Source organism: Marmota flaviventris, chromosome 4 (genome assembly GCF_047511675.1).
Source record: "Marmota flaviventris isolate mMarFla1 chromosome 4, mMarFla1.hap1, whole genome shotgun sequence".
NCBI classification, from domain to species: domain Eukaryota; kingdom Metazoa; phylum Chordata; class Mammalia; order Rodentia; family Sciuridae; genus Marmota; species Marmota flaviventris.
The window spans coordinates 69,153,043-69,297,221 of record NC_092501.1 but is presented as its reverse complement, the minus strand read 5'-3'; the positions used below and the strand labels follow the sequence as shown (position 1 = coordinate 69,297,221).

Genomic DNA, 144,179 nt, shown 5'->3' with positions numbered 1-144,179 from the left:
CAAATGCCATGATTTTGCTCTCTTTTATTGCTGAGTAATATTCCATTATGTATATATACCACGTTTTCTTTATCCATTCATCTACTGAAGGGCATCTAGGTTGGATCCAAAGTTTAGCTATTGTGAATTGTGCTACCATAAATATTGATGTGGCTATGTCCTTGTAGTATGCTATTTTTAAGTCCTTTAGGCATAGACTGAGGAGTGGGATAGCTAGGTCAAATGGTGGTACCCATTCCCAGTTTTCCAAGGATTCTCCATACTGCTTTCCCTATTGGCTGCACCAATTTGCAGTCCTACCAGCAATGTATGAGTGTGCCTTTTCCCCCACATCCTTGCCAACACTTATTGTTGTTGTATTCTTATTAGCTGACTGGGGTGAAATTCTGACCGGGGTGAAATGAAATCTTAGAGTACTTTTGATTTACATTTCTCTAATTGCTAGAGATGTTGAACATTTTTTCATATATTTGTTGATTGATTGTATATCATCTTCTGAGAAGTGTCTGTTCAGTTCCTTGGCCCATTTATTGATTGGGTTATTTGTTTTTGTTTATTTGTTTTTTTTTTTTTTTTTTTGGTGTTAAGATTTTTGAGTTGGTGTGACTATGTTGTGTACAACCAGAGATATGAAAATTGTGCTCTACATGTGTAATATGAGTTGAAATATATTCTGCTGTCATATATAACAAATTAGAATAAATTTTTTAAAAGAAATAAAACAGATAAGTAATTTTTAAAAAACACAATCAGATGTGCAATTAAACATAATGACAATGGCTGCAACATGGAGAATGACTGCGGAGGGCACAGGGAGTAGTGAGGAGTTTGGGATGGTCCTGTCAGGGAGAAAGGCAGCCCAGGTTATTGTGTGGCTATCTGAAAACACAAAACTACCCAAAGACAAATATTTCTCAGGTCTATACAAGGGACTCCATCCTCTTTTATGGACAATCTGTAGATTTGTGCTGATATCCATGGTCTCAAAGCAAGACCTTCAAGAAAGCTGTTTTTTCTGTAGAGCCATTATTGCACCTTCGATCAACACTCTCAAAGAATTAGATCCAGAAAATTTCCAAATGCATAAATGTTGACATAATCATATTAGTCACCCTTTATCAGGAAACATTAAATTATTTAAAAACCACATAATAATTTAGCATTTGTTCGAATGGGTCAATATAACGAGCTATCTTTTTGTAACAGTAGAGGGTATTGTTTTTGATACAGGGTTATAGCTAAGAATGTGTGTAAATGCTTTTTATTTGGGGGGGATTAAGACTCAAATCTCCATCCTCGCACAGCATTAAAAAAAAATAAAATAAAGATATTGTGTCCAACTACAACTAAAAAATAAATATTAAAAAAAAGACTCAAATCTCAGTTGGAGAATAGAAGCCAAGCACTTGAAAATATGTATTAATGACTCAGAGAGAAGGAAACTTGGTAGGCAGACATTCAAATCATGTTAAACATACAATATGAAATAAATATTTAGGGTGAATACTATATAAAAAATGAGAATCTGGTTAAAGAAATGTTTGAGGGAGAAAGAAAAAAATGAGCATAAGACTTATTGTTCAGAGCTATACTAATGTAGCCAAGTACTTAAAATGTGGCTAATTCAAATTGAGATGTGTAAAAATGTAACACACACACACACACACACACACACGCACGCACCAGATTTCAAAGACTGAGGGTGAAAAAAGAATGGAAGGTATCTCATTAATAATAATATTGATTACACATCAAAATGATGGTTTTTATATATTGATTTAAACAAATTTAATAATTTCATAAAATTATAAAAAGTCATAAAAATTATATAAAATTTTATTTTATATAAATTATAAATTTTTAATAATTTAAAATGTATCAAATTATATTGGTTTAAATAAATCATTAGAATTTATTTCACCTATTTCTTTAGATTTTTTTAAAAATGTGATTAATTAAAAACTTAAATTACATATGTAGTTCACATTGGAAATTCTCTTCTAAAACTTCTGATTATTCATAGAAAACTTGAATAATTCTGCAATGTATGCAGAAGTGAGGGAATACAGATTGTATGAAAGATGTTAGATTTTGCCGTAGCAAATTACCAGTTTCAGGGTAATTTGGAGGCTGCATTGGGGGGAAAAAAACCTGCTATCAAGTTTCAATTTTTTATTGAATTAGTATGCTATACAATCTATGAATAATAAAGTACCTACTTTAGTTCAAACATACAGCAAAATTGAGTTTTTCCCGTAAATTTTATGTCTCCTCTAAAATTTGCTAGATATTGTTAAGAACATTTTCCTTTGAAACACTTAGCAGAGCAATCCAGGAGAATTCATAGTCAAGCATCTCAAAGTAAAACTGACAGAGGAAGTACTCAATTCTTCAGTCACTAGGCTACATTCTCTGGACTTCTAGATCAATCTATCCATTCATTGCTTTAATGGTGATGTTGATGGGAAGGGGGAAATGAAATCAAAATCCTCTGGCACTAAAAACCACTTACTTATTTTCAGGGATGCTGGTGAGATTTGAAAGTGATTTATCAGTAATTGAACAAAAAGAGAATATGCACTCAGGATAGATATAGGTGTATATTTCAAAAGAGTCAGTGTTACCTCTTTGTACATTCCAGTCACAATTTCATTTACCCATAAAATTGGATGACACCATATCTAAAACTAGATCCAACTTGAATTCCTGGCTAAGTGTCCTGTGTGTTTTTTAAAAAAGAATCTCCATTTGAATGTACCTCCTACGGAAATAATTCAAATGCAAAATGAGCTGTAGAAAATACCACACTTAAGTGGTGCACATTAGGCAAGCAGGGAGGCAGGTAAACCTGCTTGGAGGAGTAGATGGTATAATTTCCCCCCTTCAATGGTATGGCCCTTCCTCTTTGTTCTCACAAAGCTGTGACCTTTCCATAAATACAATCCCGATCCTGCCATTTCAGACATGGATGTCATCAAGGGCAGCCACCAGCATTTTGGGTAAAAACTTTTCTTTAAATGTAAGTTATTTTCCTTTGGCCATTTTGTATTGGGATGGGTATATGTTCAACTAATTTATTATGGTCTCTTCAGAAACCTTTAATACTTTATTTATTTATGATCAATCTATCTTTTTGCCATTTCTCCTGTCTCTTTATCATCACTATGCTGTTTTTTAAGATGGGTGTAGTTTAGTGGTCCTTAAATGAAGATTTATTGTCACCAACACTAAAGAAAACATGTTCCAATCTAACAGGGAATCTCAAAAGCAACACTTTCTTATAGATATCATGAATATTGTTTTATGGGTAAGGAAATAAAATTTTAACATGTAAATTAAAAGTATTTTCCCACAGTCAGAATGTGCTAATAAATCATTTTATACCCTCCCCCCATCTCTCTCTCATGGTTCTGTTGAACCCTATTTTAATTTTAGGGTGCAGAATGAGTTAATCATCTCAGGGGGGCAAGAGGTAAATTCCAGGCTCCCATTCCTGCAGAGTCTTACTCTAGGGCAAAATTTGTCTCAAAGGTATAAACTTTCAAATTACTTATATTTTTCAAATTCTTATTATTTTCTATTTTGTTGTTTATTGCCTAAGTCTTTAGACTTGGAATTATATTTAAGGGGAAATTATGCACCATTTTGCAAAAAGTTGATGTGTTAAGATAAAAAACAGTCTTTGGAGAGAAAGAAGCAATCAAACAAACAAAAAGACAAACCATTGCTATAGCACACATGTTTTTAATTAGATGAGAACCATTTTCATAGTTCAAGAGATGCAAGTTTGACCATGTATTTTCAGCCATCTTGATAATTCCGTGGACGGTGGTCAACAAATACGGTGCCCAAGCTGTGACAGAATTCTTAAATCAAGATATCAGAAATACTAGTTTGTCCAAAAGATTGTCCCTCAACATACATTTTGCCCATGTACCTTTCTAGCTCTAATATCATCTAATTTTGTGAGGGGAGGGAAATGGAGATAATAATAGATGAATAGAATAGAGGCTACCATTTTCTATTTCACAGGGCTAAGGAAGAATTTTCAATTTTTATTTAAATAAATGTCAATATGAATATTAAACTATATAATAATTACATATGTTACTATTATAGATTTATATATAATAATATGGATACGCATTATTGAGCTTAACACATACATATATTACTAAGTATAATATATATAATATTTAATAATATGCCGAATACTTATTAAAATAGCAAGATGATATAAGAAGAGTAATGAAACTGCCAAAAAGTTTAGTGTCATTTATTTGATACAGCTTTGTTTCTATAAAAGCAAAAGAATTGGAAGAATTCCTCAGATTTTAAGCTAACCCTCAAAGTTGAGGAAAGAATATGAGAAATCAATGATATAGTAATTTTTTGAGGTTTGAGTTACTCTATAATCCGTAAAGACCTGAGAAGTTGAACTATACTCATGCTATTTCTACATTAAATTATGGCAACAAATCAACAAAATCATCATCATCATCATCATCATCATCATCATCATCATCTTAGAACTCTCTAGAATCCATTAAAGTTTTGTAAGTAAAGATCATTTTAAAATCAAAAGCCATGAGCAATTCCAAGCACGTCCATACACCTCTGTCATCACACAATCAATCAGAGCAAAACATAGTTGAATTTTTTTTATCAAAGACTGAATGAGTATCAAGTGGTGTGTTAACTTTTCCCTGTTTCAACATGCTGAGATCTTCCTTTTGCTCCACATTTATTTAAGTAGCACAGAATTTCATATTTAACTGAAACAGATCTTAGGATTTGGACGAACACTGACCCTACCTTTGTTTCTGAAAGAATTTGACAATGAGTCCAAATGAATAGAAGTGAAACTCGTGTATCATGCTGAGTGGCAACTTAATTTTCCCTATCCTTCATGCTGTGATAAAAGAGACTGAGTTCATGTTTAGTCTCTATAGGTATAAAAAGTGAAGTAGAAAATTGAGCACATGTGCCTCCATTATGTGATATTTCATGTAGAGTTTAAAGATAAATTGTCTTCATTATTCTCTCAGGCTTCCATTCCTACCTCGTTTAAAGCAGTAGTTAAATGGTTTCTGGGTCAGCTAGCACAGCAGTTACTGCCAAAGTTGACAATAGGCCAAATACATTTAACATGTGAGTCACTTTCCTCTGCCACATTGCTAGCTCCAAACTCCTCTGGTCTCAAGCATCACCAAACAAATTGCTTCATCTTCTTTGTCGAGTGACAATCATGCATATCCTTGCGAACTTCATGGTTGACACTATATTTTCACATACTTTGCTTCATTGGATTCTTACTGTTAGACTATGGGGTTTGAGGGGTGATACTATTATTTCTGATTTTGTCCATTAGAATCCTGATCTACTTCCCCGTTCCATGCACTGGTTTGAAAATGTTACTGAACACTCCCCACAAGGACAGTGGAAATATGAATGATTCAGCCAAAGTGGTTACTTGGCATTATGTAGACCACAATTTCCCAATATGCAAACTGTATCATGATACTGTGTGTGCCAAGGAGACGCCTTGGGTGAGGCACAGTCCAAGTTTTCCTCATTTCCACAAGCTTCCTGTTTCTCATCTCTCTAGTTTCTAACAGTTACTGCAACCATATCTTACTCTTCAGCCTGATGTCAAAAGCAAAAATTCAGAAGTTCCTCATCAATCAGGAGTCCTTGGAAGCAGGTGAAGCTCACCTAAGTAGGTAAGATGGAGATTTTATCACAACTGGGAGGCCAGATGGCAATGGCTCTTAGATGCAAGAGCTCTGAGGAGAGGCTGCCTGCCTACCCAGCCTAGACCTGTCACCGGCTTGTTCTGTATTCTTGACTAGGAATTAAATCTCTCCAAGCTTTTGTTTTGTTTTGTTTTAATTGATAAAATGGAGAGTATTGGTACCAGCTTCATGGAGATTTTCTAGCTTTAACTTATGAAGCACCGAGGACAATGCCTAGCATAAGGTAAGCACTTACCATTAGCTACTAATAGTTTCAAAGCAGTGTTTAGATTATATAACATTTACAGATATAAAATCATCTGCATCTAGGTAGCAAATGTATGAAAAGCTATTTTGCTTCAAAAGTAAACTGTAATTTTTATAAGTCAGACATGGTTTTGTTACAGTAAAAGCTCTCTGGTATTAGTCATTGGCTTATTCTTAGAAAAAAAAAATAATGAAAACATTTATTAAGGACTTACACTGCACTGGGTGTGTTATATATATTATGTCACTTAGCCCTCCCTATAACACTATGAAATAGGTGATATTATTATTTTTATGATACTGACAAACAAAAAGACAAAGCTATAAAATAACTTGCCCAAGGTCAAAAATCTTGTTTGTGGTGAGGCTGAATTTCAAGTTCAGGCCAATTGACTGCAACACACTCAGATGATGAGCAAGCTACTCTCTTACTGGTGTCAGCCTGCTTTTGAAACTGCTTTTGAACCATGGCAAGAAAGTGAGGTACACATGGACATGTGCAAGATTATTCCTCTGGATGTCCACATATGATATAGTCACAGCATGAGAAGCTCATCATAGCTTGTTTGTTGGCAAAAGCTTCATCAATTCAAGGTTCTTGGTTGCTTTGTGGGATTCTGGTCTACCCTAGAGACACCTCTACTTTCACTGTGCTGTGATGTGGAAACTTGTCCTATAAATCATTAGGAATTCAGGCACTTCACAGATGAACAATGACTTAAAATAAATTTTAAAAAAATGATTAAAATAAGAGCAAATAAAAAGCCTCTGTGCTATATTGAATTCATTCCCTTTTAAGAACTGGACTATGTCAAGACAGTTTCTATGTGCAAAAGTAGATTAATAGTGCTCTGAGTTAGTTCATTTTATCTGTTGTCTTCCAAACACTATCAATGTTCCCAGGATCTTACTCCAGTTTCCATTAGGGCACTGTTTTTATTTCACAAGTCAAGATTGATGGATGAAATAAATCTGTGAATGTTAAATGTTTTCTGCCAGGCATTCCTGTGATGTGGCTGTTTTTAACAATAGTTTGTTTGATTTGTGGAACATTAAATGCTGGTGGATTCTTGAATTTGGAAAATGAAGTGAATCCTGAAGTGTGGATGAACACTGTAAGTCAAGATGAATTCCAAAGAACATCAAATAAAGCAGGATTAGTGGGTGGTGGGGAAAATCTCTGATAAGAAAAACAGGTGGATGGTTTTTAACCACTCTAGAAGGGTCAAGCTAGGTAGATCTGCTCCTTCAGTTGAATAATTAATATTTTCTACCAGTAACACAACGCAGAATTTTATTGTATTAAATACACCAACTCTTGTTCTGAATGTATACTTTAAGAATATTAAGCCATTTGGGTGATGTATGAGACTGCCTTCTATTAGTCTATAGTTTTACCATTTTTAAACCTAGAGAGGTCTCTAGTGACAAGTGACTGGAAAATATAGCTTTGTGAGAAAGAATGTGTCAATGATGAATATCACCCCCCTCAAAATTGGCCTACACTAGATATTATCTAACATTCTACTTGTTTCTTTTGTTTTGCTTTGTTTTTATTATTTTTAGTTTTTTAGGTACTGAGTATTTAACCCAGGTGTGCTCTACCCGTGAGCCACATCCCCAGCCCCTTTTATTTTATTATTTTACTTTATTTCATTTTTTTGTCAGGGTCTCACTAAGTTGTTCAAATTGGCCTTGAATTTATAATCCTCCTACCTTAACCTCCCAAGTAGCTGGAATTACAGGAGGATGCCACCACACCTGACTATTTTTATTAAGACTTTAAGTGGGTAGATTAATTTTATGGTTACTTGTGGCTGAAGATTTTACACACTCCACCCCAATAAGATGCACTAGGTGCTTTGTTCTAGTTCCTTTTGATGTCATTCAGAGAAGAAGTTTAGTGGATGGCTGTCTTTTCCCTGGGCAGAGTGAAATCATCACCTACAATGGCTACCCCAGCGAAGAGTATGAAGTCACCACTGCAGATGGGTACATACTCAGCATCAACAGGATTCCCTGTGGAAGACGGCATGCTAGGAGCACAGGTACAAGATACGCGTCTGCTGAGAAGGGACTGCATGTGACTGAAATGTAAAGCTGGATATTCATAAAGAGAGTACTTTATCAAAATTTGTTTGAATTATTGGGGTGGTCTCTAAAAAAAGACTCATTCTTTTGCCTCTAATTCTTCAAAAACAGATAAAAGCCTAAAAATACCAAAGGCATGACCGATCCTACTCAGAGCCACTGGGGTTGTTTCTTAGGGTGGAAATGCCAAGGTGGAGCCTACATTTTGTTAGGTCATTCCTGGTTCCTCATATGTCCCAGGATATTGGATTTCCTCATTGTTGGAAGAGGTTTTTCTGGGTGGAAAGAAATTGACTCCAGTGGGGTACCCAGACAAGCTTCCTTTGCTCCCACTAAGATCCATGATCCTTTCTCTGCAGAGTAAAACATCAAGTTAAATGACAGTGGCACTTCTGGGAACTTTTTCCAGGAAGGATAACCAATATTCACATGCCCCTTGGCCTAAGGGACGGTTTATGAAAGGGAACAGCCTGGTGTTGTAAAATGAGGCCTGAATTGTAGAATGAGGAGCCAAGCATGCAGAAGCCTGGGATAGTGCTTCTTAAAAATGAACTATAACTGCACAGGCTTTCAGAAGGGAAAAATGAGAGTAAGCAAAATATGTGCAAAGACTCAAAGGCAAGTCACTTATTGGCAGATGCTTACCATTACTGTTGGTTCTGCATGGTTTCCCCCATCACCACTTTTAAGTGACAGCTAAAATAACTTTGTTTGACACTCTAAGAAAAAATAATTTATAATAAATATGTAAAACTAATTGATAATTAATAAATAATACTGAATAAATAAATTCAAGAATTTCAGAATGAAAAAGGGGAGTGGGATATAGATAGTTCTCCCAGATAAAGTAAGGGATTTCCAGTTAGATTTGAAAGCAGAATAAGCAACAAATAGGTTTTTTTGAATTTCCAATTTAGGCTGTGCTTGTACTAAAGAAATTATTTGTTGTTATCATGATTTCAAATTTAATAGTGCATCCTGCATCTCTTTGTTTACTTTGGGGTTTGTCTTTTACTAAATCTGGGCAATAACAGGATTGAGGGCAAGGAAACTATGAAATAAAAAAGGAGGAAAAATCTTATAGAAAAAAGTTTGCTTAAGGACAGAGAATTTTGGAAACATTTGTAGCTAAAAACCATTTATTTTCTGTGTTATTCTAAATAATTTAAATCAGTTAAAACCTCCAGCAACCCAGTAGTCACCATCTTACAGATGATGAAACGGAGGCACCACAGATTATGTAACAAGCCCATAGTCACACAAATAACCAAGACACAGAACCAGAATTCCAGGCAGCCACTGAATTAAGGTTACTGTTCTGCATTGTTCGCCCTGGTTCTTCCTGCAAACTTTCCCTTATGAATTTGGGAGTTGAAAGGACGATATGCTAATTTTACTTATTAATTATTAATTATTTCAATATAAAAACTACTGTTGTAATTTGCCAATGTTCTCCAGTGAGCAGAGGCTGGAGTTTGAGACAGACTTGGTGAGGAACTTACAAGTGCTCATTTATGCTTACCTCCTCTTCCTCCCTGGAAGAGACGTAGGGATCCATTAAGCATGATAAATTGTGCATCTTTATAAGCCACGTGCAGAACCTATGTTTACAGATGCTTCTCAACTTAGCATGGGATTATGTACTGATAAAATCAACTAAAAATTTAAAGTAGCATAAGAAAAAGTGAATTAAATACACCTGACCTACTGAACACCATAGCTTCACGACACAGTGCACTGTGTAGTATGGATCATTTATCCACATGATCACATGCCTGTCTGGGAGCTGATGGTCATTGCCATCATTGACCAGCATCTTCAGAGTATTATATAATATATTGCTGGCCTAGAAAAAGATCAAAATTCAAAATTTGAAGTATGATTTATATTGAATACATATCAGTTTTGCACATGGGAAGGTTGAAAACAGTAAGTCAAGCCGTCATAAATTGGTGACCATTTGTAAATGAACACATAAAAACAGAGCAGTTACAATTCTCTGTTAGAATGAGACAGAATCAGGTTTGTCTCTTCTCTGTACTTTTGTTTGTTGAAAGACCTGCTGGGAAAATCACTTATCTTCCCTAAGCCTTGTTTTCCACATCTTTAAAATAGCAACTACTTTCAAAAGTTATTATAAGAGTTTAATAAGCTAATTCCTGTAAATCATTCTACCTAGCTCCAGGTACAAAGTTTGTGCTCAAGAAATTGAAGTTATATGATTATAATTCTCTGCACTAATGATAGGGAGAAAAGCATATTCTGTTTATGTCTTCTATTCTTGGCATGTATTTGTGTGTGGTGTGTGTTGCTATCATGTTTGGACATACTTTATTTATCACAGATTCTTCTTGATTTCTGTCTTTGTACCACCGTCACAGGTCCCCGGCCAGTTGTGTACTTTCAGCATGCCCTGTTTTCAGACACTGCCTACTGGCTTGAGAATTATGCCAATGGAAGCCTTGGATTCCTTCTAGCAGATGCAGGTTACGACGTATGGATGGGAAATAGTCGGGGGAACACTTGGTCAAGAAGACACAAAACACTCTCAGAAAATGAAGAGAAATTCTGGGCCTTTAGGTAAACTATATCTAAGAAAAACAAGTTGGAGGCAATTTCTTGAAATATATAATAGTATGGATGGTATTAATAATAGTCTATAATACTTGAAGTCATGAAGCTCCTCATCATTTCTACTGACATCTTAAATTGTAAGAATCTTTCATTTTGACTGATTCTCCCACAGGCAAATTGTGCCAGTTAAACAAGATCATCTGACATTCCAATTCAATCTGACTATACTTTATAAATATGCTCAAGGGACAACTCAGAATACTCCTATGACCCATGCATGCATTCATTCAACCAATATTTATGAAGTGCCTGCTGTATGCACTATCTTATGCCCTGAGCATTCAAATCTATTCAGATCAAATCCCTGGCTTCATGAAGCTTTTATTTATTCTAATGGCATTTTTATAAATCTTTTCCTAGACAGCCAATCAATTTTGCAAAGATGATGTGTATTAATACTGTATTTATTTTAAAAACACTGTTCTGAGATTGAACAGAATACAATTTTCAGGAAAATTTCAATATAAAATTTTCAAAACAGTATTAATGGGCAATGAGAATATTTTAATATGTTGTCTGTTTCTTTTAATGGAAGTGTTTCTCTGCTACCAGATGATAAGCTGGTGCCTACAATAGCTTGCCCTTCCTCAAACTTAAGCTCCCTATTGGTTTGCTGCTAGAATAGATCATGCGTTCCTATATTCTTGAATATTAATGAAATATTAAGCACCCAGTGACAGGCTGAGAGAAGGAGGATAGAGTAAATTGTTAGGGCTAGAGCTCTGTGGAAGGTGCTAGTCAGGAAGCATTTCATGTCACCAAGTCCTTGACTGGGAGCTTGGCGGTAAATGCACTTGAAGGCATTACAAAATTCCACTTATACTTGGTAGTATCAATTTAGAGATCTCCTCATATATGCTTTTAATAAGCAGGTCTCTAGCTCTTGGTATACCTGACAATATAACAGGCCTTTTCATTAATGCTGGTTGGACTGGTACTATAGAACTTTTGTATACATTGAATATATAGAAAGAAGTACTAATAATAGCAACATCTGATCAAGTGCCTACCAATAGTCAGGTCATTTCTTTCACACTATGCAACGCGTAGAGCAGCCCTGGAAACCAGGACCTATCCTGTTCATTTCTCAAATGAGGAAGTTTAGGCTCAGGGCATTTCAGGAACTTATCAAAAGTGACTCAGCTAGTGAATGATAGGACCATAACTGACAACAGTCCTGTTTCCAAAAGTGAGTATTACATAGCCCTAGGAGTCTTGAATCCCATGGGATTGTCAGAAGCAGAGACATGCAAACTATATGGGGAAAGGGAAGAGAAAGAAAAGCAAGAGAATAGAATGAAGAATAAGACTGAACTTTAGATAGCATCCCCAAGTCTTACAAGCACTTCTGTTATTAGGAAGTGACCTGTAAATCAAGACAAAAGCTACAATGGTCTATACTTAATTGGGTAAGTAATGAGATATCCACTGACTAAGTAGACAGCACAGAATTCTGGGTGGGAAAGTGTCTGAGTTTTAAACTTACAGTTTCAAGTATTTATAAGGCCTTGTTTTATTTTGCAGTTTTGATGAAATGGCCAAATACGACCTCCCAGGAATAATAGATTTCATTGTGAATAAAACTGGTCAGGAAAAGTTGTATTTCATTGGACATTCACTCGGCACTACCATAGGTATGCTAACAAAGGCCAGTGTTATTAGAATCTTATGGGAATATGCCTTTAAACTGGAATAGAGTAACTGCTATTCATAGTGCCCTTACTACTCTGTCCTGTGCTGGGAACAACCCTCACGCTCTGAGTGGCTATGAACCTCCAGTCCAGAGACAGGCAGCATATCCAGCAAACTTTTCCTCAATTTTGGGTCGTAGCCACACATCTGTAATGATGTTGTAATTTTCCACAAATAATCACGTGCCCCCAATCCAGTGAGGAAATTCTAAAGAATAAGTTTCTAGATTTCCTCTGAGCTGAAAAACTGAAGCATAGTATCATGAAATATCTCTGAGAAATGATAAATATAAACCAATGGGGTCTTCCTTACAACCCAGATTGGATTGAAATAAAATAAAAGGGAGAGGATCATATTTAATTTAAACAAGTTTAAAAGATAAGGTCTCATTTGTTTGTGGATTGGACACAAAAGCTTATTGTGATAAATTAACTGAGCTAATATGCTCAGCATATTATCTAATATTCATCTAATAACAAATGTAAACAGTATAGATATTTATAATTTAAAAAATCACCTTCTTTTAAAAAATGTATACCTTAATGATTGTCAAGATTTTTTGGAAAGAAATCAGTAATCTAGTTCCAAGTAAAAGTTTAAAAGAGGTAAGCATGGTGGCACATGCCTCTAATCCCAGTGGCTTGGGAGACTGAGGCAGGAGGATCATGAGTTCAAAGCCAGCCTCAACAAAAGTGAGGCTCATTAAGACCTTGTCTCTAAATAAAATACAAAATAGAGCTGGGGATGTGGCTCAGTGGTTGCGTACCCCCGAATTCATCCCTGGTACCCATCAAAAAAAAATTTAAGGAAACTACTAATAAAAATTTGAATTTGTTATTGATCTTCCATTAAAGTTTCTAATTTTAAGATAATAACTTTTTGTGGAAAATGCACAATTTGGGTAAAACTATGCAAGAAACAATAATTCTTGTTACCATATTTCCACAACCACCACCATCAACATCAATAATAAACAGATACAGAGCATTACTTTATAATGATAGTTTACAAGCTTGAAACAGGCAGGGAGATCAGAGCACACAGACCAAAAGAATATAAAAGGACTACTATGAGAGTCCAAGAAATGCTACTGAGAGGAGAATAATTTTACCATAATTTCGAGTGCATATTGAGCACTGATTATGTTTAAGACCTTATGTCCAGTGCTTTTTCTCCCTCTAATCTTGTGAACAACTCTACTGTTATTATCTCCATTTCATACAAGAGGAAACAGATGTTCAGAGAAATTGAGTTTCCTAAGGTCTCTGAGCACATAGAGACAGAACTTAGATTCAAACCAAGTCAGTCGGCCTTCACCAACAGAGGGTCTGGGCACTGTGGAAAGAAGGACAGTACAGAGGAGAATGACTTGGGTTGAATCTGGGAAAGTGAGACTTAGATATACTCTTATATTTAATCTGCAGAGAATACAGAGAATATGGTCATGCGCGTTCTGCACTAGACCGAGGGCATGAAATGTTTCAGTGAGCACTGTTTGTATTTTGGACAGAGCAACTTTGTCACATGGAAAGGATCCACTGTTTGTAGGACATTTAGCAATCCAAGTCCCAGGCCCACTAAATGTCAGTATGGCTTCCAAATTAGTGTAACCACCAGAAAACTCACCTGTATACGTTTTCAAAAACCCTCTGGCAGAAGTATTACCCCTTGTTCAGAGTTGTTGACTCAATTGTTTAGTCAAATTGTCCAGTTTTTCCCCCACTGGCCAAAATAGTTTTAACATTTTAGTAAGCATCTCTGTGTGCCATACACCCACCCCGCTTCCATCAGAGGCCCAGGAAATCACCTCATGAAATCAAAATATATAGGTACCCTGCATAGTCTTTTTAGCCTAGTGATGATCTCCACCATCATCCTCACAGGGATACTGTTGAAAGAGTAGAACCAATGGAAGGACTAGGTCCTTACTGGGATCATAGTGGACCCAACAAAAGCCCCTTCCATGTTGGAAGCTGGAAAGAGTCTGAGTTATTGGTGAGCGTCCAGCAAGGCACTGGTGCAAAGAAATCTTACTCTATAGTGAGAAAGAAATCCTATGGAATAACTGGATAATATTGTGGATGAACCAATCAATGCATGTTTTGTGGACTGATTATTTTCTTTCAGAAGCTCTGTGACTCATTGCTCATCTCAGAGTTGGGGGTAAAATGATTCTCCCCATAATTCACCCCATGCTTGGGAGGTGAGACTGAGTACAGTTCACCCAGCTATTAGTAGATGCTTCAGCAGCCTCCCCCTCCCCCTTCACCTACCAGGTACTCCATATCCATAACCAAATTAAATTGTCCATCAATGGAATAAAAGAAAGGGGGACTTGGGAGTAGAAAGAACTGAAGGCAGATTATCTTTGCAGAAAAAAATCCCACTTCATCCACAAAATCGTTGCAATAGAAGGACAAAGGAAATGAATAAATAGATCCCCACTTTTGCTGGTAGAAATATTGCCTATGTATTTTTAATTTTTACAAGATTATCTTGTCTCTATTCTCCCAGGATTTGCAGCCTTTTCCACCATGCCTGAACTGGCACAAAGAATCAAAATGAATTTTGCCCTGAGTCCTGTGATCTCATTCAGATACCCCACAAGCATTTTTACCAGTTTTTTTCTACTTCCAAATTCCATAATCAAGGTAGGCTTCTCCTTTTGTCAAAATTTACCTGAGGATCTCATTTGGGATCATAGATCTTTATTAGCTTTAAATATATTATGAAGTAAAGTAGGAACTCTAAGTAAATAAAATCTAAGACTCCATGAACATGTGCTTGTGAATGTGTGTATTGTGTGTGCCATGGTATCTACAGGTCCCACACAGTATCTACTGTACCCAGTCACAGAACTGAGTACATGCCAAAATCTCAATCTGAGCTGAGTGCTATATTCATAGAGAGTCTTCTCACAAGTTTTCTTGTTCTATTTATTTGGGCAGGTCAATGAATTCACAATGTCCAATTAGAAGACACTCTTCAAGTTATGTATGATCATGGATGTCCTCGTTTAGATGTTAGATAAGCCTAACATGATTTTTTTTTCCATATGGGAGCTTCCTCTAATTTATTAAAGTTACATTCCAAAGCCTCAGTGTCTTACAGCTCATGTATTTATTCAAGTATTTATTGTTATTATTTAAGGGATGAAAGGGTTCTGTAATTGACAATTATAGATTTGAAATTTTATTCACTAAATCATTGTTCTGTATTTTGCTTGTTTTTGTTTTTCCATGAAGGTCATGTACACAAAGAGCATATATTTTTAAAAGGTTGCCCTTTCAATTTGGGGCAATGGTAAAAATGGATTTGGGCTAAAATCAAGTCAAGGGAGACTATTTAGAATATCATAGTAATTCGCTCATAAAAAGATGAGACCCAGATTTGGAGTAGAGTAGTAGGAATGGGAAAAAATATTAATGAGCTAACATAAGGAGGAACTTCTATTAGGCCTAATGATTCATTTGATAACAGTTTTATTCTATTGTTTACTGTGAGCACAAGTGAGGTGACATCCCCTTTGCAGGGTTGGTAGTTTGTTTTCAAAATGTGTTGACATCAGTTAATCGTGACTGTTACCTCCATTTGGGCAGGGTTGAGTAAACTAATCTGTCAAATTCAGAGGCAGATATATCTATCTATAAATAAACCAGTCTTATACATGTGTTGCTATCTTATAGATCAGAAGTCAACCAAATAATGTCCCTGGGTTATCTTAGTTCACATTCTGTACTGTCAAAATTCCTGCCATTTTAAGTCCTATTCTCTGGATCCCCGCTGCCTTTGACTACCTCCAGAAGCTTATTTTTCCAAGACTTTGAAGTTTTTAGCTATGCTGTCTGTGTGACGTCATCACAACTTCGATGTCCAGTGGCACCTTCTCTTTGGTACTACATTCTGTACTTTACATGGTGACAGCTGACTAATCTAGGACAGTACAAGAAAGCCAATGTGTACGTGAGTAATATGAAAAACCTGCTTTTCCTTTCTAGTCAGTATAATGTTTCACCTTAAGAAAAAAAAGTGTCCCATTTCTCTTATCAATAAATGAGGAATAATGGCAATTGCTGATTAGACAGAAAACAGGAAGCTTCATCATGAAGAACTAAATTTGAGGTGAAGATTCCTTACTGCTGACTCCCTGTAAATAACGTTTAATGATCTTCCTCATTTGAAAGTGAATTCCTAAGTCATTTTTCCTGAGCAACTTGGTTTCCTGGACTAAAACAGCAAATAGATCCTCCACTATGATGCATTTCTACAATGAAGGTATTTTCAAGAAGTCTGAACATGGATCTTGAAAAGATAATTGATTTTTATTTTTACAGGCTATGTTTGGTACTAAAGGTTTCTTTTTAGAAGATAAGACCAAGAAGACACCTTCTACCAAAATCTGCAACAATAAAATACTCTGGGTGATATGTAGTGAATTTATGTCCTTATGGGCTGGATACAACAAGAAAAATATGAATGTGGTATGTATAATAATTTTGGAGCCATTTAATGCTTGAAGAAATCCCAGCTTTCCTGTGACTCATTCTTATCCATGTATTACACTATAGTTTGTATGGTCCTTTAAAGGCACCTTTAAAGGCAGATATTTGCTGTGCATAGCTGATTAGATATTCCATGGACCTTACATGTAAGGACTCTGGAAGGGAAAGGCAGCTGCATCCTTCCATCCCTGGTCAAAGTTAGGAGCGTGGATGTTCCATGAGAAGTAATAGATTTTCACCTGTCCACAATCAGCCACAATGTACTACAGTTAACATGTATTTATTGCATTTGAATATGTTTAGTTATAAAATGAAATCCTAGAAAATGATGAAAGCATTGTTCTCATTTCATATGTGCCTTCCTGTATGAGTGACTGTGGTTTCAAATAAAACTCACCACTTAACTTGGAAAAATCTCAGACAATATGGGAAATAGAATCCCCTTTCTATGAAGAAGTAGTAGTCCATTTTAAATCAAATCTTTGTTATTGAGAATTCAAAAAGGAGGAAGAGGTGAGCAATTTCCATTCACAGATTCGTGTGGTTGAATAGTTTTCTCTGTTGTATTCTAATTATCAGCCAATTAGTGTGTTATAGTGAACTCAGTCCCAAGATATCTATTTTCCACAAGCCAGTCCATCCCTATGCTTATAGAAGCTAAATTATGTTAAGTTGAAACTCATGAGGAACCGTTGTTCAAAGCCTATTTTTTTCCAAAAGTACAGATTTTTAAATTTCCCTTGAATGAGTACATTATATTCTAAGACATATAATTACAATTACTCTTTGATCTCTATAATTTTCATCCTTAGAATGTTTACAGAGATTGAAGTACTCTTTGGAAAGAATTGACTTTTAGTTTTATTTTTACTCCCATAAGAGCCTAGCCAGTTTGTAATATTTTTAATATATTCATTTACGAGAAGTGAAAACAGAAACTCAGAGATACTCAATAACTTGACCAAGGTCATAGAGCTGATAATGAACAACATGGGTCTGAAATCCAGGTTTTATACCTCTTGATCTGTGACAGTGCACATATGTGCACATGCACATACCAACGTGCTCTTGCACATAACACCTTCCCTGGTTTCTGAGCTCCTTAATGTCCATCACACCTGATTCTACTTCAAAATAAGTGAATTACCCTGCATATTCAGAGCTGGCGCAGGTTTGCTGTCCAGCAGCCCATCCTACTAGTCAACCTATGGTTCACTCACATTCAAGTTCCTGACATCAATATGGGTTTATTTAGATGATTCTCCCTCATCATTTTCAAAACACCAGTATTGATCATTAATTCCTGCTTTTGAAATGCATGGTTCATTTCATTGGGTGATTGTTGCTGTAACATGGGTTTGATTTCTCTTAGAGTCGAATGGATGTGTATCTATCCCATGCTCCCACTGGATCATCAATACAGAACATATTGCATTTAAAACAGGTAGAGTCCTTGTTGTGGGAAACCACACCGATCCTTACTCTCATTATAGATAAATGGACAGAGTTCACTCTCAGACTCACCCAAGAACTTAGCAACTTGCTTTCAATTTGTCCTTGTTGCCTCCTTCCTGTTTTGATTTCCCTAGATTCACAAAGAAGGTGGGGAGGTTTATAGTGCAGACCAACTAGATGACATAAATGAATCCCATCTAAAATCAAAACAAATAAAGTAGTCCCTGAGTTTAAGTTAAGAGTTAAATTGAGAGGGCCTCAGAAGAGCTGCAACCTTTCCAGAGAGAGAAAAATCTGGGATTTGACTTTCTTCTACAGAGACTTGGTTTTCCATTAGTTTTTCCTGTAAACCAAAGAAGACCATTGTTTCCCTTTCAATAGAAAGTACACAATTTATGATAATAGTAAGATATACATTCTTCTGGTGATCCAGGGGCCTTGTTTTCTTCCCAGTGTTTTTCTCAGATTTGCTGTTGGAACTCATGATTCTTATCCTAAATATTCTTTTTCTAAAACACATCTATTTCAGCTTTACCGATCTGAAGAATTCAGAGCCTATGATTGGGGAAGTGAAGCTGAAAATATGCTTCATTATAATCAGGTAAGCTACTGAGAATGACCCCAGGAGGGGATTTTGAGAAGTTTTAATATGAAATTATTTGAGAGTAAGAAGAATCCTACCTGCTAATTGGTGACATTTATGCTGATGAGAGTTTTATGAAATAAATATCTAATTTTAATCTGCATTCATTTCAGAATTTTTAGGAAATAAAAGGGATACATATAAAGAAAGTAAAATCATTTGTATCCTACCACCCAGAAATAACTGGATGTATTAATGATCTGACATATTTATTCTGTTTTTTTCAGGATCATGTTGGTTTGTACAACTTTTAATCTTGCTTCTACATTTTAAATTATAGCAAGATAACCAATGTTACTGATAGCTTTTTTTTTCAAAATATATTTTGTAGAGGGAAATACATTTATTCATACATAGCAGAAAGTATGAATTTCATTTTGCGTTAGTTCCTCTTTTTTATTCAATTTCTGAATATTGGTCTCATATTTTACTATCTTTTTGTATAAGAACATTTTAAAGTATTGGGTTTTCCAAATATGCAATAAAATTATCTTGAAATAATAAGTTTCTGATATATATAATATATATATATATATTATATATATATATATGTGTGTGGGGGGGGGGGTAATTTTAATGGGGGCATAATAATGGAAATTGTTTCAGAAAAACTTTGACAGAATACATACACATTTTTTAATACCAACAGGGGAAAAAAACTAAGATTCCACATGAAAATTAATATTTAACATTTAAGAATTGGATTATAAGGCATCTTTTTCTATATAACTTTACATATCAAAATTTGTAGACTCATTTAGCACTTCATTTGAAATCTCTCCCTTTACAACCTTTCTATTCTCAGTCAGGGATTGGGCTTCTAAATATGAACTAAGTACATTAAATTAAATTTTTCAGTGTCTTCCCGGACTATCTTAAAGACTTTTTGCTAGTGCAAACACATATCAATTAAGTTGTTTCTCAGGATCAAAACAATTAGACCAGTCACTTTCTGAGCAATGAAATAAATTGTTAGAGGAATAAGATTCTACTAACCTCTTAAGACAATTACAAGAGGTAAACTATATCATTGAAGTCAACTTTATTACATTCCCTAGAGAAACTAGTCTGTACTAGCTTCAGCTTGCTCTCCCTCAAGTCCCCAGCTTGATCTCTGTTCCCACATTATGTGTTATTGAGTGTTAGAGGATCAACCTAGTGCCACGAGTATACGGCTTTCCCTCCATCTCATTCCCAAATGTTTTCCTCACCTGGAAGAGAACCTGGCATGTCCAGAGCCCTTAATACCTATGTGTTGTGTAAATGAACTTTACCTGCACCCAAATATCTCTGTCCTCCTAATTTTTTCCCTCTTTTCTCTATTAGGAAGATAATCTGCTTCTGTTCCCATTTCCCTATATCTTCTTACCTCCTCTTCCTAAAGTTTTGGTGTGTAAAATTATATGGAAAAATATACCTTGGGATCCAATTCTTACCTCCCGTTCCTCCTGGTTGCTCTTTTTATCTTACATGAACTCCTGTCCTTTATGAAAACGAGCAAACAAACCTTCTCTTAACCTGTCAATTCTATCTAGTTGTCATCATTCCTTCACTGTTTCTATTAACATTTTTCAATATTCAAGAGAGCGTCTTTCCCTCTTTGGCTCACTCCTTAACCTTGGAAAATGTAGTTTCATTCTTTATCTTTCTATTATAAGTACTCTATTAAGTCACTCTCAGCTTTTAATTGCCATCCATCTCATTCACCAGTGTTTTGTTTTGTTTTCATTTTGAGGCACTAAGTTACCTAGACTAGCCTCAAATTTGTGATCTTCCTTTGTCAGCCTCCCAAATCACTGGCATTACGGTTATATACTACGGTGACTGGTGGACTCCTCTTTTTTGAAGCCCCCAGTTAGAAACAATTTCCTCTTCCTTTTCACTTCCATTGCCTTTCAGGGGTGTTTTATGGCATGCAGCATACACTACTTTACATACAGATGTTTGTTTAGCTGCCGTGTCTTTCTTGCTCCTCTGCGCTCCTTGAAGGTAGGGACAGTAGAGTATCTTCTTACCTCCCTCATTGCCTCACAGAGCTATGATCATGGCAGACACTCCTTTAGCAGCCTTCCCATTTATTGGAGTTCAGCTGCTGCTATGAGGCGCCTCCTCTCATGAATGCCTTTTCTTTCTCTTTCACAGAGTCGTCCTCCACTGTATGACTTGACTGCCATGAAAGTGCCCACTGCTATTTGGGCTGGTGGACATGACATGCTTATAACGCCAAAGGACATTGACAGGATACTCCCCCAAATTAGGAATCTTCGTTACTACAAACTATTGCCAGAGTGGAACCACTTTGATTTCATCTGGGGCCTTGATGCCCCGCAACGGGTGTACAATAAGATCATAGCTTTGATGAAAGAATACCTCTAAATCTAATGCATCTACTTTTCAGTTCAAAATTTCTTCCAAGCCCCCAAGAAGCCTTAGGAGAAATACTAATGAACAGTGAGATCGCCCCCACCACCCTTGCTGCTATTGCCAAGGTGTTCCCTTATCTGGGCATCCCAACTAGGGATTACTTGAACTGCGCCACTCTTTTCTTTAAGAGGTGTTTGCACCTGAAATCTCAGGATCCTACCCTCTTAGACAGGACTAAGGTCTCTTTTTAATCCAAGATGATCTAGTAAGCACGTCTCTATTAAATGTACAATTGAGAGACTAGGTGAAAAGGAGTTTCTTTGCCCTACACTTCATGCAAACAATAACTCACCACCTCCCTATACCCTTTTTCAATGGATTAAATGGAAGCAGAGAAGCATTGGCTGGAGAGAAAGTCTTCATCAGGAAAGCCATTTAGGAATATATCTGTGGCTGTGACCTTATGGTTTTCCTGAAGCCACAATTGGGCCAATAGTCATTATAGTCCTCATCTATACACAAGTCCTGAAATAAATTGGCCCATATCAATAAGCCTGATGGAAATGGCAGAATGAAAAACTAATAAAATTTAAGTTTTCCAGGAGCTTGTTATACTGTAACAAGCTAGAAGGAAAAAGACTGAGATAAGCTGAATGATTAATTACTAAACTTATTCACTATAGGCCATTGCCTCTGAAACAAAATCAAACTAATACATTAGTCTTATAATAGTGTGTTAGAGATCCCTGGCAGAAGACAACTCTTAGAAATGATTTGCTCTAAGGAGAAACTAGGCTGATCAGCTACTATGTCTTCAGGATCAAAATGGAATTTATACTAATTTATTTGTAAATAGCATTCATACTGGGGCTGGGTTGTGGCTCAGAGGTAGAGCATTCGCCTACCATGTGTGAGGCACTGGGTTCGATCCTTAGCACCACATAAAAATAAAATAAAGATAATGTGTCTATCTATAACTAAAAAATAAATTTTAAAAAATTGAATTTATATTGCACAATTTATAACATTGAAAGCAGCTCCCAGAAAGCCTGATTTAGAATGAGCAAAGGAAACTCACAGACAGCTCCATAACAGTCTCTATAAAAGGCTGGACACTGGTTCCAGAATTTCATAGAAAGCTCAGTGTGTAGCATGAAGTTTTACTGTTAGTTCCTGTAATCCTGAATGATGTGAACTCAAGAGTCTTTACCAGTAGTGAAGATGTAACTCAGAACTATTCATGTTCCTTAGGAAATCATTAAAAAAAGTGATACACATTCATACTCTTGGTAATTTATTTTTACTTAAAACAAGAAAATGTAAATTAGCACACTAATTAATATTTACTTGCAGGACCAAGGGCTTTCTATTATTGGGTACAACATAATTTATTCTTCAATGAATAATCTATTATTCATCATTCTTAGTTTTTAGTTTTAGAGTTTTTAAAATGTGGTGAAAATTAATACCACTTGAGAATCAATTTTAAGTGAAAATCTATATTTTTTAAATCTTTATGTTGATAACTATCTTGGTCATAATTTTTACAACTTTTAAAATCTAGATTTTTAAAGAATATATAGTAATTATAATACAAGCAATATGTTTGTCATTGCATCAAAATTGATAAAATAATTTAACTGCTATAATAAATAAAATAGGCATACATAGAGAACTCTTAGTACATATATGAGTTGATAGGAAGCAATAGGAAGGTGTGACTATTCCAGATTAGCCTGCTAATAGCTATGAACATTTAAGTGGCATTGAACATTAGCTAATATTGTTTACCGAAATACAGCACATTGCTTAACAAAGGAATCCATTAAGTGGAAATTAGTTGAGAGACCTCTTGTTACAACAATGCTGAGAAACAACCAACCATGAACCACTCCCAAATTTGAGTCCAGTGTGGGCAATTGAGCAAGATCCTATCTCAAAAAATAAAAAGAGCTGGGGATATAGTTCAGGGGAAAAACACCTCTGGGTTCAAACTCTAGAAACAAAAACAAAGCAATGATTAAGAGAGTAAAAATTCCTTATCCCTTTTGATTAACTTAGTCTTTTTTTTTATATTTTACAATTACCTTTATTTGTATGTCCTTATATTCCTGATCATATTTTCTTATTAGATTTTGATTTTTAAAATCTAATTGTAGAAAACATACTGCTCTCAAGTCTGTATTTTGAACAACTCAATACATTTGAGTGACTTTATGTTTTTTTTAACCAGACTTTTAAACTAATTAAAATGTACTTCAGATATTTGCAAGTTATATTTCATGTGAAAATGCAATTCATCCAGGCAGCATAATGGCAGTCATACTTTTAGTGTTGTGCATTCATATTGTCATGTTTTATGTTTTAAGGGGACAAGTATATCTTGAGATTTATATGTTAATCATAGTTTTTTTTTAATTTTTTTATTGTTAGTTGTTCAAAACATTACAAATTTCTTGACATATCATATTCCTCACTTTGATTCAAGTGGGTTATGAACTCCCACCTTCACCCCATACACAGATTGCAGAATCACATCAGTTGCACATCCATTGATTTACATATTGCCATACTAGTGTCTGTTGTGCTCCGCTGCCTTTCCCATCCTCCACCATCCCCCTTACCCACCTCTCCCCTCCCCTCCCCTCCTCTCTCTCTACCCCCTCCACTGTATAACCCTGAGGGTCTCCTTCCATTTCCATGCAATTTCCCTTTTCTCTCCCTTTCCCTGCCACCTCTCATCCCTGTTAAATGTTAATCTTCTTCTCCTGCTCTTCGTCCCTACTCTGCTCTTAGTTACTCTCCTTATATCAAAGAAGACATTGGCATTTGTTTTTTAGGGATTGGCTAGCTTCACTTAGCATAATCTACTATAATGCCATCCATTTCCCTGCAAATTCTATGATTTTGTCATTTTTTAATGCAGAGTAATACTCCATTGTGTATGAATGCCACATATTTTATCCATTCGTCTATTGAAGGGCATCTAGGTTGGTTCCACAGTCTTGCTATTGTGAATTGTGCTGCTATGAACATCGACGTAGCAGTGTCCCTGTAGCATGCTCTTTTTAGGTCTTTAGGGAATAGACCAAGAAGGGGAATAGCTGGGTCAAATGGTGGCTCCATTCCCAGCTTTCCAAGAAATCTCCATACTGCTTTCCAAATTGGCTGCACCAATTTGCAGTCCCACCAGCAATGTACAAGTGTACCCTTTTCCCCACATCCTCGCCAGCACTTGTTGTTGTTTGACTTCCTAATGGCTGCCAATCTTACTGGAGTGAGATGGTATCTTAGGGTGGTTTTGATTTGCATTTCTCTGACAGCTAGAGATGGTGAGCATTTTTTCATGTACTTGTTGATTGACTGTATGTCCTCCTCTGAGAAGTGTCTGTTCAGGTCCTTGGCCCATTTGTTGATTGGGTTGTTTGTTCTCTTATTGTTTAATTTTTTGAGTTCTTTGTATACTCTGGATATTAGGGCTCTATCTGAAGTGTGAGGAGTAAAGATTTGTTCCCAGGGTGTAGGCTCCCTATTTACCTCTCTTATTGTTTCTTTTGCTGAGAAAAAACTTTTTAGTTTGAGTAAGTCCCATTTGTTGATTCTAGTTATTAACTTTTGTGCTATGGGTGTCCTATTGAGGAATTTGGAGCCCGACCCCACAGTATGTAGATCGTAGCCAACTTTTTCTTCTATCAGACGGCGCGTCTCTGATTTGATATCAAGCTCCTTGATCCATTTTGAATTAATTTTTGTGCATGGCGAGAGAAAGGGATTCAGTTTCATTTTGTTGCATATGGATTTCCAGTTTTCCCAGCACCATTTGTTGAAGATGCTATCCTTCCTCCATTGCATGCTTTTAGCCCCTTTATCAAATATAAGGTAGTTGTAGTTTTGTGGATTGGTTTCTGTGTCCTCTATTCTGTACCATTGGTCCACCCGCCTGTTTTGGTACCAGTACCATGCTGTTTTTGTTACTATTGCTCTGTAGTATAGTTTGAAGTCTGGTATCGCTATACCGCCTGATTCACACTTCCTGCTTAGAGTTGCTTTTGCTATTCTGGGTCTTTTATTTTTCCATATGAATTTCATGATTGCTTTTTCTATTTCTACAAGAAATGCCGTTGGGATTTTGATTGGCATTGCATTAAACTTATAGAGAACTTTTGGTAATATCGCCATTTTGATGATGTTATTTCTGCCTATCCATGAACAGGGTATATTTTTCCATCTTCTAAGATCTTCTTCTATTTCTCTCTTTAGGGTTCTGTAGTTTTCATTGTATAAGTCTTTCACCTCTTTTGTTAGGTTGATTCCCAAGTATTTAATTTTTTTGAAGATACTGTGAATGGAGTGGTTGTCCTCATTTCCATTTCAGAGGATTTGTCGCTGATATACAGGAATGCCTTTGATTTATGCGTGTTGATTTTATATCCTGCCACTTTGCTGAATTCATTTATTAGCTCTAATAGTTTCTTCGTAGACCCTTTTGGGTCTGCTAGGTATAGAATCATATCATCTGCAAATAGTGATAATTTAAGTTCTTCTTTTCCTATTTTTATGCCTTTAATTTCTTTCGTCTGTCTAATTGCTCTGGCCAGTGTTTCGAGAACTATGTTGAACAGAAGTGGAGAGAGAGGGCATCCCTGTCTTGTTCCAGATTTTAGAGGGAATGCCTTCAGTTTTTCTCCATTCAGAATGATGCTAGCCTGAGGCTTAGCATAGATTGCTTTTACAATATTGAGGTATGTTCCTGTTATCCCTAGTTTTCCTAGAGTTTTGAACATAAAGGGATGCTGTACTTTGTCGAATGCTTTTTCCGCATCTATCGAGATGATCATATGGTTCTTCTTTTTAAGTCTATTGATGTGGTGAATAACATTTATTGATTTCCGTATATTGAACCAGCCTTGCATCCCAGGGATGAATCCTACTTGGTCATGGTGCACAATTTTTTTGATATGTTTTTGTATCCGAGTGGCCAGAATTTTATTGAGGATTTTTGCATCTAGGTTCATTAGAGATATTGGTCTGTAGTTTTCTTTCTTTGAAGTGTCTTTGTCTGGTTTAGGTATCAGGGTGATGTTGGCCTCATAGAATGAATTTGGAAGTTCTCCCTCTTTTTCTATTTCCTGAAGTAGCTTGAAAAGTATTGGTATTAGTTCTTCTTTAAAGGTTTTGTAAAACTCTGCTGTATACACATCCGGTCCTGGGCTTTTCTTAGTTGGTAGTCTTTTGATGGTTTCTTCTATTTCCTCAATTGATATTGGTCTGTTTAGGTTGTCTATGTCCTCCTGACTCAATCTGGGCAGATCATATGACTTAAGAAATTTATCTATGCCTTCACTATCTTCTAATTTGTTGGAGTATAAGGATTCAAAATAGTTTTTGATTATCTTCTGTATTTCTAAAGTGTCTGTTGTGATATTGCCTTTTTCATCCCATATGCTAGTAATTTGAGTTCTCTCTCTTCTTCTCTTCGCTAGCATGGCTAAGGGTCTGTCGATTTTGTTTATTTTTTCAAAGAACCAACTTTTAGTTTTGTCAAATTTTTCAATTGTTTCTTTTGTTTCGATTTCATTAATTTCAGCTCTGATTTTAATTATTTCTTGCCTTCTACTTCTTTTGCTGTTGTTTTGCTCTTCTTTTTCTAGGATTTTGAGATGAAGTATGAGATCATTTATTTGTTGGTTTTTTCTTTTTTTAAGGAATGAACTCCAAGCAATGAATTTTCCTCTTAGAACTGCTTTCAATGTGTCCCATAGATTCCGATATGTTGTGTCTGTGTTTTCATTAATCTCTAAGAATTTTTTAATTTCCTCCTTGATGTCTTCTATAACCCATTGATCATTCAGTAACCTATTGTTCATTCTCCAAGTGATGCATGATTTTTCCTATCTTCTTTTATCGTTGATTTTCAGTTTCATTCCATTATGATCAGATAAGATGCATGGTATTTTCTCTACTCCTTTATATTGTCTAAGAGTTGCCCTGTGACATAATATATGATCTATTTTTGAGAAGGATCCATGTGCTGCTGAGAAAAAAGTGTAACTGCTTGATGTTGGGTGGTATATTCTATATATATCAATTAAGTCTAGGTTATTAATTGTGTTATTGAGTTCTATAGTTTCCTTATTCAACTTTTGTTTGGAAGATCTGTCCAGTGGCGAGAGAGGTGTGTTGAAGTCTCCCATGATTATGGTATGGTGGTCTATTAGACTCTTGAACTTGAGAAGAGTTTGTTTGACGAACATAGCTGCACCATTGTTTGGGGCATAAATATTTATGATTGTTATGTCTTGTTGGTGTATGGTTCCCTTAAGCAGTATGTAGTGTCCCTCTTTATCCCTTTTGATTAACTTTGGCTTGAAATCTATTTTATTTGATATGAGTATGGACACTCCTCCTTGTTTCCGAAGTCCATATGAGTGATATGATTTTTCCCAACCTTTCACCTTCAGCCTATGTATGTCTTTTCCTATCAAATGCGTCTCCTGTAGGCAGCATATTGTTGGGTCTTGTTTTGTGATCCATTCTACTAGCCTGTGTCTCTTAATTGGTGAGTTTAAGCCATTAACATTTAGGGTTATTATTGAGATATGGGTTGTTCTTCCAGCCATATTTGTTTATTTCTGTTACTAAACATGGTTTGTTTTCCTCTTTGATTATTTCCCCCCCCCTTTACTGTCCTACCTCCCACTGTTGGTTTACATTGTTATTTTCCATTTCCTCTTCCTGTAATGTTTTGGCGAGGATGTTTTGAAGAGATGGTTTTCTAGCTGCGAATTCTTTAAACTTTTGTTTATCGTGGAAGGTTTTAATTTCATCTTCCATCCTGAAGCTTAATTTCGCTGGATACACAATTCTTGGTTGGAACCCATTTTCTTTCAGTGTTTGAAATATGTTATTCCAGGATCTTCTAGCTTTCAGAGTCTGTGTTGAAAGATCAGCTGTTATCCTGATTGGCTTACCCCTAAATGTAATCTGCTTCCTTTCTCTTGTAGCTTTTAAAATTCTCTCCTTATTCTGTATGTTGGGCATCTTCATTACAATGTGTCTAGGTGTGGATCTCTTATTATTTTGCACATTCGGCGTCCTGTAGGCTTCTAGGATTTGGGATTCTGTCTCATTCTTCAAGTCTGGGAAGTTTTCTCATATTATTTCATTGAATAAACTGCTCATTCCTTTGGTTTGGAGCTCTGTACCTTCCTGTATCCCAATGACTCTTAAGTTTGGTCTCTTAATGTTATCCCATATTTCTTGGATGTTCTGCTCATGGTTTCTTAACAGTCTTGCTGAGCTGTCTATGTTCTTTTCCAGTTGAAATACTTTGTCTTCATTGTCTGATGTTCTATCTTCTAAGTGTTCTACTCTGCTGGTAGTATTCTCCACTGAGTTTTTAAGTTGTTTTATTGCTTCCTGCATTTCTAGGATTTCTGTTTGTTTGTTTTTTATAACCTCTATCTCCCTGTATAGTTGATCCTTTGCTTCCTGGATTTGTTTGCGTAATTCATTGTCGAAGTGATCTTTCATTGTCTGATTTTGCTGTCTAATGTCTTCCTTGATACTCCAGATCATCTGAAGCATGTATATCATGAATTCTTTATCTGACATTCCATCTGCTGCAGCTGTTACCTCTTCTAAAGTTGCGTTGACCTGCATTGCTTGTGGTCCTTTCTTTCCTTGTCTTTTCATACTGCTTGCGTTTCTTTCCTGCAGGCGCGGGCGGCGGCTCTGCTCTCTCCTTATTCCAATTGGGGTGTCGTGACTACCACGCCGGCAGGTCACTGGGCCTGTTCTGGACGCTGACGGTGGCTCTGTTCTGCCCCTACTCCAATTGGGGTGATGAGTGTACCATGCTGGCAGGCCACTGGGCCTGATCCGCTGGTCAGTTGCAGGTTTGCCTACCCTGCAGGCGCGGGCAGTGGCTCTACTCTGCCCCTGCTCCAAATGGGGTGACGTGTCTGTCGTACCAGCAGGCCACTGGGCCTGTCCCACTGGTCGGTCGCAGATCTGTCCACCTTTCGGACACGGGTGGTGGCTCTGCTCTGCCCCTACTCCAATTGGGGTGTCGTGACTACCCCGCCGGCAGGTCGCTGGGCCTGTTCCTGGCACGCGCGGCGACTCTGCTCTGCCCCTACTCCAATTAGGGTGATGTGTGTACCACGCCGGCAGGCTCCTGGGCCTGATCTGCAGGTTGGTCACAGGTCTGCTCACCCTGCGGGCACAGGTGGCGGTTCCGCTCCGCCCCCACTCCAATTGGGGTCACGTGACCACCACACCGGCAGGGCCTGATCCGGGCGTGGGCGAAGGATCTGCTCTGCCCCTACTCCAGTTGGGGTGACGTGTGTACCACGCTGGCAGGCTGCTGGGCCTGACCCGCCAGTCTGTCACAGGTCTGCTTGCCTTGCAAGCGTGGGCGGCGGCTCTGCCCTGCCCCTCCTACCACGCCCGTGTACCACTGGGTCGCGGGTCTGCCCACCTTGCGGGCTCGGGTGGCGGCTCCGCTCCACCCCCTCTCCAATTGGGGTCACGCGGTCACCACGCTGGCGAGCCGCTGGGCCTGCTCCGGGCGCTGGCGGCGGCCCAGCTCCTCCCCTCTGGCTCGACGATAAATCGAGAGAGACTCGGGTGTCTGTGCCTCACCCCCCCACAAGGAGACCAATTGTTTCTGTCGCCGCTGCTATTGATGAAGTTCTCTCCTCCGCCACTTTCTGATGACATCAGATCTCTGCCATGTTGGTGTCCTATGCGAATGGCAGCATTTCGTTCCCCTGTTCTATGGCTGAATGAGCTGCGGTCAGTCGAAAACAGGGATGGTGACGTCAGCTTTCCAACATGGTGGCCGCTGGCCTCCTCTGTGGTCTGACCGGTATGGAGAACCGAGATGGACCGCTTCCTTCCCCCATCTCAAACCCAGAATTCAGCCCTGAGTACGGTGCTTGCACGGCTGGCAGAAACTGCAGCGCTATATCCCTGCGTCGCTATCTCCTCGTTTCCCAGCGCGCGCCGCAGACTCTAGCTAGCCGCGGGGCGATTTGCTGAATAAGCAGTGTTACCCTCCGTGCGACAAACCTCTCGCGTTTGAGTCCCCGTAGCCGATCCTTGTGCGATGGAAATCCTTCCTCCAGGTTCCGGAGCACCCCAGTATTGCTGGAAATTCCTAACAAGATAGCCTTTAGCCGTCCTGACTTGTCATACTCCCACACAGTGAAGCAGCACACAGGGGCAATGCACTCCCCTCGCTGCCATCTTATCTGTTAATCATAGTTTTGACTCCTTTTGATTAACTTAGTCTTGAAGTCGATTTTATTCAATATGAGGATGGCCACCCCTGCTTGCTTATGAGGACCGTGTGCGTGGTATATTTTTTCCCAACCTTTCACCTTCAGCCTGTGTATGTCTTTTCCAATCAGATGTGTCTCCTGGAGGCAGCATATTGTTGGATTTGTTTTTTAATCCATGTTACCAGCCTATGTCACTTTATTGGAGAATTTAAGCCATTAACGTTTAGAGTTACTATTGATATATGGTTTGTACTTCTAGCCATGTTTGATTATTTATCTTTTTTTTAATTTAGTTTGTTTCTCCATGATTAGCTTTCCCCCTGCCCTCTGTCTTTACAGAGGCACTTCCCACTGATGGTTTTGGTTATTGTTTTTCATTTCTTCCTCGTGTAGTGTTTTGCTCAAGATGCTTTGCAATGCTGGTTTTCTGGCTGCAAATTCTTTTAGCTTTTGTTTATCATGAAAGATTTTTATTTCATTGTTGTACCTGAAGCTTAATTTTGCTGGATACAGAATTCTTGGTTGGCATCCATTGTCTTTCAGTGTTTGAAATACGTTGTTCCAGGATCTTCTCGCTTTCAGCGTCTGTGATGAAAAATCCGTTGTTAACCTTATTGGTTTACCCCTGAATGTAATCTGCCTCCTTTCTCTTGTAGCTTTTAATATTTTCTCTTTGATATGTATATTGGATATCTTCATAACAATGTGTCTTGGCGTTGGTCTACTGTGATTTTGTATGCTCGGTGTCCTGTATGCATTGACAATTTGAATATCCGTTTCCTTTTTTATTTCTGGAAAGTTTTCTATAATTATTTCATTCAGCTGGTTGCTCATTCCCTTGGTTTGAACCTCTATACCTTCCTCTACCCAATGACTCTTAAGTTTGGTTTTTTTATGTTATCCCATATCTCTTGGATGTTTTTCTCGTGATTTTTTATCAGCCTTTCTGAGTTGGCTAGACTCTTTTCAAGAAAATATATTTTGTCTTCATTATCTGATGTTCTGGCTTCTACTTGCTCCACTCAAAGACCCAGAATAGCAAAAGCAACTCTAAGCAGGAAGTGTGAATCAGGCAGTATAGCGATACCAGATTTCAAACTATATTACAGAGCAATAGTAACAAAAACAGCATGGTACTGGTACCAAAACAGGTGGGTGGACCAATGGTACAGAATAGAGGACACAGAGACTAATCCACAAAGTTATAACTATCTTATATTTGATAAAGGGGCTAAAAGCATGCAATGGAGGAAGGATAGCATCTTCAACAAATGGTGCTGGGAAAACTGGAAATCCATATGCAACAAAATGAAACTGAATCCCCTCCTCTCGCCATGCACAAAAGTTAACTCAAAATGGATCAAGGAGCTTGATATCAAATCAGAGACAAGGCGTCTGATAGAAGAAAAAGTTGGCTCCGATCTACATATTGTGGGGTCGGGCTCCAAATTCCTCAATAGGACACCCATAGCACAAGAGTTAATAACAAGAATCAACAAATGGGACTTACTTAAACTAAAAAGTTTTTTCTCAGCAAAAGAAACAATAAGAGAGGTAAATAGGGAGCCTACATCCTGGGAACAAATTTTTACTCCTCACACTTCAGATAGAGCCCTAATATCCAGAGTATACAAAGAACTCAAAAAATTAAACAATAAGATAACAAATAACCCAATCAACAAATGGGCCAAGGACCTGAACAGACACTTCTCAGAGGAGGACATACAATCAATCAACAAGTACATGAAAAAATGCTCACCATCTCTAGCAGTCAGAGAAATGCAAATCAAAACCACCCTAAGATACCATCTCATTCCAGTAAGAGTGGCAGCCATTATGAAGTCAAACAACAACAAGTGCTGGCAAGGATGTGGGGAAAAGGGTACTCTTGTACATTGCTGGTGGGACTGCAAATTGGTGCGGCCAATTTGGAAAGCAGTATGGAGATTCCTGGGAAAGCTGGGAATGGAACCACCATTTGACCCAGCTATTGCCCTTCTCGGACTATTCCCTGAAGACCTTAAAAGAGCATACTACAGGGATACTGCCACATCGATATTCATAGCAGCACAATTCACAATAGGTAGACTGTGGAACCAACCCAGATGCCCTTCAATAGATGAATGGAAAAAAAATGTGGCATTTATACACAATGGAGTATTATGCAGCACTAAAAAATGACAAAATCATGGAATTTGCAGAGAAATGGATGGCACTAGAGCAGATTATGCTAAGTGAAGCTAGCCAATCCCTAAAAAACAAATGCCAATGTCTTCTTTGATATAATGAGAGCAACTAAGAACAGAGCAGGGAGGAAGAGCAGGAGGAAAAGATTAACATTAAACAGAGACATGAGGTGGGAGGGAAAGGGAGAGAAAAGGGAAATTGCATGGAAATGGAAGGAGACCCTCATTGTTATACAAAATTACATATAAGAGGTTGTGAGGGGAATGGGGAAAAAAACAAGGAGAGAAATGAATTACAGTAGATGGGGTAGAGAGAGAAGATGGGAGGGGAGGGGAGGGGGGATAGTAGAGGATAGGAAAGGTAGCAGAATACAACAGTTACTAATATGGCATTATGTAAAAATGTGGATGTGTAACCGATGTGATTCTGCAATCTGTATTTGGGGTAAAAATGGGAGTTCATAACCCACTTGAATCTAATGTATGAAATATGATATATCAAGAGCTTTGTAATGTTTTGAATAACCAATTAAAAAAAAAAAGAAAAAAAATTTTTAAAAAAAGAAAAGAAAAATGAGATCTTATACTACAAAAAAAAAGAGAGTAAAAATTCAACCCATAGAATGGAATTAACATATATATTCAGAAAACACATATTTAGAATATATAAATACTTTATTTAAATTGATTTTTTAAATGAAAACATAATAGAAAATGGAAACATTTGCACAATCATATCAAAGGGAGCACATACTCATGGACAAAGTACTAAACTTTATTATTATTATTAGTGTTAAACTAAATTATAATTTCTTAATAATTAGGAAAATGCAAAATTTACACTACAAAGTAATATTATCAGAATTGCTAAAATTACAACAACCAAGAAGCATAAATGGGTACAAACACTTTCGATTCTATCTTTGGTAGCAGTATCTACTTCAACTGAACAGATCCATGTTGCAAGACCTTGTAATTCCATTTCTAGGGTCATATGCAGCAGAAATACAGATGAATGGCTCACAAACATATTTGTACCAAAGTATGAATAGCATCTTAATCATAATTGTCCCCAACTCAAAACAACCCAGATGTGTAGCAATATGAAAATCAATGAATAAAAAAGATGGTATCATCATACAATGGCCTATAAAAATCAACAAGGAAGAATTATTCAAAACCTAAGATAAACCTTGCAAGCACAGTAAAGAAAGAGAGACACAAAAGAATACATATTTTATTATACATTTTAATATAATTACATGTTAGTGCTACAAGCCTCAAAGTGGTTACCTTCTGGGGAGAATCAGGACTTGGAGGGAATATATGAAGGCTTATGGAGGCCAGAAAATGTCCTAATATTATATGTGGGTGCTTACATCCAAGTGCTTTTATTTTGTGAAAATTTATCCAGCTATACATTTATAATATATGAATGTGTTCTATTGTGCTTGATATAGTAAATAAAAGTATATTTCTTTATAAAACACTCACTTTCTGTTCTGAATTAATAGATGAAAAAGTACAGAAGAAAAGGAGACTGTTATCAATACCACTTGTTCACATGCTATCTCTGCACATGGTAGCAAACCTATCAACTCTCATAGGTCTGAGTAATAATAACATATTCTTTGCTAAGGACTCTACATGAAATATCTGATTTAAAACTTATAACCATATGAAATAGGTATCATAGTTTTCTTTATTTTATAGATGAGAAATTTGAGGCAAAGAATTTGTCTGAGACCACACAAGTGAAGGATCATTGTTTTAGCAACGGGAGTCTGACACCCTAAAAGCTACACTATGGCATGTAATAGTTTACATGTATACATGTTGTATGGTATAGAAATGACAATGGGACACCATGCTGAAGGTAATACTTATATTACCTTGGACCAAAATCCCTTGGAAAATTAAAGCAAGAGAGATTGGGGAAGTGATTTTCTTTACAAACTCTAAACATCATGTTTTGAGATTCCTGGGATATTGCTAGTGACATCAATTATACCATATTTAATTATTTTTTCTGAAATATCAAGATTGCTTCCAAGTTGGCACAGTCTAGTAATCTTTCATCAATGAGCAATGGCCTAGACTAGCTACAGAGGGATGATATTAAGTTATGGATAAGTTGGTGATATTTCTTCTTAGTTTTCTTCTCCTTATATCATACAAAGCAAGGAACTTATGCTCATAACCCTCTCACTGTCTCACTACATGCCTATAGTTTGTCAAGCCTAAATATCCCATTGCTATAGGGCAAGGTAACTAACAATATCCATTTCAATCAATATAAATTCATGCAAAATTTAAACTCTGGACTCTGGATTTTGTGAATTTCTTGCAGGCAAGACAATCACTTTCAGGAAGATGAGCAATGACCTTTCTGGGGCTCATTAACCAAAGAGGCAGGTGTTTCCCCAATAGTATGTTGGTCAGCCTGATCCCATATCCCTTCTGTTCTCCTTGGAAGGTGCTTATCCAAACACAAAATTACAGTTTGGATCTGGAAATACCCCCAAAGCCTCATATGTTGAAATTTTGCTCCCAGCTGATGGTGCTATTGGGAGGTAGTAGAAATTTGCAAAGTTAGCCCCTTTCCCTTCTCATGGCCTTCACTCTGTTCCACTACACACACTCCTGTCATGATGTTCTGCCTCCACAAAGGCCCAAAGCAATGGGGCCAAGTGACCATGGATTGATAATATGAGTCAAAATAATATTTCCTCCTTTAAATTGATTTTCTCAGGTATTTTGTCACAGTGACAAAAAGCTGACCAACACACAAGGTCTGGGCAACATACCACCATTTTGGAAGATTTTTTTCCTGAACCCCCCACCCCAGAATTACTGCTCCATTACTGCTCACTTTTTATTATTATATTTTTGAAGAATTTTGTATACATCTATTTTCCCAATAAATTTTAAGTAGTTTGAGAACAGAAGCTGTGTCATTCTTACCTTTAATTTTTTTTTTTTTAATCAAGGGTAGGAATTCTGAACATGCATGGTATGGGACATGCACCTTCCACAGAATCTGTAACTGAATTGCCCATCACTGAATCGTACATCCTGACCCATGAAATAAGTACCTTGATTATTTTGTATTGTGATGAGCCAGCTGTAAAAGGCCATCAACATTGTTGGGGGCAATCTTAGTACACACATTTCCAGACTGCAACTGGGCTGTGTCCAGCTTCTGCAAGACTGTGGAAGGTTCTTCCTGAGTGCAGCACTACATGGAGCCCAGAACCAAAGTCACCAGGTATTTTGACACCCCAGGATCCAATCTTACTCTTATTCTGTTTGTTTTTCTAAATTTGCATCCTAAACACACCCTCCTGCTGTGCCTCTCCCTGACTCAGGCAATGGCAAGGCCCTACTGAGGTGGATGGCACAAGGCATCCATCCTCTGGAGGAGTGCAGTATGTTTCTGGGAATGGCCTGGTTTGGTTTTGTAATCCTTTAATTAGTTGTGACTTCTCATATGACCATTAAGTATGAAGGAAAAAACATGACTTTCCCAATTAATGCAATTACTTCTAAAGAATAAATCTGTTTGCTCTAAATGCAGTGATTCAGCTGTGGAAGGTAAATTGTTAATGTTTAATGAAAAACCCCCTGTAGGAAAAACAGTCAAGGAAGTTTTTGAGAATTTAAATTAAAATCTAGAGAAGAAGAATTAATGTTAAGAAGACAGATTAGTACTTAGTACTGGGCAACTTGTTCTTGTTCCTGTGCACAATGGTTTGGTGCTCTAGCTCTTGTTTGATTAAAATTAGTAGCCTCTCTTTTCAAGTTAACCATTTGCCATAACCACGGCGCTGGTTCTAGTCAGTAAATCAAAAAAGAATAGTCAAGATATAGGCCAATAGTCTGGGACATTTCTAACTATTATTAAAAGCTAATTAAGCAGAAACAGCTCAAAGCAAAACGCGAACTGAAAGTACAAATGTTTGCTTATGCATAAACCAAGATACATTCTTCTTATCTAATTGTAGCTACGTAATATTTTGTTTCTTTGAATAATGATTCCTGTTTTGTAACCACAAAGTACTGTGAGCCTGCCAAAATGAAAAGTATATATGATTAACTTCACAAGTAAAGATTGGGATTCAGCACCTTCACTTTGGTGTCTGTGTTGTTTCTCCACCCCCCTTTCTCCGACTCCTCACGATCCTGAGACCCCCTGCCGGAGCTGGACTCTGACACCCTCCTTTTCTCTTTCTGATATCATCAAAATATTTCATTCTGTTTTTGCAGCATTTATACATCTTTTATACAAGTTCATATTCATTCCAGCAGATACCTTTGAAGAACTCTCATTTGTGATTAAAAATATTTGACATCTTCTTAACTCTCTAGTGATTCTGATCAGATTAAAATTGACCATTCATTTAGGACTTGGGACAAGTCAGGAAAAAAATTTCTTTTTATATCACCTAACAAAAAGGTAGCCTTAGTTAAACTCAACACTTTCATCCAACCAGGCCTTACGTTGAAAATGGTGTAACCATGTTATTATAAATCACCATTTATTCATTAAATTATATATGCATAAACGTGTGTGGAATGGTGGCATGCACGGGTCTGAGCAATATCCAACTTATAACTTATGTTGAAGCTTTAGTCCTGTCAGAAGGACCTACCTCTGCCCACATTTCACATTTGTGAAAAGAAAGCACAAGGAGTTTAAAGCAGGAATGGTAGCTCCAATCGCCCAGCTTCCAGAGTCTTCAGTGTTAACAAGGAATTCTCAACAAACAAATTCTTTTGCCATTTTCAGGGTTTAATTACCACTTCTGTGACCACGGGCTTGAGAAGCACACAGTAGTCTCAACTAAAATAGCACATGGCCCCTGATAGGACTGCCTTCTTACCAACTCTTCAGGAAATCCTTGGAAATATTTTGCCATGGACAAAAAATTTGTTAATGGAACCATGTTATTATAAGACTAAACTTTTTAAAAACTGAGCTATACAACTTGGAGTTATTTAAAATGCTTCCATCCAAGATCATTATCAAAACAGTTACAAAGAGAGCAGGCCCAGCGGCCTGCTGAGGGGCAGACCCGCCCCACACCCCCCGCGCCTGCCAGGTAGGGGAACTGTGACCACCGACAGAAAAGGCCCAGTGGCCCGCGGAGGGACAGAGCTTCCAATCACTCCTGCAAGGTAGGCGGGACTGCGACCCACCGGCAGAAGAGGAGCAGCGGCCTGCTGAGAGGCTGAGCCGCCCCGTCCCCCTGCGCCGGCAAAGTAGAGGGAACTGTGACCACGCACAGAGCAGGCCCAGCGGCCTGCTGAGGGGCAGAGCCGCCCCCCACCCCCCGCGCCTGCCAGGTAGGGGAACTGTGACCACCGACAGAAAAGGCCCAGTGGCCCGCGGCGGGACAGAGCTTCCAATCACTCCTGCAAGGTAGGCGGGCCTGCGACCCACCGGCAGAAGAGGAGCAGCGGCCTGCTGAGAGGCAGAGCCGCCCCCTCCCCCCCACGCCTGCAAGGTAGACGGAACTGTGACCACCATCAGAACAGGCCAGACCTGCAACCGAGAGACAGAACAGGCCCAGTGGCCTGAGGAAGGGTAGAGCCGCCCCCCCCCGCCGAGCCTGCAAGGTAGGCGGACCTGCGACCCACTGGCAGTACAGCCCCAGAGGCCTGCAGAGGGGCAGTGCCGCTGCCTGCGCCTGCAAAGTAGGCAGAACTGCGACTACCGACAGAACAAGCCTAGCGGCCCGCAGAGGGACAGAGCCACCGCCCGCACCTGCAAGGTCGGCGGACCTGCTACCGACCGGCAGAGCAGGACCAGCGGCCTGCCAGCATGGTAGGCACATTGCCCCAATTGGAGGAGGGGCAGAGCCGCCGCCCGCGCCTGCAAGGGAGACTTTGCAACTATACAAGACCAATATAAATATATAGGGGGAAAATTCAATAGCACAACAGTTTCACCAAGTAGAAAGGAACGCGAACAGTATGAAGAGACAAGGAAAGAAAGGACCACAAGCATTGCAGGTCAACTCAACGTTAGAAGAGGTAATAGCTGCAGCAGATGGAATGTCAGATAAAGAATTCAGGATATACATGCTTCAGATGATCTGGAGTCTCAAGGAAGACATCAGACAGCAAAATCAGACAATGAAAGATCACTTCAACAATGAATTACATAAACAAATCCAAGAAGCAAAAGATCAACTATACAGGGAAATAGAGGTTAAAAAAAACAAACAAACAGAAATCCTAGAAATGCAGGAAGCAATAAGCCAACTTAAAAACTCAATTGAGAATACTACCAGCAGAGTAGAACACTTAGAAGACAGAACATCAGACAATGAAGATAAAGTATTTCAACTTGAAAAGAACATAGACAGCTCAGCAAGACTGTTAAGAAACCATGAGCAGAACATCCAAGAAATATGGGATAACATCAAGAGACCAAATTTAAGAGTCATTGGGATACAGGAAGGGACAGAGTCTCAAACCAAAGGAATGAGCAATCTATTCAATGAAATAATACGAGAAAACTTCCCAGACTTGAAGAATGAGACAGAATCCCAAATCCTAGAAGCCTACAGGACGCCGAATGTGCAAAATCATAAGAGACCCACACCTAGACACATTATAATGAAGATGCCCAACATACAGAATAAGGAGAGAATTTTAAAAGCTACAAGATAAAGGAAGCAGATTACATTTAGGGGTAAGCCAATCAGGATAACAGCTGATCTTTCAACACAGACTCTGAAAGCTAGAAGATCCTGGAATAACATATTTCAAACACTGAAAGAAAATGGGTTCCAACCAAAAATTGTGTATCCAGCGAAATTAAGCTTCAGGATGGAAGATGAAATTAAAACCTTCCACGATAAACAAAAGTTAAAAGAATTTGCAGCTAGAAAAACATCTCTTCAAAACATCCTTGGCAAAACATTACAGGAAGAGGAAATGGAAAATAACAATGAAAACCAACAGTGGGAGGTAGGACACTAAAGGGGGGAAAATAATCAAAGAGGAAAACAAACCATGTTTAGTAACATAAATAAACAAATATGGCTGGAAGAACAACCCATATCTCAATAATAACCCTAAATGTTAATGACTTAAACTCACCAATCAAGAGACACAGGCTAGTAGAATGGATCACAAAACACGACCCAACAATATGCTGCCTACAGGAGACGCATTTGATAGGAAAAGACATACATAGGCTGAAGGTGAAAGGTTGGGAAAAATCATATCACTCATATGGACTTTGGAAACAAGCAGGAGTATCCATACTCATATCAAATAAAATAGATTTCAAGCCAAAGTTAATCAAAAGGGATAAAGAGGGACACTACATACTGCTCAAGGGAACCATACACCAACAAGACATAACAATCATAAATATATGTGCCCCAAACAATGGTGCAGCTATGTTCGTCAAACAAACTCTTCTCAAGTTCAAGAGTCTAATAGACCACCATACAATAATCATGGGAGACTTCAACACACCTCTATCACCACTGGACAGATCTTCCAAACAAAAGTTGAATAAGGAAACTATAGAACTCAATAACACAATTAATAACCTAGACTTAATTGACATATATAGAATATACCACCCAACATCAAGCAGTTACACTTTTTTCTCAGCAGCACATGGATCCTTCTCAAAAATAGATCATATATTATGTCACAGGGCAACTCTTAGACAATATAAAGGAGTAGAGATAATATCATGCATCCTATCTGATCATAATGGAATGAAACTGAAAATCAACTATAAAAGAAGGAAGGAAAAAGAATACATCACTTGGAGAATGAACAATAGGTTACTTAATGATCAATGGGTTATAGAAGACATCAAGGAGGAAATTAAAAAATTCTTAGAGATTAATGAAAACACAGACACAACATATCGGAATCTATGGGACACATTGAAAGCAGTTCTAAGAGGAAAATTCATTGCTTGGAGTTCATTCCTTAAAAAAAGAAAAAACCAACAAATAAATGATCTCATACTTCATCTCAAAATCCTAGAAAAAGAAGAGCAAAACAACAGCAAAAGAAGTAGAAGGCAAGAAATAATTAAAATCAGAGCTGAAATTAATGAAATCGAAACAAAAGAAACAATTGAAAAAATTGACAAAACTAAAAGCTGGTTCTTTGAAAAAATAAACAAAATCGACAGACCCTTAGCCATGCTAGCGAAGAGAAGAAGAGAGAGAACTCAAATTACTAACATACGGGATGAAAGAGGCAATATCACAACAGACACTTCAGAAATACAGAAGATAATCAAAAATTATTTTGCATCCTTATACTCCAATAAATTAGAAGATAGTGAAGGCATAGATAAATTTCTGAAGTCATATGATCTGCCCAGATTGAGTCAGGAGGATATAGACAACCTAAACAGACCAATATCAATTGAGGAAATAGAAGAAACCATCAAAAGACTACCAACTAAGAAAAGCCCAGGACCGGATGGGTATACAGCAGAGTTTTACAAAACCTTTAAAGAGGAACTAATACCAATACTTTTCAAGCTACTTTGGGAAATAGAAAAAGAGGGAGAACTTCCAAATTCATTCTACGAGGCCAACATCACCCTGATACCTAAACCAGACAAAGACACTTCAAAGAAAGAAAACTACAGACCAATATCTCTAATGAACCTAGATGCAAAAATCCTCAATAAAATTCTGGCCACTCGGATACAAAAACATATCAAAAAAATTGTGCACCATGATCAAGTAGGATTCATCCCTGGGATGCAAGGCTGGTTCAATATACGGAAATCAATAAATGTTATTCACCACATCAGTAGACTTAAAAATAAGAACCATATGATCATCTCGATAGATGCGGAAAAAGCATTCGACAAAGTACAGCATCCCTTTATGTTCAAAACTCTAGGAAAACTAGGGATAACAGGAACATACCTCAATATTGTAAAAGCAATCTATGCTAAGCCTCAGGCTAGCATCATTCTGAATGGAGAAAAACTGAAGGCATTCCCTCTAAAATCTGGAACAAGACAGGGATGCCCTCTCTCTCCACTTCTGTTCAACATAGTTCTCAAAACACTGGCCAGAGCAATTAGACAGACGAAAGAAATTAAAGGCATCAAAATAGGAAAAGAAGAACTTAAATTATCACTATTTGCAGATGACATGATTCTATACCTAGCAGACCCAAAAGGGTCTACAAAGAAACTATTAGAGCTAATAAATGAATTCAGCAAAGTGGCAGGATATAAAATCAACACGCATAAATCAAAGGCATTCCTGTATATCAGCAACAAATCCTCTGAAATGGAAATGAGGACAACCACTCCATTCACAATATCTTCAAAAAAAAATAAAATACTTGGGAATCAACCTAACAAAAGAGGTGAAAGACTTATACAATGAAAACTACAGAACCCTAAAGAGAGAAATAGAAGAAGATCTTAGAAGATGGAAAAATATACCCTGTTCATGGATAGGCAGAACTAACATCATCAAAATGGCGATATTACCAAAAGTTCTCTATAGGTTTAATGCAATGCCAATCAAAATCCCAACGGCATTTCTTGTAGAAATAGAAAAAGCAATCATGAAATTCATATGGAAAAATAAAAGACCCAGAATAGCAAAAACAATGCTAAGCAGGAAGTGTGAATCAGGCGGTATAGCGATACCAGACTTCAAACTATACTACAGAGCAATAGTAACAAAAACAGCATGGTACTGGTACCAAAACAGGCGGGTGGACCAATGGTACAGAATAGAGGACACAGAAACCAATCCACAAAACTACAACTACCTTATATTTGATAAAGGGGCTAAAAGCATGCAATGGAGGAAGGATAGCATCTTCAACAAATGGTGCTGGGAAAACTGGAAATCCATATGCAACAAAATGAAACTGAATCCCTTTCTCTCGCCATGCACAAAAGTTAATTCAAAATGGATCAAGGAGCTTGATATCAAATCAGAGACGCGCCGTCTGATAGAAGAAAAAGTTGGCTACGATCTACAGTCGGTGGGGTCGGGCTCCAAATTCCTCAATAGGACACCCATAGCACAAAAGTTAATAACTAGAATCAACAAGTGGGACTTACTCAAACTAAAAAGTTTTTTCTCAGCAAAAGAAACAATAAGAGAGGTAAATAGGGAGCCTACATCCTGGGAACAAATCTTTACTCCTCACACTTCAGATAGAGCCCTAATATCCAGAGTATACAAAGAACTCAAAAAATTAGACAGTAAGAGAACAAACAACCCAATCAACAAATGGGCCAAGGACCTGAACAGACACTTCTCAGAGGAGGACATACAATCAATCAACAAGTACATGAAAAAATGCTCACCATCTCTAGCAGTCAGAGAAATGCAAATCAAAACCACCCTAAGATACCATCTCACTCCAGTTAGATTGGCAGCCATTATGAAGTCAAACAACAAGTGCTGGAGAGGATGTGGGGAAAAGGGTACACTTGTACATTGCTGGTGGGACTGCAAATTGGTGCAGCCAATTTGGAAAGCAGTATGGAGATTTCTTGGAAAGCTGGGAATGGAGCCACCATTTGACCCAGCTATTCCCCTTCTTGGTCTATTCCCTAAAGACCTAAAAAGAGCATGCTATAGGGACACTGCTACATCGATGTTCATAGCAGCACAATTCACAATAGCTAGACTGTGGAACCAACCTAGATGCCCTTCAATGGATGAATGGATAAAAAAAATGTGGCATTTATACACAATGGAGTATTACTCTGCATTAAAAAATGACAAAATCATAGAATTTACAGGGAAATGGATGGCATTAGAGCAGATTATGCTAAGTGAAGCTAGCCAATCCCTAAAAAACAAATGCCAAATGTCTTCTTTGATATAAGGAGAGTAACTAAGAACAGAGTAGGGTCGAAGAGCATGAGAAGAAGATTAACATTAAACAGGGATGAGAGGTGGGAGGGAAAGGGAGAGAGAAGGGAAATTGCATGGAAATGGAAGGAGACCCTCAGAGTTATACAAAAGTACATACAAGAGGAAGTGAGGGGAAGGGGAAAAATAATACAAGGGGGACAAACGAATGTCAGTAGAGGGGGCAGAGAGAGAAGAGGGGAGGGGAGGGGAGGGGAGGCGGGATAGTAGAGGATAGGAAAGGCAGCAGAACACAACAGACACTAGTATGGCAATATGTAAATCAATGGATGTGTAACTGATGTGATTCTGCAATCTGTATATGGGGTAAAAATGGGAGCTCATAACCCACTTGAATCAAATTGTGAAATATGATATATCAAGAACTATGTAATGTTTTGAACAGCCAACAATAAAAAATTTAAAAAAAAAACAGTTACAAAAACTAAAATTCTTGCAGCTGTATTTTACATATGGAGAGCAATTTTCTGTATGAATTGGAGAAAATCTATGTTACATGAACATGATGATACTTATTCCTGTATCTCCTGACACTTATAAATAGTACATATGGTTAAAAAAGCATTTTTACTTTAAAACTTTTTTTTTTCTTGGCTCAAAGCGAAAAAGGGAAACTATTCAAATGACACTTGGCATATCTTTTTTTTTAAAGGCATCAACAGCTGCCAAGGCAAACATGGCCCCTTCTGACTTTGGTAAAGGTCCAATGTAATCAAGCTGCCATTGTGTCAAGGGATGCGTCCCCACATTATTTAGCCAACTGTGGCCCCAACGTATCAAGGTTATAGATAATCCTGAGCATAAAGCATACGTGTCTGGCAGGCCTCTACCAGGGGATTGCATGTTAAATGCAGATCTTGCCAGCCACCCACACTAACGAGATGAACTGGCTTCGAAATAGCTGGCTGCAACACTAAGCTAAGAAAACAGCGAAAAAGCACAGGACACAGAAGTAATTTTTATAACAAGAGTAGGGCAACTCTGCGACCTTGAGGGTCAGCTGGAAAAGAGCCCTGGAAGAGTAAGCGTGCACCAGAAATCTCTTTATTTCTATAGGGGGACCAACAAAGGAGTTTTGATAGAATGTTCTTCACCAAATAAGGCAGGGGATAAGGTTTCAAAGGTGAAGTCTTGCTTCATGATGTCTTGTGGTCAGCATATTTATTGACATCTTGGAAAGTCACACCCATCTCAGGTGCTGTGTTGGATCATAGGCAGAGAGAGAGGAGAGGCACACTTGCATTGTGCGGTACAATCAGCATGCAATGCCAGACCTGTCCCCTCCTATGGCTACGGTGTGCATAGCTCACACACAGCCCAGGGATGGCTTGCGACAGGCAGACCCCATCGTTTGACTACATTTCATGTAATTTTTACACCTGCATGCTATAGGCAGCAATGCAACCAAGCTGCCAGGTCAGTGGGAAGCACCCACTCTAACCACCACACCCTTGCAACATATCTGCTTCATTATTCCCTGGATTAGTCAGGAGGGCATGTCCAATAACATGCCCTATAGTCACCTGTTGCTGGTAGTTTACCCTCCCAGAGCTCTTGCCACAGAATATGCCCTGAGTATACTGCAAAACAGTCAAACATATCGTTATGGGGGATACTTTATTTGCTATCATTATTTAGCTCAGTTTACTGGCTATTTTGTCTTGTACTGGTTTCAAAGTAAACAGTGTCTCTTTCTGGCTCCACAGCCACTGCCATCCACACAGACAGCTATCCACAGCTGGAGTTATGAATGTACCAAACACTGGAGAGTATAGATGCCTCACCTCCAACGTATAAGCCTGTTTCTGGTTCACCCACATAGGTAACAGGCCTAGCACATCCTAAAGTTTCTTGTCCTGCCAGCCCCTAGTATACCTGGACTTTTTCTTGATCCCTACCAGTTCCTAACACAGGAATCTCTCTTGGCCCCTGTTGGCTCCTATGGAGCCTACATATATGGACTCCCTCTTGGTTCCTAATAGCTCCTAGTACACTTGAGCTTTTTTGATCCCTAATACCTGGGCTCTTTGACCCCTGCCAATTCCCAGCACATCTAAGTCACAAAGTTGTGCAGGATCCATAATATGTAGCACAAGGCAGCTTCTATTGGCTCCTGGGAACCCTAAATCTCACAGGCATAACAACAAAGCAGCCAGGGGCTCTCTTGGCCTCTGTCCAAATTATTTTCCTAAGTCCACCAACTCTGCTTAACTGGTGGAACATGATGAACTTGGTTACCTGGGCTGGCTCTGCTGATGGCTGACCTTCGGAGCCAACAGTGGCTGCTGTTTAATTTTCTGCATTACTGTTCTCCAGGCTTGCAGGTGTTAATATTCCTCCTCCTTCTTCTCCTCCTCCTCAGACTCCATCAGCACTATAGGGGAGGCCTAGGGGTATTTTCAAGGTATGAGAGCTTCTTCCAGTGACCATATTCTGGTTTCCAAGGTCTCTTCCTTACCTTGCAACTCCCTCATCTTGGCAGTTTCTGGAATATTGGTATCAGGTTTTACTCTCTGAGCTGTAAAAACTATCTCATGACCCAATGGATATTCATGCAGCTCCTCAGGTCCTTCCCCTGTCTTATCGGTACTGCCACTGCCATCTTTGTCCTTGGCTTCAGGCTGGTGCTGGGCTCTGTGGCTGATTTTATAGTCCATTTTGCGGGGTCTGTATTCACCATAGTGCAATCAGAAGCCTTCACTTTGCTCACAGGGAACCCATTCACTGCATCCCAACTCTTCACAGAAATCCATGTTTGCAGGACCTTGGAAACCAAGTACTACATGCTGCTCAGTGACCACAGGTCCATCCTGTTCACCAGAGTCAAGACATCTCTCACCTGCATAGTATCCTGCCAGCTATGCCAATTGTTGGGTAGAGGTGAGGCTCAGGCCTGGGAAGCAAGGTTCAGGACTATAGTAGTTGAAAGAAGAAGCAAGGCACAGTTGGGATGTTGGTCATTCTTAATTTGGAAGTTGCATTGGTCCTTAGCCAGACCCCCAGCTCCAGCTTCATCCCCTAGCCATTTCTATTTAGCCCCTGAATCTTTTCCATAGGCCTTTTTAATATGCAGACCAGACAAAGAAGGCACATTGCCAACAGGTTACATAAGTGGGCACACACTCAGAAGCAAATGTTTATGACCTTGACTATATACTAAAAACATTACATAGGTAATCCCAGAAGCTCCCGAGGCTGAAACAGGAGAATTGTGAGTTCAAAAATTCAAAGACAGTCTCAGCAAAAGCGAGGCACTAAGCAACTCAGTGAAACCCCATCTCTAAATAAAATACAAAATAGGGCTGGGGATGAGTGTCCCTGAGTTCAATCCCCAGTACCCAACCCCTCCCCCGCAAAAAAAAAAAATCATAACATAGCCCACCAGAAGCTGCAGTGAGAGAGCCTAAACATAGTTATTTGGAGCCTGCCTCAACAGCAAGGAAATAAAAAGCATTCAAAATTCTTTTGACTCCCAATAACTAAATCCTAAGATAGAGAAGTGGATGAAATGCCAAAGAATTTAAAAAGCCGATAGCTAAAAGGATCAAGAAACTAAAAATATAAGAAATGAAATATGAGGGAAAATATAGGAAATGAAATATCATTTCAATAAAGATATAGGTATTCTTTAAAAGAACCAAACAGATAAAATAAAATAATTCATAAATCAAATAAAAAATTCAATGGAAAATATCACTAATAGTTTAGACCATGAAGAAGACAGATTTTTCAGGCCTCAAATACACAGGTATATGACCTTGAAAACTTAGCAATAGAGTAAATATGATAAGAAAACATGACCAGAATATTCAGAAAATACGGGACAACATGAAGAGACCAAATATAAGAATCATTGGCATTGAGGAAGGGAGTGAGATACAAACTAAGGGCATGCACAAGCTTTTCCATGAAATTATATAAGAAAATTTTCCAAACCTTGAGAATTAGATGAATATCCCAGGTACAGGAGTCATTCAGAACACCAAATAAATAAGCTCAAAAAAGATTCTCACCAAGACACATTGTAATTAAATATATACACAGAACAAGCATAGAATTTGTAAAGATGCAAGAGAAAAATGGTAAGTCACATTTAGAGGCAAACCAATATGAATCAATTCTGATTAGTAGCCCAGATCCCAAAAGCCAGAAGAGCTTGGAATAATACATACCAAACGCTGAAAAATAATGATTGTCAACTGAAATTGCTTTATCCAGCAAAGTTGTCCTTCATAATTGAAGATGAGAACAATAAAACTTCCATGATAAGCAGAAACTAAAAGAATTCATGACTACTAAACTGGCACTTGAGCAAATACTTAAAAAAATATATTTCACGCAGAGGAAATTCAAACCAAGCTTCAAAGAAAGCAAATGAATGAAACTTATAAGAAGAGTACCTTATTAAAGGAAAGCCAAATCTGAATAAAACATTAGAAATCAATCAAAATGACAGAAAAAAATAATAACCTCTCTGTTATAACACTGAATTTAAATGGTCTCAAATTTCCAATTAAAAGACATAGACTGGTAGAATGGATTAAAATCAGGACCCAACCATATGTTGTTTACAAGAGATTCACCTTACAAATACATACATAAGCTGCAGGTAAAAGGTTGGGAAAAGGTATACTATCAAATGGAGACTGAAAGTAAGCAGGAATAGCCAATCTCATATCTAAGCAAGCCTACTTCAACCCTAATCACAAGAGACAAGGAAGATCATGCTGGTAAGGGGGTCTATCCAACCAGAAGACATAATGAATGTAAATATTTTATGTCCAAAATATCAGTGCACCTACTTACATAACCAAACACTACTACACATTAAGTCCCAGATAAACTTCAACACAATAATACTGACTGATTTCAAAACACCTCTCTTACAATATATAGGTCATCTAGACATAAATTAAGTAAGGGATCTTAGTGGACCTAAAAGATATCTATAGAACATTTCATCTATCATCTATTGAATTAACTTTATTTTTACCAGTATATGGAACCTTCTCCAAAATAAACCATATTTTCAGGCATAGAACAAGTCCTAGCAAATACCAAAAAATCAAAATAATTCCTTGCATCTTATCAGTTCCTAATGGAATAAAATTAGAAATCAGTAACAAAATAAAGAACAAAAACCATGTTAACACCTGGAGATTGAATAATATACTTTTGAATGAAGAAGAAATTAGGAAAGAAATTTTTTAAAAGTTCAGAAATAAACAAGAAGAGAGATTTAATACATAAAAATCTGCACCAGAGATTTTTAGGAAGGTAGTTCTAAACAGAAAGTTTATAGCATTGAGTTCCTACATTAAAAAAAAAAAAAAGAAAAGTAGAAGGATCTCAAACAAACAATCTAATGTTACAAATGTTACATCTGAAGGCCCTAGAAAAGCAAGAACAAACTTATTCCAAAACTCGTATAAGATAAGAAATAATCAACATTAATTAAGTATGTTAATTAGTAAATCAGTAACATAATTAATGAAATTAAGAATTAAAAAAATGCAAAGGATCAGTGCAGCAAAGAGTTCTTTGAAAAAATAATATTGATAAACCCTTTGCCAAACTAACCAAAAGAAAGATATAAGACCCAAATAAAAAAAATTACAGATGAAAAGGGAGCTATAACCACAGCTATAACCACAATTGCTGAAATTTAGAAGACTGTAAGAAACTATTTTGAAAACTTATACTCCAATACAATTCAATTTATGACAACCTAAAAATGCTTGGGAATAAGTATAACCAAGGAGATGAAATATCTCTACAGTTAAAATTACAGAACACTGAAGAAAGAAATTGAAAAAGACCTTACGAGATGGAAATACCTACCATGCTCTTGAGTAGGCAGAATCAATGTGCCAAAATGATCATATTAGCAAAAGCGATACACAAATTCATCGTGATCCCCATAAAAATCCCAATGACATTCTTCACAGAAGTAGAAAAAATCCTAAAAATCATGGGGAAGGATAAAAGGCCTAGAATAGCCAAAGCAATACTGGACAATAAGAATGATGCTGGGGGAATCATAATACTTGATCTCAAATCATACTTCTAAGTTATAGTTACAATAACCAGCATGGTTTGGGCATAAGAATAGACATGGATACCAATTAAATAGGATAGAAAACACAGACACAAATCCACATAGATACAGTCACCTGATCCTTTGCAAAGTTGCCAAAAAACATACATTGGAGAAAAAATAGCATCTTTAACAAATGATGCTAGGAAAACTGATGTCCATATATAGAAAAAGTAGATCACTCTCTCACTCTGTACAAAAATCAAGTCAAAGTAAATTAAAGACCTAGGAATTAGGCAAGAATCACTGCAACTGCTAGAAAAAAAAACATGGGATCAGCACTCCAATATATTGATGTAAGCACCAACTTTCTTAATAAGACTCCTAAATTTTAAGAAATAAAATTAAGAATCAATACGTGAGATGACTTCAAACTAAAAAACTTCTGCACAGCAAAGGAAAAAATTAAGAGCATGAAGAGAAAGCCAACAAAATGGGAGAAAATCTTGGCTAGCTACTCTTCTGAAAGGAGATTAATAACCAGAATATACAAAGAACTTAAAAAACTTAACACCAAAATCCATATAACCCAAGCAATAAGTGGGCAAATGAACTAAACAGACATTTCTCAAAAGAAGAAATGCAAATTGCCAATAAATACATGAAAAAATGTTCGGATTCTTGGCAATCAGGGAAATGAGCATCAAAATTACATTAGGTTTCATCTCTGTCTAGTTAGAATGGCAGTCATCAAAAATAAAAATCAAATCCAAACTGCACTAAGATTTCATCTCACTCCAGTTAAAATGGCAATGATCAAGATTACAAACAATAATAAATGCTGATGAGAATGTCGGGGGAAAGAACACTTATATGTTGCTGGTGGAACTGCAGATTATTACAACCGCTCTGGAAAGCAGTATGGAGGTTCCTTAGAAACTAAGAATGGAACCACAATGTGGCCCAGCTATCCCACTCCTCAGTATTTTTCCAAAAGAATGGAAATCAGTATACTATAGCAATATAGCCACCTCAATGTAAATAGCAGCATTCACAATCGTGAATTGTGGAATCAACCCAGCTGCCCCTTAATAGATGAATGGATTAAGAAACTGTGGTATATATACACAAAGGAGTTCTACTCAGCCACAAAGATGAATGAAATTATGACATTTGCTGGTAAATAAATAGAAATAGAGCGAATCATGCTTAGTGAAATAAGGCAGATTCAGAAAATCAAAGGTTGAATGTTTTCTCTCATATGTTGAAACTAGAGTAAAATAAAGGGAAGGATAGAATATTATAAAGATATATGGAAGATCAGTAGTGTAAAACAAGGAGACTGGGAGGCAGAGTGGAGGGGTGGGAAAGGGGAGACAATGAGGAATAAATCTCAAAAAAAATCATGTTATGTGCATATATAAATATACCACAGAGAATTTCACATTTAGGTATAAGTAAAAAGAATCAATCAAAACTAAATAAACAAATGAAAATAGAATGAAAGGAGGTCCAGTAAAGTAAGAAGAACCAAGGAGGGGCGGGAGGAGGAGAGGGAAAAGGTGGGATCATGAACTGAAATCAAATTCCATGCATGTATGATTTTGTCAGGCTGAACTCAACTACTATATATAACTATAATGCTCTAGTAAAGGGGAAAAAAAAGGAAGACAGTCAATGGTCAAATGTTTTCTATTATATGTGGAATTGAGAGTATAATAAGGAATTTTTAAAAGATGGGGGCGGATCTCATGAAAACAGATGGGGGAACAAAGGGGTAGAGGAAGGATCGAGGGGGGTGGGATGGGAACATGTCACAATGCGCTCCATTTTTATGTATAACTACAATGCACCAATTTAAAAACTAAATCAATAAAAAAGAAGTGCGTTGGGATAGGGTGGAAATGGATTACTGGCATTCAAACCTTGATAGATTGAAAAATACATCCCCTAACCAGTGTCAAAGTGCAACAAGACGTTAGCCCTATTGAAACTTCCATGATTATCATCACATCTCCTGCAGTACTGACCTAAATGAAAATGATAGAAATGGTAATAATAACAATAATATTAAGTGATTGTTAAAAATCCTATATAAAGTATAACTAAAAGTACCAATAAATTTTTTTTTCTATTTTTATTGCTATAGATACCCCCCAAAAAAGCAACTACTACTAAAGCAGCACACTTTGTGTAGAATGCAGCTTCAAGAAAATCTCATAGTGCCCGCCCCTTCATCCCATTTCTAACTAGAATGCCTTGATGTTCCACTGATCAAGAACTCTGAAGTCAAGCCTTCTTTCTTTCAGCACTTTCTACCTTTGTTTATCTTTCTAATTAGTAAGTGAGTTGTTTTCTTAACCCAACCTGTCAACTAGTTGGAAACAGCTATTTATTTGGAATACTCTACAGTCTTGATCAACTTCATCATAAATCCTTTAAAAAAATACCTTTCATGTTCTGTCATTTGCCTCTCCCACAAAGAAAAGATCCCTAGAAACTCTGTTAAACCTAATGAACACCTGGTCCTGGACTCTGGAGAGCATGAGATCAACAGTGTGGGTTGCAGAAGCTCTGAATTCCAAAGCCAGATACCAATAAATCAGTAATGGGATGGAGCCAAAGAAGACTTGCCACAGGTGTATGTGGAAACAAGATTGTTTATATGTTATAATGAAATACTTATCCATATGAATGATGGAAAGTGAAAATGCAAGTGTTATAAGAATAGTTTGGTACTAAATATCTTTGGTTTTTTGAGTATTAATATAATGCATATCTGCATTTCCACCATTATTTATGTTTATCAGATTTTCATATATTTTCCCACTTTTGTGATATATATCTTAGTGTTTGATAGATGTTTCAAGTAATTTTCTTCAGGAGGAAGAATGTGTTGAATATTATCTGTGTCTCTGTGTGCCTGACAATGTTCTTTGTTTGTCTTTACACAAAGGGTCAAAAAATAAATAAAATAAATAAATAAATAAAAACATCTTCTCATCACTAAGGTCTGGAGATGTTTCCTTTTTATCTTCTGGAATTTAGCATCACAAAGAGGTCTGAAGTCACCTTAGTTTTTATGTATTTGCCAGTAACCTATTGTGGTTTTTAAAAAATTATTACTTCTTTGTTCATATGCTTGTTTTATGTTATTTTGGCTTTGTTATGTTTCATCCCTATAATTTAAAAAAATTAGTAAGAATATGTTCACAAATGCACCTCCCTTGATTTTAATTTTTCAGAGAGTCCTTTTTATCTACATTTACAGGACTTTTAAAAATCAAGTTTTCTTCTATTTTGCCTTTCAATATTGGTGTATCTATTTCTTTGTTTTTGTCCCTGTTTTTAATTTAGTCAAAGAAACTCTATTACTATATGTGTTTTTCTCGATGTCTGGCATCTTCTCTGGCATTAGTTTTATGTCTTTGGTTTGTTCTCTGACTTATGGGCTTGGTAATCAAATTATTTCTCAGGATAACTCACATGCTTTATGCAATTCTGTGCTTTACAGGCTTCAGTGATTTCAGCTGTTGCTTTTAGTTTTGTATAGATTATCTTGTCCATTTTTCTTTATCCTTCATGCTATTGTATATTTATCACAAAAAAAATCAGACCTACAAAATTATACAGAAAAAAAATATAATACCTACACTTACCACACAGGTTTGAAAAAAAAATTACATATGGAGTTTCTTTTTGGTACCAAATCCAGTATATTTTTCCAGGATATTGTTTATTTCCTCTAAATTTATATGTCTATTTACCTGTGAACATACATATTTAATTTTACATATGCATGTATATCATATATTTGAGTGTATGCCTGTGTGCATTGTGCTTGTGTGTGTGTATAAAACATTATGTATAAAAGGCACTTTACTGATTAAGTTAGGGATCTTGATGTGGTAAGTTTATTCTGTATTATCTGGTGGCCTAAAAGTAATCACAAAGGACATTTCAAGATGGAGACAAGAAGGTCAAAGTAAGAAAAGAAAAATTGTAATGAAACTCAGGGTTAGAGTGAGCAGCTAGGAACCAGGAAATGCACGGAGCCTCCAGAAGCTGGAAAAGGCAGGGAAATGGATAATGTCCTGAAATCTCCAGAAGGAATACCACCCACTGACACCTTGATCTTAGAATTATACCACATGATTCAAGGTTGTATAATCCCACACCAATTGCTGTAGTTGGAATCTTGAATGTCCTCCAAAGACCCATGTGTTAAAGGCTTGGTTGCAGTGCTGGGAAGTGACAGAGCCTTTAAGAGGTGGGGCCTGGTAGAGGAAGTTAGGTCACTAGGGCTCTGCCCTCCCTTAGAAGGAACATTGGAACCCAGCCTCTTTCTCTCTGTTTGTTTGCTTCCCAGCTGCCATGAGGTGAGTCCTTCCTGGCCACGTGCTTCTATCATAGTGCAATGCCTCGTGAGCAGCCTCAAAGCAATGGGACCAATGGACCGTACACTGGAAATTCCAAAACTGTGAGCCAAAATATGCCTTGATTTTTTTAAAGATGATTATTTCAGGTACTTGTTATAGTAATGGAAAGTTGGCCAACACACACACTCAGGTATCACCTAAGAACTTCCAGAGCCTCAATGGTAAACACGCTACAAATGGGTAAACACCACCTAGTTAACTCCACTAGGCAGAGAGGGAAAATGGTATCCATAGATTGAAGCAACTGCAGAGAATTTTGACTTGAGGCAGTAAAGCTGGTTGCTATGGTGATGGATAATTAAAGGGAAGCTCTGCATGCTCAGTGTCCTGTTTCCTCCATTACTTCTGCCTCCCTTTATACTGCTGCATCCAACCTGACAGGACGCCATTCCTGCATGAGCCCTCAGCAGATGGACTCTGTGTTGAGGTAGGTCATACCTATGGTTCTTTCTGCTTCTAAACTGTACTCTTTCAGATTAAAATAGGTTTGGGAATACTTTCTTTAAGTTTAGAAAAAAATGATTTATTTTGCTTGTGTCTAATTGCAAAAAATAAAATCTTTTTATTAAAAACATTTAGAAAATAGGAGCTAACAACAACCAAAATAACCAAGATCCTTAACACCCAGAGACGCTTACTTGCTTAATAATTTGATGTTTCTCTCTAATCCCATTTCTATTCCTGTTTGTTTATAACTTAAAAATATTCAATAAATAAGGTTTATTAACTTTCCCTGTTAAAATCTATAATGCACTCTTTTATATTACCTATAATATATCTCAACAATATTTTCGTAATGACCGAATAGGATTGTCATAAAGATAAACTAAAATTTATGTAAACATTTTACTCACATGACAATTTTGCTACTTCTAATTTTTTAACTATTTTCCTCATGTTTTTGTTTATCATGAATGGCTTCTAAAAGTAAATTTCTGAACTAAGAATATTTAAGTTTTTTAATATATTTTTGCCAAATTTCCCTTCAGAAGCATAAAATTTATGTAAAAAATTAATATTTTTAAAGGGAGATAATAACAAGTTGAGTGAATAAAAAAGAGGGAAATAAATGGTGACCTTTTCTAAGAGAAAGAGAGAAGACTCTTTTTATTTAATATTTCATGTGAAAAGCAAGCAAATGTGCTTGCTTCCTGTTAAATTGACCATGTATTGGAGAAAGAGGTGGGAAAAATGAGAAGTTCAGGAATGGAGCCACCTTTTAAGGGGATAGAAATAAGTGAGGAAATTTTTTTTCTAAAGACATTTAAATGGATTTAAAAAATCTTCTAGTGTTAGAGGTTTTCAGGTTTCAGAGATGGGTAGTGAATCGGCAATCCTCATTAGTGCAAAACATAGAGTCTTATCAAAGTGTTGGCGTATCTCAGAAAAGTCTGCGGAAACACAATCAGCCAACAATAGATTGGTGAAATAATCAATTTGGACAATCAATCTGTGAAGCCCACTTTGGCAGTCTACACAGATGGTCAGGTGGAGAATCCTCAATTACTCACTTGCTAAGTATTGTCACGGCAAAAACCAGGGTGGCCCCAACAGCTGAGCACCAGGCCAGCAGCTTCAGTTAAACCTCGCCCGGCATGTAACTGATAGACCGCAGGTTCCATTGTTGGAATCACCTGTTCCAAGCAAGCTGTTTATAAATTTTACATGAAAAATAAGAAATATTTTTTAAGTAATTGGCTTTATTTTCAATCTTTTTCACCTCAAGCCCACGAACTGATATTTATCCTAATAATAACAGGAATGGCAACAACATTGGACAGTAACAACATATTAAATGGCTTCTATGACAGGCTCTATGCTACACTGTGCTGGCACACATACGTGTGTACCTCACACACATATTTTACTTTGGCTTTACAACAGTGTCGCATGGAAGACTTTATTATTATCAGTTTGCATATAAACACAGAAAATTATCTAAACTGGTAAGTGGCAGAGTAGGAATTTGAACCCAGGTGGGTTGGATTCTATTGTTCTCTATTGTCTCTCTTTTTTTGTGGGGGAAGGGTATCAGGGATTGAACTCAAGGACACTCAACCACTGAGCCACATCCCCAGCCCTATTTTGTATTTTATTTAGAGACAGCGTCTCACTGAGTTGCTTAGCACCTCGCTTTTGCTGGGGCTGGCTTTGAACTTGTGATCCTCCTGCCTCAGCCTCCTGAGCCACTGGGATAACAGTCCTAGTGCCTCGCTTTATTGTCTCTTACAGGTGGGTTTCCCTGCTCAGTGACACTATGGCTTCAGGCTTTAGTTAGTATTTTAAATCCCATAACCAAAAGTATGCATAACCCCATACTTATTCCTCAAAGAACCCTGGGAAAAAAATATGAAGAAACCTAAGGACCACCAGAGTCTTGTCTGATCCCCAATAGTTCCATCCTTCATTACATGTTTGGAAGAGCAGTGGAGAGCAGGAGGGGAAACAACTTGTCTTCTGTGTCTTTAAGGGCATTGTCTTAGAATTGTTCACAAAATTTCTGGATATGTTTGTGGTTGTTTTTATTTAATTTGTCTGCAGTGTTTTAGTGTGTTAAGAACAGACTGCATTTTTCCTGTTGGGAAGATATGCCAGGCATTTTACAGACAATAAAAGAAATCACCCAGAACAGGAGCCTTTGGGGAGAGACTTCTGGCAATGAGATGTATCAGCATAAGTAACAGGATGAGGTAGGCAAACTGCTGAGATGTTCTGGAAATGGAGAGGGGAATTCCAGGGCATCAATCCAAGAACCAGAATGTGTAGGAAGAAGAGGCAATCTCTGAAGAGACACACTAGTCATTAAATTGTTTTAATGTGAGAGAGTGGATATTGCTAGGCTGTTGCTAGGCTGCCCCTGAAATCTGCCTAGTGATGTGGTGATAGGGAAGGCCTCTCTTTACTCCACTTTCTCCCCATTCTCTCTCTTTTCATTCCCACCTGCCCCTACTCCACTCAGTTTCCATGGTGCTGAAGCTGACCTTACACACTTGGGCAAGCTGCTTCCATCTTCTGGGCCTAAGTTTCTTCATCTGGAAAATAAACGAGGTGCTCTGCCAGGTATTTGCTAGCCCTAACATGGTACAGTCCTATAATGTGAACACTTTAAAAATCAGGTCAGTCGGACTGGACTGGGGTTGTGGCTCAGTGGTAAAGCACTGGCCTAGCATGCGTGAGACACTGGGTTCAATTCTCAGCACCACATGTAAATAAAAATAAAATAAAGGTTCATTGACAACTTAAAAAAAATCAGGACAGTCTGAAAGCAAAGTAGAATAACCATGCCCTTCTGCCCCCCACCATCCAGGGAAAACATAGCACCTGCCATTTCCATGTCTTTGGGAAACCCCTCCATTGCTTTATCAGGGTTTGTGCTGCTGTTTGAATGACCCTAATTTGGGAAACCACCCAATCCTGACTCTTCTCCAAATATGCAAGGACTAAAATGATCCCCAGCCATTTCTCTACTGCCTACACCAAATTTTCCAGAATCACAAAGGATCACAATATAAATAGGTATTTTCTTTGTTTTAAAGTATCTAGATATGTTATCAGAGGACAGAAAGATTATAGAAACCATTTCCTTCAGTGGTTTTAAAATGTTTTCAGTAGCCAAAAAATGTTTTTGAACAACAAAGTCACACAGGTTCCAATATACATAAAATAAATTGGTAGTACAGTGTTCACATACAGTGATAAGGATAAAGTTGCTTTGGTAATCCCCAGAAATAGAAATGGGGTTGCAAACGACAGTGCTCTGATAACTACCAGCTTGGCTTATACTTTCACGTTCCGTTTTGTTTGGCTATATGGTATGATAAAATCTGCACAGAATAGGTAGTTGAAGTAGTAATGGTTTTTAAACAATTAAAAGTTTAAAACAATTTCAAGTGTACAATATAACAGAGGAAGTTTTTCTCTAAGGTTCTAGCAGAAGTTAATGAATATGTGATCAAAGATGTTGCAATTTGACATAAAAATTTAATATATGAAATATAAGAGGACATGTGAAACAAAAAGCCTACATGGGCAGTTGGCATTAACTGATGGACAGAATCTTCCAGTTGGCATCCTGCAGACCAATCTATGTGATTTTATTTTCTAGGCTTTGCTATATTTGCTTGTTAAATGCAAACTTGTTTTATGAGGCTTTATTAATATTTAAACCTGCTTTAAGATGAAAGAAAATTGAACCACATAAACTATCATTAGTGATCACAGAAATTAGTAGCCTAATGTCCCTTAAACCACTGTAGTTTCTCCTTATAAATTTTAAAAACTCAAAGAGGCTATGATTATAATGAATCATTATTTTATTGCATTTTTAATGCTAGTGAATACAAGGAAATCTTTAACCCTTGAAAGAAAAAGTCTTATTTCACTTTCTGGGACCAAATTTCTCTGCAGAAGGAGCCAAGCTGGAAGGATTTGCTTTATATGGATTAGAGCATCTCCTCCTTCAAACAGGATGTCTGATTATGGCCATGGCTCCCAAACCCAGCTTACCCCCAGAATCACTGAATTCACTTGATTAAAATCTAAGTTCTTGGGTTTCAGTAGGCTTGGTGTGGGACCCTAAATCATTATTATCAATTAGGTGATTCTGATGATTGTGAATCTGAATTGTTTTATTATTATTACTATCATTATTATTGTTATAGGAGATAAAGCTTTAAACACTTTGGTCCTACTTAACCTGATAAAAGTCAGTTCTCTGAAAAAAAAAAAAAGCTAGTATACATATTTGTTGTCCAGATGATTAAACAATCAGTTCTAGTGCTGGTGTTATTAAAGTATTTCAGTGTTGTGGAGAACAGGGAACCATCTCATACAAATAAATTAACATTTCTCCCAGGATAAACAGTGAGAAAAAAAAAAATTTTCTCACATGGAGAACAACCACAAAATCATGATTGCAACCCGATATGCAAACAGCTTTTGGGAGATTTATCAGCAGATAACAAAAACCCATAATTTTAAATACAATTTTTAAAACATAGTCATATGTTCTTTTTAAAGTGAAATGTTGTTTTTTCTCAGGTCTATATTGATCTACGGTGATGATTCCAGGATTTCTTAGTCTCAGGATTCTTGACATTAGGGGCCAGATACTTCCTCCCTGAGGGCTGCTTATGTCCTGTGCCTTTCAGGATGTTTAGCAGCATACCAGCTTCTACCACTAGGTGCCAGCACCACTCCCTTAGTAACTCCAACCAACCCGTCCAGACATTGCCCAGTGCTCCCTGAAAAAAATCACTCCTGAGTGGAAATGTATTGATGGAGGAAACTCATGTACTCTCCCTGGGGCTTCAGATTTATGTCATAGCAAATGAGGAACTGAAGGTGGCATTCATCTCAGGGGAATCAGGAAAGACTTAAAATAAGTGATATTGATAAAATTATAATTAAATTTAATTTTAATTCAGATTATAAAATTCAGATTCATTAGAGAAATATAATTTATATTTGATAACATCCCATATGAAAAGTAAATTTCAAATGGACTAGAATCCAATTAAAAATTGTTAAAGTGTTAAAAAAATACAAAAGATATAAGTTTTAACCTTGGGATTGAGAAGGCTTGACTAAATAAAACCAAAAACTTATAATGATGAGGGTCTCCTTTCACCATACATCCTATTCCCTTTCTCCCTCCCTTTCCCTCCCATCCCTATTCCCTATCTAGAAGTAATCTTCCTCCCTTGTTCTCCCTCCAAACCCCATTTTGATCATTATACAAAATACATATATGAAGATGTGAATTTGGTGTCAACATACCTTATATACAATCAGAGATATGATAAATTGTGGTATAAAGGCGTACTAAGAAATGTAATGTTGGGCTGGGGTTGTGGCTCAGCAATAGAGAGCTCGCTTAGCGCGTGCGAGGCCCTGGGTTCAATCCTCAGCACCACATAAAAATAAATAAAATAAATATATTTTAAAAATTTTAGTTTTTTAAAAAAATGTAATGCAAAAATAAATAAATAAATAAATAAAAAGAATTGTAATGCAAAAAAGTGCATGTATTGATGTGAACATACTTTATATACAAAGATATGAAAAAATGTGCTCTATATGTGTAATAAGAATTGTAATGCATACCACTGCTGTCATGTATTTAAAAAACATAAAATCAGGGCTGGGGCTATAGCTCAGCGATAGAGCACTCGCCTAGCTTTTGGAAGGCCCTGGGTTTGATCCTCAGCACCACATAAAAATAAATAAAATAAAGGTAATGTGTCCAACTACAACTAAAAAATAAATATTTTTAAATAAAATAAAAAATAAAATCAATAAAAGATCAAAATAAATTAATTAATTTAAAAAACCCCAAAACTTAGAAGCTAAAACCATAAAAGTCTTAATTCTATAGCATTTAGATACTTCTCTATGATGAAATAATAATAAAAGGCACCAAAAGCCAAATTTTAAAATAGAAAGAAATTATATTAACACGTATAACAAACTAAAGATCAATATCTATCATAAAGAAAAAGTCTAAGCAAAAAATATATAAAATATATAGGCTAATAACTTAAGTGGCCTAACTGCATTTTAAAAATCATAATCTCACTATAACTCAAGAAAATGCAAATGAAAAGTACAATGAGATATCATCTTTATCCCATCAAATTAGCAAAATTAAAATGATTTTTTAAATGTGAAGTTGGTGAAAGATGATATGGAGTAATATCCACATTCATGCCCTATTATAAGAAGCCACATTGATTCAATCTTTCAGTGGAAAATTCAGCAGCAGCTATCAAAATGTAGACTGTACATAACCATTCATCCAATGTTCACTTCTATAAATCTCTGCTATAAATACATTCCCTTATGTGTATACAATATGTGTATACAAGGGCACTTGCTACGTTATTGTTTTGAATAGCTAAACCTTACAAGCAAAAGGCCATGATTGGTACATCAATATAGTTTGATCATCTTGCAAATAAGTTGGCTTTATGCAATCATTAAGTAAAATTAGATTCAAAATATTGAAATGAAAAAGACTTTGTTGCAGAAAGTTTAGAGCTATATGTTAAGTATATACATTACATATATCTTATCATCTATATCAATAAAGTTGGGTATGTTTGAGTTATATAATTATGTGTATATGTGAACACGTAAAAAAATTTCTTGAAAAATGTTAACACACAATCGGGGGGAGTATAGAAGTTTATTGGATTAGACAAAAGAGAATGAAGGAAAGGGAGAGGGAGATGGAAATAGGGAAGACAGTAGAATGAATCAGACATAACTTTCTGATGTTCGTATATGAAAACACGACCAGTATAACTCCACATCATGTACAACCAACCACAAGAATGGGAGTTTATACACATGTATGTATACTACGTGAAAATACATTCTGCTGTCATGTATATCTAAAATGAACAGATAAAATTTTTTAAAGCTACACATCAAACTGTTAATGGGATTTAAGTCAAGGAGAAAAATAGAATGTGCTCTCAATCTATGCACAGTGTTTGATGTTTTACCACAAATATGTATTCTATCATTTTTACTAAATTATATAATTTTATATTATCTAGTTTTTAAAAATATAAAAGCAAGAATGTTGAACTAAACTGTTTCTACAATCTATGAGGTTAGCTCTAAAACACTATGACTTAATTAAGCCTAGTTTAGAAATACATTTGAAAATTTAAGTCACCAAACTTGTGTCCATACCATTGGTTCCTTTAAATGGAAAAGAAGTCAGGCATGGTGGCACATGCCTATAATCCATGACTCAGGAGGCTAAGGCAGGAAGAGGGGAATTCCAGGCCAGCATCAACAACTTGGTGAGGCCCTAAGCAACTTAGCGAGAGACCATGTCTCAAAATAAAAAATTAAAAGACGGCTGGGATGTGGCTCAGTGGTTAAGCACCCCTAGGTTCAATCCCCAGGATCATAAATAAATAAATAAAAGAAAAGGAAGGGAGAAAGGAATTATTCAATGTTAGATTATATAAAGCTCTCAGGGGTTGAGTTGTCTGCCCAAGATCAGTGGCCCAGGAAAGGATGGAGCCAACATTCACAGTGGAATTGCTGAGTGGGGGATGTGATTGCTGCTCTCTACACCAGATGTTTTCTAGTTTCACAAGTTAATAGATTCTGCTTTATCTTATAAGCTTTGGGGCAGACAACAGGAGACCATGGTGCTAGGGCAGCTTTCCATCAGCATAACCCTTATAACCTGCATGAAATAAAATTGCTGAGATGTAATGGGTGTTCATTCTGCACCAGGCACTGCATTCCTATCACACTTAACCCTCCTAGCAGCCCAGGGGAGAAGGTGCCTTTCTTGTTCGCATCATGCAAATGTGAACATTAAGGTTCAGGAAAAATAGGGAAATGTCCCAAAGCCACATATGCAGAAAGGAATGGAGGTTTTTATCTTACTCCGTGGCTTAACTTTTAATGACTACATACACTAAATAATGTTTAAATTATTTGTTGCTAGCTAGACTTTGAAAAGAAAGAAATGACCAGGCATAGTGCTACATGCCTATAATTCCAGCAACTCAGGAGACTGAGGCAAGAGGATTGAAAGTTCAAAGCCAGCCTCAGAAACTTAGCAAGGCCTAAACAACCTAGTGAGATCCTATCTCAAAATAAAAAAATAAAAAGGGCTGGAATGTTGCTCAGTTGTTATATTCCCCTGAGTTCAATCCCTAGAACAAAAAAAGAGAGAAAGAGGAGGAAGAACTGGAAATTATAAGATGTTAGGTGTTTAAGCAACTCCTAAGACAATGCTGGGAGACAATGATAAAGTTGTTTGCTTCTTTTAAAATGGAATTATGTGTAGTATTTCTGCATTGAAGTGAAATACGTGTTGATTGATATACCTAAGGTACCCATTGGAGTCAAAGTGAGAATCAGGCATGTACAGGCAGGTCTTGACCAACTGGGAGGGCAGATAAAAACCATGCCCATTGGCCTAAAGACCTCAGAGTTTCCTAAGAGGTAGTTCATGCTAAGGGAAGGAGTGGTGGCCCACTCCTATATTCCCAGCAGTTCTGGAGGCTGCAACAGGAGGATTGCGAGTTCAAAGTCAGCCTCAGCAATTTAGCAAGGCCCTAAGCAACTCAGCAAGATCCTGTCTCTAAATATAAACAAAGGGCAAGGAGTGAGGTGTGAGTTTGACTCCACCCAAATATTTTGGCCATTTGATCATATAGTGTTTGCGACAAGAGCATTGACTCTCTCAGATTGGCTCAGTGGCACCATTCCCACTGGCTTCATGGTTGCAGTTTGTAAAACCTGAAAGAATTGCTTTAATAAAACTCGTTTCAACACCCGGGTTTACATAAAGCAGCACCAACTTGAAAGCCCTCTAGCCTATAACTCAAATCGAAGGGAGAGGGGGTTAAAGGGGAATTTGTAATCTCGTTTCAAAAAAAAACAAACAGAATTTTTTCCCTGAATCAATTTATTGCTATCAACTCTCTCATGAATAAGTTTCTACAGTATTTACAAGTACATTGATCTCATGTAGGAGATGATCTTACCTGAACATACTAGAGCAAATATGCATAGATTGTATCTGCCAATTTAAATTTAAAATGAAATCAAGATTTATTCTGAATTTTTAAATCCAGAAGAGAACCTCAAGAAATAATTCACAGAGAGTGACGTGATGGCTTTCTAATATTAGATGAGACATCATCCATGAGTGAGAAAGAGGACACTGAAATGACATTCTACATGGTCATGATACTAAACAATGAATTAAAATACCTGAATTTTGACTTGGGTCTTGCCACCATCTAGGCAATATCAAACAAGTCATTCAAGGTATCTTCACATTTCTGAAAATGAAAACTGAATGAGATTTTATTTTCTTTTTGGCTATATAGCATTTTAAAATCTTTGAAATGTCAACAGTGGAAGCCAAGTTCTTTTGCATAATTGCCTGAAGAACTCAGTCGTTTTGAGGACAGGGGCTATGTGGAACTAGACAGTGATCTCTCTGCTTTGCTAACTAGGTCGAATTGTTTCTCAGTAGCATGCAACAGATCAACCGTGATGGGGATGTTCAGATGGGTCCAGATAAGAATGGCAGGCTCACTTTTTCATACCTATCCAGCCAGCCCTGGGCGTCTTGCCTGAGTCACTTGGGCAGACACTCACAAACTCATCTTTCCGGTTCCAGCTTCGGCTTCTTCACCCACCACATTCCCAAAGTCTGCAAATTGGCATGGCTGCTGTTAGTTCATTTCTGAAGAGTTGATATAAAAGTAGAGAAATCTTTCACTTGAATCTTTTTTGCTAATATCTAACACGTCTTTACTTAAAAGAACAAACAAATCTCCTTTCCTAGCTGCTCAATCATTAATTGGTCCAGGAATTGCTCAGATTGCCTTACAGTCAATTGCACTGGGACTTCAGTTCATGGCAATAACTAGGTTGTAACTCACCATTTCATTTATTGCAGATGATTTAATTACTAGGTATCAATCTCTCGGCAATTAGCTAGTGATTGCAAGCCAAATTGAAAATTTTATATCTATTTAATTGAACTAGACAAGAATGGACTAAAATATAGATTTGTTTGTTTTCTTTCACTCAATGTTCTCACTCATCATTAAAATTTAGAAAATGCTTTGTGATTTTTGACATTTTAAATAAAAGTATTTCTCACTACATTTATTCTTCAACAAAGGACAGTAATCATTGAAGCTACAGAATGTGACTACAGAAACTTGCAATGTTCTCTGCAGGCTCCAGATCTTGCTACATGTAAAAGAAAAATATAAACTGGGTTGTGGGGAGGTGCTCCTTACGGTCCTTATTACCCAGTGATGAAGAACAGGGATTTTATGGGCTGTATCATATGCCTGAAACTCTGGGTGGCATCAAAGCAAATTCTACACACCTAGAAGTTGAAGGATTGGTGATTACAAGTTGTGTGAGGGAGGAGCGGGAGGAGCCAAATGGTGTTGGGACATCCTAGGCAGTTCCAGTCTACTCTGTCCTGTGAACTAAGTTGTTCAATTCACTTGAGCATTTGGAGAAGAAATTGTAGCTGGGAAATATATAAAAGGGTTTTGAAATCTGTAGATCCCTCTTGTGACTTCAGATGTAGTTGTTTAAAATAAATGCAGATGTTGGACCATGTCAGAAATCTTGTCAAGAGTGTGGATTGTTTCACACAGAGTGGAGATGTGGCTTCTCATTCTGGTGGCGTATTTGTTCCAAAGAAATGTGAATTCAGGACATATGCCTACTAAAGCTGTGGACCCAGAAGCATTCATGAATGTTGTAAGTCGGGGTTTTTCATAATGTTTTGGGGAAGTGGAGTGACCTATGTGTTCATGTATCATCTGTGTGATATCTGCATTGTGTATCATATATTTATATCTGGTGGCGATTCATGCTAGCAGGGCCCAGTGGTAAAATAGGTAATCGGGCTGGACAGAAGGCTACACTGGGTGTCAGTAGACCTGGGGCTCCACCAATTCAGTAAACTTGGGTGAACAGTTTCCTTCCTTTGGGCTTCACATAATTTATCTTTTAACTCTTAGGTTCATCCTATGAGCAAGAAGTAACTGAGGTGTTTGGGGCCCACCTCAGACCCCTGGTTGCCCTGACCCATTTTGTCTGTGCTTTTATTCTTTTTCCACTTTCTCCCACAATGTAAGGTATCAGCCCTGACTTCTTGCTACCGGGCCACCTACTTCTGGTAGCATCTGGTACCATCCTAATCTACGCTTTTCACCCTGCTCTGGACTGCTAACTCTGTTGATGACAATAAGAGGGTCCTCTGAGTTCTGGAGAAGGCCTCCTGTGAATGAAAGGCATGAATAATGACACACCTCTTTACATCTCCCAGGGAATTTTTTTGTAGCTTACTTTCAAATTCCAACCCTTATCCCATAGCAGACATTGTGTTAAAAGTGACAAAGATATGATTTTATTTCGTCTTTACTGCCCTATGCAGTAGATAACATCATGCACATTTTTCAAATCAAGAAACTGAGATTAAAGAAGTTAAGCAAGTTAAACAAGGCCCCACACTGGTACATGGCAGAGCTACAATTTAAATTCAGGGCCCGCCTAACCTTTACAAAGCCTATAATTATAACCACGGTGCATGCAATAAACAATAAACCCTCCTAGGTGAGGAGGAGGAGGAGGGGCTACCTCCAGATGAGTGAGATGATTGTGTGCAATGTCCACAACAAGAACTCATCTAATTCTTCCCAGAAAGAAGAAACTTAACATATGTTTTTGTAGGTTTAAGACTCTTTTTTATAAAAACCTATTTTTGTGAGTTCTAAAATTGACAGGCAGTAGAAATATTCTGAGTCTGCTAACTATCAGGTTCCGTCTGACCATCCCAATGACTGACAGATGGTTTGTCTAAATAGTAAATATATTAGTGTAAACCCTTGGGGAGTCATTTTTGGGCCCTGAGACTGTCCTGTACAGAGTCCTCTGGTTTATATGTAAAGAGAATTTCTTTGACTACCAACAAAGACAATCTTCCTAGCTCTCCCCATACTACTGGATCTTCAAGAAGGATTTCTTAAGAATAAAACCCATTGAATTGTTCTCTGCCATTGAGCAGGAGGTTTATATAATTATTGGTGTAAATTCATCAATAGAATAAAAATAGTTGAATCTGAATTGATTTTGACTCTGTATCCTGATAAATATGGGTTGTAGTCTATACAACTGGCTTCATTCATGTATATTTTTAGCAAGTGTTTATTGAGCACCTACTAGACACCTGATATGGTGCTATGCACTGAAGTCACAGAGATCTCAGAATATCAAAAGCCTTGACTTCATGGAGCTCACAACCCAGCAGGAAAGACTATCAGTTACTAATTAGGAGAATAATGAATTCAAAGAATAAAACATAAAACAGAAGAAACTAATCAGGAAGCTTAAGAAAATTGCTAAAGTAGGGTTTCTCACCTGACATCTGAAGGATGAAGAGGACTTAGGTAAGAGGGTGGTGGCTGAGAGGTCAGCATGTGGGAGAGATGGAGCAGCTGGGAACATGCCATCTTCAAGGAGTTGAAGACAGGCTCTGGTGAGTTGGCTTTTAAACACTGAGATCCTTTGTTATTACAAAATAATATGTTTCATTATAGAAAATCTGAAAAAATGCAAAGGAGACCAATAATCACTAACAGACCCTGGACCCAAGACTACCCACTAACAACTGTGTCATATATGCTCTTGTTTTCTTTAAAAGCTACGGATTTTTCTGCTATCTCAAGCAAGGAGGAAGAGTGCCATGCAATTGACTGTTCTCTAACCTTTTTTCTACTTCATCTATGTCATGAGAATTTCCCAAAGAGTTTAAATATCCTTCTAAGCACATCATTCCAGCTTTTTGCATGAAGTTCCATTTGTCAGGGGAGGGTGTATATTTTTCTCAGGTTCTCGGGGGAGCAGACAGACTGTAAGGCCGAATTGATGTTCAGGTTGTTTTCTGAGGAGAACCCTTAGAGATGGGTGCAGTGGTGCACACCTGTAGTCCCAGCTACTTGGGAGGCTGGGGCAAGAGGAGCACTGGAGTACATGAGTTCAAGACCAGTCTCAGAAATAGAGTGAAACCCTGTCCTGTCTCAAACACACATACACACACACACACACACACACACACACACACCAGAGAGAGAGAGAGAGAGAGAGAGAGGGAGAGCGAGCGCCTTGGGATCAACAGCTGTGGAAAGGAGTAGCAGGAATGGGTAGAGTGTGCATTATGATTTGGACTCTGAAATAGCCTCAACAAACCCCCCTGGGGAGCTCAAGAACTAGAATCATCTGGACTGAGATGCCCAGTCTTTGTGCCCCAAACAAATCAGTCTTTGAATGTGGCAGGAAGGGAGGTGCCTTTGAAAAAAAGTGAGTCTCTACAGTTGAGGCCATCCCTTAAGAGGGTGACACCCAAGGCTCTCTGCTGACAACAGCACATAGGACAAGTGCTTCAAGGAAGGGAGATCTGGGAAGAGCTTCTCAGCATCCACCAGAATGTTTATTTAACCAATGTCCCAGTATAATTTTTTATTTCTATAAATAATGCTGGCATAAACATCCTTATCATTATGCTTTAATATATATCTCTGATTTTTTTTCCTTAAATTAAATTTTGAAGAATGGACAATGGGATTCGAAGTTAAATGTCAAATACAGTTCTAATTTGTGAATTTACAATTAAATTAAAAAGTTAAATATTTAGAGTTTAAAAATATGTACATATATTGATGAACTACCCTCAAAAATGGTTATGCAAACTGGCAAGTTGAGAAGCAGTATCCCATCCTTCAGACTATGCTGGGCCTGTATTTTTATGCCCACAAATTTACGTTCTAGGCTGGGGATTTGGCTCAAGCGGTAGCTTGCTCGCCTGGCATGCGCAGGGCGCTGGGTTCCATCCTCAACACCACATAAAAATTAAATAAATATATTGTGTCCACCTAAAACTAAAAAATAAATATTAAAAAAGGTATGTTCTACTACTATCATGCATCTGTTGACTATCTGTAAACAGTGTTCACTGAGGCTGGGATGCCCACGCCCACAATGCTTACTTCCTCAGTTCCCTTGAGTAACTTCTTTTCAATCCTCAAGGTCCAGCTGAAATCCTTCCTTCACAGGGCCTTGCCTGACTAGCCCTGCTCCTGACGCTCTCCCCGCTCACGATTCCTTTACTCTCTCCTTCACTCACATCTCTCAACCCTCATTGAAAAATAACCTCTAAATAAACACTTGTCACAGTTCTCTGTTCTGATGTTTTACATATTTATTTTATCTCCCTAAGTAGTCTCCAATAGTGATCCTTGAATGTTAGTTCCCAGACCAGCAAAATCAGCATTACCTGGGAACGTATGTCATTGAGGCCAGACACAATGGCCCACACCTGGACACCAGCTGCTTAAGATCCTGGAGGACTGAAAGTTCAAAGCCAGCTTCAGCAACTTAGTGAGGCCCTAGGTAACTTAAGGAGACACTATCTCAAAAAATAAAAAGGACTGGGGACGTGGGTGTTAAGAGCCCATAGGTTTAATTCCCAGTACCAAAAAAAGAAGAAAAAAGAAATGTCATTGGAATTACTGACTCTATTAGAAACTTTGAGAGTGGAGTCCAGCAATTTATGATTTAATGCTAAGTAATTAATGATTTAAGGTAAGTAATTCTGATGCATGCTGAAATTTTTAAAAGTGAAGTATGCAATGGTGCTACACACACACACACACACACACACACACACACACACACACATCCTACATTCCATAAGATATGGTTAAGTTTGAATTACAGTAGCAGCCAATATCAATTGAGGACATACTACTAATTAGTGTTATATGTTTATTATCTTTTTACAGCACTATTATGTAGTATGAACCAACAGTGAATAAAATGAAAACAATTTAATCAAATTTCCCAAGATCATATGGTCAATTTTTGTATTAATGTTAGAGTCAGGATTAAATATTGAACAGTAGGACCAAAGGACTTTCCTGTTAATGACCATGCTCTATTCTACGTCAGGCATTTGGCACTTGGCTTCTCTTCTCTTGCTCATTTTAAAGCATCCTTGAAAAAAATAGTTCTCTGCTTCTCTGGATGATGACAGTGAGCAAGAACAGTGAGGATGCTTAGGTGATCTCTGCAGCTTCCTATTTTACAAAGAGGTTTCTACACATAACCAATGCATGGAGTAGGGACTTTTAACCAGGAGCCCATAAATAGGCAACAAGGATCTGAAACCCCTGAAATTATATGCAAATACATTTTTGTGTGTCCATGTGTATATCATTAAAGCCTTGAATTCATAAGGGCTCTTTAAACTTGTTAAGAATCGCTGCTCTTGAGTATGTCATTTTAGAACTGGAAAGAACCTTAGGAAAGGCATGGCCCAGGGATTCTCATAAATTGTTCTGGAATAAGTCCCTGCTGGCTGTATTAGAATCACCTGATTTCTAACTTGAAGTAGAACCAAGAATCTGTATGCTTAGATGCCCTGAATGATTCTGACGCATATTCGGTTTTTGGAATCAGTGTTCTCATCCAGTGCTTCTCAAACAATAGAGTGCATTAGAATTCCTTTAAAAGATTGTTAAAACAAAAATGACTGGGTCCTATCTTAGAGTTCCCAATTCAGGATGTTTGGTTGGAATGTGATAATCTGCATTTCTAACAAGTACCCAAGTAATGCTGATGCTTTGGGCCCACACTTTGAGAACCATCACTTCAGTCCAGGTTCCATATTAGAAATAAAGAAAGTGAGGGAGAATGTAGCTCATGGTAGAGCACTCTCGCCTAGCTTGGCTGAGATCCTGGGGTCAACCCCCAGCATCATAAAAAGGTGAGCACTGGAGAAGGTTGGCCGTTTCTTGTTTTCTTGAGGTAACATGGTTTGGGAAAATCAAGGACTTTTTTTTAATCTGTCTTTCAGCATCTGAGAATCAACGTTTACTTTTGAATCCTTGCGAGTACAGCCATATAGAGCTGAATTCAGAAATAAATTGTGTTTTTTCCATAGAGCGAAATCATCCTCCATAAAGGCTATCCCTGTGAGGAGTATGAAGTTGCAACTGAAGATGGGTATATCCTCTCCATTAACAGAATTCCTCAAGGCCTACTATCACTTAAGAAGAAAGGTATGGTTGGCCCAGTGTCACCCCAACACAGCAGCTTCCTTGTACCTGCGACTTCCTCATGATTTCTGTTTGTAGACGTCAGGATTCTTAGTGCAGCCAGGTAACCATCAGTCAGGTCAAAGGATGATGTTAGTTTCCCCAGAATCTCCATCACCACCACCCTATCCCACTCAACACCCATCAGTTATTTCAAGTAAACATACAGTGTTTGCTTTTTAAAAAAAAAACACCGATAGACTGAGTTGGGGGTTAGTTCAGTGGTAGAGCATGTGCTTAGCATGTGTGAGCCCTAGGTTTGAGCCCCAGCACCAACAAACAAACAAAATCCAAAACAAAATAAACCACCTTCAATAAAAATCCATTTCTTCACCTCTTCTAGCACTTAACTCTTTTCCCAAAGTCCTCCTGTATAAATGTTCTAGAATATTCAATGATGATCCCTTGAACCTCACCAACCCATACCGGTGAAGAGTGGAAACTCTACCACGCTCACCACCTCACATTTATAAGCTGTATTCCCCCATGCAAAGAGCACTTTAAATATTTAAAATGTCTCCTCATTTTTCTTCCTTTGTTTGTTTTGTTGGTTCTTTTTAGTTATACATGACAGCAGAATCCATTTTGGTATATTATACAAGCATGGGAGATGTATAATTCTAATTAAGATCCCAATCTTATGGTAGTACACAATAGTGAGATTCACTGTGGTGTATTCATAAATGTATGTAGGAAAATTATGTCAGATTCATTCCACTGTCCTTTCTTTTCCTATCTCCCCTCCCTTCCCTTCATTCCCCTTTGTCTAATCCACTGAATTCCTGTTTTTCCCCTCCCCCACTTATTGTGAGTTAGCATCTACATATCAGAAAAAACATTTGACCCTTGTTTTTTCTTTTTTAGATTGGCTTATTTTACTTAGCATGATAGTCTTCAGATCCATCCATTACTGGCAAATGTCATAATTTCATTTTTCTTTATGGCTGAATAGTATTCCATTGTGTACATATGCCACAATTTCTTTATCCGCTCATCTATTGAAGGGCAAGTAGGTTGGCTCCATAGCTTAGCAATTCTGAGTTGAGATGCTGTGAACATTAATGTGTCTGCGTCACTGCTGTATGCTGATTTTAAATCCTTTGGATATACACCAAAGAGTGGGATATCTAGGTCAGATGGTGGTTCCTTTCCTAGTTTTTTGATTGCCTCAGTTTTCACTAAGGACATTTTAAGAACCAAGCTGTGTATACACATTTTTAATTCTTGATATATCTGTATAGTTTGTATCATTTCATTTTTTTTAATTTGTGAGATGCTCAACTAATAGTGGCTTTTAAAAAATTCATCTTCATTACTAATTAAAATATTCTCATCTCCCATTTTATTTGGCTCTCATTGTTTTAATACTCTAGCTCTTTATTTGCAGCAGTACCTACATTATCTGTCACATCTACAGATAGTATCATTTCTGTTTTTAAAAAATATATTTTTTAGTAGGGGATAGGAAAGGTAGCAGAATACAACAGTCACTAATATGCCATTATGTAAAAATGTGAGTGTGTAACCGATGTGATTCTGCAATTTGTATTTGGGGTAAAAATGGGAGTTCATAACCCACTTGAGTCAAATGTATGAAAGATGATATATCATGAGCTTTGTAATGTTTTGAACAACCAATTAAAAAAAAGAAAATGGTTTTGGGATCACCACCCAAAAAATAAAAAATATATTTTGAAGATTTTTTTTTTAGTTGTAGATGGACATGCACGATGCCTTTATTTTATTTATTTATTTTTATGTGGTGCTGAGGATCAAACCTAGTGCCTCACACATGCGAGGCAAGCATTCTACCGCTCACCTACAACCCCAGCCTAGATAATATCGTTTCTTATGTTCTTATTATATACCAGGTACAATAGTAAATGCTTTACTATCATTTAAGGTTCACCATAACCCTAAGAAACTGCCACTCACAGAGATTATGTCACTCCCAGAAAGTCTGTGCTAGCACTTGCTAGAATGTTGCACTCAGATCCAGATCTGTTTGCCAGTGTAGCCTTTGTTTTTAACTAGAATCAGAAAATACTGGGAAACACTGTTGGCCTTCAGAATAAATAAGCTTCAGGGTTCTTGTTTTGTTCCAATTTTTACTCATGTTATTTTTTGAAAATCAACTCCTTTTTTACACTAGAGACCCAGTTGTACTTTATGTATGTCCAACATGTTTCCACCTCAGTGCCTTTGAACTTAAGTTCTCACTTTGGACCATCAGATGTCTATGCAGCTTGCCCAGACCCTTCTTTCCTGATCTGCCTTCTCAAAACAGCAACCCCTTGCCATCTAGTCACAGCTCTCCCCTTACCTGGCTTACTTTTCCTTCCAGCATTTAATATTCCCTAATATGGCAGATAATTGCTTGTTAGTGTATCATCTGTCTCTCCCCTACCAGAGTGTAAACTCAGTGGGAACAGGGACTTCATCTATTTTGTTCCAAGGCAGTAAGACTATTGAGCACATTGTAGGTGCTAATAAATATATTTTAAAAGAATGAATGGATTATGTATAAAAGAAAAAAATGAGTTGCCTAGGAACATGGAGAGAACTTTTCACTCAGCCCCACAGATCCTGAGAGGTGAGCAAGGCATGCCACTTTAAAGCAATTAATTAGCAACTACTAAGCATGGGGTTCATCCTGCAGCCCCGTTCATGGATCAAGTTTGCTTTCTCATACCCTGACTCAGGGTATGAGTTGACTAATGCTGAACAGCTTGGGGTTCAAGGGAGCAGCCTTCTAGTCCAGTTGGAGGAACAATCCCCACCCCCCCCCCAGTGGCTGATATTGTTCCTGTAGATCCCGTTTGCCTCTCTGGGCTATTCTTAATTTATTATACATTTATTATATAGATATCATTCCTTACTATAACTTTATTTTGATGCTCAAATTTTCCTTCAAGCTGGCTTGAGGTTCCTTTTGACATGAAGGACCCTTACTCAATATATATGTATAGTATACTCTCTAAGGGGGCACTTCTAATATTTTCTGAGGAGCACAAACAACTCCAGTAATAATAAATAAATAAAAACAACAATGGAAACTGAATTTTATTCTTTTTTGGGAGTTTTTTTGGGGGAGGGGTAGCCAGGCATCATGCCATCTGTTCCTTGTGCTTGATCATATTCAATATTAAAAAGAAGCATTTTACTGATGATGAGGAAATTGAGACACAAAGGTGTTTAGCAATGGGCCAAGATAATCAAGCTATCAAGCAGCTGAATCAGGATTCTGTCTGTATCTGATCATAGCCTTTCATAATTTTTTGTTTTGTCTGACCTGAAAGCCCTTGCACACTAGGGAATAACAAGAAGAGCAGAGAGCACTTTACACATGTGGAATTTTCTCTTGACTGCAGGTTCCAGGCCAGTGGTGCTCCTGCAGCACGGCCTGCTTGGAGATGCCAGCAACTGGATTTCCAACCTGCCCAACAACAGCCTGGGCTTCATTCTGGCCGATGCTGGTTTTGATGTGTGGATGGGGAACAGCAGGGGAAACACCTGGTCTCGGAAACACAAGACCCTCTCTATAGAGCAAGATGAGTTCTGGGCTTTCAGGTATATGGAGGAAGGTAGATATGGATGTCTTCAGGAGCACTAGGTAAAAAAATTATAGCTTCTAGTTTCTGGATAATTCATTTTGGTTGTGTCATCAATATCCTAATATGATAATCCTGAATTTTCTTAATTCACTAGTAATTCTTTGGGGGAGATGGAGAATATTGGGTCCCCACATAGAAGGTTGGGTCTGGCTAATGGAGTGAAAATGCTCATTGGTGTCAGGTGATTGAGGCTGGAATGAGAGACGTGTAGACCCATTTCCTTGTAGGTGGGTATCCTGAGACTGGCTTCCATAAATGATAACAAGGAGAGTGCCCTCAAAAGGAGAAGAGACCAGGTGGCATATAAAGGAGTGGGGGGACTGTTATACCTTGGGGGCCATTGATTTGATTAACATCTCTCATGGCCTAAATAGTTACTATTTTTACCCAAATTATATATTGATATTCAACCTTCTCTTTATACATTTCATCAAAGAGTTCCTGCCATGTCTTTAATATGTTTCCTATAAAGGAATCTGTATGACCTGCTGCTGATCTGCTAACTGTGTAAGAGGACCCCTCCATTAGGAGGTGGATCGTGTGCTCAAATAAATATTCACTGATGATCATTGTTCTATGATAACATCTGGAGAAAGCAGAGAGGTTCACTGACAGCCTGTAACCCCAGTGACATCCATGGATGGCAAGTTTGAAGCAAGTCCATCTGAGTGGCATAGTGATGAGCTATCAGGGCTGACCAGTCAAGAGCTTATTTGCAAATCCTGGGAGGGGGCAGTGATTCTGTCTGTATCTGATCATAATTTTTCATATAACTTTGTCTTTTCCCCTGTAGTTACGATGAGATGGCTAGGTTTGACCTTCCTGCAGTGATAAACTTTATTTTGCAGAAAACGGGCCAGAAAAAGATCTATTATGTCGGCTATTCACAGGGCACCACCATGGGTAGGTTCAAAGTCCATCAGGTTTGTATGCTCAGAAGAGACATGAGCCTTTGGCACAAGCTGTGCCTGGAATCACTCCCTCATACTTCTTTCTGATTGGATGGTTTTCTCTTTAAAACTGAGCTGAAAGGAACAGGAATTGAATTGAGGGAGGGATGCAGTATGGTAGAAAGAGCAAGGGCTTTGAAATCAGAGAGATGTGGATTAAAATATTGTCTTTGCCAACCCATACCTAAATATCCTTCAGCAGATTCTCTAACTCCTCTGGCCCCAGTTTCCTCATCTACAAAATGGGGATAATAACTCCCTCTTAGCAGTGTTAGAACTGTTGGACTACTCGATATGATGATGTATGTAAAATCAGTGTCTACTCTCCTTTTGCTCTGGATGATTTTGTGAAAGACTTAATAGGTGGCCCATAGGATTCAGAACACTTACCTGGGGAGATGGAGATTGTGGTCATCTTAGCTCCTTATCATATCAAAGTCAATAAGTGAAGTGTGATAGGCTTATATTAGGAGGCAGAAATATTTCAGGAGGCATGGCATGTGACGTGAGGAGGTGGCTTTCCAGAGAGAGATCTCTTTCCCCTCATCCTGAGGCCAAACCCTAAGATATAGGCCAGGGTACACTTTTCTAAGGAGAAAAGTGAGCAGTCACTTACTGTAAGTAATACTCATTCTTTAACCAGGACAGCTGGGTCCAGCCACCAGGATAAGGTTTATACTCATTATTATGGAAATATATAGTTTTGTAAACAATTTAATTTTGGGCCTCCTTTGGTATCTGTATTTTAATATCATCTTTATATCATGCAAGCCTTCATAATAATAATAATAGCCTTTTTCCAGGCACAGTGGTGCATGCCTGTAATCCCAGTGGCTCAGAAGGCTAAGGCAGGAGGATTGCAAGTTCAAAGCCAGCCTCAGCAAAATTGAGGCATTAAGCAACTCAGTGAGACCCTGTCTCTAAATAAAATACAAAATGGGGCTGGGGATGTGGCTCAGTGGCCAAGTGCCCCTGGGTTCAATACATGATACCCCCTAAAATAAATAAATAATTGCCTTTTGTGAACACTTAATAACTGCCACCCCTTACATATGCATCATTTTGCTTTGTCTCTGCACAACAATATGTGAGAAAGATTTGTATCCCTATTTTATAGATAAATAATTTGTGGCTCACTGAAAGAGCTTAAACAAGTGCTTATACAGTAGGCTCTAAGCCAGGGCCTGTACCCATGTACTCAAAACTCATGCTAAATAATCACTGTGCAGTGAGGTCCATAAGGTGAGTAGGAATTATATACACATTGCTAACTCCTATAAGAGTCTTTACTGCCACCTCCAGAGACAATCTTAATGTCAAATTATTCCAAAAAACAAAAATAGATGACCTCTAGGATGATAGGTTCGTCATCATACTGAAAGCCTTATGAATGCAGGCCAGTAGTGGGGATGCTTCAACCAGCCTTTAGTTAACTCGAAGGTTGCTTATTGTTCCCTTGATGTGACAATGTACCATGCCATCAGTCTGAAACCATGTTTCTGAGACCTCAGTGGTCTATTCTGTCACTTTGTCTGTGGATGCTGACTTGCCAGGTGATTTGCTTCTGCAATCTTTCACAATGACTATTAAACATCATCAGCAAGCCACGAGTTCACCTTTGGCTCTTTATCTTCAAGCAATAGTGGCCTCTTTACCTTTCTCTGAAATTACTCAGGTTTGTGCTCTGTCCTCAAGCAAGTAAGGAAAATAAAGTAGTTTACATACTCGCTTTGAGAAGTTTCAAGGAAAAAGGAACCACAATTAAAAGGGGGAAATCCAATATATATGTAAGGCAAACATTTTCTAAGAAAGCCCCTTCTGTATCAAATTATTTGGATCTCTGCTATAAGTTGATTGGCCCTGACAAATATATCCTAAGAAAGGAGGCTGAGACTCATGACAAACCTGGTTGGCAAAGACTAAAAAACATATGGCCCACATCCTCTGGTCACTGACTTTTATTAAACAGAGAGCACATGTAGTTTACCACACAGGATGAACCTGACTCCAAAGGAGAGTAAGCATTGCAGAATAATTCACTATTTATTCATTATTTTTATTTGATTCTCTCTTGTTTGTGTAAATCATAATGCTGCTGTCAGAATCCATTGAGGATGATGTGATTCACCAGGCTTCACACTACCAGCGTTCAATTTCACATGAAGGCAAGGTGCTGATGACAAGGCTAGGTGCTATTTTGAGAGGAAAGAAGGGGTAAAAAAGCATAAGGTTTTTCAAGTGGTAAACCATGGAGCTGTTAATATGGAGAACTTGAACATGCTTTGCATACAGAGAGGTAGTGCTGGGAGGGGTTATCTAGAGTTCTCAGATGTTGACATTGCTCAGGCTTAAGGTGGGGTGTAGTTTGTGTATTTCCACCCATTCCTGCTGATGGTATCACTGAGAGAGCAGAAGGTAAAAACATGTCACTTCTGTGCCTGCCTTTCTTTGCATGTGGCTGCCAAACCTAATCAGATGGGGGGAAAAGGTAGAGAAAGAGCCTCTTCCTCATGCTCATCCACCTTCTAGGAACTAGCCTGAAGGCATGTGATTCTAGTTTTTCTCTGCCCAGCATTCTTTGCTGATTCCTCAAACTGCAAATACCACCCTAGGCAGAGCTTATGCAGGCTTTTTAAAAACAGACACATGGTATTTAAAATATAATGACAACATCCTGGCTTTAGGTAATTTCTCTTTTTCCCATGGGCAGATCTTTAAAGATCTTCCCTAAATTTTGAGGAATTTGTCTCTATTCTACAGATATAGAAACTGAGTCACAGACTGATTTAACCAAGATCTTATGCCAAGTTTAAGGCATAAATAAGAAATGGAATCTAGTTCATTAGACAATTAACTGTCTATCATACTATGCTACAGTTTGGGTTCCTGAAAAGTTAGGGATCAAGGAAAACCAACCCAAACCCCGTGACCCCTATGCTCATTGTTACAGAACATACCTCTTACAGAGCAAGGTAATTTCTTAAATTCTGTTTCTTTCACTATAAAGTTGATTTTTATTTTTTAAAAAATAAGCTCAATTCTGGGAATTAGATGAGGTAAGAACCATGAATTTTCCCAGTAAAGTGTTCAGCATGTAATTACCCCAACATGTATATTTTTTCTCAAAGTCAAAATTTTTGTGTATTCAATAATTCAATGGAGAACTTACTGATTGAAAGCAAATATCATAGAAACACAGAGGAGTCTTTGCTGTTGCCCCTGCCAGAAGTTTATAATTTTATAGAATGATAATTAAGACACAATCACACTTAATTATTAAAATATTTTAACAAATATACTTTTTACAGGTTCTAGGACATTTTGTGTCCATGATGACAAGTATTTCTCTCTTACAGGCTTTATTGCATTTTCCACGATGCCAGAGCTGGCTCAGAAAATCAAAATGTATTTTGCTTTAGCACCCATAGCCACTGTTAAATATGCAAAGAGCCCTGGGACCAAATTTTTGTTGCTGCCAGATATGATGATCAGGGTAGGTGACACCTTAGATAATCCCTTGTGTATGAAGAAGAGTCTTTCAGCCAAATTTTCTAAAATATAAACTTTTAAGTTATAGCCAATGTTTTTTTACTGCCCATACTTTAATGATTCCTATTTTACTTCATATTTTCACAGGGATTGTTTGGCAAAAAAGAATTTCTGTACCAGACCAGATTTTTCAGACAGTTTGTTATTTACCTTTGTGGCCAGATGATCCTTGATCAAATCTGTAGCAATATCATACTACTTCTAGGAGGATTTAACACGAACAATATGAACATGGTAAGTAGGAGCCTAGTCTCCAAGCCTAGTCTTCCAAGTCTCCTAAGCAAAGCGGGGCATAACTAGTGTCGCTCCGGGGATGTAAACTACTGCCAGTGAAGACAGTAAAGAGAAAAGATGTGCACCCAGTTATTTTAAGTTTTAAAATTATTAGGAAATTCTACAAAGCTTCAGCAGGGGCTGAAGCAAGGTTGACCTTAGATTCCAGATGGAAGATTAGAATCTGGAAGTCAATAGAGGAAATGGCCATGCGTCATCCACCTCTTCTTTCCACTGGGGTCTTTTTGGTTTAAGTTCTGTGATGGGACATCTGAGAGTTTCAACTTGGCTCAGGCATAGCTATCAATTGGAGAGTGTCACAGGATGGGTTTCCTGCGGCAAATTGAGTTGGAGATTATTGTGTGGAATGATTTTGAGATCTGCTCTTGAGATAACACCCAGAGAAGGAAGGACACAAGATTTGGTGGGTGAAAATGTGAAGCATTGATGCAGTCTCAGGAAAAAACCTCAGTGGATTCTACAGGGATTCATGAAGATGGGGTGACCCTTCAGCCCTGTCCCAAGTTGGGAGGAAAGGGCTGGTCTTTATATTCCAAATCTCATTTAATGCAGACCACACTTGTAATGAGGGAGGCATTGGGCAGGCACTTCTCAGAAGCCAGGGTGATCCCAATCAGGACAGTTATTGGAGGAATGCCAGCAGCTGGAGGAACAGATCTTTAATTCCTGAACTTTATTGTTTTTCAGTTGATAATTTCACTTATAGCTACCATTTGATAGATATTCATTATGTGTCAGCTGCTACTCCCAATAACAAACCTATGCAATAAATATTATCAGTATCCTCACTTTACAGATTAGTATACTGAAATGTAGTGAGTTAAATTACTTGCCCAAATTTAAAAATTAAGCAGCAGAGTTAGACCCAATTCCAGAGTCCTCATTCTAAATATCTCTAGTATTATTTTTTAAGTGAATAAGTCAGTTCTAATGAGAAGCTATTCTCAGATGAAAAATGTAGGTGCCTGAGAATACATTTAGTGATATTTTATTGATGTGCATATGTACATTACTGTCTCATAGGTAATTACTAATAATTTGATGGTGTCTCTATATAGAGATTTGGTCTTGACAAGGTACATATCTTGTCAGTTTTTCCATGTCTCACAAACCACTCATGCTCTTTTACAGAGTCGAGCAAATGTGTATGTCGCCCACACTCCTGCTGGGACATCTGTGCAAAATATTTTACACTGGAGCCAGGTGAGAATGTTAAATTTGTAATCTTTCTAAGAGCTCTTGCACATTTTGTCTGGAATAGTCCAAGGATGCCCTTTTGACAGTTCTGGGGTTTGTGTTTATTCCATGATGATATGCAATCTGGTCACTGATGTTTCTATAGTGGACTTGATATAGATCAGGAAAATGAGAGGAAAGGACAGGAATGGTTTAAGGACATCTGCAGAAGATCTTAAAAATAAAATGGCCTATGTGAGAAACTTCTCTGTCTCTATCCACTTCAAAGACAGGCCTGGAAGAAATTATGTTTCCACATTCCCCTTGTGGCTTCTCCAACAGCAGAGTCAAGTAGAAACAAAGATACTCAGGTGGGCCTAGGGGCCCAGAGAGATTTTCACAGAAGTCCACTGCACTGTAGACTTCACCTATCATCTCAGAAGAAAAAGCTCTTTGTGTGTATGTCTGTGAGGTGTGTGTGTGTGTAGAAAAATATTGCATGATCAAAATCAAAGAAAAATTCTAAATTGAATTAAGCTTTAGTCACTATCTCCCAGAATCACCACATTGCACAATTCCAGGGGTGGGCACTTTCCCATTGTAACCTCTAGAATTGTGTCAAATACCTACCCACGTGGATTACACTGAGGGTGCACTTCCTGGAGTTGCTAATGTGGTGGTCAGGTGTTTCTGCAGTCCATCTCTTTCCCTGAGAGAGTCCGGTTCTTGCCTTTGCACTTTCTTAAAGATTATCCCAGAATGGAAGAGCAACTCAAAGGGTCTTGTTCTCTATTTCTCTCACAGTTTCAGATGTTACAGTAGCATATTTCCACTACCCCATCACCACATTTGAATATCTGGTAAATTTTTCTCTCCTAGGCAGTGAATTCTGGGGAACTCCGAGCATTTGACTGGGGGAGCGAGACCAAAAATCTGGAGAAAGGCAATCAGGTAAGAAAGACAAAGAGCATCTGCTGTACACATATCCTTTGGAAATGTGTGAGAAAGAAATTACAATGATAGGCAAGTTCAGGGGTGGGAATAAAATACAAGAGTTCAAGAAGGAAATGAGAGTTCATGTTTGACTCCATTTGAAAATGGAAAAAAAATCACAGCTTAGCCAAGAGACCTCTTGGCTTCTAGAATGTAATAGAAAGAATTTTTGCTAAGGCTTCCTTGTGAGCAAGACACAGGGCCTCTCTGGAACAAGATGAGGGAGATTTAGTTTAGGTATGAGTATTGTCTAGGAGGGAGAGTAGAACAATCCTTTTCTGATCAAAACAAGCAGACTGATGGGGATGGGAATATGAGGTTGTTGCATGACACAATAAAAAGAATGGCAAGTGAGGATTCCTGTATTAGTCTTGCCTCTGCTGTATAAGCTTGTGTGATAGTGGGTAAGCTGCTTTGATTCATCAGGACTCACTTAGCTTTAAAATAAAAAATAACTAAGATGGGTGTGGTGGTGCACACCTGTAATCCCAGTAGCTTGGAGGCTGAGTCAAGAGGATGGCAAATTCAAAGCCAACCTCAGTAACTTAGTGAGGCCCTAAGCAACTTAGTGAGACCCTGTCTCTAAATAAAATATAAAAAGAGCTGGGAATGTGGCTCAGTGGTTAAGCAACCCTGGGTTCAATCCCTGGCACCAAATATATATTTTTTAAATTATTGGATTAAGAAATTCTTAAGAATTATTCCTGATTACACTTTTAAGGAATTTGTAACTTGTAAGTTACAAATATGAAAAAGAATATTAGTAACCTAGCAAATATGTAGCCAGTGCTATGGAATAAATAAAAAATAGGAGTGTGAGGATCAGAATTGGATAAGGAGGCTATTTTGGTCATTAAACTTTCACTGAGGATTATTGGTTAGCATAGATGTGAAGGTAAATAAATATTGATCATACAAACAAAATACGGGAGAAGAGTGGAAACAGCCTCATCTTACTCTGAGAAACTCACATCCTACTTAACATCCATTCTATACATCCATCTAGACAGAAAATGCTAGGAAACTGAACAGATTATGGAGTTATCCCTGGATAGCAAACTCTCAATCAGCTATCAACTACTTCTTTTTAGATCCTTCTTTACTTGTTACCTTAAAAAATATATATGTCTTTAGAAAAAGAGTTACTGTTCTGAGATATTTTTAATTTATCAACATTTGTGGACTGAGTCCTAGAGAAATGATTCATGCAGAGTAGACACCAGAAAATAGTAATAGAAGGAAAAGGAAATAAAACACATAGAATGGGTTCATAGAATCAGGGCAACACGGACCTGGACAGGACATTTAGTTCAATCTCTTTCCATGTAGGATGAAAAAAAAAATATGACTGACTCCATAGAATATTCCAACCTTTTATATCTAAATTTGTCTATGACTCTAAATTCTTAAGGGTGTCTAAGTTTGGAGCTGGGATACCATGGTGAATTTTGTGATAAGAAATGAGCCAATTCTATGGAAAATTCTGGATGCCAATTAATCTCAAGGACTCAGACTGCCAAGCATATTTATTAGCCCAGCTTGAAATTCCCAAGAAATAGGAAGATTATAACCCTTCTTTGGATAATTTGAGCAGAACAGGGAATTGGGGTTAGAACAGGCATTTAACTTGACCTTATTAAATTACCTGAGTGCCAGAGGCCAATTTGTGATTTCCCTAAGTGTTTGGAGTTGCAGTCAAGCTGGGCATGTGCCAAGGGATGCTTGTGATCATTTAGTTTCTGTGAGGATCCAGAGGCCTTCCCAGCAGGATTTCTTGCCTTTCTATGTAGAATATTTCTAATTCTTGCCTGCTGAAGCATCTGTGAAATTATCTTTAAACACTAATAGTGACATTATTTTAAAATGTAATATATTTACTAGGAAATAATTAAACGTTATTCAATGTCTAATCCATAAGGTGTAGGGGATGGTGATGTTGCTCAGTGATAGAATGTGTGCAGGGCATACACCAGGTCCTGAGAAAAAAATATGACTGACTCCATAGAATATTCCAACCTTTTATATCTAAATTAGTCCATGACTCCAAATTCTTAAGGAACCACTCTCAGCACCACAATCACCCACAAACTGAAGGTAATGTTTTCTCACTTGATCTTGTAATTATCCCCATTTCATAGATGAAGAAACAGGTTTAATGATATTAGGTAATTTCACCTTAAAGTAAGGAGCTGGAACAAAATTTTCATTTGTTTGTTTGTTTGTTTGTTTATGTACTGGAGGGTGAACCCAGGCCCTTGTGCCTGCTAGGCAAGTGCTCTACCACTGAACTACCTCCCCAGCCAGAAGCTCTTAACTGGAATTCCAATGGCTCTAAAGCCCATGCATCTTTCACCACAATACATGCCATGTTTATTGTATTTATTTGAAATATAAATTATGAGCTTGGAAGTTCAAATATTTCAAGTTAAAACTATTTCAAGTTAAAACTATTCTTTCTCTCTAGCCAACACCTGTGAAATATAAAGTTCGAGATATGACAGTCCCGACAGCGATGTGGACGGGAGGTCAGGACTGGCTTTCAAATCCAGAAGATGTGAAGACACTGCTCTCTGAAGTGACCAACCTCATCTACCACAAGAACATTCCTGAATGGGCTCATGTGGATTTCATTTGGGGGTTGGATGCTCCTCACCGTATGTACAATGAGATCATACATCTGATGAAGCAGGAGGAGACCAACCTTTCCCAGGGAACTTGCAAGGTCACACTGTAAAGCCTCTGATACTGACAAGTTTGGGGGACAATCTTATGGGGTTAGGGCCAAGAGTAGAGAATTTTAAGGGGAATTTCCAGAAAAAGTAGAAGAGAGGGCAGAGATACAGTGTACATTCTTTAATATTTTTGCATTTGGCACTAAAACCATTATTTAATTTTTTTTTCCGATTAGTTAAACTAAACTAACTTGGTAAATTCAGGTTTTCTGTGCTATTAGATTTTCTATCATCTTGAAGAGTAGGTTCTTCCTGACAACCAAAAAGTATCTCTATATTCCCTACATCATTCAGGGAAACCTCCTTATAACATTTATTTTTTTCTGTAAGTCATATTTTTGAAGCAGTCAAGTAAAATGACAAATTGGGACAGACATTGAGGTCACAAATTTCTGAATTATTGTTAACTTTGACAAAATAAAATGACATTTGCACATTGTTACTATAGACAGGGTACTACCTAAGAAAGCCAGGATGCTTTAACAACAACAAAAAATCAAGGTACAGTGTGATTAAAATATATTAAACATCCTCAGAATAGGGCCATGCTTTATAGTTATATCTTAAAGAAGATAATTAGATAATTCTGGAGGATATTTATGAGTTTTCCAATAAATGCATAATGCTCGTGTATAGGACATATGTGTATATCAGCCCCTCAATTCTAGTTTATACCTGTTTGAGGGCTTATAGACTGTTGCTAGGAGACCTACTGGCCCAATTTTCTACCTCCAATAATTAAGAAAGGAAGAAAATATTTTACTGTCATGCGCATAAAGAAATAAATTGTTCAGTATCTTATATTTTGATCATGAGAAAGTCACTGTTAGTCTCTACAACTCATTCTAAGGTAGATTTGTTTCTTTAGAAAACTGTTCAATTTTCACACAGTTTCAAAGAGTGCTGTTTTGAAAAATCTCCTCTGAAATCTATCAAAAATATACTGTGTACGTCAGTGGTATACTGTTGAAAGTACATTGGTGTGTGATGAAGGTATAATTTTTAAAGTGTACTGCTGTGTGAAATTTACATTTTTTTCATCCCCAGGCTCACCTGGTAACTCCGTTCAATGCTAAAGAATCTTGAATAATTTATGTAAGTCACACTAAAATTCTTCATAATCATGTCTACACTACTACTTCCCTCAGGGCCTGTACATAGTTCAATAAATATTTTTTGGATTTGATTTTTTATTATACCTTTGTTCTGTTCAAGGATAATAAATCTTTCACCCTTAGACTAACTTGTTACCAAATATAGTATGGTTTAGTCCATGTCTACAGCTATACCTACGTGCCGAGAGCCATCTGTGAACTGTGCATAAACTATAAAGTGATGTGGAAGCCATTAGGCAGGAAAGCCTGGAATCAGGAACTCCCAGTGGCAACTCCCAGTGGCTGGTTTGAGAATGTTTGGTTCGTGTGGCTTCCTATCCAGCTCCATCACAAGTTCAGCACAGCCTTGGAGATGAGATGACCCACTGGAACCACACAGCCTCTTGAAAATGGGTGTAGCTTGACAAAATGCCAATCAACCTGTTTATTGCAAGACCCCTGACACACTGAGAAGCAAGTCTCCTCCTGCCGAAACCTGACCCCTGCCTCTGATGTACTCCCCCTTTAATAAAGAAGAGGGACCATTTTTTGTTGTTCAGTTCCAGCTCCTATCAGGACTGGAAGACCTATCAGGTGCCCCAATCTACCTAATTTCTGGCTCTGGCTCTATTTCTTACTAATTATTTCAGACTTTCTAGTTCTCAGGAGGTTCACACCTCCTGAGCAGGAAGCTACCCTAGCAGGGTGCTGGTTGCCCCACAATACCTAAGTCAGACATATTTTAAAAGTGTATTTATTTCTACTCTGTCTTATTCACAAAGGAAATAAAATAGATATTTGATATTCATAGTATCTCACTTAAAAATACAATCCAGATACCACCTCATTATGTTTTTCTATTTTTTGTGAAAAATTTCTTCATCTGAATAAGTTCCATCAACGTTTAAAATTTTATCAATAAAATGAGCCAAACTGGAGCTTAGGGTGCAGCACTGGGCATGCTTAGACCTTGGGTTCAATCCCCAGCACGATGAAAATATAAAATAAATAACACTGCCAGGCAAGGTGGTGCATGCCTGTAATCCCAGCAGTTCTGGAGACTGAGGCAGGAGGATCTCAGTTTCAAAGCTAGTCCCAGCAAAACCGAGGTACTAAGCAACTCAGTGAGACCTTGACTCTAAATAAAATACAAAATAGGGCTGGGGATTTGGCTCAGTGGTAGAGTCCTCCTGAGTTCATTCCCCAATACCGAATAAATAAATAAATAAATAGATAGATAGATAGATAGATAGATAGATAGATACTAATGAGCTTAGTAATCAACTTACATTTACATGAGGATTTTAGTTTATTTTTAGTTTATTTTTTTGGTACTAGGGATCAAAACCAGGTCTTCATGCATGCTAAGCATACACTTTTCCACTGAACTCCCCTTGTCCCAGAAAGATATTTCTGAACAGACATTTTGATAGTGCCACATACTGTTCAAACAAAGATAATTTTTGTTTGTAAACTGAAACCAAAATGTCTAGTGGTATGCTGGTAAACCAGTACTGGGTGAGCAGGGAGGAAGAAGCTCTGCTTTGTAGCATTTGCTAATCTGAGGTATAAACACACCCACCACTGACAACTGAGAGGTATTTTTATTGAAGTTGTTTTGATCCAAGGAATGTTTACACTGGACTCTCTAAACTGCCCCGCCACACACAGACACACACACACACACACACACACACACACACACACACACACACATTTACACGGTTCTATACAAATGTACATACTTTGATTCTTCCTCTTGGTAGTTAAAGGACCCTGAGAGGAACAATTTGTCTCTTAGTGCATGAGATAGACAGGATAGATTCTTCACAAGCCTGACACAACTGGGAGGAGAGAACTCTACCTCAAATAACACTGATGATCTTCCTCAGGAGAAACTGAGTTTGAAATATCAGTTTGGGGCAGAATTGGAGACACCAACAACTTTAATGTTTTCCCTAGAAGGATGGTGGCCATGGTATACTCTGCTGAGTAAAAAATATTATAAATGAAAGGCTCTTCAAAAACATTAACTATGGCAGCCATCGTTGTCCCATTAAGTCCAGGTACCCAGGTGGAATGGCACAGACCAGTAGTCCAAGATGGAGACAGAATGCAGTCCTTTAACTTTGTTGGTATCTCTATCTCTGAGGTCACAGGATTATAATGCTTTCCTTAGCATGAATTCAATCTGGGAAAATTTTAGTCTCTGTGCAATATCCAGTGAGCTCTCACCATTCTGAGGAGAAAAAGAAACTTCAGTTATTTATTTCCAATAGAATAAAATGTCAATGCAAATGTAAACAGATTAGACTGAGCCTCAGGCTTGGCAAGGCCTTTAAAGGTCGTTCAGTTTTAAAAGGAGTGGCCTAGCTCCTTTCTTCCTTAGAATGGTTAATTTTAGCATTATTCACATGAAAGGAGGTTGATTTCCTTCAACACAAGACCTGGATTAGAAGATTATGCTGCTAGGGGGAACTTCAGACTCAGGTTTGCAGATCCTTACCTTGTCCTTTATCATGGGGTTTGCACCGGCTTCCAGGAGCAGAGGGATGAGAGTCTGGTTTTTCATTTTGCAGGCATAATGTAATGCAGTGCAGCCATACTGAAACACAAAGGGCCAACATTGCAGCTCATCAACCAGGCTTCCAAAAACTTTAGCACATGTTTCTTTGGCAACTATTCACATTTGGTAATGTGCGACTAAGCAGAACAGATTGCAAACCATCTTGTACTGAAAAGTTTTCTCCTCTCCCTCCAGATGTACATTAGTATCCTATATTCCATCAATATCTTCACTCCTCATTTTCCATTACAAATTATAGAATGTAACTATGATAACATATATTTATAATAATATATGATGCTTAATTATACCAACATTTCTTTGTGGAATTTTATATATCTGGGCAAGCACTACCCTGATAATTTTACCATCTTTTCCCTTAGAGAGTTTCCCCATGGACCTTTTTGTAAATACTATCCTTTATGGTTTTCAATCAAAATCCTCAGTCAGAAGAAGGTAGCTGCTCATATCACTACAGAATATGTATAAGATCTTAGGAGTTTGATGTACAAGTCCACACTTAGTTTGCTATAGTTCATATTTTGTACTATAAATTAGCAGTCATACTCTGTTGGTACCAATTTAAAACACTAACCACAAGTTAAAAATATTTTATAACGGGGGAATTTGTGTTCAAAATTTGCCTTTCAAAAAGTAGCCAAGAAACCATAGTTTTGGTAAGAGAAAACAATATCCTCAACTGTTAAAACCAATAGAATTAATTCTAGACCTTATTCCCTGGAAATTCTTCTAAGATCATAGGAAATTATGTTACAATCATTTATTTTTATCAAGTGATGGCATGATGAATGGAAGAAGGACTCTGGAATTTTCCATGTGAAATAAAGTGAGTCTAATTAGCTAAAAATATAAAATACTTCCTTGGGACTAGGAATGTGCTTCAGCAATAGAGTGCTTGCTACCATGCAGAAAGCCCTGGATTCAATCCCCAGCACCACAAAAACAAACAAACAAAATAAAACCTAGATTTTTTTTGAGTTAGAACTTGGATCACATGTTTGGTGGAAAAAGATGGTGCCTGTGTGCATGCACACGACACATGTGTGCTTAGGAATATAATATCTCTGTCTAGAGATAGATAAAGACATAAATAATTAGAAAAATATCTGGAGAGAAATTTTGACCACAGGCACAAATTTTAAATCTTTTGCATTCAAATGAAAAGATCAACAAAAACCTTCAAAAACCTCCAACGTAACCTTTAATAATCTCCTATTTTAATAAACTTCAAAGCTGTTTAGGAGAATAGGATGCATAATAGTAGTCTATACAAATTAATTTTTAAATTCTATTTGAATTAAAAGACATAGATTACATCAACTTATTGTCCTGTGCTCTCTCATGCAAGCTTGCACTGTCTTACCCACACAAAAATTATTTCCATTTAAGCCTTCTTCAAATTTAACAAAAACTAAAATAATGCAAAGAATTAATAGAAACAGGGATAAAGACATATTTTTTTTCTCATAGAACAATGGTAATACACAGAGACTGTCAAAAATAGAACACTAGTTTTCTGTAATCAAATTTCAACTTGCTTTTCTTAATATAACACTAGAAACCTAAAATTTTATCCAATTAATTTAAGCAAATAAAACACCATACAAAAAAATGTTTGATCCACTATTAGCATTTAAGGGAGGAAGGTGAGTACAGAGGTGCAAGGATAAAAAGTCAAAACAAAACCTTACACATCCTTATGGGAAGAAGTCAGCGGATGCTGCTACAGACAAATGTTATTGCGGCTCATAACATCACTTGGATTTTCTTTGCTCTTTGCCCTTCTTGAACTTTCATTTATAAAAGGGGCCTCTCTTAAAGGCTCTTGGCTGAAGAAGCAGCTGTTAACACCCAGTGAGCACTTACTAGGTAATAAATTTATAATTGGCCACCCACCTAAGTAAAAAGTGGCAGGCCTATTCACACAGTGGCATTCTGACTCCAATTTAAGCACTGAGGATGGTGTTGTTATCAAAGTCTTCCTTATCTTTATTTCTTACCAATGTCAAAACCAGTTCTTTTAAAGATGTTCTGCAATCAATAAAGATTCTTTACTCATGAGTTTAGTGGAAGAATATAAATAACCTCAAAGTTGCACGACTGGCAGTGAGTAAAAAGAAAACTAAATGAACATTATTTTGGAATGGCTAAAAATATAAACTTACACAGTCTTTAGCATCGACTTGGACGCCAGCATTAAGGAGCATTCGCACAAGAACCTCATTCTGCTTTGTCTTCGATACCTGTTGTAACAAACAGTAAGTGCAAGAGAAGTGGTTTGACAAACATTTTCTTCATCTTGTGTCTGAGACTATTGTAATCAATTGGCTTCATCTGAATCTCAACACTCCTAAACATCTCTCATCTTAAAATCCTTGAAGACATATCAGGTTGTGCTGAGATTGCCCTTCCAAGAGCACAACCTGATATGTCTTCAAGGATTTTAAGATGAGAGATGTTTAGGAGTGTACAGACTTGTTTGAAATGTACATTCTCAACCCTCACCCAGACCTACTATCTCTTGCTGAGGATGGGATCAGTTTTCTATATTTTCCTTCCTGATTCATAACTCTTCATAGCTTCTCATCATTCTGAAGACAAATCTAAGCTATTCAACATGATCCCTCTAGGGCTTACTGCTCTAATCCTCTCTCACAAGAGCTACCTCCTGGATCACCCTGCGTTAGCTACACTAGCTTGTTGTTAAGTCCTCCATTCCCACCAGGCTCCCTCTGGCATTATTGCACAGATGTTCCTTCTACCTGGAAGCTTCCTACCTCCCGTTTTTGCTTTGCAAATTCATCCTTCATATCTCAGCCCATGTTCCTCTTCCTCCAGGAACTTAGAGCCTCTATTTTCCTTGCTGCTTCCCAGTGTCAGACTTCCTGGACTTAACTGACCAGGTGAAGAAATCCTTTTCTTCTAGGCCCTCAACACCAATCACTTCTCTGTATCACCTGTTTCATGGCGATTTCTCTTGTGTTTGTCATTTGATTAATGACTCCCCACCATCCTCTAATGCTCACAAGGTCAACAGCTATGCCTGTTTAGTTCATCATGGTATCACTAATCCTTGTACAGTGTCTGGTTCATAACAGATCCATGAAAATACAGGTTGAATGATAGAACAAATGAGTGAAACCAACAAAGTTCCTCAGAAACTCACTTTTCCTTTTTGGTCCCTCAAGGTTCTGACCACCTGACAGAGCCTTCCCACTACAGAGGTTCACCTGAGAAAGCAGAGCTCTCTCTACACATAAGGCATCAGCCCTTTGTCATCTGGAGCTATCCAGTTGTCTTCTCTCCTCCTTCTTCCTTCCTGTGTCACCTGCTCAACTGCCTTTTTTTCTCCTACCTTTCTTTGAAGTGACTCGATCCTTTCTGATCCTTTCCCCTATACTTGCCTCTCACATCACTTATTCCTTATGCATCACAAATTTACAATGTCAGGCTCCATTAATAAATAGTGTATGTGAGCAATTGAAGCCAGGCTGTTCATTGCAATCTATATTTTTGCCTAGGCCTCTCCAGCTTCTAAACATTGGACCATCTTAAAAAGCAGAGCTATGTGTCAACAAATTCCAAATGGGCCTTGCCCGTAGTTGTGATGTTTTTCTTCAGAACCTCTGAAAAAGTCAACAAATTACTCCTGACCCCAAATGACAAATATTCCAATGATGTGTGCTGAATACACAGTGAATTTCTCAAAACATTTTTAAGGATATAAGCAGATAATTTATTAGTGAATTAAAATTTTCCCTCTCCCATAAATTAAAAGATCAAAACCAACATTTTCATATTTAATTACAGTTCCTCAAATTCTGCAACATTCAATATCTGAAGAAATAATAACACTTTCAACTGACTGAATTTATACTGGAACTTTTGTTAAAAGGGAAAACTGAGGGAGGTTTGAGGTCAATTAGCTACAGAAAGGGGGGAAAGGTGGTTATTTAATTGGAATAAATGATGTATCTTTTGAGTCATCTCTCAAAGGTGGAACTGGCTACAAGAGAAGCAGGGGTGGGGGTTTGGGGGTGGAGAATCAGTGCACAGCTGTCACCATATTTGAAGGTAAAACAAAAACCCTCAAACTCCATCTTCTTCTCATAATATGAATACATTCCTACACCAACTATATTCCCATTTAAACATGATTCAATACATCAAGGTAAAAGATGGGCTTCAAATTCTCCATAAATATCTTCTGTGTTTGTCGGCTCCTTGGTGCAAATCCCTTAGGAACTGTCTTCTATCTCATCATCAGGATGTGTCCTTAAATGTCAGTAGTTCATAAAGAGATGTGCAAAAATACAAATTCCACTGAGAGAGAAAGAGAGTAGGAGGAATAGGATTTTTCCCCTAAATTTTCAGAATTTTGTAGTTCCTTCAGATAAAACATAAAACTAAGTCAAGATTAAATTATTTTTATAGATAAATCTTTCACAGACTATTTTACCATTGGTCTACTGTTTTTGCTACCTTCTCTCACTTTACATAGTTAGCATTGCATGAATATTGGAAATGGTTTTCGTAGAATACGCTTGGTATTCTACAAAACTCACAGTGGTTCAACTTAGGATTTTTCAACTTTATGATGGTGGGAAAATGATGGGCATTCAGAGGAAACCACACTTTGAATTCTGAATCTTGATCTTTTCCTGGGCTGGTGATATGCACATGATACCCTCTGATGATGCTGAGCAGTAACAGCAAGGTACAGCCGCCACTCAGCCACACGGTCACAGGGGTCCAAGGACCCGTACTCTACAGAGTACGGTGTGGTTAAAATGTGATGTTTGGTAGGTGAGGTATATTAAATGTATTTTCTGCTTATAATGTTTTTATCTTTGAGAGGTTTATTGGGATGTAACATCATCAAACGTCAAGGAGCACATGTACAAACCAATAGCTTATTTTGTTATTATTTCTTTACAATATCTTACTGGCCTAGCAAAACTTGCATATCGTGCATAGTTCTCCTATTCATTTTTCCTGTACCCTAATAAGTGTACTCACCATGAGAAAATACCCAATAAGCAGGACAGGCATCAAGAGGACAATGAGCAGATAATCAAAGAAGGTAAATCTTTTCTTCACAGCATAATGCAAGCAGGTTCTCTCTTTCTACAATTAAGAAAAGAACTCTTCATTTCACTTTTCATATTTGCATATTACTACATCAAAAAGTTCATGCTTTTTATTTTTATGGTACTCAGGGCATTTCTTTCTGTAGGGCTTGTCTGATTAATAAACTTGGATTTCCATTGACCAGAATATTGAACAGTCCAATCTAAAGGAAAGACAAAGATCAACAACAAACAACAGAGGTGAAGATGCATTTTAGAAATCATTGAAGTCTAGATTTTCACATTCATTTTAGTTTTTGAGGGACAAATATATTGAGATACAAATATAGAACTGAACTTAGTATGTAATGCCATAGTTATCCTTAATCAACTATGGTGGACAATTGTTCATTTGATGATATGTTTACAGGAAAATCTTAACCTCATTTCAATTTTTCCGTGTTCCCTCATGAACACAGACAAGAATGCACATAACTTAATTATTTGAATATATCAAGATTTATCAGGTGGTGGACTTAAGCTTTGAGGGGTGGTATATAAAATGTGAACTCTCAGGGGCTCATAATCAAAGGTGGCCAGAAAGATGTACAAATAAGTATAATGCAAAAAAGCTATGGTATAATTGGAACACTATTCAAATCAATAAAAGGAAAGGGAATGTAGGAGAGAAAAGAGAAGTGAGTTTCTACTTGGAGGTAGCTCTATTCTTAAATAAAAACTCTTGTTTTCCTAATTATTAAGGTATACATGCTACCTGTAAACATTCTGGAGAGTAAAGAAGATTAGAATGATAGAATTCAGAATTATGCATTATCAAATAGTACAGAGTTAATTCTTGACATTATGCTATATTCTATCAAGGTTGTTGTCAATTCCATACACATAGAATTTTAAAACATAGAATCATATTGCATATTCAAAATCATATCTTGCTTCTTTCCAGTTTAGAGATGCACATTTAGAATATGTACATTTTCCATGCCATTAATATTTTTAATTACATGTTTGCAAGGATTGACTGACTGCTCATGTTTTTATTAGTATGTCATACGTATACATATTAGTGGAGCTCATTTTGACAGATTCATAAATTCATAAGACATTGTTTACTCCATTTCAATCCCCAGTACTTCCTCATTTCCTCTCTTCCTCCCTTCCTCTGATCTCCTGCCTCTACTCTATTGGTCTTCCTTCTACATATTTATTTTTTTATTGGTGTGTTATAGTTATAGATGAAAGTGGAATTCATTGGGATATATTCATACATGTACACAGCATAATTAGTTCAACCTCATTCCCCAGTTCTTTCCTTTTCCCTCTTCTCCTCCATCCTCCTTGGCCTCCAACCTCTACTCTACTGATCTCTCTTCTATTTTCACAAGATCCCCCCCTTTTTTGTCTTTTTTTCCCCCATCTAACTTTCACATCAGAGAAAACATTCAGCCTTTAAGTCTGGTTTATTTCTGAGTCTGGCATATTTCACTTAACATGAGACTCTCCAGTGCCATCAAATGATACAATTTCATTCTTAGTTAGGACTCCATTATATAGATCACATTTTATTTATCCACTCATCTATTGATGGGCACCTAGCCTGATTCCATAACTTGGTACTGTGAATTGCTCTGCTATAAACATTGATGTATCTGTATCATTATAGTATGCTGATTTGAGTTCTTTTGGATAACCACTGAGGAATGGGATAATTGGGTCCTGTAGCAGTAATATTCCTAATCTTTTGAGGAATCTCCATACTGTTTTCCAAAATGGTTGTACTAATTTACAGTCCCACCAACAATGGCTAAGTGTACCTTTCCCCTATATCCTCACCAGCAATTGTTATTTGTATTCTTGATGAATGCCATTTCAATAGGAGTGAGATGAAATAGCAATGCAGTTTTGATTTGCATTTCTTTGATTGCAAAGAATGCTGAACATGTTTTTATATATTTGTATATATTTTATATACATATTTTTATAAATATATTTTTATATATTTGTTGACCATTTGTATTTCATCTATTTATATCTTTTGCCCATTTATCAATTGGGTTATTAGGGTGTTGTTTTTGCTTTTTTTGTTTTTAATTTGTTTGTTTGGTGTTAAGCTATTTGAGTTCTTTATATATCTTAGATATTAATCCCCTATTGGAAGAGGAGCTAAGGACTGCATGGCTTCCTACTGAATGGAGCTTTTCTAATTGATTTAGGCAAACCCTCTATCTATTGGACATTTCAAGTTTTTAATCTCTTATTTTTATAAATATCATTGCCTGGATATCCTCATTCACAAATCTTTGTCAACGATTCTAATTCATCTTTTGCATAAGTTTCCAATGACTCCTTAGCATGAAAGGTATTGTGTACTGCCAAATTGTGCTCCAATAAGATAATAATAATTTAAACTTTCTCTCTGGTCAACATTTGATTTTATTTTTAAATCCTGATTAATTTGCAGACCAAAAAAGTATCTTTATGTTTTAATTTAATTCAATCTGTTTTCCATAGAACCAGTGTTTTCTATAGGCATCTGCTTCTCAATCACTAAGATCTTTGTTTGTTTAGTACTTCTGAAAATAATTTATCAACAGACTTAAGAAATGTAAAAGTATTGGTTTACACTATTAATGAACACAGACTAAATATCTGGGGAAAATAAAAAATATTAAACACTAAAACACCATTAGAAACATTTTGAAAAGTAGAAATTACAAACCAAAACTCTTCTGATAAAATGTCTATTAGTTTAAACTATGCCATGAAGTCCTTTTCATACTTATGATACCAGCAGACCCCAGCAGGCTGGCTGAGGTTCTTTTTTACAGAGCAGAGATAAGGGTGCCCCCTCAGCCCACCCTGAGCTGTCACATATCTCCCTCCCTCAGCTTCCCCGTGAGCACACTTCTTGAAAGAGGACAGAAACTCACAGAATCTGACTTTGGGTGGAACTGCTCAAAACAGCTTTATATACCTGGTTCTTCAACTGTGTTCTAGGGACATCCTGTCCCACACTGTACTAAACTGCCTATCAGACAGAGCATAGTCATGACTTGCTTTTAAACTAGCCCAGAACTGGAAGTGTAACTCCATCTTAGAGCACTTGCCTAGCCCTGCATTGGATACCCAGAACCTAAAAAAAAAAAAAAAAAGAAAGAAAAATTAAAAATTAAAAAGAACACCCAAGCCAAAAAAAAAAAGAAAATAGAAAATGGTAAGCACAAGCAAGAAACTCCTGTAGTGATCAATTTTCTGATAACACATTGTTACTTTCTCCCAATAAGCTAGTTTTTAAATTGATATGGAAGGGGCAAGTGGGTCCCTATGAGCTGCTTTTCTCATTGAATGCATATGATATGATTCAGGACATTTATAATTATTGCAAAAAATGACTGCAGATATTTATTTAGTCTAATTTAAATGTTGCCTTTAGTATATGATGATGCTAGATGTTCAGAAGAAGTTCTAAAAGAATACTGACAGTAAGACACACATGCTGCTCTTCCTTGGTCCTGAAGACCCCAAGGTAGTAACATTGCAGCTGTAAGCACATTTTCTGTGTGATCTCAAGTAGCTTCAAGTCATGAGCTTATTTCTCCTTAGCAAATTTCTCAATAGTATTCTTTCATTCTATAAGAACACTATAGTGTCTTTTGGAGAACAGGGCATTAACATAGTAGGTAAAAATCTAACAAATAAAATAACATCACAAAATAAATATTTCTTTTCCAAAAAAATTTTCAATTACTTATATAAGAGTGAGCAAGAGGAGAGAAGAAAAAAGACAGGGAGGGGAAATGGAGGATGGGGAAGAAGAGAAGAAGAAAGGAAGAAGCTCTCTCCAGACAACTGAGTGAGCCATTCTCTTTCTCTTCAGAAGTACAAAGACATAATTAATCACAAAATATGCTTGCTGGTTGAACTACATTTTATTTTGCTTTTTAGCCAAATAATATGTCCTTGGTATGTGTCAGTCTCTCTAAAGTAAGGCAAAAAAGAATTGTTAAATTGTTAATAAGGAGCTATAAGCAATGAAAAATTTACATTCACAAGACATCACCTAGAAGAGACCGGAATGGTGACAATTATATTTCCCACCATATGTCACAGCCTCACCTGGTTTTTGAGGTTGACATTAGCATTCCTTCTTAAAAGGAAGGAAACAATTCTCACGTGCCCTCGCCTGCAAGCACAAATGAGGGGGGTGTCTCCATTGAAGCCATCTTGAATGTTGACGTTGCAGTTGTCTTCTCTTACCCAACGCCACACTTGACCCAAGTCATTCTGGTAGGCCGCCTGGCAGATGGGCTGAGTGGAAAAACAGAGGAACTGTTCTTGAAACATTAGCATAATTAACCCCATACACAAACATCATCAGGTAACCACTTAAATTTGCAGTGTTTTCAAATTGTAATATATTGTCAAATAGATGAGTTTTTGTTTGTTTCTTTGTTTAGTTTAGTTTTTTTGTTTGTTTGTTTGTTTTGTTTTGTTTTGTTTTTGTCTCAGCTGTGCCTCTTCTTAAGTTAGCACATGTGTAAGCACACCCAAGGAACTTCTTCCATTTTCCTAAATTGGTTGGCACATGAAGCTAGATAAATAGGGAACAGACAAAGGACTGAAAAAATGAATGAAATTCTACCAATCCAACTCAGTAAGGAAATTGTACATTGTGGTCATGAGTAAATAGTCCTGCAGAAAAGCAGGATCTTGCTAAAGCTGAAGTAGGCACAAGGAAGGAAGGAGTAGAGGGAGCACTAAGAAAAAGAACAAGAAAAAAATAAATAAAATAAAAAGAATCACCTGGCTCTGAGCTCAAGGAACACAGAACAGTGAAAAAGACAAATAATATAAAATAATATAAAAATACCAGTTTCTATAGTTACCTACAACTGATTAGAGGCTGTTCCTGAAAAGCATGATGAAGAGCTCTGCACAGCACTACAGGCAGCAAGTCCTTAGCTAGCCTCATCCTGCCAGCTTTCCCCTCTGCTCCAGCCCTTCTGGACTTCTGTTCTTCAAATAACCCATGTTTCACCTCTTTCCTGTGGGCCTCTTCCCTGCCTGCTCTCCTGCCTCAAACACTCCCCCAGCGTTCACCTAACTCCTAACTCAACCTTCACATCATAAAATTTTCACTGTATCCAAGAAGTCTTTCCTGACTCCTAGCACCTGCTATTTCTCCTTCACAGATTCTGACATAACTGTACCTCTTCTCTCACTTATTTACAATCCTATGTTTTAGAATAACATACATCAGAGAGTTTTGAGGCAGCACTGCATTGAAACTTAAGCTATTAACCTGTGGGGACCAGAGCTATGACCATCCCATTCACCACCGTATCCCCAGTATTCAGTACAGCATGGGGCATGCAGTAGGCAAAGAAAATATTTTTAGACTGGTTTTATGGAGAAATTCTTTGTTTAAAAAAAAGATAATAAAATAAGTTTTTTGTTTTTATACAATGTATCTGTCACAGGGATAATGCTCAATTTATAGAAGGAATTACTGCTTTTCAAGTCAGTCTTTGTTTTACGAACCTCTGTTGTATACTAGTTAAAGGTGCTAGGGAAAAGATAGTATAAACCATGTTATTCTTAACCATGTGGAATCAATTCATCCAGCAGGAAAACAGGATGCATACAGACAACACAGTAAATAATGTAGTTTTGAGGGTTTTTGGCTTTTGATTTATTTTATATTTTATATTTTTGCCAACTAAATGTATATGTGTATATGTTGCTGGATATTGAACCCAGAGACTCATGTGAACCTAGCATGGGCTCTACCACTGAGCTACACCTCCCATCCTAAGAAAACAATTTTGAAGCATAGTTGAGTATATAAGACCTGCAGAAGTTAAAACAGATCAGTGACAAACTTGAATGGATCTATTTGCCAAGCAACTCAGTTTCTAACATAGCCAAATATATATGTATGTGTGCAATATATTATGCAGATGTATAACTTTATATATATATATATATATATTTACATAAATATATATGCATATATATAACTTTATATATTATTATATTTATGTATTACTTTCTATGTATATTATATAAAACGTTACTTTATATAAGCACATACAAATGCACATATGTGTGTGTCTGTATATTATATATATACATATATATATATTTTTTAAAACAGTGTTTGGGGTAGAAACCAGGGCCTCACAAATGCTAGGCAAGCATGCTACCATTGAGCAACATCCCCAGCCCTGTAATAAACTTTTAAAGCTAAAGGCCTACTCATGAAAGAAAAAAAATAAAGGAAAATCAACTTATAACAATTATGAGACAAACTTCTGTACCCCAAAATGCAATAAGCATGACACATGGGTTGAAAATTTTAACAGAAATGCTCAATTATACAAATCGCCTATTCTATTACCCAAAGTCTTCCCACCATTCAGGTGGACACATCAGTGTCTCAGTACTGTCTGACTGACACAGACAGGACTGGAACAATTGAAAGACTGTGTATTGGTATTGGGAAAACAGAATGTAATTGTGGCTCTGTTCTAACTCCCTAAGTAACCATGGATAATTCTTTTCCTTGAGTGTATCTTAGTGCCCATGGACATGAAATAAAATAACAAGGCAAAAATTCCTTTGATTTTTCACATTCTATGACTTCCGAGACTTGAATCACAATCCATGCATCTTCCATATCACTGCTGGAGTCTAAGGTTATCCTGACACAAATAGTGCTTAAAATTTTTCAATGAATTTTTATGGTCTTGATAGCAATGCCCAGTCATTTGGATTTTAATAACAAATAAAACAAAACTAAATGCAACAAGATGATGTAAAGTTCTCAATTCTTAATTTTGCCAATTAAATGCTTCAGAACTAATAATATCATTTCACAAAAGACATTTTAACATAAACATAAAAATAGGGCTGGCTATATAACTCAGTGGTAAAGTGCTTGCCTGGCATGCACAAGGCACTGGCTTCAATGCCTAGCATGGCAGAAAAAATATAAATAAATAGAACAGGATGTTTTAATAAAATACACAGAGATGATATAATCATGGGAAGAGTCAGTCCTTTATATTGAGTAAATTTATCTGTACAGAAAAATTCATTTCATTGTCCTTTTGTTATTGTTGAGACAGGGTCTCACTGTGTGGCCAAGGCTGGTCTTAAACTTGTGGACTCAAGTGATCCTCCCACCTCAGCCTCCTGAGATGGTTGGACTGCATATATGTAGCATCACCCTTGACTGTTTCTCTTTAAAATTTTCATCAGAAACCAGTGAAAATTTAATTGTAGCTTTATTAATAATAGTAGTAGCTACTAATAGTTACTTATTAGGAAACTGATGATCTACCATGAAAAGCATGTGGCCTTGCAGTTATTTATTTATGCAAATTTGTAAATATTTTATGTACTAATTTGACTTTCCATTTTTTCTTTAAAAATGTGTAGTTTTGCTAACACTTGGTTCACATCCCCATGGGAACTAAATAACCAGTATTTAACGGTTTTCTTGTTCACTTTGGTCATCTGTGTAGCCTACCTGGACTACAACCTCCAAGATCAAGACTTCTTTCTTTGGATTCATTGAAATCTTTACTAGAATTAACTAAAAAGACAAAGAGGGAAAGGTGGAGAGCTATCCTGAGAGAATCACCAGGTGCTTTGAAGTTTTTATCAATCCCACTTAAGCACTATTACTTAAAATATTAACCTTTTATGTTTAATCTTTCCTGGGCTTCCTATAGTCTAAAAACAAAGTTTCTGTTTATGAAAAGTTAAGTGTTGAGGCTGAGGCTAGCTCAGTGATAGAACACTTGCTTAGCTTATACAAGGCCCCGGGTTCAATATCCAGCACCAATAACTAACTAACTAACTAAATAAATAACTAAATAAATAAATAAAGTATCTTCCTGGATCATTGAAACATGCAAGTAAGTTGACAGGAATTGCACCAACAGCAAGATTCTATGCTGTTATGAACTCTCAATTTCCAGCAGGGGGCAGCTCAATGTTAGAAAACCATTGACAACAGACAGGAAATTCAACATACTGGTGGCCTAGGAGTAGTAAGTTCAAATTTTGTACAGCACAGTGGGGTGACTATAGTTTACAATAATTTGTCATATATTTTACAAACAACTACAAGAGAGGAGTTCAAAGGTTCAGCACAAAGAAATGATAAATGTTGAAGGTGCTGGAAATGCTGTTCTCAAATAGATACACATGATTACTTAAAATCTCATGTCTTTCCAACTATATAACCTACCACTCCCTTATCCACGGCCTTGATGCAAGTAAGTAATGGTATTTGTGCTTTCTATGGTTTGACTATGTCCCCCAGAGTTCATACACTGGAAGTTTTATCCACAATATGATGGTATTGAGTGGTAGGACCTAAAGGGAGGTGTTGAATCATGGGGACACACTGCCCTCATGAATGGCTTATGCATTATCTTAGGAATGGGTTTGTTATCACAGGAGTGGGTTCCTTGTAAAAGGATACATTTGTGTCCCTCTTGTTCTCTCTTTGCCCTTCCACCTTGGAATGATGCATCAAGAATGTCTTCACCAGATGCCAGCCTCAATCTTGGACACACCAGCCTTAGAACAATGAGCCAACATATTCCTATTGATTATAAATTACCCAGTGCATGTCTGTCATAGCAGCTGGACTAAGTAAGACGTGTTATTAACAGCAATCTCTACAATTAGACACCAGTTTACATGAGGACAAGAATTGTGTCTGTACTTATTCATCATCGTTTCCCCCAGAATCCTGCACAGTGCCTGACATTATGCAGGCATTTAATGTGTGTTTGACAAGTAAACAAGCAAATTATAAGGGGAACACACATTTATTGAGGTGAGTAATTTCACTTAACCCTCACAACAACCTTGTAACATAAGTAGTGTTATTAGACTCATTTTGCACAAATTAAACTAAGATTATCTTTTTTGCCCACTGTCACACAGCTCCTAAATGATGGGGTGTTTTAGTCAGCTTTTTTGCTGCTGTGGCTAAAAGACCCAACAAGAACAACTTTAGAGGAGGAAAAGTTTATTTGGGGGCTCATGGATTCAATTATCCGTAGATAGCTGGCTCCATTCCTCCAGGCTCAAGGTGATGCAGAACAACAGGGTAGAAGAGTTTGGCAGATGGAGGCCACTCGCATGATGATCAAGGAAGCAGAGAGAAAATGCAACTGCCAGATACAAAATATATACCCCAAAGGCAAGCCCCCAATGACCCACCTCTTCCAGCCATACCCTACCTGCCTTCAGCTACCTCTCAATTAATTCTCATCAGGGGACTAATCCACTGATTGGGTTAAGGCTGTCATAATCTAATCATTTCTCTAAACCTTCTTGCATTGCTTCACACATGAGTTTTCAGGAGACACCTAATATCTAAGCCATACACAGTGTCAGTGACCAAACTAAGGGGAATAACTGCAGAATGCATATATTCTGCCTGCAATTATTTCAGCTTTAAAAATCAACCAGGAAAAAAACATCTTCTGGGTGCGGGACTTTGGTTTTGAGACTTGCACCCAACGTTAAGCTACAGTCTACACTCTCAAGATATTGATCAGTCCTCCTCAGCATTGGCCTGCTGGAGCTCAGTTACATATCTAGATACTTTCTTGAGACTAACCTAGGATTAGCAATATCTGTTAAGAGGTAAAAAGTTGTGGCTTCAAGAGAAACCTGAAAAAGGTTTGACCCAGAGATCAAAAAGGGAAGTTTCAAGTAGAAACATAGGCTTAGATTTGAAAATTAATGGCTACCCAGTGATCAGTTTTCTAGTTTTCATACAGTGACAGGGCACAAAGCAGAATACAGGAGCTTCAGTACACTGTCTATGAAGATTTAGAAACTGTGATTGGAGAGGACTCTCTGGTAAGTTTGGCAAGGAAAGCTGCTAGTGAAAGCTAGTGATTACACAGGGTATAGTCAACATTTTGCACATTTTGAGAGCAAAATGCTGTGTGTTGTCATGTATTTATAAATACAAGTTCTGAAATTAAATTTTCTGATGCAAGGTTGGTTCAACATACGGAAATCAATAAATATGATTCATCACATCAATAGACTTAAAGACAAGAATCATATGATCATCTCAATAGATAAAAAAAAAAGCATTGAACAAAATACAGTATCCCTTCATATTCAAAACACTAGAAAAACTTGGGATAACAGGAACATGTCTCAACATTGTAAAAGCTGTCTATGATAAGCCCCAGGCCAACATCATTCTAAATGGAGAAAAATTGAAAGCATTCCCTCTAAACACTGGAACAAGACAAGGATGCCCTCTTTCACCACTTCTATTTAAGACAGTTCTTGAAACACTAGCCAGAGCAATTTGACAGACAAAAGAAATTAAAGGGATACAGATAGGAAAAGAAGAACTCAAATTAACACTATTTGCCAATGACATTATTCTATTCCTAGAAGACTCAAAAAATTCCACCAGAAAACTTCTAGAATCTAGTAAATGAATTCAACAAAGTAGCAGGATATAAAATCAATATCCATAAATCAAAGGCATTTCTGTATGTATATCAGTGACAAATTCTCTGAAAGGGAAATGAGGAAAACTACCCATTTATAATAGCCTCAAAAAAAAAAAATACTTGGGAATCAATGAAAGAGGTGAAAGACCTCTACAATGAAAACTATAGAATGCTAAAGAAAGAAACTAAAGAAAACCTTAGAAGATGGAAATATCTTCCTTGTTCTTGGATAGGCAGAATTAATATTGTCAAAATGACTATACTACCGAAAGCACTATACAGATTTAATGCAATTCCAATCCAAATCCCAATGACGTTTCTCATAGAAATAGAAAAAGCAGTCATGAAATTCATCTGGAAAAAATAAGAGACCCAGATAGCAAAAGCAATCCTTAGCAAGAAGAGTGAAGCAGGTGGCATCACTATACCAGACCTTAAACTATACTATAGAGCAATAGTAATAAAAAAAATCATGGTATTGGCACCAAAATAGACTTGTAGATCAATGGTACAGAATAGAGAATACAGAGACTAACCCACATAATTACAGTTATCTTGTATTAGACAAAGGTGCCAAAAACATATATTGGAGCAAATATAGCTCTTCAACAAATGGTGCTGGGGAAACTGGAAATTCATATCCAACAAAATGAAATTAAACCTCTCCCTATCTCTCACCATGCACAAAACTCAACTCAAAGTGGATCAAGGACCTAGGAATTAGACCAGAGACCCTATGCCTAATAGAAGAAAAAGTAGGCCCAAATCTCCATCATGTTGGATTAGGCCCCAACTTCCTTAATAAGATTCCTATAGCACAAAAATTGAGTCAAGAATCAATAAATGGAATGGATTCAAACTAAAAAGCTTCTTCTAAGCAAAAGAAACAATCAGTGAGCTGAATAGAGAGCCTACATTTTGGGAACAAATTTTTACCACATGCACATCAGATAGAGCACTAATCTCTAGAATATACAAAGAACTCAAAAATCTTAACATCAAAAAAATAAATAACTCTATCAATAAATGGGTCAGGAAACTGAACAGACACTTCTCAGAAGATAATATACAATGAATCAACAAATATATGAAAAAATGTTCAACATCTCTAGCAATTAGAGAAATGCAAATCAAAACTACTATAAGATTTCATCTCACTCCAGTCAAAATGGCAACTATTAAGAATACAAACAACAATAAGTGTTAGCAAGGATGTAGGGGGAAAGGCACACTCATACATTGCTGGTGGGACTGCAAACTGGTGCAGCCAATGTGGAAAGCATTATGGAGATTCCTGGGAAAACAGAGAATGGAACCACCATTTGATCCAGATATCCCACTCCTTGGTTTATATCCAAAAGACTTAAAAACAGCATACTACAAGGACACAGTCACATCAATATTTACAGCAGCACAATTCCCAATAGCTAAACTGTGGAAACAACCTTGATGCCCTTCAGTAGATGAATGGATAAAGAAAATGTGGTATATATACACAATGGAATATTACTCAGCATTATAAGAGAATAAAATCATGGCATTTGCAAGTAAATGGATGCAGTTGGAGAATATAATGCTAAGTGAAGTAAGCAAATCCCAAAAGACCAAATGCCAAAATGTTTTCTCTGATATAAGAATGCTGATTCATAGGATGGGGGGAGTATGGAAGGAATGGACGTACTCTAGATATGGCAAAGGGGAGAGAGGAGAAGGGAGGGGGAATGCAGGTAGGAAAAGTAGTGGAATAAGATGGACATCATTACTCTAAGTATATATATGAAGACACAAGTGGTGTGATTCTACATTATGTACAACCAGAGATATGAAAAATTATGCTATATATGTGTAATATAAATTGAAATGCATTCTGCTGTCATATATAACAAATTAGAATAAAATTTACAAAAAAGAAATTAAATTTTCTGTGACCCAATCTGAAATCAACAACTTAACAGCTATGTTATTTGGAACACTTACCTAAACACTTTGTCCTGGATCTCCTTATCATTCCTTCTTTATTAGGTCACAGAAGGAATTAAATGTGATTGTGCAGATAAAGCACTTAGTTCAGGTCTGGTTCATATTAAACCCTCAATTAGAGTTAGCAACTCTTATAATTATTAAAACAGAAGAAACCAGTGAAGATGGGCAGGGATGGTTGTAAAGCAGTAGATAACTACTCAGTGAAGAAATATTGGGACAGAGAACAAAAATGGAGTAATTGGCCTTACTACCTAGAAGGACAAATCCGGTCCAAGGCCAAAGCAAGGGAGCATGGATAGATATATGAGGTAGAAAGAATTTTACTGGATGAATTTTTTTTTTTTGCCAGAAAGTAAAACAATTGGTCTTCATAATATATGTTAATACATATTTATTATAAATGAATAAATTAGCAGATACAGCTAGATAAAGAGCATTGAGTTTAGATGAATATTTAATGATATAGGAGATGTGACTGGAACAAGAAGATGAGACTCTTGAACATAATGGGCAAGATTTGGGACAGTCATAATTAAAAGTAGGAATAAAAGTATGAAATGGTTTTAAGCATCAGGTTGTAGAAACACACTGAGAAGCTACAGCTGGCTGATTTTATATTGCTTTTCTGTGACTTGCTTCAGCAAACCTATGGCCGAGGAAGGGTGGAGTGAAGGGGCAAAGGGTAAAGACTAGGAAACACGTCTGTCAGCCAGGGAAGTGAGAGGACAATGGTTTTCCATGAGATTCAGACTGAATGCCCCATGTTGGCCAGATGGAGACAAACTGACTTTACAAAAAAGAAACAAGCAAATAGAAAAACACAGGGATTAGAGCAGAGTAGAATATGGGATCTAATAGGAAAAGTGACCAGTTCAAATGCGAAGATGGATAAAGTCCCTCCTTTCTCCTGTAGGGACAACAGCCAAGAGCCCACGTAAGCAGAGGTGCCAGAGACAGAGGGCAAGAAACACTTCAGGTCACTGTGCTGCCTGCTTGGCCACCTCCCTTCTCTCAAAGGCCATGGCTTTCAAACTCCAGAACATGGTCATCCTCAGGCCACAGATCAAGGAAGGGGTCAGCTTTTTCACTGCTGTGACTAAAAGATCTGACCAGCACAATTGTAGGGAAGAAAAGTTTATTTGAGGGCTTGTGGTTTCAGAGGTCTTCGTCCATAGAAGCAGGCTCCATTCCTCAGCGCTCAAGTGAGGCAGAACAGCATGGCAGGAGAGTGTGGCAGAGGGAAGCAGTCACATGATGATCAGGACGCAGAGGGAGAGAGCTCCACTTGCCAGATATATCCCAAAGACATGCTCCCAATTCCCACCTCCTCCAGCCACACCCTACCACTTCAGTTACCACCCAGTTAATCCCTATCAGGGGATTAATTCACTGATTGGCTTCAGATTGCCACAACCCAATCATTTCTCCTCTGAACCTTCTTGCATTGTCTCACACATGAGCTTTTGGGGAACACCTCATATTCAAACCATAACAGGTACTGTGTGCCAGAGGATCTCCCAAAACTTAGGCCTTCAGCATCTCTCCAGAGGCCACTTCTTGTGGGAGAACCTCAAAGCCAACACAAAAATTGGTGATGTGGCAAAGCAGTACCTAGAGAAAATCTTTTGATTCCAGATCTTGTGATCACATGCTGAATGATGTCATGGATAGATGCCAGGAGCAGTCAGCACTGGCTAATAGATTATGTTCAGAGGACATTAGTACAGGCAGAGGCCCTGGATCTAATGATGATTTTGAGAAATCCATTTGAAACACTTAAAGATTGTCTCAGCCATCATTGGATCCCTATTAAGGGCACTGTATATAACCTGGACTTCAACCCACCTCTTATGCATGGGATTGATGCCATTTCTCATGAATCATTCATTAGGAAGATGTTAAATCTGAAGTGATTGACCGTGGTCTAAGACTGTATAAAGACTTAGCAAAGCCAGTCACTGAACTATACAAGAACAGAGTAGTTCTGGGATAGAAACTAATACAATCTGGCCTTATGTTTACAAACTGTTCTCCAATAAGACCATACCTATTCAGGACTAGGGGTGTAGCTCAATGGTAGAGTGCTTGCCTAGTATCCACGAGGCTCTGAGTTCAATCCTTAGCGAAGGAAGGGAGGGAGGGAAGAAGGGAAGCCGGAAGGAAGACAACTATTCAGTCCAAAGAAGCACACTGAGCCTGTCCAGAGGAAGAATCAGCAAGACACGGTCATTCATTCAGTCGTTGTTTGTGTAATGCTGGTGCTGTGTCCATGTGAGAAGCTATCAGCAGTGGTTTGCAGCATCTTTTCTAGTTTAAAAGGTGAACTGATAGGAAAACAAATGGGAACACAGTTCAATGAAGAAGCCCTCTCCACCCTTCAAAAAAGGGTTATCGGCAATGTTTAAAGTATCTCTGCACATATGTCAAGTTCTTTGCAATTAAAAAATACATATATATACTGGATTTCAAATGGTGTAAGACCTGAACTCTAGCTGTTCTTTTTTGGGGGGATGGGGGAGGGGCAGGGGGATGGCCATGTTGTTTCTATGGTAGCCTAATCACAAGTGTCCTCAACTCATTTATCCTGGTAGGACTGAAGATGCCTTCTTCCAGGGATCCATGCTCCACAGTATCCTTCCTTTTTGACACAGTTTTTTTTACTGTATTTTCTTACATTTGTTTCCCATCTTCCTAGGCTATTAAATACTACAGATAGTTATTGCATTTATTCCTCTTAAATTCCTCTTTGTATGCATCGAGAGATGGGAGACTATATTAAATCTCTTCAATACACTAAGACCTGAGCCATGTAGAGGGTTTTAAACTGTTGGTCCAACTCTCATGGGCTTGCACTTCTACTCTTACTGTGAAAAAATTTGCTTCCCAAGAGTTTGGGGGAAGCCTTTAAAAATATTGGGAAACCTAATGTTCACCTAAATGTTGCAAGCTTGTATCTTAGGTATAAATTAATGGATAATTCAAACGAGGAAAGTGTGCACTTTTTCAAAGCAGAAAGAAATCTTAAAACTTCTTTCTCTAGTTCCCTGTGTGCTTAGCAGATGATCCAATGTAATGGCTGACTTTTGAATTTGGGGGAGAGGTATAAGAAATGGCCTGATCCCTGATGCATACCCTACTCCTCCATCCTCCTCTCTCTAAACGCATCTTCCTCTCTCTCTCTAAACAAAAGAAGACAGTATCAGGCCACTGGGTTCCAACAGTAGTCCTACCACTGGGATTGTCTGGCTGTTGAGGGTCCTTTGCTAGATGACACCAATAAGAGAGAAACTTTTCAATGGTTACTGAAATATGGTGCTTGTTTCATGTTCAATGTCCTTAAAAATCTATTTCTTCAACAAACTTCCTACTTTTCCCTTAAATTCTTCTGTAAAAATTAAAGTTATCTTGAAAATATTTTGACACAAGTAAAATTAATGGAACATCTTTTCTTGGGTTTCCTTCTAATGCCATGCATGCAGTTCCTTCACATTAAAGTAAATAATGTGAAATTAAAATAAATAAAACAAGTTTGGATGATCTCTAAGATTCTGATTTAACTTTACATTCTGTGATTCTACCCAGCTCTTAATTGAGTTTGCTTTCCACTTATTTGGACATTGATAATATTGCTGTGTTTATCCTCCAACACAGAGACTGACTTATGATAGATGCCATTTATTCAAGGCCTACTGGGTGAAAATAATTTTAGGACCTTTATTAACATTTCAACCAATCTTTCTAGCATCATATGAGATAAATAAAGAAATTAACTTATACTGAGATGTGAAGCATCTTGTCTGGGCTCCTGTCACCAATGAACACTGCAGGTAGGATTCAAGTACAGGTTTTCCAGACTGAGAAGCATGAGTTTTTTCCTGAATGTTAGATATCTGTGTCTTACTCCAAACAACCCAGGGCACTGACACTGCTGAGTTCTGCTTGTGGCCTCCTGTCAAGAATAGCGAAGTTCACTAAAGTGTGTGAAACTGTTCCTATTTCCACCCTTTGTTTAAGTAAAGGAAGCTACTGGAAGAGAGTGTGAGCCTTTGTTTCTCCTCCCAAAGTCCTTATCTATAAACAGAAGGAACTTGGCCCACAATACTCTGTGGAGGAGCCAATCTCATTGAGGCATCCTTAACCATAGTGCCTGCCCATAGGCCTGGGCTTCTTGGAGATATTCAAAACCTACTCCCTTTTCTACCTTGAGATCAAAGCAAATCATTCCCTGGCTCATACCTGCAAGCAGATCTTGATGATAAACTAATCCTTGGGAAAGTGATAGCAGGGAATGAAATAGTAGTCAAGCATCTAACAAAGGACAACTCTTGACTATTATACTGTTGCCTATATATATTATGCATTTTCATGGTTCTGAATGCCGGATTCCCACTTTGTCCCACCATCTGCTTGTCATGCAACAACTGTGTCCATAGTCTAGGGAGATCTGCTTCCTGTCTTGTCTTCGTTCCCCAAGGATCTCTCCTCTGCCACTTTCCAGCAGCCAAGCTCAAGTTAACTCCAGTGTCACCCTGGTCATATCCCTATGTTTGGTAGGGAAGGGGAAAGAATGACTAGCCTTTAGTGAGAGAGAATTCTTAGAGGTACTGCTGTGTTTTTTTCCTGCAACACTAAATGCTGAGATGGGTAGAAAGATGCCTGTGCAAATCCATAAATAAGGTCTTTATAAATTTTAATTCATCACAACCTGATTTTAGTTATTTGAATAATTTTAGCCTGCTGGGGATCTTTGTTTAAATCATAAAGACTATATATTTTCAAATGTGTTAAGGTATAGTCACTCTAGGTAGTTCTCCCATACTAAGTGCATTAAACACATTGCCTAATTAAATCTTCAAGAATTACCCAGTATAACAGTGTAATAATATTATTTCAATTATCTGGTCTTCTTATGTTTTAAAACTGAAAAACTCCTGTTTATTTAAACATATGCTTTCTTTCATATACCTCTAGGGATTCATCAGGATATTCCAAAGAGCCTTTTTAATACCTCTCCCTGGTTAGTGTTCCCCATCCTCATGACTAGGTGAAACAATATATTTGCTCCTGGAATGTTTGCTTTGATCCTCTGGTCATGAGACTAGGAATGGCAATCAGTGTGTTATGGTGGCAACTGCACACTGGGTATACAAAGGGCGTGTGTCTCATGTATACGCTGCTGGATTATGGAACCTCAGCAGGCATTCATGTACACCCCGTGAATTTCATTTATTTACCTTTAATATAACAGGCAGTGTCTTTTCTTGCTGCAGATGATTTGTCAGGCAGGAAATAAAGAAGGTCTCCTGTTCACAGTATGAGTGGCTTTCTCTCTATCCTCCTACGGTTTTATTAACTCTCTGGTCTATTTGGTGAAGGCCCCAGTAATGGAGACTTAAATATGAGAATGTGCTCTGGTCATAAGTTATCAATCCTTTCTATATCTAACTGACCCAGTCTGGTTAAATGTTGGGAAACCATGGAGCTGTATTTCAACTATGAACAAAAAATCTGCTTCCTGCATCTATGGAAATGCATTAAAATTAAGAATTGTCATAAGTGTCATACTTATCTTTCTTGTAGAAATCTGCACAATTCTTGCCAGAATAAATATCATTATCCATATGCTTCAGGATATTTCTTAATTTGATGGGGGTAGGGTATGAAAGAAACAGGGTAAAACATTTCCAAAAGAACAAAGATGGTATGCAGATGAATTCCTTCCTCTGGTAACAATTAGTTCATTCTAGGACAGTGTCATTTGCTAAATAAAAGATTTCCTGTTTGAAACTTCAAAGGAACAACCCACCCTGGAGATGCTCCCTGGGGAACAAACTACTTTGTATTCACAATTTAGAGAATAATAAAGGGAAAAAAATTAAAATTCTGCCTTCATGTAAGCTCCAAGGAATAATGGGGCTTAAGAGATTTTCTACTTCTATGGGAATCTATACTACAGATTTTCACATATTCCTGTTTTTAAGATGAACAGATCTCAGGGGGGAAATTGTTGAATTACAACATTTCACTGTGATCCCTCTCAAGTTCAAGTCTGTTTTCTAACCCAGGGACCACCTGTCTTTCTGGTTTATTGTTCTGTGAAATTACAGGGTGTGTTTGCCTTTAGTCAGAGTGCTTTACCTCGGTGTGACAGGTGTTGGCCATCTTTGAGACAGGGCAGGGAAGGCCCTTATTGCACCCACCAAGGTTTCCTGCCTAAAGAGCAGCTTTCAAAAAGAAGTTTCCACGGCTGACCAAGTTCAGGAGATGCTGACTCCTCCCCCAAGCTTTCCCTCAACCTCCGCACAAGCAATAAATAGGCTTGAACTTGACCGATATATGACCTCACTGGGCTGGCGGTATAAAACACCTCCACCTCTTTAGCAAGCGAAATGCTGAAGTACCTAACCACTGTTGGCGGTGTGCAAACCTCGGCGCTGAAAGCAAAGAACTGACGAGATGGGTGCAGCCGTCCTCAGAGTTTTGCAGAAGCCCATTGCGCCTGTGCAAGCCCGCCCTCTTTTTGGCGGTATAAGCTTTGCTCCGCCTGTCTGGAGCAGTTTGGAGACCCTACCTCAAGTTCTCCCTTGCTTGAACCCAATAAAGCCTCCCTCAAATGACATCGCTTTGTCCCTTCATGATTTCTATCTTGAATTAAGCAAAAGAACTCTAAAATGAGCCTCTGACACTAAGAGCTGAAAGTCGAAAGATGAAACCAGTAACATCAAAAAGAGCTGCACTTTACTTTTTCATTTCTATCAGAAATTGAGAAAAAGAACCCTATGATGACTGATAACATCTTGATTTGGGTGTGTGCGCTTAAAAGTACCTAATCCTGTGATCTGTTTTATATTTCATATTCTGTTTATTATCATTTTGGTTATCTTGCTTGAAGATTGATACTTTTCAATTTGATAGAAATAAAGTTTTTTCTGCTTGGAAAAAAAAAAAAGTTATGATGAGAGATGTCAATTTGTCCAGGGATGAGAAGTCAAGAATAATAGCTGTGTGGAAAGGGAATGAGTGCTTATTTGGAGACAGAGGTTGAAAAGGAGAAGGCTTGTGAATATTAAGGTCATAAAGAATGACGTCAGGAGACAGAAGGAAAGGGCAAAGCGTGCTTCAGAAAGGTGGAAGGGGGTCCTGGAGGGTGGTTGACAGAAGCTGGAAGGTAGAGAAAGTGTCACCAGCAACAATAGATGTCGAAGATATCAAGAAATTGAACCATGGTCAAAAAAAAAAAAAAATGGTTATGGTGGGCATAGAGTAAAGGGAAATGACCACAATGAGGGAGGGCATGACAACACCTGGCCAAGACCATCTATCAGTAAAGACGCTGAGGAAATAGACTAGTGGGTGAGGAAAAGACTGAAGAGCAGGAGTTTTTACCTAGCATGCAAGAGTTCTCATGGGCTAACCTGTGAATGTGGCTCCTACAGCTGTGCTCTGCACAACCTTTGAACCAACACAGAATTAATACACCGCACTCACAATTTGATTTTTCTCTTCAACCTCATCTATACTCTCCCTCTGCCTCACCGCATTCCAGTTCTTCCATATTTACTTCTGTCCTCGGGTGTTGTACTTACTTGGGAGATACATTGCTGGCTTTCTGCTAGGTCAGATTAGGTATCAGCCCACGTGTCACCTCCTCAGAGAGGTTTTTCATGACCATTCAATCTAAAGTGATCATCCCCCAGTCCAAGGCACTCCCTATCACATCATCTTGTTAAATTGCACTGATCATTAATGAAATTGGGAATATTCCTCATTTCCTAGAGGGGGAGGTGTCCATGATGTTTTTCTGTTTTTTTCGGTGGGCCAACTGTGCACAAACTATCGCCTTTTTACATGATTTTACAGGTCTGATCAGGCCAGTCTCCTCACTCCTACCATTGGACTCCTTGCTTGCAACTATTCTGCCTTTCAAACTATGCTATCTGGCCCAGCTCATCTTCAAGAATTCTCTTTAATCTCACCTACTAACAGAAAGTAGGTAGTATATAGAACCTCAAGTAGCTCATTGGACTTTTTCCAGTGGTTTAAGTTTAATCTACCTAACGGGATTACAACTATCCTAAAGTTAGACTTCTGTAGTGGTGAGCATGAATATGAATAAAAATTATTTATTGATTGGTACACAAATCCACCTGACCTGGCTGAGAACTGAGGTTAGAGAAGGGTTGAGGTTTTTAAAGTAATATATCATGTGATATATTACTAGTTGTTGGTGTTTTTCTCTCTGATTATCAACCATGGCTAAGTGTAGGGCATTTTAAGACATGGCCCAGGGCTTACAACTAACCAATTAAATCAGAATTTGTAGGAATAAGGTGAAGTCATTGGTGGTATTTGAAAGTTCCCTGGGTGATTCCGATGCATAGTGAGGATTGAGAATCTCTGCAAAGGTAAAAGAAATAAGGCCCCATAACAGAAGTAAAGCCATAACATAACATTGAAACTCTTAAAATCATATTAACTAAGGAGCATTCAAAAATCTGGAAACTTGAAATTTTAGGAACAACTTTTTGTGCCTTTATTCTAACCATATGTCTCCATTTCACTTTTCCAGGCACTAAAATTTAAGAAATATCTATGGTAGCATAAGCCACACAGCATGTTCACAATTACCTGTATGTTATTTAACATAATCATATTTTAACTTGCTCCAAGTCTAATAGAAATAAATAAAATCTGGGAAAATATTTGATATTATTTTAATCATCTAGAAATAGCTGAACTGCTTATACCAGTATGGACATCTCTGAAAGTAAAGCTTTCCCCCAAATTTTGCCTGAGCCTCAGAGGAAATCTGTTTTTAGTGATATCAATTAGCCAGAAAAGGGTATGGACATTGGTGCTAGAATTAGTTGGATTATTTTGGTGTCACAAATGAGTTTTGGTTATTACTTTGAAGTCTATTTAAAATAATTTTGGCCACAAAAGCATGAAAACTGAGCTGTTGTAAATTAGGAATTGCCTATATTCAAGAATTTCTCCCAAGGGTGATTGATTGGGATAATTTTGTGTCTGGCTTTATGATTAGGTAAATTCTTTAGAGAGAAACAAAGATTTTAGTTTTCACATTCTTATAACTTCTACATAATCCACTCTTTTATTTTCTACAAGGTAGATACATGTTTATTAAACTGACATTTAAAACAGTGAAGGTATCAATATACCTTCATCAATAGCAGCTACCATACTAGAAATCATAAAAATCATAATAGCTTGACCTAACAAACCAGAAAAAAAATTTCAAATTACAATACTTGATAATTTAAAATTATAATACTTGATAATGCTTTATAAAAGAATAGATACATAGAGAAAAATAAGACCTGTTAGGTGCAGGACAGGCTGAGTAAGCTGTCTGCAGGGCATGCCAAATAAAGTTAGCTGCAGGATGACCTGACAACTCAAACCCTGTGTCTGGCTCTTCATCAACTATTTGCTTCAAGCCCAAACACCCAAGCCCCCGCTCAAGGCCGAACACTTAACCCCCCTTGTGCCAACAAGGCAGCTTGCAGACCCAGAGACCTCATGAGATTTGGGCTATAAAAACTCCCTCCTGCAGGGCCCCTCTCTCTCTTGCTCTCTCTTTTGCTTTCTCTGTCTTTCTCTCTTGCGCGCACTTCCTCTTGCGCGCGCTTCCTCTCGCTCTCTCGCTCTCTCTTTCTCTTTCTCTCTTTTCTCCTCTGTTGCACTGCTGCAATAAAGCTCTCTTGGTCGCTCTGAGTGTTGTGGTCACTTTTCTTTCAAGACCCATCTTAGATCTTAGGTGAGATTTAAGCAAAGATCTGTGATGTTTTAAGTGGACAGAGTCAAGTAGCTCTCAGGGAAGAACTAATTGTCAAGAGAACTTAATTGTCAAGATCTTGACATAGGACCTGGATTGCATTTCCCTAGAACTACAAAAGAGGTCAATGTGGATGCAAGGGCAAGGAGAGTGGTAGGACATTGAAAATGCTTTGGGGACCAAAGAACATAGGCCTTGTAGATCATGGTAAAGACTTTGAATCTTATTCTGTTTGATGAGAACCTCAGTTGAGTTTTGACATGATCTGCTTTAAGTTTAGTGATTCAGTTTTGAGACTTCCCAGTTAATAAAGCATGTGAAGCATTTTGCTGCAGTATTTTCTGAATTCCCAAATAGTAAATACTTCCCACTCATCTCTTTTTCAGAGGTTTTCCAAGAAAAGGAGTTTCTAAACTTAATAGCTTTAAGATGAGGGGAGCTAGGCACTAACAAGTATTCATACAACTAAGTAAACAGTACAGACTTTTAATTAAAATAATTATAATTTGGACAGACTCTATGAAATCTTTATTTTAAAAGTAAAAAATTTCTGTGACACCTTAATGCATCTCAAATAATCTTGTCATTTTAAAAGCCAAATGGAATTTCTTCAGTTGGAAAAAGAAAACTTTCAATTTATTTAGTTGAAAATGATTATTCTAATATACCTATGCAAACAGCTATGAAATAAAGTTTATCTTATAAAATGTAAAATAAAGTGATTTCCTCCTTATTAATGGGCAAGATTTGGGTGAGTTATTCTTCTTGCTTTCCTCCTTGAAATTGGTGGGGCTGGAATTTGAAAACTAGGCTTTCTGACCTCAGAGGTCAGCTTTTAAACTATTGTACATTCCTGCTTGAGGCTCTTAGAGACAGAAGTGAAACTTCTGGAACACAAACCATTGTGTCCTGTCCTGTCCTGTCCTTTTATTACAGGACTTAAGAAACTCAAGTTTCTCCTCATTTACCACATTTGGTTAACCAATTAGTTAACCTCATGTGTAGAAGTTGAATATTATTAAGTTTTCATTTCCAGAATTTAAAAAAAAATCTACCATTTGACTGAAGATGTTTATGTTTATTGAGTGTTACAAGGTCAAAAGATGTTCGAGGGAGTTTTTCCTATAATATTTCCTTACTTCTCTTGCAGAACCAAACCTTTCTATAATGATCTGGGGATCCTTGGCTGTCTCCGTATTCTCTCTACCTGAACCCATCTGTTTCTATGGCTTTACATATATATGCATATAACTCCAAAATGATTACCTCTTACCCAGCCTCTCTTTGGAGCTCCATTCCTGTATCCATGCTACATCCCCATCAGGGAAATAATATGTCCAAATAGAACTCTGAAACTCATTAGTCCCTCTGACCCTCTCATTAGCACCACCATCACCTGGCTAGTCTAGGACAGAATCCTGGGTATCAACTTTAGTTAATAACTTTCATTCACTCCGCTTCTCCAAACCAGCCAAAAATTTGTCCACAGTCTACTACACTGATCTTTACCACCACCACCACCATCACACCACACCGACTACCACAACAGCTTCCTTTCAGGTTCCCATACCTTCTCTTGCATCCTGTCAATTTATTCCCCCACTGCTGACAGCGAGTGCTTTGTGAACATTAACAGGATCATGTTATTCCCTTTCTTAAAATCCTTTTATTGCTTTCCATTCTGTTTAGAATTAAGTCAAAATCATCCATCATGGCCCTCAAGACCTGAATGATCTGTCCCTGAAGACCTCTATAACTTCAGTTCCTAGCACTCTCAAGGCTTGTGGAAACCAGGATTTCCTGCTAAACAGTGGGAGGGTGCTGTTAAACTGATGTTCTAAACTGGCATTGTTGAGAATCATTGGGACATGGTGATCTTAAAAAGCAAATCAACTTTTAGTCAGTTTTATTGGTCTTCAAATACCGTATGAACAATGCATCCTCTTGGCTTACATCTAGAGGGACTGCTCCCCCCAGCGCTTCCTTTGCATACTTCTCGATTATTCCAAGCAGTCCTGACTCATTTGTGCTTTAGAGTCTCCACATATACACTCTTTCAGTCTGGCACACTTTTTCTAAACTTCCCAGGACTAAACTCTTACTTCTCAAAGCTCAGCACAAATGTCACTAAGAGGAGATTTTCAGGTGAAATCTAATTAGATATATACACCTCTCCTCAACCCTCTTGTATACTCTCATAACCTTCTTGCTTCCTTGATTCTTCTTTTCACTATTAATAATTACTTTTGTCAAGAGTAGGTTCATTGTTTTATTGGTTTGGGTTCTTTGTTTGTTTGTTTACATTATTGGCTCCAAGAAGTCAAGGACTATTTTTCTTTTATTTACCACTAATTCCAGGAATTAGCATATGCCTGGAATGTAGTATGTGCTTAATAAACAAATTAATTAAATAAATGGATAGGTGAAGCAATGCGTCAATGTATAAATTTTCAGTCCTAGTTGCTTTTCACACATTAAAGTTTTCATTTCCTTTCTGAAATGAGACTTATCACAACACTATAATTTGTAAAATTACTTATAGTATACAAGGAAAGAATTATAGAACCAATGAGATGGAAAACCCATACTCCTTTTGCATATAGAATGCCAAAAACTTGCTAGTGGCTCAATATATAAATAAGGCAGATGGAGTGCTTGGAAGATTTGAGGGAGGCAATTTTTTTTCCATTGTCTTTGTCTTGCCTTTTCCCACATCATAGAATAACCCATTAAGTACTGAGCTGAATCTCATGCAGTTCTTCTTTTTTTTAATTTTTATTTTTTTTATAAATATAAAAACTGTTCAGCAGAAAGGTTAAACAACTTCCTTCCAGTTTCACAGAATTCCTGACACAATCAAGACCAAACTCTAGGTGTTCTTGACTTAGAGTTCCAAGACCTTCCCTTCAGCCATATCGCTATTCTCCCCTGTGTTCTCCTCCTCGTTTGCATCGATGAGCTTTCCTAATAAGCCCTTCTCAGCCTAAATTGTTCTCTCTGGACAGGGTACGTGTCAAAACAATCCCTCATTTCTTTGAAATGTATTCCTTTTTTTCTATGGTAATAGGAGCTTCTTTGATAAAAATAGATCCATTCCTAAAGAATTAATATCAAATGTGTGTGTGTGCATGAATGTGTGTGTGTTCACGCATGCCCACACGTGCATTTTTCTGCTCATAGCTAATCTTGTAATTAGACCTTCCCAACACTTCAAGGCATATATGTAACAATTTTCAAGTTTGGGGGCCCATGTCCACGGCTGACAAGGCCAACAGTCTATGAAAGATATGTAGATCTGCTAACAAGCTCTGTTCCTGAGCTTGTTAAGTCCTCAACATCTTCCTTTTTTCCAACTTTTGTAATATTTTTCAGTACAGCAAACTTTTGCAAGGTGAGAATAGATTGTACCTAATGATAACCTTGGTTTAGTTTACCTATTCTTTAATTGAGGGAAAAGGGCAGTACCCTAATGAGGAAGATCCCTGGCAGGATAGTACAGTGGTTAAAACCAACCATCATGGGACTGCAGATGTAGCTCAGTGGTAGAGTTATCTGCCTACCATGAGTGAAGCCCTGGGTTCCATCCCCAGCACTAAAAAAGAAAAAAAGAAAAAGAAAAAAAAATACTGACGTCTATGGAGCATGGCATCTCTGTCAAGATAGAAAGTAGTAAAATAACTTAATTGTTGAACAGTCATACAAGAACTATTTTCCTGAGTGGACAAGCACAGGTTTCATACCCCAGTCCCTGACCTCTAGCCAATAGATCCTTTTCAGCTGCATATATCTGGCCAAGTTACTATATTTGCCTAATTTCCTCATTTGTAAAATAAAGATAATAATATTGACTCATAAGATTCTTGTATCATATGAGTTAATATGTACCAAGTGTTTGGGAACAGAACCTGATATGTTACAAACTCTAAATTAATGTTTGTGATTATAGTAAATATTATATTTGATAAGGGTTTAAATGAATCAGTCTTGTTTAAAGTCCAGCTTACATAATTGGTTAATTATTCCAAAGCTCAATCTTTTCAGTGATCTCTAAATTTATCCTCTAGTACAGATTGTAGGACCCACTTTGAGATGCTCTCTCATTTTCTCCTTCTTTCTGACGAATATATTTTGCATGAGCCAGGCCTGTAATCCCAGGGACTAAGAAAGCTAAGACAGGAAGATTGCAAGTTGGAGGCCAGTGTCAGCAAATTAGTAGGACCCATTCACAAATTAAACAACAAAGCACTGGGGATGTAATTCAGTGGTAGAACAACACTGGGTTCAATCTTCAGTGCAAACAAACAAAAATAAATAAATAAAATATTTTGTGAAATTATTATCAATACAAACTTTAAGGGAAAATGATGTCTATGTCTCCAATCCAGAGGAGCTTCCTGCACTCAGAGTGAGAAATAGAATTTTCACTTAAAATGCTTTTAAAAATAGCCACTTCAAGGCAGCTTATGTCTAGGGATGAAGCAGACTTTCCTTGTCTCCTTAATGGATGGCTCACAGAATTTACCAAGGAAACAGAGCTACCAGTGCATAAAAAATGCGGAGGTTACGTTTAAGCATTTAAGAAATTACTCCAGAGCTTCTTAGCCTCTTCAAAATCACTATGAGAGAGTCCAACCACTGACTTCAGAATGAGACCAGGGGTTTCCCCTAATTCACACCCGTAACTCCCACCTACAGACAGAAAAAGCAACCAAAGATTCCTTGCAATCTCAGAGAACCCACTTCTCTTCAATATCTTCATCCATAGCTCAAGTCTGACTGTTCTGATCCTGAATATTTCATAGCCTGGCATCAGTTCAGGTATCCAAATTTAACATCACGGTGAAATTCTGAAAATTAGGAAATCATATGCCAAAAGCAAAAGCATCTTTCTAAATGACTAAGACCTCCCAGGTGATTCATGCTTTGTTTCATATTGCCAGCTCTAGAGCAAGTGGGGAGGTTAGCAGAATGACATGGAAGGGCCCGGAATCTGCTTCCAACTGTGGTGTTGAGTTGCACAGTGACAACATTTATTTCAACACTATTCATGATTCATTATTAATCATGAGCTTCAAGTAAGTTGGTACTTTCTAAGGTGAGTGTGTGTGTCTGTGTGTATTGTATTTATTTTTAATTTTATTAGAAAATTTGAATTTACTTTACCCTTAATATTTCTGGGAATATTCTCATTGATACTTAAAAAGTAATTGAGCATGTCCTGCCTGGCCTGGCCTTGACTCAACCACTTGCCAAATCAACACCCAACTAACAATCACACTGCTTTTGTAGTAGAGACTTTTTTTTTCTTAATACAGTAGTTCCCAAGGCCAAAGGTAGAGCCTGGCCACTCAGTGTGGTCCATGGACCAGCAGTGTAAGCATCAGGAAACTGAAATACATAATCTTAGGTCTCACCCAGACCTACAGAATAAGAACCTGTATTTGAGCAAAACCTTCAAGTTATCCAGATGTGCATTAAAATTTGAAAAGCACTAGCCTAGAGGAGTATTTATCTCTCTCAGGATGGTGCTAAGCTGATCACCCACATCAGAATCACAGGCAATGCTCCTCTTAAGGAGTAGTATTCTGGACCCTTCCACAGACTGCATCACTGTCTGGGGTGGGTGCCCTTAAAACTGCATATTAAACAATCTCCTCTCCCTGATGCTTAGGCATCTAAAGTTTAGAATTACCAGAGCAGAATTTTAGGACATTATCTGTTTTGTTATTTTCATATTTCTCTTCATGAGACAAATCACTGAGCAAGATATACTTAGAATGGTAAACCTATCAAACTGTACATTTACTATAAACACAATCACACAAACACACATATATGCACGTACCCACACACAAGTGGCATTAGAAATAAGTGCAAATATACTGCCTTTAATGGTAGGTCAAAATCATCCAAGGAGGTTCCCTAGATCATTTGGAATGGAATGCAGACTGACTGGTTAATTGTGTCGGAGAGGGGAAGAAGTAAGTCATGACTAGTAATGACATTACACCTCCTGTACTCTTGTTTAACATAGTTCTTTGTACTCCCTGCAACCTCATTAGAGATTTATTTGATTCCAGTAACTTACTTTCAATACAAGGAAAGAGTATTTTCTATCTAGCAGATATTAAAAAAATACTCAAAACATCAAAAATATACTGCTTTCCTCTCTGTTCTATACAGTGGTAGTCTTTATGAATAATTGCTTAAGGTAATTCTTTCAAATACCAAGGTAAAAGGTATTACTGTATTCATGTGGTTCCATAGAAGAGACAATCTTTTGATTTTGATGTTTAGAAAATCCAGTTGGGTATAATTTTTACTTTCCCTTTGGATGTTTAGCAGGAGAAAAGCCCACTCAAACTCAACTTCACAAGGTCCAAGTCATCCCAATAAATGAAATGAGTGTCATATGGCTCTCAGCTCAGATCAAGCTAACATTTTAGTATTATGGAATAACTTATGCTAAAATATTTAACACCAAAAATTCTAGCACACAGGATTTTATTTTTTCTAACTTAATGCTCACATAAAAAGTTAAACAGAAGAAAGGAAGACATAAAACCAAAGATAGGAAACTATACTTTAAAAGCATGATCCATTTTTAATACGTTTGGAATTCTACATGCAGAAACATGACATACCTCAGAGTACAGGATTCCCATTCTGATTCTTCACGGGCTTACTTCACCTCTACAGCTTCTTGAGTTCTCTGGAGGTATTTCTGATGAACATTAAAATCCTTCCTGAAGAGAAAGATCCCTAGAAGCCCAAACCGGTGGCAAGCCCTTTCTTTCCACACTTGTGAGAGTTTTTTCCCAGAAATGCAGACAGCAACACACCTTCTAGAGAAACCAGACTAATGAAAAAAGGCATTGGTTTACCCTGTAATGAAATGAGCGGTGTATCATTTCACGTTACAACCTGAGGAGCCGGTTTCTGAGTCATGTTTACTCTGCCAGTGGTAAAGTACAGGAAAGAAGGAAGCAAAGTTGGGGTGATGTGGGGGCAGGGTGGTTTTTTAATTGGCAGAAAGGACTTAGGGTTCAAAATAGGATATGTGTGTAGGACATTTTCTTATCAAAATCTAGTTTTCAGTGGTCATTGGGAAAAACTATAACAAATTCACTCAGGAGAGCTAGCTGTATGTGCCTGCAAAGGGTTTGACAAATAATACTTAAATTCCCCAAAAGTTATTACTAACAAGTATCACTTTGCCAGCTATTTAAACAGTCTTATAAAATAATAAATGTACTTTTCATTTAAATTTTTAAATTGATACGTGATATTATACACATTTATGGGTATGATGTGATAATTTGATACACATATATAATTCATAATCATTCAACCAAGAGTAAGTAGCATTTCCATCTCTAGTTGTAGAATGCTTGAATTTATTTCTTCTTTCTAACTGTGTTTCAGTACCGTTATTCAACCTTCTCTATCCTGCCCCATCCCAGTACTTCCTGGCCTTTAGAGACTGCTTTTCTCCTCTCAACTAAAGTCAATTATCATGCATTTAAATTGAGTCATCAATTTATTTGGTTAAACATGCCAATATGCCAAATTTCTTAAACTTTGTAAACATTTTATTTACTACACATAATTCCAAATACTCGTGCATTTTCTCTTTACTTAACATAATCATCAATTGTACTATTTTTAACTTCCCTGGAAATAAAACACACACACCCACACACATGCACATTCCCGTGAAAGAAACAGTTTAAAGCAACAGTGCATCCCTAGCAAATTGATCTGATTTTCCCAGTCAAATAAGGTTCCTTAGAGGCCAAAGATTAGGGTCAAATCCAAGGCCTGTGCCTACAGCTGTTCACAGAAATTCTTCCTACTCTGCTAATGGACACAGGGAGTTATTTTTACAATTGTTATAACAGGATTTGCACACTCTTCTGTGGAGTTGCCAGTGAGGCCACTTCTTGGGAGTTTAAGAATTAGCAATTTGTCTGTCGGAGGAAATGGAAGCCTGCAATACCCACCAACATTGCAGCCATTTCCTCTTTGGCTTGGTTTGCTTGTGCATTTCCTTAGTTTCCTAACACATTTCAGTGTCTTCCAATGGACTTAGAAAAACATTGGTCTTCCTAGGTACTTCACTCTCTGATGCAAATCTTTTGCATAAAAAGAAACCCCTGTGGCCTCTTTGAACTAACCTGTGTGGACAGAATTCTTCATCCTCACAGCCTTTTTGCTAAGATTGCTACCAGCTGCTTCTCCTTGCCCAGTACTCCTTGGGTGAACACTGAGCCGAAGGGAAGGTTTCTTTAGTTTTCTATCAGGATCACAATTTGTTTAATTAGATTCTGCATGTCTTCCTTAATGTCTTCTAGTTCTAAGGGAACAAAACTCATTATAATGACAAAAGATTAAGTGTTTCAATGTAGGATTAACTAAAAATAAACCAAAAAAGGGCAAATTTTCTCATTGCAATTGATAAAACTCTTGCATTTATTCTAAACCAGAGAGTATGAACCAGGGGTATTCTTGCCCCCAAGTAGACTTTTGGATGTAGCAAAGAAAAATACAGAAAGTTCAGTTTTACTGGAATTTCAGATACATATCTGCAATACTGAATGGGACATAGTTATACTAAAAAAAAAATGTGTTGTTTAATTGAGACTCAAGATTTGACAATGTCTGGAGAGACTTTTGGTGGTCACAACTAGGCATGGGAGCTTGCTACTGATATCTCAGTGGGGAAAGGCCTCGTAATGCTGCTCAACATCTTACAGTACACAGGATGAATTCTCACAGCAAAGAATTGTTCATTCCAAACTAGTGTAAAACTCTGGTCTAAGCCAACAGGTGAAGTAGAGCTGAAGGAAGAGTGCTTGATAATTATAGAATGTTAGAATGGAGTATAGTGAAATATTTCTGAAAAAAATTCTGATAATCAGTTTTTTTTGGGGGGGGGTTGTTTGTTTGTTTTTGTACCAGGATTGGAACCCAGGGCCACTTAACCACTGAGACATATTCCCAGACCTTTTTTTTTTTTTTTACATTTTATATAGAGACAAGGTCTCATTGAGTTACTTGGGGCCTCACTAAGTTGCTGAGGCTGGCTTTGAACTGGTGATCTTCCTGCCTCAGCTTTCTGAGCTGCTGGGATTATAGGCATGCACCACTACGCCCAGCTGAACAAATCATTTATAAAAAAGCATTCAGGATACACTCTCTAGCAAATTGAGCCTATAATTACAAAGACAAATCAGGAAAAAGAACTTCTAGGAAATTACTTTCACACATGAATGTCTTCTGTCAAGAATTAATGTCGGGCTGGGGATGTGGCTCAAGTGGTAGTGCACTCGCCTGGCATGCGTGCGGCCCGAGTTTGATCCTCAGCACCACATACAAACAAAGATGTAATGTCTGCCAAAAAATAAAAAATAAATATCAAAATTCTCTCTCTCTCTCTCTCTCTCTCTCTCTCTCTCTCTCTCTCTCTCTCTCTCACCTCTCTCTTTAAAAAAAAAAAAAAAAAAAAAGAATTAATGTCAACATTCATTTGATCCTGGCTATAGATGTGGCCAAACTCAGCCAACCAGCATCCAGTTCTCAGTGAAGAATGACTGGCTCCTGTAGGGTCTGTTCCTAAAACTTCCTTCAATAAGGGTTCAGTAGAGCTTATCAGGCTGAGTGTACTACACAGAAACTCAGTGCTTTATCCTGAAATCTCCACCCTCAAATATTGTTTAATGGCCCCATTGGAGGGATTTAACTAAGAAATTGTCATGATTAGAATTTTACTTAGAGAACAAAGGTCAATCTGTCTGTTATGTAAATGGTGAATTCAACATAGGCAAAAGGAAGCACCCAGATCAATTAGTAGGTGCATGAATGCATTAGGCCAACTGAGAGATCACAGTAACCCAAATCAGGAGAGCAGCCACAAGGATTGAGAGAATACGACGAGCGCTAGAGCTTAGAAGGTAGAAATAACTGACTTTATTGACAATGAGTTATTGGCTATTATTTCCTACCATCAAATGCACCTTATATCATCTTTCATTCTGTGATACTGACATTGGTGCTCTGAAAGCTCCAGTGCCTCCCTCACTCCTACCCCCTGAAATCATAAAGCTAAAGAGGAAGAGACACATACTCATTCCTATGTGTTTTCTGATCCTATCAGCATTATCCTGGCAATGGCCCTTCATCCTAGAAACAGGAATGAGTCCAGCTTTTTGCCACACACCCAGAACCAGCCTGCTCATACCCTTCAGGGGGGGCAGCCCCAGCTGTCACTCACTCAACCCCATATAGGGAACTCCTCCCTGGAGATTCTGAGGTTCCAACAGCAGCCAGGATATAAAGGCTTGAGTCCCAGAATTTCAGGGCCCTTTTCTCAGTTCTGTTAACTCCAATCCCTGGTGGTAGCTGCTGCGATTCTACCCTTTACCCTGGTGCTGTCTGTGTTTTTCAGTCCTCCAATATCTACTTACCAATTCCTTATATTAAATTCATTTGGTTTCAATAACTAGTGTGCTTTTCTTTTCTGGATCCTAACTAACACAGTACTCTGGAGATGTTTAGGAGCTAAAAATAATAGGAATTATGCATCTAAGACACATGAGAGGGCTAGGGATGTAGCTCAGTGGTAGTGTACTTGAATACCATGTGCAAGGTCCTGTGTTGGATCATCAACACCCCTCTGCCATGCCCCGCAACCCCCAACACCCTTCAACCCCCCACACCCCTCGACCCTCTACACCCCCTCGACCCCCCACATCTCCCACCTCCGCTAAAAAAGAGGATATGGGAAAGAGAGCAAGAATTGTGTGCGTATGTCTGGCTGGGAATTTTGATAGATTTTTATTCTTTTCACAGAAATGAAAAACACTGAGGAGCAAGATCAGGGAAGGGCTAGGGAGAGGACCAGTTCAGATTTACAAATTTTGTTTAAAGGACATAGGTGAGTGGGAATTCCAATAGGAAGCTTGTTATTTGATTCTGGGCTTTAGAGCAGAAATTACACTTGAGATTATAATTTTTAGTCATTAATAATAGATTAATAATCCTCAGTATAAGAAATGGAACAGTCTTTTTTTTCTCATCTCTATGTTTTCCATCTCTTTCCATAATTCTCCTGCTTGTGAATGCTATTATTTTGTTAACTTAAATTAAATACAGAATTCAGAGGCCAAATTGCAATGATAATTGTTTCTTTACACTAATATAGAAGCTTTACTCTTTTTCAAAGACATACTGAGGCTCCATAAAATGTTTAAATAGTTCATTTGAGCCAACAGTGATCCATAAATTGGGCAGCTCCAAACCGGAAGTGGTTCTGGAGGTCCTGAGAGGGAATGCAAGGCGAAGTCTTTCCAGGGGTAAACATGGAAGTAAAGCAAAAAATTGGTTATGCCCTTGCCTCACTTGGTCTATTCTAGTCTCTGGTTATCTGGTAGTTTATGATTGGGCTAACCTTAAATTTCATTTTTTCTTTAATATAAGAATGTACAAGAAAGAGCCCCAGTTAAGTTGTGCTTTTGTTTGTAAACTAGACAAGATTAAGGTCACTCATGAGGCCTAGCTGGCTTTGTCTGTTCAGGGATTCTTCAGGCCTGGTCTCCACTTTAATGTAGTATTACTTTAACATTCCCAAACTTGAAAAAAAATCTCGTCGAATTTGAAATCAATTTTGAATTTTCCTAGTAAATAAGAAAGTTTTGATAATGCAGGGGTAACTGGTGTCAGCCAGCTCCTAAAACGAAAATATCCATGTTGTGAGTTTAAATGTAAAATAGGTCATTTAATTGCTTAGCACTTATGCAACACTTAATTCCTTGGTGTGTTCTACTTTTGTGTCATCACCTACTGTGTACTTACAGCATTAGTTGTCATCACGTGTTTTAATGGAAACATAGAGAGTAAATGTCATACTCAAGGTTCCCTGGTCATTGGAATGCTATGATTTATGTTTCCTAATTTTTGAGATGTCCTAACATACCTGAGACAAGGGAGTTCATTTATATTTCTTGTTACTTAAAAAAAAAAAAAAAAGGAAGAAAAAAGCTAGGAAGTAACTCTATTACTGATAAATCCTGTTGCATTGAGCGACTATTTCTGGAAATAGTCACCTACTTCTGCAAACTGTCTACTACTCTTCCTGTGACTCAGGGATCTGCTGGAAGACTTTAATTGTAAGCCTCTTCCTATTTTGTAGTAAAGCCAGTTTCACAGTATGAGACAAACCATAGTGTTCAGGTGTGAGCTTACTACTCTGACCTAGGATGAAGAGGCTGCCTACTTTATACTTTGCACAATAATGTGCTTTTAGTCCTGTTGCCTTTTAAGCCTGAAAAAAAAAAAAAGAGATAATGTATGTCAATTCTCTGGTAGAGCCTTACCGTTTATTATATTATATTACACTCTGATTTGTAAAATACAGTCTCAAGTTTTGGCAGAGTTTGTCACTTTTTTTGATCTGTATTATCATAAAGAATTGTTTGGTGAATGGGGAAAGGAGTTTTCTTTTCAAATTTCTTCTTCTTGTTTTATTTTATTTTTTACAGTCCTGGGGATTGAATCCAAGCCTTGCATATGCTTTTTTCTTTTTCTTTTTCCAATTAAATTGTTATTAAGGTCATGTCTGTCATCCTGTAGTTGGCCGAATTCCTGTCCTTCCTCTTAGAAGCTGACCTACTTCCCCAGTTCTTGGCTAGGCCCAGGTCTTTCCAACCAAGCATTTATCCTTGAATAAGAAGTTGTATCATGTACCACTCTATGAAATCAAAATGTTCTTTCTTTTCTTCTGTCAATTACAAACCCATCACAAGAAGTAAACAGACTACTCACTAATCTGAAATGGTACATCTTAACATGTTGACTTTAAAATTGCTTTCAAAATGCTAAGAACTACACAGCTTGTAACAGACTTACATGCCAGAAACCTGTGCTTCATTCATGGCCTACCACTTTATGGAGATGCTTGCATACTAACTTGCAGAAGTTGATTTCAATGTTCTTAGTCTTTCCCCCCTCCCCTATTTTATATTTCTTACATCCACAGTTATGATTCAAGCCACATATATGATGCATTGTTTAAAGAGATTAATGAAGCTGTGACATACAAGGATTCTACATAAGTTTTAAAATATATTTTAAAAAATCACACTCTATTTTTTTTAAATCAATTGTAAGTAGTCTGAGCCATACTTTTTAAGACTTTGAAGCCAGGCATGGTGGATGCATCTGTAACCTCAGCGGCTTGGGAAGCTGAGGCAGAAGGATCACAAGTTCAAAACAGCCTCAGCAACTTAGTGAGACCCTAAGCAGCTTAGTGAGACTCTATTGCAAAATAAAAAATGTAAAAAGGGCTGGGGATATGACTCAGTGGTTAAGTGCCCTTGGTTTAATCCCTGATACCACACACACACACACACACACACACACACAAGACTAAATAAATTGGTATTGGTTGATTTCCCCTTCCTTGGGATATGCAGGCACTCTTGGTGTCTGGCACACACAGTCCCTCTATGCATTTTCTCTGTCATGGCCTTAGTATCACATTTTTCTTTATGTAATGTACTTGAGAATAACTTGGGAGCCTGCTTAAATGTAAATTCCCACACTCACAGAGGCAGTGAGCTAGAGTCTTTAGGTGAGGACCTGAAGACCTGTGTGTATTAAGCTTTCCAGATGATTCTGAAGCTGGAGGTCTAGGGCCACTTTGAGTAAAGATGATATTTTTATCTTTCCCACACAAAAGCCTGGAAAAGAAGTAGTACAGTGACAAATTTAACATTTTTATCTGGCTTCACATACAGTTTTACACTTGTATTTAAATGTATTTGAATTTGAGATTCTGAAGATTTTTCACATAAAATGAATGAAGTTGTAGAAGAAATAATACCCTCTACCTTATCACTCCTACTCTTTCAATAGCTACACTCACTTTCTGATGAATGCTTTGGAGGCCAGGGTTTCATATTCATTAGGATTGTGGGCATGAAGTCTAAAAGATCCCTTATGATAAGAAATCTGTGAAATAAGAGCATGAACAGGCTTATGTCTGAATGGTTGATTCTAGGATTTTGACTTACTAAATTTCCTAGACACTACAATTTTATTCCTTAACTATCAATATTTGGGTTTTTTTTTTTCTTATTTTAAATCAAACATTCTCAGTGGGGGTGACATTGCTCCCCCAGGAAGTGAAATTGGTTCTTTTTTTTTTTTGGTGGTACTGGGGATTGAACCCAGGACCTTGTGCATGTGAGGCAAGCACTCTACCAACTGAGCTATATCCCCAGAGTGAAATTGGTTCTTAAGGGGGGAAAAGTCTCATCCTTATGAACATAGCACAGACAGAAATGCAGTAATTAAGGGAAGAAAAAAATATTTCCTCTATTCCTCTGTCCTCTTATGTTCTGTCACCAGGGCCTGTGAATTAAACTGAAGGGCACCCCCTTTCTCCACAGAAAAGCCCTCTTCACCATGGCTGATTTTAGGACTGTCAGCAAAAGAATCTCTGCAAAAGAGTCCCATGTAGATAAACTTCCTTTTTTCGTGTCGTCCTGTTTTACTTGGCCACTGGCCGGGAAGATACCAGCACTCCAGGTGCTGGACACCCCCTTATTAATTTTTCACAAACATATCCAGTAGAGTAGTTTGTAGAAATGTGCAAACAAGGCCTCTGGCCTTGAGCTGGGCTTCACAGAGATGTCTACATTTTTAAGATAAGTTACAATTGGGCTCCATGGTGACAGCTGGCAGGGGGAGGAAAGAAAGGGGAGAAGAAGCTCTCCCCTTCTCAAGTATTGTCCTTGAAGGGTTAACTTGCCCAAAACAGTGAAAGAAAAAGCTGCTTTTATGTGAACTTCTGCAGACTGTGAACTTCTGAGCCCCTCCCCTTACATGCTGGATATAAAACTCACGGTTCAGGGTATTAATTGATTACAGCAAAAGCTGTGCCCTCTGAACCTGGTTGCAGCCAAATAAAACTGTTTCCTGTTACCTTCAGTGCCTTGCCTCGTTTGTCTCTACAACAAAACTTCAAAAGACAGATTAATAGAAGAAAAAACAGCTTCTTTACTGTTCAACAGCATACACATGGTAAACCTCAATAATAGTAACTCCAAGGGAGTTGGAATTCACATTAATAGGAGAAGAGAGAAAAGCACTTATAGGAAACATTTTGGAAAGATAAATAAGTTTTCAAGAGAACAAACAAGAGATAATGTTTGTGAAAATATTTGTCTCTACAGGCACCAGTGATATTTCTATTTTCTTTGGGATCATAAAGTTCCCAAGAAGGGACTTAAGGTAGATTTAATTTGCTGTTTCCCTGTTGGGAGTGGAACCCAGGGCTTCACTCATGCTAGGCAAGCACTCTACCACTGAGCTCTATTCCTAGCCGCCCCCTCCCTTTTTCTTTTCACTGAAACAGAGTCTTCCTATATTGCCCAGGCTGGTCTTGAACTCTAGATCTTCCTGCCTCAGCCTCCCATATAGCTGGGATTACAGATGCATTCCCTGTGCCCAGTTCTTAGCCCCCTTAAAAAATAAATTTAAGAAATTGCAAACTAGTACATGACACTAAAATTACTATAATGGTTACTTTTGAGGAATAAAGAGAAAGTACTTGAGAGGAAAATTTCTGGGGTGTTGGAAATATTCCATTTCTTCATCTGGGTTATGAGTTCACAGATGTGTTCACTTTAGTTTAATTAATTGAATTTATAGTCTGTATATGTTCCCATACATATGCTGCTCTTAAGTTAAAAATAACCTCCTACACACATGCGATTGAACCTCCCACCCACCTACACACACACACACACAAGTCCAGCCTTCTACAGGACAAGGACTTAAACATATAATTAGTTCCCCAAAATGTGACCCCTAGAACCTTGTCCCATAAGTGCTCTTTCTCTATTCCCTCACCAACTCGAAGAGTTCCCATCCTCAGTCTTGCTCTCCTCTTGTTTTCCCAGGTGGTGATGACTGGATCCCTCTTAAGGGAATAGAATGACCCAGACACATTTAGCTGGGCCTCATGCCAGCTCTGACTCACCCCCAGCATCATAGGAAACCATCTTATTTTAAAAGCATGATAGTAAAACCTGGAGTCTGGTTTGATTCCTTCTCATTTCCTAGAGAGATTCTGATGTGTGTTGATTTCCCCTCCTATGGACAGGCCATGAGTAAAAAACAAACAAATAAATGAACACTTCATTCAATTCAGTTAGAAGAAAGCAGAAGTATATTTAACACTGAGAGTGCCATCTGGCATGTGTTTGAGAAATGCCATAAACAACTCTGCTCAGAGCCTGAAATTTAAAGCCTGTCTCTGTGGGATATTACAGATCCCTTTCTTTGGAACTAATCTCTGAAGAAGTCCTAAAAATTGCTACTATGTGTCAATTTAAGAAGCAGAGTGAGACTACTACCCAGTGGACATTTGTCTGTTATTTTACAATTAGAAGCATCTGACACCTGGGCTCAGCATTGGAAACCCTGAAGAAAAGAAGCTGAGGCTCTGCCACTCCATTCTGGTGTCTACCTCCAGTTTCTAAAAGTAGTTATGGCAACCGTTCTAGCATAAAAGTGCAAGGATTGTGAAAGGTTTGAGATTTTATGCTACTTGGAGGCTAAGAAGTAGCCGGTTTTAGAAATGCTGGTAAAAAGCATAAGACCCTCGGGTCAGGGACACAAAAACTCTGTTACTCATGGTACATTAAGCAAGGCCGACCTCAGCGCATACACCTATTCCCCTTGACCCCAGTTTGCATGGGAGTGATGTGACTGGGTCTGGCCAGATGTCTAAAGTGTGGTGGGTGTGTGTTATAGGAGAGGAACCTGGATCTTTTATTGTGGGCAGTACTCATGCCTACCCTTTCTCTGTAGGAAAATACTGTGTCTCCACCTTCTAAGGCTTTTACTATACAAACATCCTTGAAAAGATAATCCGGAACAAATGCAATAAGTGCTTCTACTTGAAAGATGTGAAGAAATGCATGACACCAGTGGAAAATTATTTCTTAAGACAGGCTTACCAATGTTGGTCAAATTGGAGGTGCTAATCACAGTGACTTAGCCCAGTGATGCCAGAGTATCGTCATCAGACCAGTTCTGCAGCATAATTCCAGTTTTGGATCTGGCTGCATTATCTTCAAACCAGATTCCTAAACCCGTGTGGAGTTTGTGAACTCTAGCCAATAATTTCTTTCTTGGATCCTGATTCATACACTAAAGAAAAAAAAAACACTACTTAAAGAAAAACGCCTAAACATACCCATTTCTTGCCTTTTATTTTGGTTAGATGTTGGATAAATCAGCTGCCTTCCCATCTACAAAGGTCAGGGGTAAGGTCTCCCCTGCATTCAATCTTAAAACAAAGTTGGTACTTGTATCATCCAGAGAGCCTGTATCATCCACGCGCAGGCTCTCTGGATGATACAGGTACTAACTTTCTGAACATCAAACACACAAATGTCAAAGACATGTTATCTGAGGTGGGTTAAAACAGCCACTCCTGAAGATGCTGAACCCCCAGCCTGCAAGTTTCTAGAAACTTGGAGATTGTATCTTAAACTATCTAAAGAAACTCAGCTTCCAGACAACCATTGATAAGTTTAACCATTTGTTAATTGCTTATTCTGCAACAATGCCTCCTGGAATAGTGTTTTTCAGTTCCCATAAGATATAATTTATGTTCATTGATTTGTTTAAGAATCTGCATATGAATTGGACAATAATCTCCATTTTTATACTTCTTGGTTAGCACACATTTTCATTGTGGGAATCTTAAAAAAGCAAGTATTGTACTTGGAGCAGTGCTTCTTAAGGTCAAAATTTAATACTGACTTTGTCTAAAAAGTGTTTTGTATTGTCCTTATAGTAAATTTTTTTCCCAATAATTTCCCGTGGTGAATTGTAATATTGCATCCTTTTCCCTCTTAGATGAGCTGCTTGCTTTATATTCCTACTTCTGTATTTCACATTAGTTAAACATCCCAATGTACCCTAGATTTAAAGACTCAAACTACTGAAGATGGGGTTTTTCTGCTTATCTCTGGCTTTACCATTCAATTTAAAAAGCAAGATGGACACCTAGATGCTATAAATTACAGTACTCAATGTTTCTTTAAAAAACATACCATTGGGGCTGGGGATGTGGCTCAAGCGGTAGCGCTCGCCTGGCGTGCGTGCGGCCCAGGTTCAATCCTCAGCACCACATACAAAGATGCTGTGTCCGCCGAAAACTAGAAAATAAATATTAAAATTCTCTCTCTCGCTGTCTCTCTCTTAAACAAACAAACAAACAAACAAAAAACATACCATTTGTGGGCTGGGGATGTGGCTCAAGTGGTAACACGCTCGCCTGGCATGCACGGGGTGCTGGGTTGGATCCTCACCACCACATAAAAATAAACAAATAAAGATGTTGTGTCCGCCGAAAAATAAAAAATATTTTTTTAAAAAACCATAATATTTGTTAAATTTTATTTAAAGCACACTAGCAACACTTGTTTTTTTTAACAATTGGAAATTGTTAAAAATTGTTTCCTTGTTTGTTTTCCCATAATCAGGTAGGTTTTATTCCACTTACATTTTATAAATAAAAAAAGACATTGTTAGGTTTTCTTAACACTTGGACCACTTGTATCATTTTGCATTTTATTTTCAAGTTTTTATTCCAGCACTTTTATGTTGGTGTGTGTATGCATATATTTACAGTTGTATTTTTATTTAATTTTTCATTTGTTCTAATTAGTTATATGTAACAGTAGAATGCATTTTGACACATTGTATACAAATGGAGCACAAGTTTTCATTCCTCTGGCTGTACATGGTGCAGTCACATCAGTAGTGTAATCATATTGTATATAGGGTAATAATGTCTGTCTCATTCTACTGTCTTTCCATCCCCACAGCCCCACCCCTCCCCTCACTCCCTCTGCACAATCTAAAGTTCCACTGTAGTATGCTGATTTTAAGTCCCTTGGGTATAAACTGAGGAGTCGGATAGTTGAGTTAAATGTTGGTTCCATTCCAAGTTTAAGTAAGATGCTTTTGAAAAGTCATACAAAGAGTATTCATTATCAATATTTACATGTGATATTTCCACATTATTTCTCTCTGCACATTTTCCAGTGTTTAGATTAAAATGTATATTTCATTTATATCTTGATTATTTTTCCAGAAAGCTTCAGATCACTTTTTTAAAGTGTCAATGCTTCTAAAAGTGGGGAAAGGTAACAGTTTTATGAAAGAATTTTAAAATATTGTTTTTCAGTTTATTGTTTCACTTTCCTATTCATAGTCCTTAGGTAAAATATTCCCTTCCTAAAAGTTAGTTTGAATTGGAGGGCTTCTATAGGTTTGGCTGGGATGGGAGGGCATAGAGGGGATATGACTATGATAAAATGTAAAGTTAGTTAGGGCATAGAGGGGATATGACTATGATAAAATGTAAAGTTAGACTATGTGTCTAAAGTTAGACTATTGTCCTAATTGATGGACATGAAAACTAACACAGTTGCTAATGTGCCCTGAAACTATATGACCTCCCTCCCCGCCAAGAAGAAAAAAGAATATGGGGATTCCTACTCAAAAATGGAATAATCCTGTTAGGTCAAGATGATATGTCATTAAAAGGTACAGTAGAGACAAATTTAACAGGATTATTACTAATGCTAACAATGGTGTTTAGTATTGTTTACTACCTGTTAAAAACCTTCTTGATCAGTACTTTAAATGTATTATCTTATTGAATTATCACATAAGCATTGAAGTAGATAATATTATCATCATTATTTTAGAGGTCTGGAAATTGGGGCTTATAGAGGTTGAGTAACTTATTTAAGGGTAAAGAGCTTGGAAGTAGGAGAACCAGGACTCTGGAAATACTGCTCTCAGTGCTGGGTATTTAGAAATCATCCAGCAACAATGTATTGAGCTGGCGTAATTGGATGTAGAATTCATATTTTAAGAATATATTTAAAGATGTAGGAAAATGTTCACCATACATTAAGAGAAAAAAGTTATTAAAGAGCATATATATTAATACTAATTTAATAAAATAAATATACATTGGGGCTGAGGATGTAGCTCAATGGTAGAGTATGTGCTTGGCATGTGAAACAACTGGGTTCCATCCCCAGCACTGCAAAAAATAAATGCACTGATATGTGGAGGTGTGTGTGTGTGTGTGTGTGTGAATTTTGTTTCTTCTTTTTGAATCTTTCTTTTTTTTAATAAATTATGTGGGCTGGGGGTATAGCTCAGTGGTAGAGCATATGCTTAGCATATGAGAAGCCCTAGATTCAATCCTCAGCATCAAAACTGTACAAATAAATAGGCCGAGTACAGCCGTGAATGCCTGTAATCAGTCTTGGGAGGCTGAGGCAGGACTTAGTGAGGCCCTAAGTAACTCAGTGAGACCCTGTCTCTAAATATATATATATATATATCTGAGGATGTGGCTCAGTGGCTAAGCACCCCTGGGTTCAATCCCCAGTACCCCAAAAAACAAACAAAAAAACCCCACACAAACAAAAAAATATATATGTATAAATAATTTTTTGTATGTATTTAAGGTTATACAAAATATTGCTATGGGAAACATTTAACTAATAAAAAAAGGTTACTGTAGTGTAACAAATTAATATATCCACCATTTTACAATTAAGAGAGAGTATACGTGTGTGTGTGTGTGTGTGTGTGTGTGTGTCTGGTGATTGAACACTGGACCTCACACATGCTAGACAAACATTTTACCATTAAGTTACACCCCTAGCCCCACTTTTGTTGTTTTTGAGGCAAGAACTTGTACCCAGGTACACCTATAATCCCAGTGACTGGGGAGGCTGAGGCAGAAGGATCTTGAGTTTGAAGCCAGCCTCAGCAATTTAGCAAGGTCCTAAGCAATTAGAAAGACTGGGCCTTGAAAATAGAATATAATATGGGCTAGAGATGTGGCTCAATGGTTAAACTCTCTTGGGTTCAATCCCTAGTACCAAAAACAAAAACAAAAACAAACCTATAAAATCTACTAATTTAGCATGAGTCTTAAATAGAGTACAATTTTATTACCTATAGTCTTCATGTTGTACATTGAATTTCTAGACTTGCTCATATCCTGGTTCTCTTCTTTAGAAATATTCTAGTTTTTTTGAATGGAACCACCATTTGACCCAGCTATCCCACTCCTTGGTCTATATCCAAAGAACTTAAAATCAGCATATTATAGTAACACAGGCACATCAATATTCATAGCAGCTCAATTCACAATAGCTAAACTGTGGAACCAACCTTTATGCCCTTCAACAGATGAATGGATTAAGAAAAAGTAGTACATATACACAATGGAATATTACTCAGCCTTAAAGAAGAATGAAATTATGGCATTTGCAGGTAAATGGGTGGAGTTGGAGAACATCATGCTAAGCAAAGTAAACCAATCCCCCAAAATGAAAGGTTCTCTCTGATAAGTGGATGCTGATCAATGTGGGGAGGGGGCATAGGAACAATGGAAGAACTTTGGGCAAAGGGGAGTGAGGGGAGGGGAGGGGAGGGGGCATGGGAATAGGAAAAATGGTGCAATGAGATGGACATCATTACCCTAGATACATGTATGACTGCACATAGGGTGCGACTCTACAACGTGTACAACCAGAGAAATGAAAAGTTGTGCTCCTTTGTGTACAATGAATCAAAATGCATTCTGCTGTCATGTATAACTAATTAGAACAAATAAAAAATAAACAACAGGTATATGAAGAAAGAAAATATTCTAGTTTTATATAAGAAGTAAATAGTTGGCTGTTTGCCTCAAAAGTTTGATTGGGTAATTGTTTAAATGTCATTCTAAAAAGCCTAGGGTAAAAGAAGAGAAATGTTTGTCTCAATCGAAAAAGAGCGGTGTGTGCAGTAGTATATATGATACTAACTGTTTTTCAGAGGCTCATCTTAGAGACTTACTGTGGGAAAACACCTTAGTTGAAAGCAGGAAATGCCACCACAAAGTATGTGGTTTGGTTTGCTGTTTTCTTTGAACTGAGATCACTGGGGGAACAGCAGAGGCTTTCTCTCAACTTTCTTACCTGCCTAAGGACTCGTCCTCCAAAAGGAACTCTACTGTCATGATTCCCCAGGAATTTCATCAACCAGGGAAGATTAAACCTCTCCTCATGGAAGAGGAAACTAGAGGGTGATACTTGCCCAGAGGTGATACTTGTCACAGGCCACACCTCTTGTGATTCTGAGGGCCCCTCATCTTATTTATCATCCCCTAAGTTGCCTACACCTCCACTCCTCTTTCCCTGATGAGGAGGGTATACAAGTTTCTAGAGCTCCCTGGGTTTGGGGGTACTCACTTTTCATTCATGTGATGCTCCCATGCACATAACGAATGTGGACACCTTTTTATCCTGTTAACCTACCCAGTGCCCAGAGTATTACAGACCCTCAGAGGATGGAGGGAATATTTTCCCTTCCCTGAACTAGCATGCAGAGCCTCTCTCCAAATCATCTTGAACACAGTGGCCTAATGCCCCTTGCAAAAATGGCCTTTCACAGTGTTTTGTTAGTGAGAGAGAAGGCGTGTGTCCTTCACAATGTAAAATATTAGTATTATACAAGTAATAGATGTTCTTTGGAGGAAGATTGAAAAAATTAAAAAAGAATAGCAGTACCAAGAATAGAGAAAAAATAAAAAAAATTCCAAGATCACACATAATACCATCCCCCATGAACCAAGAGCTCCTAGAATTCAAATCATTCTCCAGGCTCTAAATTAATGCTAGAATTAAGATATCTCTATTGCAACAGTTTCCTTTGGCTAAGTCAATGTAGATTTTAATCAAGGTATTCCCAAATCTTAATGAAACATCTGCTGATAGATGCATTATGTCTCCTTTGTCTAGCCTGCATTGCAAACATCTCTGTTTGGCTCTGACACAGGGGCTGAAAAAGTAATCAAATGTTTACAAGTAAAGTGTACCATTGTCTAGGAAAACAAGTTAAATGGACTGTAAATACATAGACTTTGTCTTCCCTTCCTCCACAAAAGCTTTTATTACTGCACGAACAAATGAATTTTCAGGAGAGTTCAGGGATGTCTCCTTATGTCTCAGTTATGGCTTGCTAACTGAGAAATCTCTTTTACTACTAACCATGGTGATAATTTTTTTGCCAGGAGACCATAGAGTGCTGATCACTATGCTAAGTAAGCACTTTAGTATACAAGTTCAGTGAATATTCACAAACTCCCTTTGAAATAGGGCTATTGTCCCTGTTGTACTGATGTGGACATGAAAATTCAGAGAGGTTAATTTACTTGTCCAGACATCATGCCATTGTAAAGTGGAAGAGCTGAGATTCAAACGCAGGTCTGTCTGACTTCAAAGCATCTTCTCTATCAACTACTTCAAAGCATCTTCTCCATCAACTATTGGAGTAAATAGGCTCGTTTTACACCAAGATGGTTCATGTTCTTGGTTAAAAGATCCAAATAGGGAGAAATGTTTTGGATTGTAAAAGATACTATAAAAAGGTCACCCACTCAAACTTAACTCAGTGAAGATACCACCTGGGAACGTAAAAATTCAACTTGTTCTTATAGCCTCTGCAGCATATGTCCCTGCTTATCATTATCTCAAGAGCCTCTTGAGACTCTTCCAATGGCTCAGGGCACGAACTCCCATCATGGCTGCACCACCATCTGTGTTAACGAGGAGGTTAATGTAACCTACATCACAGGTCAACCAAGGCAAGCCCATTGCTCAGAACAGCACCTAGCATGGATAAGGATCTCTAAGGTCAGCAGTTATCAGTAATGTTACTCACTCTCTGATGCCTGAGTTGTCATTAAGATCATCCTTTCCTGCCCCTCTTCCTTGCACTACCCAGAACATTTGTTAAGATTCAATTCCTGATGCACAGGCCTTCCCCATTCACACTCCTTGAAGCCTCTGTGCATTATTTGTGTTTCCTGTCACTATTTGACAAATGTTACCCAAATCTACACCATGAGGCTAACATCTCAAGACTTCCAGGCATTTCTTCTGCATTCATATCAAGGACACCACTGTCTGACTACAGCCTATACTATTGTTTGATTTTATTTTATTCTTTGCATCTCAAGCAATGATAACACCACTCCTTTTGTAGTCCAGGCTCAAATCCTGTCCATAGACTCTGTCCTATAGCTGACATAGTGCCAGATGCTTTATAGATGTGATTTCGTTTAGTTGTCATGAAGTTCTATTATATTTATTCTGCAAGAAACTGAACCTTAGAAAAATGAATACATTTACCCTTGAGGTATAAGCCTTCCAAACAAAAGTGCTCTGCCCATTTGATGTCCAGCTTTCACAGATTCACTTGTTTCTTGATGATTTGGACAAGATTCCCATTTGCTTCTACCTGCTGAGTACCACTTTAATTCTGACCAATATTGTCTCCCCTTTTGCAGATTGCAGACTTCTCTTTTCCATTTCATTCTGTGAACCACTTCCAGAAAAACAATCTTCTATCCTTTGGCCTAATTAATGCTCTACTATCTAACAGAATAGCTAAAGGAGCCAACTAACATCATGCATGGGGCAGCAATGTACAATTAGTAAAGGTAAAATTTAACAAAACTAGCAAGTGGCAAACTAATTACATTTTCTGACCATAATGAAAAAGACATGAGACTAGACTATAATGCTGTCTTCAGTGACCTGGTCATGTTGTCCCATTTTTAAGATCTTAGTTTCCTTAGAGTAAGGAAGTTGTACTACATGATATCTCCAGTGAGTTCTGATCCTAAAACTTGAACATTCTGTTGGTTTAACAGTCATCCTATTTTCTAATTTGAGGAAAAGTAAAAATTCTTCTGATAAAAAATATTAATTAAAAGAGAGGCAATCTCAATAACCTTTTAGAATTTTCCCTTCTTTTTTAGAGATGGGAAAATGTTCTTTGTGTTTACTGAAAACATGAATAATATTATGACAGAGTAAATTATAGTGGTAAAGTTCCGCAGTTCATCAGAGAAACTGAATTCAAGTCACTGTATAAAAAGACAGATTCATGGTGATGTTGTCCCTTGGAGAAGAAAATTCCTAAGAGACTGGTATACATTATATAGTTTCATTCAAGGTGTATTCAGTACTATCAAATGGTACATCAGTTGCTATGTACTGAATTATAGATATCCTCTCAAAATTCATATGTGGAGTTTCTAACCCAAATGGGATTATATTTAGAAATATGGCTTTTAGGAAGTTATAAGATTAAATGGAGTCTCATGATAGAGCACTTGCATAGCATACACAAAGCCCTGGGTTCACTCGCCAGCACCAACAAACAAACAAAACAAAGTTAAATGAGATCATCCTGATTATGTCCTAATCCAATGAGATTGGTTTCATGCCTCCCCCCTCCTCCCACACACCCACCATGTGATGACACTGAGAAGACAGAAGTCTGCAAGCAAGGAGGAAGACCCTCATGAGGGTTGAATTTCCTGACCCCATAACCTTGAACTCCCCAGCCTCTAGAATGGTAAAAGATGAATTTCTGTTGTTCAAAACACACAGTATGTGTTATTCTATGCCATCCTGAACAGATTAAGATGTAAGAATCATCAACATTATGAGCATAAGTGTTAAGCCCAGCAGCACATGCCTATGTATGTGTTGAGAGAACTGTTATTTTTAGTATCTGTCTCTGGAAAATAGCATGTCTTTGCTTTTATATCCATAGAGAACTTGAAGAGTTGTGTTTTAAGGTATTATTTTTCACTACAGTAAAATTTGTAGTGATCTCATTTTTTAATAAGCAGAAGATATTGTTTCTGTGCTGACAAAGTAAATAAGCAGTACAATGCCATCTGTGTATCTAGTATGTTTTCTTTTTAAAGGAAGCTGTTCAAAACACCTGAATAGCTGTTAAATAATAACAAAAGTCTATGATGAAAGGATTCCTATTACACTGGAGCAGCCCCAGGGGAGATATGTGTGTTATAGGGTATGTTTGAAGGTGAGGGGGAGGGATGCTGTCCCATCTCCACCCCACTCCCACTTCCTTCCACCTTTCTTTCCTTCCTGATACTTGCTTTGCATCTATAAGTCAGTCTGCAAAAAATGTTTTAAAACATTAACACCCCAAATACAATTGATATTTGGTCTTTTGTTAATATCTTATTAAATCCAAGGGATCAAATGGTAATGGAGAATTTACATTTTTCATTCAATATCTGCCCATATATGGAAATGTTTAGTAGTAGGAAGCTTTATATCTGCAAAGCACTTTATAGTTGTCAGAATGTCTGCATATTTGTCAGCTTCATATCTACTTCAAGCGTTATCTAAAGTCATCATTCTTATGTTTCCAATGAGAATACTTAGGCTCATGTACCTGAGGTCCAGGACAGTTTGTAAATAACAGCAGGGGAGTAGGTTCCAGGTATTCCCAAACCTCATGCAGTTGACAGAATAGAGAGACATGATGGGTATAAAATTGTCCAAGTCTAAAGCAGAGAACACCAAAATAAAGCATAGAAATGGGGAAAAAAAACATCAAGTGTGCTTGAAGTTTCTATTTTTGAATTACTTTATTCCTGCATTTAGTGACACAGGTTAAATTCCCTTAACTCTTCAAGTGAAAAATAAATTATTTGGAACTTATTAGCTCTTTAACAGCATAGATCTGTGATTAATCTCAAGATTTCTTTACATTTCTTTTCTTTTTTTCAGGTGCTGGGAATTAAACCCAGGGTGCAAACTGGGTAAATACTTTATCACTGAATTACATCTGCAGCCATGGTTTTTCTTTTTACAAAAATTTCCTGTCTAGCTTGGTAGATGACTGGACTCTCCTATCTGCACCTGCTTTCGAGTGGTGAGATCACACATACAGCTCTGGGACTCTCCATCACAAACCCAAGAGAGAACTGCAGTGAAAAAGTCAAATAATGCACTTGTGTTTTTATGAAAATGATATTGACCTTGCAGAGTGTCTGAAAGAATTTCAGGAATTCCTAAACTATACTTCCAGAACTATTGATAAAAATAATATCAAAACAAGGGTTTTAAGAACAGGTGTTTTCTCCAGTTAGATTGGCAGCCATTATGAAGTCAAACAACAACAAGTGCTGGCGAGGATGTGGGGAAAAGGGTACACTTGTACATTGCTGGTGGGACTGCAAATTGGTGCAGCCAATTTGGAAAGCAGTATGGAGATTTCTTGGAAAGCTGGGAATGGAGCCACCATTTGACCCAGCTATTCCCCTTCTCGGTCTATTCCCTAAAGACCTAAAAAGAGCATGCTACAGGGACACTGCTACATCGATGTTCATAGCAGCACAATTCATAATAGCAAGACTGTGGAACCAACCTAGATGCCCTTCAATAGATGAATGGATAAAAAAAAAAATGTGGCATTTATACACAATGGAGTATTACTCTGCATTAAAAAATGACAAAATCATAGAATTTACAGGGAAATGGATGGCATTAGAGCAGATTATGCTAAGTGAAGCTAGCCAATCCCTAAAAAACAAATGCCAAATGTCTTCTTTGATATAAGGAGAGTAACTAAGAACAGAGTAGGGTCGAAGAGCATGAGAAGATTAACATTAAACAGGGATGAGAGGTGGGAGGGAAAGGGAGAGAGAAGGGAAATTGCATGGAAATGGAAGGAGACCCTCAGAGTTATACAAAAGTACATACAAGAGGAAGTGAGGGGAAAGGGAAAAATAATACAAGGGGGACAAATGAATGTCAGTAGAGGGGGCAGAGAGAGAAGAGGGGAGGGGAGGGGAGGGGAGGGGGGGTAGTAGAGGATAGGAAAGGCAGCAGAACACAACAGACACTAGTATGGCAATATGTAAATCAATGGATGTGTAACTGATGTAATTCTGCAATCTGTATATGGGGTAAAAATGGGAGCTCATAACCCACTTGAATCAAAGTGTGAAATATGATATATCAAGAACTATGTAATGTTTTGAACAGCCAACAATAAAAAATTAAAAAAAAAATAAGAACAGGTGTTTTAAGAATATGATTATTTCTGAGGCATATACTTTTAAAAATTTTTTTTTAGTTGTTGAGGTGTTTATTTATATGAGGTGCTGAGAATCAAACCCAGTGCCTCACACGTGCTAGGCAAGCACTCCACTGAGCCACAACTCTGGCCACCAAGGCATATACTTTTAAGTATACAATAATCTCTGAGATAAATATTTCCTCCAATTTAATTGGTTGGGTATTTTTATATTTGTTTTTTTCCTGGAGACTTTGACTTTAAAAACAATCCAGAAATAGGAAATCCTAAATCTGAAGGAACAAGGATTTCAGCCCCTTTGGGGTCAGCAAGAATGCCCAGTGTCAGGGCTTGGCACACTTTATTTGTCCACCATTCTGTGAACATACTTAAAGGAGTACATGGACATAGTTTTAGCTTCCGGATAAAAGCAAATTTAACCCTACATACTTTCTGTTTGTACTATCACTTCCAAGAAGTAAAATCCCACCAGGGGGTCCACAGATGGGAAATTAAGAGACTATCCTAAGCTCTTGGCTTTGGAGTGCCCCAAAGCGAGTAGTAAACCTCCATGTTTTGACCAACCAGAGGCAAGAAGGGAACTTTTTGTCTTGAATACCCACACCCTGAGGGTATTCCAAATTCTTAGAACAGATCTATCTTTGGTGTTGTGAGACAGGAAAAAATCTGAATCCTGGTTCCAGATTACTCATCATCCCGTGAGAAAGATATTAACGTTTCGTCACTTGTCTTCAGTTGGGACAAACTTAAACATGGCATTGCTTGATGAACCATTTTAGAATGTAATGCTCTATTTCTACAGATGCCATCGACTAAGCAAATGACAGGGGAGTCATAATCCCTTAATTCATCACTCTTCTTTC

General features: G+C 37.7%; 3 protein-coding genes, 1 non-coding gene and 1 pseudogene across 4 annotated transcripts; 3 read left to right on the top strand and 2 right to left on the bottom strand.

The window, feature by feature from the left end:
* The first annotated feature begins 5,649 nt into the window (after positions 1 to 5,649).
* Lipn (lipase family member N) lies at positions 5,650 to 21,395 on the top strand. Its single transcript, XM_071611716.1, has 10 exons — positions 5,650 to 5,719; positions 7,002 to 7,117; positions 7,933 to 8,050; positions 10,475 to 10,673; positions 12,252 to 12,361; positions 14,934 to 15,070; positions 16,754 to 16,900; positions 18,294 to 18,365; positions 18,906 to 18,977; positions 21,162 to 21,395. The coding sequence occupies exons 1-10, from the start codon at positions 5,650 to 5,652 to the stop codon at positions 21,393 to 21,395; spliced, it is 1,275 nt and encodes a 424-aa protein (XP_071467817.1).
* A 43,980-nt stretch (positions 21,396 to 65,375) lies between these two features.
* On the top strand, positions 65,376 to 84,228 carry Lipm (lipase family member M). Its single transcript, XM_027949247.2, has 9 exons — positions 65,376 to 65,522; positions 70,765 to 70,882; positions 74,290 to 74,488; positions 75,326 to 75,435; positions 78,839 to 78,975; positions 79,119 to 79,265; positions 80,457 to 80,528; positions 81,381 to 81,452; positions 83,959 to 84,228. The coding sequence occupies exons 1-9, from the start codon at positions 65,376 to 65,378 to the stop codon at positions 84,226 to 84,228; spliced, it is 1,272 nt and encodes a 423-aa protein (XP_027805048.1).
* Positions 84,229 to 86,905: 2,677 nt separating this feature from the next.
* Ankrd22 (ankyrin repeat domain 22) lies at positions 86,906 to 122,229 on the bottom strand. Its single transcript, XM_027949231.2, has 6 exons — positions 121,929 to 122,229; positions 97,111 to 97,302; positions 92,927 to 93,034; positions 90,073 to 90,150; positions 87,827 to 87,925; positions 86,906 to 87,559 (listed from the first exon to the last, which is right to left on the bottom strand). The coding sequence occupies exons 1-6, from the start codon at positions 121,947 to 121,949 to the stop codon at positions 87,482 to 87,484; spliced, it is 576 nt and encodes a 191-aa protein (XP_027805032.1). The 5' UTR covers positions 121,950 to 122,229; the 3' UTR covers positions 86,906 to 87,481.
* Positions 106,944 to 107,549, top strand: LOC114103496 (adenylate kinase 4, mitochondrial pseudogene; annotated as a pseudogene).
* Positions 122,230 to 129,491: 7,262 nt separating the features above from the next.
* Trnav-cac (transfer RNA valine (anticodon CAC)) lies at positions 129,492 to 129,564 on the bottom strand. The gene has a single exon. It is a non-coding gene; the product is annotated as a tRNA-Val (tRNA).
* Positions 129,565 to 144,179: the final 14,615 nt, after the last annotated feature.

Coding starts and splice junctions, on each gene's coding strand:
- Ankrd22 (XM_027949231.2), bottom strand. CDS start 121,949: ATGGGAATCCTGTACTCTGAG. Junction 93,035..97,110: donor ATGTCAACCTCAAAAACCAG/GTGAGGCTGTGA, acceptor TCTTAATTGTAG/AAAGAGAGAACCTGCTTGCA. Junction 87,560..87,826: donor ACCCCATGATAAAGGACAAG/GTAAGGATCTGC, acceptor TTTTCTCCTCAG/AATGGTGAGAGCTCACTGGA.
- Lipn (XM_071611716.1), top strand. CDS start 5,650: ATGTCAAAAGCAAAAATTCAGAAGTTCCTCATCAATCAGGAGTCCTTG. Junction 12,362..14,933: donor TTCACTCGGCACTACCATAG/GTATGCTAACAA, acceptor CTATTCTCCCAG/GATTTGCAGCCTTTTCCACC. Junction 18,978..21,161: donor ATATGCTTCATTATAATCAG/GTAAGCTACTGA, acceptor TCTCTTTCACAG/AGTCGTCCTCCACTGTATGA.
- Lipm (XM_027949247.2), top strand. CDS start 65,376: ATGTCAGAAATCTTGTCAAGAGTGTGGATTGTTTCACACAGAGTGGAG. Junction 78,976..79,118: donor TGCCAGATATGATGATCAGG/GTAGGTGACACC, acceptor ATATTTTCACAG/GGATTGTTTGGCAAAAAAGA. Junction 80,529..81,380: donor ATATTTTACACTGGAGCCAG/GTGAGAATGTTA, acceptor TTTCTCTCCTAG/GCAGTGAATTCTGGGGAACT.